We start from the raw sequence: 144,179 nt of genomic DNA on the forward strand, positions 1-144,179 counted from the left end.
AGCTGGAAGAGAAAGAGATGTACCCTTCAGCACTCAAATGTAAAATATACTGCTACTGCTTGCTGACAGAAAATATGATGGGAAAGGTTCCTATTAAAGACTGAATTCGTAAGTCCAGTGTTGGCCAAGTATTTAGAGACAAAGCAGCTTCTAGTAAAGGGACTGAGTTCCCACTATTTTGAGTCCCAATGATCTGTGCAAAAAACATCCTGGAGCATGGCAAGCTGGAGCTACACAAGTCCTTCTGTTTTACTTGGATATTGTTTTTAATCTAGATGCCTTTTGGATTTATGCTGCTTCCTATGCTTACAGTTTACCACCATCTTCCACTTCTTAATATCTGTTCTTTGATCAATCACTCTGCTTTCCCTAACCTAGATGTGCTTCCCCAGAATAGATAACAGCCTTATGACCTTACCTGGTCTCCCAACTAGTTACTGTGACAGACCAACCTGGTTAATATCCTCTTGTCAGTTCCATATTGCCCTGGAGAGTCCCCAAACAAAGAACAACAAAGAGTCCTGTGGCACCTTATAGACTAACAGACATAATGGAGCGTGAGCTTTCGTGAGTGAATACCCACTTCGTCAGCTTATGCTCCAATACGTCTGTCAGTCTATAAGATGCCACAGGACTCTTTGTCGCTTTTTACAGATCCGAACTAACACGGCTACCCCTCTGATACCAAACAAAGAATGTGTGTCTCAGGGCACGTTTACACTAGAAACACTACAACAGAACAGATGCAACGCTGCAGCTGCACTGCTCTAGCACAGACACTTTCTACAGTGACAGAAGGGGCTCTTCCACCACTGTAGTAAATCCACCTCTCCAAGAAGCAGTAGCTAGGATGACAGAAGCATCTGTCCGTCAACCTAGCACTGTCTGCACTGGAACTTAGGCCAGCTTAACTATGTCTTTCAGGGATGTGACTTAGGTCAGGCTACGTATTAATTGTAGGCTAGGCCTCAGATTCCTCCACTTGGAAACAATGCTTTTGTGCCACTGGGTCTCTTTTCTCTCTCAGCCAACAATCAGAAGACACAATACTCTCTGTGGTGGTTACTTGAAGCTTGTTGGGTGACAGGAAAATAGCTAATCAGCTTTTGATTCTTTTTCTGTTGACAGCCAATGAAATCCCTACTTTTTAGTGACATTGGACCTGTGGGTGGGAAGAATGAGAGTGGGGCATATGAATGCTGTTGTTGCTAGCACTCTATGGTACAGATGGTCATTGTCTTCCATCTTCAGCTGGAACAGATTATTTCCAACATTTTTGAAATGTCATTTGGTGCATATTTGAGTCAGCATTGTCAAGGGATTTATGGACAGTAAGAAAAGGTCAATAATGCACACAAAATGGCTTGCCAAAATTAGCTGTGGTCCACTAGTGGGTTGTTGTCCTACAAAGCTCCACTGAACTGTGGATAACATACAGAAAAGCCACTTAGAGACTAAACCAGACAGTCTCTGCACAAAAGAATGAATGGACATAAATCAGATGTCAATAATTATAACATTCAAAAATCAATCAGAGAACACTTCAACCTCCCTGGTCACTCAATTACAGACCTAAAGGTCGCAATTCTCCAACAAAACAACTTCAAAAACAGATTCCAATGAGAAACTGCAGAACTGGAATTCATTTGCAAACTGAACACCATTAAATTAGGTTTGAATAAAGACTGGGAGTGGATGGGTCATTAAACAAAGTAAAAACTATTTTCCCATGCTAATTTTTCCCCTACTGTTACTCACACCTTCTTGTCAACTGTTTGAAATAGGCCAGTCTGATTATCACTACAAAAGGTTTTTTTTCTCCTGCTGATAATAGCCCACCTTAATTGATTAGTCTCGTTATAGTTGGTATGGCAACTCCCATTTTTTTCATGTTCTTTGTATATATATCTTCCTACTGTATTTTCTACTGCATGCATCCGATGAAGTGGGTTTTAGACCATGAAAGCTTATGCCCAAATAAATGTGTTAGTCTCTAAGGTGCCACAAGTACACCTCGTTCCTTCTGCTGATACAGACTTACACGGCTACCACTCTGAAACCTTTCACCAGGAAGAAGAAAGGCAGCCATACAAACAAAGAGAAAAAGAAATAACTGTTTTGAACTTCAAAACAGACTCACTTCAAGTTTTGGAAAATGTTAGGTTTTGTTCTTATTTTACCCAAATGGATTTTCCTAGTCCTAGTTCAAATGTATCTGCGTTAATTAAGGCTCTGAGTCCACATAGTACTTAGACATGTGCTTAACATTGACTTCATTGGGGCTTAAGTCTATACTTAAAGGTACAGTCACACCTATGTGTTTAAATGCCTGTAGCAGGTAACTTTCATTGATCAAGGCCCTCAACAAACTGGCCAAAAAGACTGACCCAGGAAATAGTTTATTTTGATTTAGACAAGGATATCAATGCTCACTAAGAATTTAACACACACGGCCTATTTCTAAAACCTCTGTTCTTACTGAATAGTACCTTACTGTAAGAGTAGTCCTACTGATTTCAGTGGGATTACTTATAGAGTAAATACCCAAAATGAGAAAGCGGATCAGAGTCTGGTCCATAAGTTAAAAACTCCCCCCTCCACTTTCTTATAATAGCTTTGTAGCAGGTCGTATCCAGTCTGGCTTCAGATCCTCTTGCTGTTCTTCCTCAAGGAAAGGAACTTCATATTCCAGTCATTTTCTCAATAACTCTCCCCTTTTCTGAAATCTGGTTCATTCAGTTCAAAACCCCACCAAAAACTTCAACCCAGCCATCTGAGCCGGCTCACAACCCCTAGCCCTAGCCCTATTCAAGCTTTCCTCCAGCAGGCACATCCCTTTGTATAAAACAACTCACACAGACCTTTCTCAAGTGTCTACCTGAACTCTCTCTCATAGCTCTCAAGCTGCCCTTTATATCTCCCAGGAGACCTGGTTCTGAATCACATGCTCCCATCATGTGGACTTACTGCTTTCCCCTAGGCTAAGCCTGACACAGGTTCAACTGAGCCCCAACCCCCTTTAAAGGGCCAGCTCCCTCTCCTCCCACCTCATGACAACCTTATTTATAGATTCTCTGTCTGCTGCATTATTAATGCAATCCCTGGTTCTCTCTCTCTCTCGTGCAATATAAGTAATTAAGTAACCAATTGTAAGAGAAAACGTTTGGAAGATATTATTAATATTCATCTGTGTTTGCCTTTTAGAGATTGGTATAAGAACTGAGAAAATTATTCCTTTCTATTATTGTAAAGAGCACTACACATCTTATGGGGAACATGTGAACTGACCTTTTTGGAATTTTTTTTCAAAGCAGAGACTGTTTCACCTTTGAGCCAGAAAGCTCTGCATAGCCAGGCAAGGCAGGAAGAAGTCATGTTTCCACTTTCAGAACTGAAGACAGAATGCTTTGTACATTTTTAAGAAAAGCCATCAGTCTAACTTGGCCACAATACTTGCCTCAGATCTACCCGTGACAGCTTAAAAATTAGTAAGGATAATCTGATCAACTAAAACCAGCTGCGGTTTGATTTACAATGACTACACAACATCTCAAAATTAGTGTGCACAGTGGGTGTTGTTGTCAAAGGCTGGTTTTACAGTCCTTGTGCAAGCATTACACACATTGGATCTGAGTTACTTTTTTCTTACAAGCTTAAATCAGGAGTAGTTCAATTAAAGTCAATGGAGTTAGATTGGAATAAAACCAGTCTCAGAGATGAATCAGTTCATAAGTGTACCTAGGAGGATGGATTCTGAAAACAGTGGCGCTAGTCCAGGTTTATATTAGTGTAACTGAGATCAAATAAGTCTCATTTCCTCTGTCATCTGATAAAGAACGGCATTGTCTTAAATGATCTCTGCTGATTGCTGTCCCCCTTAGCCATCCAAATATTAACCATAGATCAGTGAGGAGATGCTAACAGCAGCTGACGCTAAGAAAAAAAGCGATGCTATAATTTGAATCTTCAAAGACACATTTGTAGAAAGCAAAAGCAAAGGCACAATTGGTTCGACTTGGAAATGTCATCAAGTTATTGTGTAAGAAAAATAAGGCATTCTGGTGGTTGACTCAGAACATATTGTAGCCAGGCACTATTTCTACAGCCTTTGTTCAACTTTGTGGTGTCTGTAGTAGCATGTAGCACCAGTTTGTCCAGTTTAGAATTGGGGTGGCGGTATTAGACAGAATCTGCAAGATCAGCTGTATTGATGGTCCCCTCTTCTGCTTGAAGTCGGGTGGGAAGTTCCAGTAGGGCCACCTTCCCTCACCCACGAAGAGATCCAGACTGCAGTACATAAACTGAAGTCTCGGACAGCACGTGGGATATATAACATCCTCCCTGAGCTGCTCAAGATAGGTCAGAGTATTTTTGTACTATGCCTTCATAGGTTCAGCCAGACCATCTGGTATACTAATACCCTCCCCAGCAACTGTTCAAAAAAGATTATTAACAGATCCTTAGATTCTAAGGCCAGAAACGACCACTGTGATCACCTGGTCTGATCGCCTGTATAACATTGGCCATAGAACTTCCCCAAAACAATTACAAGAGCAAATCTTTTAGAAAAACATCAAATCTTGATTTTAAAATTGACAGTGATGGAGAATAATATACTGCTAACCTTAGTAAATTATCCCATCGGTTTTTTTACTCTAACTGCTAAAAATGTATGCCTTATTTATTTAACTTCAACTTCCTTCCATTTGATCATATTATACTTTTCTTTGTTAAATTTGAGAGCCCACTATTAAATATTTTCCCCATATACATACTTGTAGACTTTAAAAGCTGCAAGTAGCAACTATAGAAGTATCACGCTGTTGCTGGTCCTAGAGAAAAACTTTGCTTCTATGTTAATGTCTTGAATCAGCGATGCACTTCATAGCAAAAGGCTGGGATATGCAATGTGGCTTTAGTCCTGGTTGTTTTCCTACTGACCAGATCTTTACCTTGGAACAGCTTTTTGAGAAGGTGACTGGAAATATAATAAGCTGTACGCAACACTTTTATAGACTTCCTTCAGACCTTTGCATTTAACAAGCTGATGTGATCTGATGAGGCAACTTGGCAACCCTGGAAAGATAATGTCACTGATAGAAGAGTTCTGCAATGAAACGGAAAGTTGTGTATGAATCAATGGGAGATACATGGCAGTGATTCCTATTTCCACAGGAGTTCAGCGAAGTTTCATGCTGACACCATCATTGTTCAATATCAGCACTGATTGGTTGATGGATAAACTTGGGGAGGCAGCCATTGATGGCGTTTAGTTGAACACCGTTTTGCTCTGAGATCTCAAATATGCCAATGACACTACTTTGTTGGCTCAGTTTAGTGAATCACTCCAGCTGCTGGTTGGGCAAGAAGGAGTGCACATTGGTTTAGTTATCAATCCAGTTAAAACTAAGTTCCTGGCCATTACCATCAAGCAGCCTCCAACTCTAGATAACAAACAGCTCAGAAATAACCTGTCTACATGGGATTTTGAAAAAGTGACAACTGTCAAAGACTTGGCAAGTGTCACAAACATCACTAGTGGATGTTCTAAAGATGTGATTTTCACAGAGCAGCAGTTGCTCCATGTTCTGGGCCCTTCAGTGGTTTCTGTGGAGATGCAGGGACATCAAGCTTTCTGAAAAGCTATAGTGCTATAGAACCACAGTTATATCAACTGTGATTCTTGTTATCATCAGCTGCTCGTTAATTTCTCCTGCTAAGTGGCAGGACAAGATCAGCAATGAAGATGTTCGTGATCAAACTCAGCAACTACCTCCATCAGCACTGGTTCACTTTTGGCAGCTTTCTTGATGCCGACTAGTGGAAGACCAGTGAATGACAAAGCTTGTTTACCAAGGGATGCTGCTACATAGGCAGTGATCCTATGGTCACCAAAAGCTTCAGTCATGTGAGAAGATCACCAATGATGGACATAGAATGACTACCCAGCCAGACCTTCTTAAAATCCTACCTAGAGATTGATCCAGATGGCACTCAATTTACAAGCTGGTTATGTCCCTTTGCCTTGATGATGATGATGAACTGAGCACCAAAGACAGCGAAACTGGGCTTTAACCATGCACTGGGCACACAGACAAGTTTAGCAGCATTTTCCATTTCTACCTTGATTGCTCACTTTGCTCTCTGGTAACCATAAGGCCATCATTTAAAAAATATTTGGCAATAATGTCATCACCTATCACGTGAGAAAGGTTACAAAAATATAAAGAATTCAAAGGGCATCCTTCTTCCTAGATCATTTGTGAGTAACCCTGTCTTACTGAAACCTAAATGAAATGCTTTATCGCCTCTGACAGAACCTGTGATATGCATTATGACCAAAACAGAAATTATTTAATGTTTTTCTAGACAGTCAGACTTGGCTGTATAGTATCTTCATGTTGAGACAAAGGCCATTTAGTTCAGTGCTGCACATTTTCTTTTCTCTTCATTAAGGGCTTGAGCCAGTACTCCTTCCTCAGGCAAAACTGCTGCTGGAGTTAATGGAGGTTTTATGGGTAAGGATTGTGGAACTGTGCAGGTTTATTATAACATCGTAAATGAATCTGTAGCTTGGAGTACAATAATTCAACCAAAATTAAACAAACAAACAAAAAAATCCTGTCTTGGTCCTGCCCTTGAATATTTCTTTTTAAAATCTGAAAAAGTTTAAATGCCTAACTTCCTTCCCAGCTTCCTTTTTTGTCCCTCCCTCCACTTGTCTTAAAGTAGTATCAGTCAATCTCCAGCCTGACCTATAAGTACAATTATTCTCTGCTTCCCCTTACCTCTTTACATTCCTTCCCAACATCCAAACGACTCCTACCTTAGTCAATATACTTTTCTCTCCCTATTAAGCACTCTATGTTCTAGAAGTATCTACTGGACCAAAGCCAGCTTGTATTCAAATTTGTGCAGTTGGTGGCTTCTTCATGTCAGAGCCGAGCAATTCATCCTAAGGTTCTCTTGATTTGAGTAAACCCTAAAGATTGCAAGGTTAGAATACAGGAGCAAACTCAGATTAGCAAAAAAATGCCATATCTGCTGAGAACCTGATAATCCATGGCAGGAATATCAGCAAGGAAAGTGAACCTCTTGGGAACTGAGAAGAAACAACCAGGATCTAGGGACTAGGCAAGCAGAAGAAAACCCACATGTTAGGAAAGAATTACAAAAGTCATCAGATACAGTCAAGGATGTTGTGCTATGAGAAAGAGCTGAATGTGAGAAAGTGTTTGGAATTAGGTTGGGGAAGAAAGAAAAAGAGAAGACTTGAGTTGGGGTGGAAGGACAGATAGGGGATAATGTTGGGAGCACAGAAGCAGCATAGAGAAAAGATGAGAGACAGTGAAGGATTCAGAAGGTTGAAGATCTTAAACAACTCATCAGATATATTCATGCAAGGGTGGGATTTTCAGACATGCTCAACATTAGTCTAATTCTGCTCCCATTGAATTCAACAATAAAACTCTCATTAACTTCAGTGGGAGCAGAGGTAGGCCAACACTGAACATTTTTGAAAATCCCACCCCCAAACTGAATCTGTTGGGGTCAGTTCATCACCAATTTTGGAGACTGCCTTTTATATCATTTCACTTGAGTCAGATATCAGTAAATTCCTGTTTCCTCTAGTGTATGCAATACACCATAATTTATAGTGTCATGTAGATGCTAAATTTTTTGAATCTCCATTCTGTTGCACATAATTTACATTGTCTGTAGCAAATAAAAAGATAAGTGCAATCCATATTGCAAATGCATTATACCATGATGAATTTGAAGCCTCTTTTCCTGGTTCTGTTTCACCTCATGGAATTTATATTGCCATTGTAATAATGTCTGGTTTACACAATGAATATCTTCTTGCTAATTACAATTGGATTTTAAATTGGTCTTGTTTCTGGAGACAGTATTATGGCATTCTTGATTAGCAGAAATAAAATCCTTAAATGTACAGCTTCCATACAAATCAACTAAAGGATTACAGTAAAATAAGGCCATTGCAACAAAACACACATAAAATCTTCTCCTATTTAGCTCCTATCAAGCAACACATCCTAAGTCATGTAACAATAATTTTTTAAAAAACCAATTGAACTGAAATGCAATAATCCACAAACTAATGTGTCTTAAACTTAGCCTCAAACAAAATCACAAATCCAATAAACGGAAGCTTGGGATCAGTGGCTACCCATATTTAGCAGTCTGAGACCCAATAGAATTGGTCTAGATTCTGATTTCACTGGCATACATCCAGCGTAACTCCTCTGAAATCAGTTTCACATTCAATAGTGATGTAAAATGTACATTGTGTCAGATTCTCAGCCTTGCTCTTGCTATTTTGCAAATTCTGGTACCTCAAATGGTTCATGAAGTCAATTTGGCCAATTAGCTGAGAATCCCCCCTAGGGGATTCGCATGGAAGGCTAAAAGCTTCAGCAAGGCTCAGCCACATAAAATAATCTGCCATCCTGCTTTAGGCTTTTATAAAACAGGGAGCACCAAGATAGCTTCAGATATTTAGGGCCAGATATTCCAATGGTGTCAACTGGCATAGCTTCATTTATATCAGTGGAGTTATGGCAACCCAACAATAATTAAAAATGGATGCAGGAAACCCCACAACACAGTGTGAAGCCCTAGACTGCTCAAATTGTACCAAGGGCTCTTTCTCTTTTGCACTTCCTTGTCAGACTAGTAAACTAGAACTGAATTTGAATGAGTTCCTGACACCTTCATAAAGTAGATAAACTTAAAATGAATATCATGAATAGAGCCAAAAATGTAATTACTGTGAAAATAGTTGATGTTAAAGGTCTCAAAGTGCCATGCATTCATTTTGGAGGAAACAGGAAACTAATGATCTCCTTCCCACCTGCCCGCCCTTGACCTTTGAAGTGGTTTTAAAACATCCAGTTGTTGGATCTCAGTACAGAAACACTGATGGTGTTCTTTAAAAATGAAAACGCATGTTATTTATTTTTTTCTGTACAGTGCTCAGTCTTAATCAGGATAATTAAATTAACCATCAACTGCTATTTAAAGAATTTTCAAATTATGTGAGAGCAACTGTATTTCACCACTCCCCAAACGCAATGCTACCTTATACAAAAAGAAATGATTCCTTGTGCCTTGGAAACATTAACTGAGGTCTGTTCAAAAGAGTTTCTTGTGATAAATTACAACTTCTTAAAACAGACACTCCCAAGCGAAGGAATATGTTTTAAGAAAAGCAGCTGAAATATGTAACAGGATCCAAGCCCTTTACAGTGTTCTCCAGAAAAATAATCTCTTCAGTTCATTTTGTTTGGTATATTAATTAAACTTTATTCATTAAGGGCTAGAGCCTGTGAGGTGCTGAGGGGCTCCGCAGCTCACAGCATTATATACCCTTAAACTACCGAAGGCTTTTAAAACCTACCCATCCCCCGCTGTATAATCTCAGGTAGAATTGTTAAATGTATGCTCAGCCACCAAATACAAGTCACTTAAGCAAACATTGAAGCTCCTTGGTGAAGGCAATTGCATGGTCTGAATACCATCAACTGACACTTCTGTTCAGTGACCCTCTCAGGTCTTAGAAATGGTCTTTTTGAATTCCAAGTCTTGATGTATTGATTTTAATCAGACGCTTTTTCCTCAGAGCCTCATTTCAAAAATAGCCCTGTCAGAATGTCTATCCAAAGTTTTATCGCAGGCTTTTTATTCGTATTTGAAACCATTCAGCTAAATGACATGGAGAGGGAAGTAGGGTTGGATATGTGTTTATTTCTTCCTCCACACACGGTTTTTAATTCTGTTTGTTTTGAGTAGGGGGAGATCTCTCTCCATTTATTCAGACTTTGGTTTGTCTGTTCTATTTTGGAGATGCATATTACACTGTCTCAGGGGCCTACTTTCCAAAACTTTACTCATCGTGGGTGAAAGCCTGACTCCATTGAAGTCAAAGTGAGTTTTGTCATTGACTTCAATAAGGCCAGGATTTCACCTCAACCTTTAAATGCAGAGGGGTACACTAAAGAAGACTCTCAAACCATGCAAAATTGTGTAAAACTCTTTAAAAAAAACTCTGGTCCAATTAACTAAACATTAGTGAAGATATAGCACTCCTTTGGCAGCTTTCCCTTGATGAGCTTATTAGGTGCCATACTGTGCCCAGCTCTGTGTGGATGCTCAAGAGAAGGGAAAGAGTGGGAATAAGAAGCCACACCCACCAAACACATTCATGAGACACACTGGACTAGACTTTCTGCTACACCCTGCAGAAACTACAGCACAGAAAGTGCATCTCAGCAGCAAAGCAAAGGTAGCTTAAATCACCTGTACACTTCTTGGGGTCTACAGTCCTTGACATGAGTTAAAGCTTTCTTTTTATATTTCTAAGTGAACCTATAAAAAATTTTAAGTGATGTTTTGTTTGCTTGTTGGTTGAATAACTAAATTAAAGAAAGTTACTAGGAAATCCTCACCAGAAACAGAATGGTTTCCTGATGCCTGGATGGATTTTGCCAAGAACCATTTTAAGGTTTCCTTTCTGTAAGCTCAAGTCAGGTTGCCATATGGAATTACTACATGGAGAGAGTCTGACCTACAGCAAAAGCTGAACAAAGCTCAGATTATTTACTATACTCCTAAACCATTGACTGTTTTGCATCTCTCCCACATGAGATCTAATTCCATCAGTAAATACCACACATACTAAGTTCTAAAGCATAGTTATTAAAAGGCCAAAGAGTTGTACACAAGGTTGGCTATTTTGATGACACACAAAACAAAGCAGAACCGTAGTGCCATATTCGCGGTCAGGCCGTCTCAAAACTTGCTGGCACCTGCAGTTTAGTATATTTACTGCTGTGACCAGGAAGATTGATCACAGGAAGCCAAAGCTTCAGTTCAGCTAGAAAAATAAGAATCAGCTGTTTTCTATAAGCAGTCTGTCTGATGATAACCAACCTGACGAAACTGCTGGAATTTTCTCTTGAGCTAAGGACATTTTCATACTGGGAAGGATACAGTAATCACTCTAATACTTTTCAATTGTATTGGCAGATTAGACAGAAAGGGATACACAAAAAAACCCTCTGATTTTGTTAGTAAAAATGACAGAAATCAGACAGCTAAATAGATGATTATGCCCTTAACTCTCTTTTTCACCCACATCTGATGACATTGAAAGTAAAAGTTCTATGGAGAACCCTTTAAAAATTGTGCTTAACATCTGCTACTAAAAAAAAATCGCACAAGTATTGCAGCTAGAATCATCACCATAGTGTCAAGGTTCTAGGTTATTTTTGTAAAATAATTGACAACATATCTGGTATCTGGAAATGGGATTAGGATTTTTTTTTTCCTTTGGGATGGGTGCAGTGCTTGTTATCTTTATATTAATTAATTAAATCAAGTTAGGGATTGATTGTGGCTTCAAAGCATTGCCCCACAAGGAGCGTGCACCCTTTGCTACACCCATCAAGAAAGTGCATTGTGCACTTCCTGCTTCAGTCTGTTCTGCTAGCCAATGTTGGAGGTGAAGGGAACATGGAATCATATTCTTCCTGCTCCTGCCTACCGTTTTTTGGGTAGTGAGGCTAATAGGTATGAAGACAGATGCATGAATGCAATGTAAATTGTTCTGTCGTTACAAACAGACAATATTTAAATTAAAAAGTCACATTTCTATTTTAAAAAAATAAGAGCTGGATCCTGACCCTCATTTCATCCCCTTCGCACTACTGTAAGACACCCATTCTTGGCCTCTCTGCCGTCAGAGCAGACATACTAGGGCAAGAAAAGGCATACCTGGAACACATTGCATTTCACTGATCCAGAACCAGCTGAAGGACCCCTAAGGGGCCTCAAGGCTGTTCTAATTTGTGCCAGGGCCAAACTGGTCCTTTGCTGCCACCAGGATCACTGAGAGGGAAAGTTGGCAGAAGGCCGCCTATGTCTCCCCCACTTGCAAGTGCATCCAGGGACCTGAGCCTTTAGCCCTAACTTTTGAGGGGACATTTGAACTTATGTATCTGATTTTAAAAGGAGCCTTAACCTAGCCTTCCCTTTTGTGCCTACAATTTCACTATGGTCACAAATAAATGTGGATGCATGTGATGTATACCTGATTGGATCTGAAAATTGTTCCTATTGCATTCAAATTTTTTTCACTTCCTCATTATTATTTGCATCAGCAAAATGGTGAGCACAAAATGGGAAGACTCTTCTAAAAAATAAGGCCCTAGAAATACTGAGCAGCAAGTGTTGACAACCTTCAAGCACTCAGCTGACTATAGCATTTCCTCATTTGGGATCCAACCAATCAGCAGGTATAGCTGCTAATAGCCACCTTTTATTTCTGCCACATTCCTAGAAACTGGTGACATGATGTTTCTGGGAACTACATCAAAACATTGGATAATAGTGCTATGATATACTCATTTCCTGATGTACAAGCCCTGGGCACCACAGCATTGCAACATTATCTAATGGTGGCTGCCGTGTAACTTGCAGAAATTCTATACTACCTTTTAGACCATCTAAAAATGATTAAGAAAGTAAAAGGTGGCTTGTACCACCAGATGCACCAACAAGCAGGCTGGATGCTGCAGAGTTGACCTGAGTGTTTGTTGTAATATTTCTAAAATATTTATAGTGGGATTTTTTTTCGGACGCACTCAATGTTCACCTAACTCTGCTCTCATTGAAGCCACTGGGTTTTGTCTATACAGCATAGTAAGCCTGAACCTGTGTGACCTCCCATCCCTGCAGAATCTGTGTTTCCAAGTCCAGGCTTGAGCTGCACTGAAAACCAAGGTTTAACAACCATGTGGGTGTGTCTATACTATACTGTGCAGCCCCAAGTCAGAACTTCAGCTTCTGTAGGCATATACCATCATATTTCAGAGTTCCTAGAGCCCTTGCCGACTGTACCTGCTTTAGGGCTTGGCTTATGGTGGGTTTGTGAGAACTTGTCTGTCTATCCCTCAGGAGTCAACCAGAAGGGTTTTAAGGGGTTTTTAGCTCACCAACAGATCCAGCCAAGCCATTTTGTGTCCACACACTCCCAGCAGCTAGATCCATCAACAAGAATCCCTACCTGGTGGAAGAACTTCTCCATCTCATGCTGTCAGGCCTAATTCTGGAATCTGTCAGAGCATCTGCAAGACACTGGTGGACATTTCAGTGGCTGCTTTTGCCCTATCACAGGAAACTTTCAGAGTGGGATGCTGCCATGCCAGCTGCGATCCAGCAGCTCATACTTGTTATCTTAGCTGCATGTCCTCCCTACTAGATCTGTGCTTTTGGAGCAGGGCCATAAACACGGACTTGTGGGATCACGTCATCATGCAGTTCTGTATTGACCAGCAGTAGGTCCAGAACTTTCACATAAAGAAGCAGATGTTCCTAGAGTTTTGTGATCAATTTGCCCTAACCCACATGCCTCTAATGCCATGAAAGCCACATGAGGGAGGCCATGCTTGGCCAGAAGCAAGTCAATATAGCTATCTGGCAACTGGCTACCTTAAGCTGCTACAGGTCTGTGACTAACCAGTTTGGAGTTGGCAAATCAACTGTGGGGGTTGTTATACAGAAGTCTATGAGGCAATCAGGACTGTGATGTACTCAGATAGGGTTGCCAACTTTGTAATTACACAAAACCAAACACGCTTGCCCTGCCCTCTGCCCCACCCATGCCCCGCCCCTTCACTGAGGCCCCACCTCCCACTCATGCCTTCCGCTCCCCGTTGCTCACTGTTCCCCACCCTCACTCACTTTCACCAGGCTTGGGCGGGGGGTTGGAATGCGGGAGGGATATGGGCTTTGGGGTGGGGCTGTGGATGAGGGGTTTAGGGTGCAGAAGGAGGCTCCAGGCTGGGGCCCAGGGGTTTGGGGTGCAGAAGGAGATAAGGGCTCTGGGGTCCGGTGGGAGATGAGGGCTTTGGGGTACAGGAGGGAACTCTGGCCTGGGGCAGGAGGTTGCGGTGATGAAGGGGATGAGGGGTTTGGGGCACAGGAGGGGGCTCTGGGCTGCAGCAGGAGGTTGCGGTGAGGGCTCCGGCTGGGGCTGTGGGCTCTGGGGTGGGGTGTGGGATGAGGGGTTTGGGATGGGACTTCAGGAGGGGTTGTAGGGTCCCAGTGGTGCTTTCTGCAGCTCTGAGGAAGTGGCCACCAGGTCCCTATAGCCTCTAGGCACATGGGAAGCCAGGCAGCTCTGCACAGTATGTGCTGTCTTCATGCCTCCAGGTGCCACCCTCCCCACACACACAGAGCTCCCATTGGTCATGGTTCCGGGGCGGGGGCAGCACATGGAGCCTCCCAGTCCATGGCTGCCCCAGGGCCTAGGCGCCACAGGGACCTGGCAGCCACTTCCGGGGGCAGCGTGGAGCCAGGGCAGGTAGGAAGCCTGCCTTAGCCCTGGGCCCCTGCTGCACTGCCAACCAGACTTTTAGCAGCTGTTAAATGTTCCTGAAAGAATTTGCTTGTTTTGAGAAAATGGGCTTTCCAAACTGTGCTGGGGACATTGATAGGATTCATGTGCCTATTTTTTGCCCACCACCAGGAGCACGAGTACATGTACCTCAAAGGGTACTACTCCATCATCATACAGGCCCTGGTCATCCACAGGGGCAAATTCATGGACACCAGATGCACTAGCAGGGTGCATGATGCCAGGGGGTTTTGGAGATTGGGACTTCACCTTCATGGAGTAGCTGGAACATTACCAGCAAATGACTGTTATAAATAGAGTCACTTTCCCCATTGTTATTCTAAGTGACCCACTTACCCCCTGTAGCCAGGGCTTATGGGACCATACTTGACAGTGCAACCAAACAGTGTGCCTGACATGACTGATGCCGGACCCACACACACAATGGAAATCAGAGATGCTTTGTGCACCCACATAATGGGTTTGCATGGTCCTGTGCATGAGGGGGAATGAAATGATATTTGCAGTTGTGCTGTTTATGGGTGTGAGGTGGCTGTGGGATTTTTTAAAATATGTTGGTGTTATGTATTATGAATTTTGTAAATACTGGCCATGTACTTCAACTCACAATTTTTGAATTACTGTGATGACAATTATTACATTTTTATTATGAAATTTATTGAGAATAGGGATGTGATAACATTAAAGTTTGTGCCACCTTTAACATTTATTAATATTTAACATTACTTGAACATTTATTATTAATAAAACGTGCTATTGGAGTTCTGTTAGCAAATTCAATGCTTTATTTTACACTTGTATTTACATACCAGTCTGAAAATCAGAAAGGCTGACAGCTGCAATCAAAATGTATAACACAATAGCCAAACTCAGTGCCAAAACAATGAAAGGTGCATGTTACCAAATGACAAGGACAACTATTTCTCAGTGTCCTCTGTCCCTATGTTCTCCTTGGCATTTCTGGTACATTTTATATGTGTGGGCCATGGCTGGATTAGAGTGGATGAATGTTCAGGGTACTGTTCATTGCCTCTGACACAGTCCAACCAACTCCTGAATTGTTCAAAGGCTGCATAGTCTGCAGGACACACGAGCGTGGAAGGGACTCAGGGCATGGGGCAGGAGCTGAAGTTGGCTGTGGAGTCTGCAGACTGGTAGCCATGAGTGCAAGTAATTGCTCAAATAGCTCCTTCTGCTGTCCAGTGTTGTCCTCCTTCAATCTGCAGTCACGCTCCATGAATCTCTCCAACAATCTCTCCTCGCGCTATGCAGTCTCTCTCTGGCCTGGTCTACACTACGCGTTTAAATCAATTTAAACAGCGTTAAATCGATTTAACGCTGTACCCGTCCACACTACAACGCTCTTTATATCGATAACGCTCATGGAGGGAGGGAGGGGGTACTGAGGACTCCAGCTATCCCACAGTCCACAGCAGTCTCTGAAAAGTATTTGCATTCTTGGCTGAGCTCCCAATGTCTGTAGGTTCAAACACAGTGTCTGGCGTGGTTCAGGGAATAGCTCCTCAGTTTCTTCCCCCCCCCCACCACGTGAAAGAAAAGGGAAAGAAATCATTTCTTGACTTCTTTCAATGTCACCCTATGTGTACTGAATGCTGCTGGTAGACGCGATGCTGCAGCAGTGAAGAGCAGTATCGCTCCTCTCCCCTCCCGGTGGTAGATGGTGCAATATGACTGATATCCACTGTCGCCATCAGCCCTGAGTGCTCCAATGCTGGCCTTAGGTGAATATGGGGGCCCTGGGTAAAAATGGGAATGACTCCTGGTCACTCCCAGTAGATAGGACAGAACGGCTAGTAACCGTCTTCATCATAGCAACTGGGGGCTGAGCTTCAATCAGCCCCCTCCCTTCCTGTGTAAAGAAAAGATTCTGTACTGCCTGGACTGTCATAGCAGCAGCATCCTGGGCTCCTCTCCCCCGCACGCTTATTGTCCTGCCTGGACTGTCATAGCCCCGGGAGGCTGCCTCCCCCTCATTTTATCTCACTAACAAGTCTCTGTTTCTTATTCCTGCATTCTTTATAACTTCATGACACAAAGGGGGGGGGGGGGGGACACTGCCACGGTAGCCCAGGAAGGTTGGGGGAGGAGGGAAGCAACGGGGGGGTTGTTGCAGGGGCACCCCCTGTGAATACTGACACGGAGCAGCTGTGCTCTGATACACTGGTCCTCTAGTACACTTGCCCCCCTTATTCTAGGCAGGACTGACTCTATTTTTAGAAACCATAAAAGGAGGGATTGACTCGGGGAGTCATTCCCAATTTTGCTTTTGCGCCCCCGGCCGATCTCAGCCAGGGGCACTCATGATAGCAGCAGACAGTACAGAGGGGAGAGATAACCGTCATCTCATTGCCAGTTTACTCCGGCAGTAGACGGTACAGAACGACTGGTAACCATCTCTGCTATCATGCAAAAGCAAATGAATGCTGCTGTGTAGCGCTGGAGTATCGCCTCTGTCCGCGGCATCCAGTACACATACGGTGCCGGAAAAAAAAAAAGCTGAACGGGCTCCATGGTTGCCGTGCTATATGGCGTCTGCCAGGGCAATCCAGGGAAAAACGGCGCGAAAGGATTGTCAGCTGTTGTTTTCCCGGAGGAAGGAATGACTGACGACATTTACCCAGAACCACCCGCGACAATGATTCAACCCAGAATTCCAAGGGGCGGGGGAGACTGCGGGAACTATAGGATAGCTACGGAATAGCTACCCACAATGCAACGCTTCAGAAATCGACGCTAGCCTCGGACCATGGACGCACACCGCCGAATTACTGTGCTTAGTGTGGCTGCGTGAAATCGAATTTATAATATCAGTTTTATAAAACCGATTTTAGCTAATTCGATATTATCCCGTAGTGTAGACGTGGCCTCTGTCTTTCCACCCTTCTTGCATGTTTAGCCTTCTGATACTCAGCCTGCTCTTTCTGGAACTCTCTCTGCTGATTTGTTTTATCTACACTCTCTTCCATCAACTCATATTGGACTCCCTTTCTCCTTGCCTGCAATAAGTGGGTCTGCTTCCCAGACTCTTGGTGCTATGTGTTTGTGGAGGTAGAAAGGCCTTGAAAGGAAAATGAAGGAGCCCATTATTGTCTCACCTGGACACAAAATTACATTTTCCACTCTATCAAAGGGGCTGCTTTAATTCACAGTCAAATATGATATTGTTTTATCCAACGGCTTTATTTTATTCATGGCTTGTATTCATTACTTAATAAGGTCACAAGCTAGAATTCTCTCCCATCCACATATTAACAACAACAAACAGGGCAGCAGAAACTTACCAGGCTTCAGCTCTGACTCTGGTTCCAGTGCTTGTTCTGATGCCAGTTCTGCAGCAGGTTGCTCCCCAGAGCAGCCCCAACCAGTTCGTCAGCAAACCTGTGACTGGGGAGGTTAGAAGGATGCCATCCTTTCTCAGCAGACTGTCATGCAACACAGTGGGCTCAGTGTTCACTATAGTTCCCAGTATCCAGTCAAATTCCTCGTAAACGAGGCAGGAAGATGGGGAGTTCCCAAAGGTGCCATTAGACAGTAGGCTGTCTTCAGCCACTCTATTTGCACTCTGCATTGTACAGCTGTCTGGTTAATCCCCAACACCCCTACCTGCTCACATATAGCTTTGTAGAAATGTCCATTTCTTGTGCTCCTGCTGAAATTGAGAGTCTTTCTTGTCTCAGATCAGAGGTAACCAGGATCTGGCTGTGTTCCTCTGGCCAGCGAGCACCACACTTGATGCTGGACTTCTTCTTAATACTGGCCATAGCTAATACCCATGAAGGTTAATTGTTTCATGTTGAGCAGTCCATATGGAAATGAAGGGTGAAATGCCAAGCAGCTACATTTGAACCAAGCAGTTGCTTCTGGTTCCTGGGACTTGCGTGGGAAGTTTGGGGATGGAAGGTCTGGGAAACGCAGCAGGTTTTAGGATAGCATTGGTGGACTCTCCAGACCTGAGTCTCACAATGCAGACTTGAGCTGCATCCACACTGTGGGATTCGTACTCCAACCCACTCCCCTAACAGGATCCATGGGCCCAAGTCCAGAGGAGTTCCAGGCCCAAGTCAGACTTATTTCTGTGTGGAGGGAAGTGGAAGCTTGGGCTTATACCTGAGTCATACCCAGGGCTTAGTGTTTCGTGTAAACATACTCCAGGAGTTTTACCATTGACTTCAAAAGAAGCAGAGTTTGGTCAATGATGAGCCCTTCAGAAAAGCCAGCACTTACTGTTTAAAAAAAATGCACATTTATCACATCTACAAAGAGAACTAAAGTGTTGTTTGTGGAAAGTTTGCCCTTAACTTTATTTCCTCTCTTTGCATGTAGAACCAGCTACTTTTTTAAATTTCAGAGGGCCAAATTGTGGCAAATACCAGTTGGTCCAAGTAGCAGGTGGTACAGAGTCTCCATACCATATGTTGAGTTACATAAGGTCTGGTACATTCTTTAGGATGGGGCCATTGTAGTTGGCTGTCATGCAGAGGGCCACTTCTCCACCTGTCTCTTTGACCCCCATACCACACTAACAAAGTAGTCCCTGTGCTCCACGAACCATAGGGACTGCAATTGTGACAAACCTTTGCATGGGCCACACAAAAAGGTGGAGGCTGTTTGCAAGCTTGAGGGTGCTGCCAATAATTTTTGTTGCCCTCTGCTGGACTCTTTCCAATTTGTCCACATCCTTTCTGTAGTGGGGGGCTCCCAAACTGGAGCCACATTAAAGGGACAACCTACAGGAAATTAATTGCTTTCCTATTAAAATAAATCAATATTTACGTTTTTTACAGGACAGTTGTAACTGCTCAAGACATTTTGTTGAGATGATTTTGCAGGCTTAAGTGCCCCCTCAGTTTACACCCAGAGGTAACAATATGACAGTAAAAGGTCACAGAGTTCTCACAACTTTTGTTATTTGACTGTCTCACAAAGTAGTAACCTAAAAAAATGTGCCCAAAATAACTGATGAGGCTGCAGGAACTAGAGGCCCCACTGCCTCCTTACCAGCAGTCCTCACTCTCATGTATCCTACTTTTCTAATACAAGCAGATTTTCAAAGTAAAAAAATTGGAGTAACAGGGAGAGGTGTCCTGGGAAAGGATTTCAGTGAGGCATGAGGGCAGCTAATGGGGACAATGGAAGAAAAGCCTCCTTCTTCTTTCCCCAGCTCCTCCACTCCCCACTTCTCTTTCCACACTGAAAAGTTGTGACATTTTACAGTAAGAACAGAGTGGATGAAACAGTGTCCACCCTCTATGACTGTCATTTTTCTTCCAATTCCAGCATCTAACTTCTCTCTCGCCCGCTCCAAGGTAGCTCCTATCCTACCAGCTTCCACTCACCCATGTCCCTTCATTCACACATACCACCATTCACCCACACTCAACCCATTGCCTCCTCCCAGCTGCACAGCCCCCTAAATCTTCTAGACTACCTCCAAAACAACAATCACTGCTCAAAACACCTCATCCAACCACACCCCCAAAGTTTAGCCCCTGCTTCATACCCTGCCTTAGAATATCTACCTTTCCTTCCCAACTTTCTCATAGATCAGAACCCTTCTCCCCAGCTCTTAACTCTCCCACAGCACCATGTTTCAGAACACCTTCTCTTCCCACCCTCCCCAAGCTCACAACTCCTCCCATCTCATGCTCAGAAACCTTTCTTCCCCACCCTCCAGTTTTTATCCTTCCACTCCCAGCCTTCTGGCTCAGAATCCTTCTTCTTCCTACTTGATACCCAGCTAATAAACCAACTTAACTGTTATAGAATCATAGAATATCAGGGGTGGAAGAGACGTCAGGAGGTCATCTAGTCCAAACCCCTGCTCAAAGCAGGACCAACACCAACTAAGTCATCTCAGCCAGGGCTTTGTCAAGCAAGGCCTTAAAAACCTCTAAGGGTGGAGATTCCACCACCTCCCTAGGTAACCCATTCCAGTGCTTCACTACCCTCCTAGTGAAATAGTGTTTCCTAATATCCAGCCTAGACCTCCCCCACTGCAACTTGAGACCATTACTCCTTGTTCTTTCATCTGCTACCATTTTGAACAGCCTAGCTCCATCCTCTTTGGAACCCCCCTTCAGATAGTTGAAGGCTGCTATCAAATCCCCCCACACTCTTCTCTTCTGCAGACTAAATAAGACCAGTTCCCTCAGCCTCTCCTCAAAAGTCGTGTGCCCCAGGTCCCTAATAATTTTTGTTGCCCTCCGCTGGACTCTTTCCAACTTGTCCACATCCTTTCTGTAGTGGGGGGGTCCCCCAAACTGGACACAACACTCCAGATGTGGCCTCATCAGTGCCAAATAGAGGGAAATAATCACTTCCCTCAATCTGCTGGCAATACTCCTACTAATGCAACAAGGGCACACTGTTGACTCCTATCCAGTTTCTTGTGCACTGTAATCCCCAGGTCCTTTTCTGCAGAACTGCTGTTCTCCAGAACAACCATTGCTGGGCTTAAAGCAGAGGTATCATGTGGGGATTGTAGCTGCAGGAAGCATGTGTCCCTAGATGTTGTACAATTAATCTTAATTACCCCCACAAAGGCCTGCAATAGTGCCTTCCCTTTGCAGCTGCAGGGATTCCAGGTAAGGTGAGACAGGTGGACTGCAGCCACCAAAGCTTCCAGGGACAGGGGAAGACCCAGTCATACCAGGAATTGGGCACTGGCAGTGGATTGCACTTCAGTACATCAGCCATAATACAAATGCTAAACAGTGTGGGGTATAATATTGCAAATAACTGGCGAGTTACTGGTATGTCTCAGCCTCGCCATAGCCCAGTGTCCAGTGATCCTTGATTTTGGTATTTTAAGTGGATTATAAACTGCTAATTATAAATGAAGAATAAAATGTAACTATGCTTCATTTAGATTCAATGAATTTCAAAGGCACGTGCCAACCGTGCTACATACCATTTAAATAAACTTTTTCAAATATAAAGCCAATGGAATCCAATTAGGTAATTTCTCCTGTACATCCTTTAAATTCTGAGATATTCATAAAATGATTAAAATTCATTCTGGAAGATGTTTCCATGTAAAGGATTGTCCTTTGCTCAAAAACTCATGAAACCAGACAAAAACTGCATATTGGTAACTGTATTTTAAACCAAAAAAATCTTCACATAATAAATACATCTTATGCACATTAACTCCAAATTTACTTCAGAAAGCTATTTACAATATAAATAATTATAAATGGGAACACTTTGCAAGATATTGTTAACATAGCTAAATTGTGTTTCCTACATTACATTCCAAAGGAAAACTTCAAATAACAGATGTTATGCTACAGTGTCACTAGAACCTATACATTGCAAGGCATGGCATTTGAAATGTTGGCAACCTGTGTCTTTTTTCATAAATATAATCCATTGGGTTTGGGGAGCTGGGGTTTGTTTGGATTTTTTAAATATGCTTATCAAAACAAATATGAACATGTCATTGTTTCTCAAATGTCTTTTTCTAGTTTTATGTGCTGAAATATTTACCATTGGGAAAAAATTACAGTGCTTTAAAACAACTCTTCCCCATTGACTTTATTTATTTAGAAATGGAACTGCTGCACTGTTTTATAATGTGTTAAGATGATTTCATGTGTTTCCAAACTTCCTACTTTTTTAGTGTCTAAGAGCAAAAATCACATGCAGTCAAAATTTCAATAAATAAAAATGTTTAAAAATTGTATTTTAAACCCTAGAATCCTATGTTTACCATTTGAAAGGAGAGGTTAAGTAGTGGATACAACCAGCCAAAAAACCTTTGTTTCTTCCTATAATGCCTATATGTTTGATCTTTTCTTTCATGTATAGTCTCGTGTCAGGAGCCATAAATTAACCTTCTTTCAGAAAGGGGTGCATTCTTACCAGTTGGAGCCAAGTTTTATCCACACTACTCTTGTGTGCATGAACTGAACACCATAGTTAAATTTCCTTGCATGTAATTTTTCACTGTCAGACACTCCAAGGATGCCTTCTGTAAAAGGGAGCTGCACTGTCACTCATCATTCTGCAGAAAATGACACTTAATTTTCCTTGTCCAAAATAATAATTCCCTTTAGAGCACTGAGCAATAAAAATATTTTGCTAACCCATGAGCTCCGGGGGCCTTATTCACAACAAACTGAATGATGTATATGGTACCACAGTGATAGTACAGCACTGTTGGGTTTTTTAACTGCAGACACTCAGATTACTTAATAGCCATTTTTAATAAAACAATATATAAAATAGGTGTTCTAGTTACTTGAATATCGCAGTCTGGATTACTTTGGGGCTAACCAGCATGCATATTTGTGTGGAAGTAAATTCCTCAACCCTGCTCTTATTGAAGTCAATAGCAAAACTTCCATTTCCTTCAACAGGAACAGGGTATGGCCCTATGCTGCTGTGTGTAAATTTAAAAGAATTCGATGGAAAAACCTGAATTGAAATACTTTGCTACCAAACAATAATCATAACTGCCTCCAAAATACAAATAACTGGGTCTGATCCTGGAATTGTTTCATGAGCAGTAACCTCAATTAAAGTTAAAGTGAACTTTCATATGGAAGGTATGAAGACCCAGTCTGATAGCCATGAGTTTGTTGGACTTTGGTGCTGCAATTAAAAGTTGGTGCTTCTGCAACAGACAGTCAGCTTTTCCAGTGCATCCATGCCTTTTGCAGAAATACCACACAAGGCCATTTATCTGAATACTTTGGGAGCTTATCAATACCTTTCAGATAAATGGTGGTTCAGGTAATCAGGAAAATTATTGAATAAGTGCTTCATGCCAGTAGAGATATAACTGATTCAGATAAGAGGAGGGCTTTGTGGATTAAACAGTGTTGGATAAATAGGATTTTACTGTACTACACCACGTGATAGTACTTGTGGGAACATCATCAAAAAAGTAAGTTGGCTACTCTCCAGAAGGTGAAAGCACAGCAAAATGTTCTTGGTCTTTCGCACCCGCCAGTGTTCAGAGCTGCCCACATTTTTCTAAACCTATTCAAAGCATGTATAGAAAAAACAATCTGCATTAGTAGTACATGTCATTTGGGGGGCATTTCCTTTTACAGTTTTCATAGTTACTTCCAGGTGCACCAAAAAAAAAAACGAGTGCCAAATCCCTAGGAGCCAGATTCTGCTAGATTAGCACCTTACTCCACAAATATATCCATTGAAACCAATAGGACTGCTTGAGGAGTAAGGTTTCTTACTCTAAGTTAAGAATTTGTATAAGCTTCTGGCCTTAAACATGTACACTATGCTCACTGAGTGCAATTGTGTATAAATGAGAGACAGTTTTATTCTTTTCTTAACATCAAATAAAGACATAGAAAGCCTGATCCAGGGCCCACTGAATTCAATGAAAAAACTCCCATTGGTTTCAACAAGCTTTCTATAAGGGTCATAAGCAGTTTTCGGTTTTATTAGCATATTCACTTGTTGTTAACGTTTGTTGACATAATGCTATAAAATGTTAGCATACTACAGTATTGTATTAGTTGCACTTGTGGAACTGAAACATACCCTAAAATGAAAAATATCAAAGCAAATACTGTATCTTGCATATTCAAATTTTCCAAAATTGCTCATCTCTTTTTTTAAAACATACATTCCTTTAAGAACGTTGAGGATTTTTACATTTTATCACTGAGGTTAAGTGGGGAGTTGAACTAAATATGAAGTTCATTAAAGTATGTCATACAATAAGCACTGATGTCATGAACAAGAGTAAGCTTTGTGCCCTACAGGAATGTACATGGTATGCCACTTGCAGTAATGAATGCTACAGTTAAGGGTTACAAACTGTCCCTAAGCTTACATAATAATTATGCTTACAAATAATTTGTAATAATTTTTCAAAATCACATTAAAAGCTCCTTGCCAGCTTTGAAGTTAAGATAAAATTGTTCCCTCCAAGCTGACCACTTAAGGGAGCAGGACGGCCAATCAGATAGCCCGTAACAGGCAAGTGCCTCCAGTCAATGACAATGATGAACTAAGAAGGCGCAGTAGTTGCTGCCATCTTGCATGGGGAATGAGCAAGTGTCAGTCTTGCTGGTCTTACAATATGGCTGCAGGTGGAGAGCACCAGACATCTGTATTAATATTTTAAATATTATGTTTATTACATTGCACTTTCCTGCATTTGCCACTGTAGTGGAATGAAACTATGGAAACTCTCAGCATAGGAGAAATTTAATTTAACAATAGTTGCTTGGAAATTTTTATTCTATATGGGATCACAGTAAATAGTAACAGGGAATCTTTATTGCATAGCTTACTTGCTTTTTTCCTAAATGAAAAATATAAACAAACCGTGTTAGAAGTACAGTCATTTATGAAGGTGCCTTTCACAATGTAATCTAGTATAATATTCATATTTACTTAGAGTCACTTTTGTAATGTACTAGCAGTATTCCAAGGGTCATATGATAGCATGTATTTCTATTCTGTTTTACTCCGCAAATCACATTTTAGTACTGTACAATGAGGCTCCAAATAAAAAGTTAATACTATTCATAGGTGTAAACTAAATAAAGATGTATCCTGAACTAGACTTATCAAAAATACCCTCTCATTCCTAACTTTTTAGGAATATATAAAATCGTTGGGCTGAAAGAAATCCATTTTGGTCCATCCACCCCTTTTGAGTTAGCAGTTGTTAGCATTTCTCTCAACAGCATTAAACACTTGCCTTGTTTTTATCTTTTTTTTAAATTATTTATACTAGCTGCTCCTGTTTATGACCTTTACAGTTCATTCAACGTATTAGGCTTCATTTAATATAATTCTCTCCAAATTTATTTCATTCTCATTTTTCCTTGGCTAACATTTAATGCCCCTTGGCTCATATCTGCCACTAATTCAAATAACCTCATACTGTTATCTAATCTCTCTTCCATGCAGATCTTTGTGCACATCAGTGACATTCCCTCTAAATCTTTCCTTATCCAAAGATAACAGACCCAGTTTATTTAAACACTTATTAGATCTTCCATTCTCTTTATCTTTCTGCTTTGTGTTCTGCTCTACCTTTTCTATTATGAGCTTTAGATAAAAAAGGCCAGACTGTAACATCTTTCTCTTCTGGAAGAGTATCTTTCACTATGAATGATCACACGGAAGTCAAATGGGATTGCTTGTGGTGTAAGAATATCACAATGTGCCTCAAAGTGATCAGAACAGTATTCCAAGTTGGCTATGTGATTTTCTCAGTCTTCAAGTAAATCTCTACTTGGTGACCCAGATTATTATTATTTTTCTATCAGTTAGCCTTGCCTTGAAGAGTGATACTTTTGTAATCTATCCAAACCCTCCGAATCTATCTACTTGGTGGATTGTGTCTTATGATCAATGAAAGTAAACTCCCATGCATCTAGCTTCTTTACATTATAAATCAAGCCATTCTGTAGTGCTCATCTCATTTTTACAACGTCCCCCTCCTTCCCCATACTCTAGGTTGGTATAATCAGGAGGGGCCTGGTCCAGCTCCCATTGAAATCATTTGAAGGATTGTGCCAATGACTGTTACTATGATCTTCACTAGCTGCCTTTTTAAGTGCAGCTCATCTCCAGTCCAACAGTATCTCCCTGATCATAAGGTTTTTAAATATATTTACTTACCTCCTTTGACATATCTCTTAATTTAAAGCAGGTCCCTGCAGGCCCTGATGCTGTAGTCAGTCATTGGACACTGGGGTTTCTTATTCTCCATATTCTCTCAAGACTCTGATTTTTCCTGTAGTACCTTTTTTTCTCTTCCCCTGGTTACTGCATGACTAGTCCTGATATCTCTTCCCTATTTTCCTTTGTGAACAAGACAAGAATGTATGCCTTTTTCAAAATCACACCCATCACTTCAGTCAAGAGGTTACCTCTTCCAACCTTGAGTCCTTACGATCTCCTTCACTTTCTTACTGTGCCCAAAGATTTTCTCAGAATTTATCACAGTCAACCTGCAGTCTTCACTTTTTCTGTCTTTTGTCTCTTATATTCTTACATTAATATAGTTGTGTTTTGTAGTCCTTACAGTCAATTTTCCAGTAATTTTATGCAACTCCTCCTATGGTTCTAACTCACTCCTGAATAGTTCAGCCAATTGGAACATTTTTTTCCTCACAGCATATATTTTGTTACATGGTACACATCACTATGAGATTAAACTAATTCATCTTGGACCACTCTCTATTTCAGCTCCTTTTCCCCCTTTCCCTTCACTAATTTTCTTCCATTTCACTTTTCCAGACATCTCATGTACTCATCCAGAATGTGATCACAGTTCAAAGTATCTACCTGTTTCAATCGTATCTTCTGCATTACTCAAAACCAGGCTGAGAACTCCCCCCTTTCTGGGTCCTTCTTTCAAATATTGCACGAGGAAGCAGTCCAGTAGCCAGTCATAACTATGTTGCTCAATTTATGTCTTTCAAGTCAAGCAAGTGTGTAACTATGTGTGTGGCTATTCAATAAAGTAATAATTCTGAAGATCTCTCTCTCTCTTTTTTTCCTTTTAGCTAGTCCTAGATGCTTTATGCCACTGAGCAACATAACATGGCCAGAGCCTAGTGAATAAACAAATCAGTTAATGTACCCATTTGATGTGAATTTTGAAAAGATATATGATCCACATTTTCGCATGTAAAGAATGCATAGCTGTTTTGGTGACTAAGACATGTGGGGCACATGCAATTCAGAAAGTCTGCCCTTAGTAGTATTTTCATCAACTGATTCCAACACAACATGCATGAATTGCTCAGCTGGCCTGACACAATGTGCTCTCAACACAGACCTCCTCTATCTTCTTTTCTATATAATGTGGCAGCAACTTTGACTTTAGCTCCATTCACTATAGCCCTGAATGCCAGTGCTTTTTTTTTTTTTTTACAGTAACGTATCAACTCACTCATCCTCAGTACCTTAGGTTATTCTCTCTAGTGCAGTGTGATATATCAAATGCTGGTAACAACAAGGGCATTAAAACTTATATATCTTCCAATTATATTTCAAAGACTTTTTTAGAGCACAAAATATTTTAGAAAATACATCAGCTTCCGTTGGTTATTATAACGGATGTCCCCTTGTGTCCCTGTGCTGGATCTTGCTGCATCCTTAAGTGAGAAGTCACATCAAAGTGTGATCCATTACAGCCCAAGGAATAGTTTCTAATGGTTTCACTGTCATATAGATGCTCCAGAGCATATCCAGTTAATGTGTAAGCATGCTTGTCAAAGTACTGCCTATGTGAGGTGTAATAGTTTGGAGAAGCTGCTGGATGGTCCCCTGTGGCTTGATGAGGGGACATGTCTGAATGCAGGTAGTCTTTAGCTAGTATCAAACTAGATTTAGAAATGCGGTCAGAATTTGGGCTGCTTATCCTAGACAGTGTTGTGGGGCTGTTGTCATAATCATTTTCATGTGGGCTCATAAGCTTTCCATCTCGTTGCTGGATGTGTTCACAAGGGGACGTGTTGGCAACTGTAGGAACACGACAGACATCCCCTGTCAACTGCTGTGGCTGGTAGTTTGCAAAACAAATGGAGTGCTTTTTCCCTGCTCCATTAATAGAGACCAGCTGATCAGGGGCTGTTTTCTGTAGCTGAAGCCTGTTTTCTTCCTCTTTAATCATTTGCTGGGTAGCTCTTATTAGAGTTTCAATTTTGCTGGGCTCATGTGGACTACTTTGATACTGCTCGGTACGGTATCGGTCTCCTGATTCACTAGCAGAACCAGGATCTGGGGAGCTAACAACACTGTCCTCATCCCAGTGTCCTCTCCCTGCAGAACAGATAAAGAAAGAGAACAAGTCATCAGTTTTGGTTTGTATGTGGATCTCAGAAAGAAGGTAAACAATCTAAAGTTGTCTTTTTAATGTAACAATGGGTTGTGTGTTGGTCTTTCTGGTTATTGTTTGCTTTACAGTATCACCTGGAGACCCAAACTGAAATGAAAGCCCCATTTTGCATAAAAGACAGTCAGTCCCTGACACAAAAAGTAGACCAGAGGCAATATAAGTACTATTATCCCCCATTTTTCAGATGGGAAACAGAAGCAGAGGTTAAGTGGCTTCCCGAAGGTCACAAAAGAAGCCCAGAGAAGAGCCAGGAATTCAAACGGGGTCCCTGAGACCCAGACAAGTGCTTTACCTTTAAGACCATTCTTCCTACCACATAAGTGTTGTTGTCAAGATAGGCCAATTGAGCTAATTGACCAAATGTTTGTGCTTGAGTTCTTAATGCAATATTTCTTCTGCAAAGGATATAAAACATCAATTGGGCACAAAACTGCAATTCAGTCTTTCTGAGTTCTAGTCCCAGGTCTAACACCACTAGCCTTGATGTAACCAATGTACATTTACCACCCTCCCCTGTAATATGCAGGTAATGCTACTTCTTCAGAGGGATGTTCCGAGGAGAAAGTCTGCTTGATCTGATTTTGAACATAAAGGCCTGATTTTCAATGATAGTCTGTAATTAGGAGGTGTAATTAGCACCTACAATGAATTACAAGTACAGCTCGCAGCACTTGGCTGTCTAAGTACCTCTTTGCATCCAGAAAATCAGGAAGTAGATTGAGATTCATCTGAAAATCAGGCCCACAAAAGGCTATATAAATTTGTATTCACTATTATTATTATTATTAGACTGTGTCCTTTTGACTCCTTCCGTGCTTTAAATGTAGGTAAAACATATTATAAATCCAGACACTGGGTTTTTGTGTGGCCTTACATAGCAGATTATACTTGCTGCCTGGCAATAACAAAGAGAAATAACAAAACAGTTGCCTTTGTGTTCACAGATACAGCAAGTTAGCGCTGTACTTAGTTTTGTAATGCAAGAATACTGTTGTCTCAAACATTTAGAATAGGAAAATGTAACCATGCTTCTCTGAAGTTTCCCTTTCTTCAAGTAATAAGGCCCACAGATCTGTTACAGGAAGTGTTCAAGTTGGCTTGGAGTGGAGGTGGCGGAACCAGACCCATCCATCACTGGCAGGAGAGGACTAACCCTATCCCTGAAGAACCTAACAATTGAAAGAATTTCCACAGCCAAGGAAGATAATACTCAACTACAGAGACAATATAATAATGTAACTGGTAAAACACCTGCTAATATATATGTCCATTGCAGAGCACAAGAAGGACGTCTGCAAATTACTGAATGCTATGTTTTGTCTCAGCTTATATAAATGATATTGTCTACTTGGGAGGGCAGGATTTGTGGACCTTATTACTCAAAGAAAGAAAATTTCCAGGTAAGCACCGATAAATTTTTCTATTCTTCTTTGTATTAAGGTCCACATATCTATGAGAGTGGGATGTTATCACCACTGTGCCTCTAGTGTGGGTGATAAAGTTAATAACTGTGGCAAATACTACATACAGTCCATTTTCTGTGTATATCTGGGATACTACACTGTGGAGCACTCTCTGCTGAAGGCAACATCAGCTAGCTGTAGGCCCATCACCATAGCATCCAAGCACCTCACAAACATTAATTTAGCCTTAATATATACTACTGAAAAAGGGAATTATTATTTATCTGTACTGCAGTAGCACCCAGACGCCCCAGTCAGGATTAGGACTCCATTGTGCTGGTCACTGGACAAAGAATAAAAAGAAGATAGTCCTTCCTCAAAGTGCTTAAAATTAATATCCTCATTCTATAGATTGGGAACTGAAATTTAGCAAAATTATTGACCATATTCTGATCCCTTTGCTCACAGTGAGTAGCCCCTTACCTCCCAAATGGGCCCATTGGCTTCACGTGGATGCTTATGGAGAAAGCCTTCAATGTGAGTGAAGGTATCAGATTTGTCCCAAAGGGATTATTTGTATAAGTGTTCATCCTCAAGAGTAAATGGCTCAAAATCTGGCCCTAAGTAACTTGCCCAAGGTCCCACAAGAAGTCTGAGAGTTTTTCTCTGCCTAAGACAACAGTAGCTTTGCCTTTTCTGGTTCTTACTTATTTAGAAAAAACTTGGTGGATACATTGTCTGATGTGGCCAATATACGCCCATTGTCCATGGAGAGAACCAGTTGCCTGAGTTCATAACAAATAGTTCTGAGCTCTCATGCTGTACATCTATTGCCAGGGCCATGTTCCCTGGATTGTCTGTGACCCCACAAAGAAGTGCCCTATACTTCCAGGCTGGCAGTATTGTCATAACTGTGTCTGATTTATGAAGAAATTTTCTCACTTTCACTGATGGGTGGGATAATATGGAATATGGAAGGGACTGAAGAAAATTCTGAAGAGTTCTCAGTTTGCCTGTGATCCACTGTAGTGTATCTATGTACAATGCTATCATGTTCAAGAGGAACACAAATGACTGTACTAGAGGCACTGTAGTACAACTCACTTCCTGTGTGAGTATTTACAGTTCGTCTTGCTACTCCTCCAAGAATATCACCCTATGCTTATTTGGAATCCAAATCTTACACTGAGCATCTAGTATCAATTTAGCTCTGGATGGGACTCTGAGGAAGGAGTAAATATGGTTCCCTTCTTGTTTGAGAGCTATTATTAGTACCACTAATGTCTTTGCACACTATCCAAAAGGTAAGGACTTGTGTTGGAAGTGATATTATCCTTTGGCATCGCAAGATTACTTTCTGTGGGATGGTAATGATGAAATATGGACTTATGTCTCCTTTCGACTACAAGCAACAGAAAAATATTGCTGATCATTGCTGGGATAAATTTCAGAGTCTTCATCTTGAATTTCCATTTTTTTAAAATGTGTTCAAATGCTTAAAATCCAGCACTTCTCTGCTTCTGCCCAATCTCTTTTTGACTCTTTTTGAACAGGATGGAGTATAGGTCTTTGCACTCCTCGTAAGAGGATTCTGATTCCATAGAGCCTTATCTATGGGGAGATGGTGTAAATAGCTTCTTCCTGTCCCATTTCTTTCCTGGATAGGGTTGAGTTAGAGTAGAAAATGAATCTATATCTAGGCTTCTTATGAAATTCTAATGAGTATCCTTCTGGAGAGGTCTGGGACATGTTTATCTAATATGAACAGCGACCATTGTTCTGCACACTGGAAAGGATATGAATCATGATGTTAAGAAGGCTGGATAGTGTGTGGTAAACTACAACCTCCTCCAGTCTGTTCTTTCTCTCCCTAATGTAGTGGTTGTCCCTGTAGTTGTACAAGAAACTTTTTTACCTTTGAAGTGTGGCTTTTTCTCTCTTCTTTAGCGCCTACCAAAGGCTAGTGTTCTTTTGTCTTCTCCAAATACTCCAATCCCCTCTTCCCCCCACCCTCCGTAGTTTATCAGTTCTCCAAAATACTTTCTGACAGAGTATTTTGAAACACACAGGAGAGATGTTCTCTTGCACTTGTGCTTTCTACAAGGGAAACTAGAAGCAGAACATTGTATTGTAACATATTGCTCTTGCTGAGAAATGTAGTGCATCAAGGGATGCATCTAAAACCAGTTCTGTCACCAAGAAGATTTTTCAGACAAAGGGCCTTAGACCACAAGTTTCCTTGGTCTTGAGGAGAATGAGATGCTAAAACATATCTGTCCATGAAAAGGTAGAGCAGGCAAAATATTTGGAGGCAGCTGAAGTTGGCCAAACTGGCCTCAGAATTTCTTCTAAGGCATGAATCAACTGTCCAGTCCATGGAACCCTTTGAAGAAAATCCCCCTTTGTGGGAATCGCTGTGTCCTTTACAACAAAGAAAAGACCTGATTTCATTTGGGGGCGAAACAACACATTTTATGTAGACTTTTTAGAACCTTTTGTCTTGTTTGTTTAACCTTTCTCGGCTTTGGAGGAGACTCACATTTCTTCTTAGTGACATCCTCCAGAGCTTCATGAAGTGGGATGTATGGTTCCAATTTAGATCCAGAAGAAATATTATGTGGTTTTTTCTCAGGAGATGTAAGAGGTTGATTCCAGTAGTTTGTCAGTAGTGTGGTTTGGAACTGCCTGTCTGCAGCTGTGGAGGCAGAATGAAAATGGTAGTTTCTTCAGAACATGGGACATTCCCTTCCTGATAGTGACTGACAGGTCTGGTTCTGCCCCCAAAGCTACATGCAGGCTGACGATCCACCGTAATAGATCTGTGGAGCTTCATACAATGAGGAATTATCTGAAGCATCTGAAATAAAAGTTAAACTAAGAAGCAAATCAAAACTAAGCTCTATTTTTGGCTTTCTTTGATCGTCTGTGGTAAAAAAGTGATAAATATATTTTTATCATATCTGTAAGAACTACACTATATCCATAAATAATATTTTACAATACTCTATTAGCATGATCACCAACAATTATAACATGAGAAATATATATATCAAAGTGTATGTCTATAGCTGTGAAATCAACTCACGTGTCTCAGTTCTCATATTGGGAAGAAAAAGCTAGATGAATTCATGAATATCAATATTAGGGAGCAGAATACAAGGAAGTGCAATAGCTTATCACAAAGAGAAGGCCGCAGAACACTACTAACCAGAGGCCTCTATTCTTCCTTCTCTTTCTTTCAGACTGTATTTCCTTGAATCTGCTATCTCATTTTCTCTCTCAGCATATTTTTTTTCTCACTGGAGTGAAACAGTACCTATTCTTTCTAAATTTATAATGCTATATGCTAAAAGTCAATGGAGTTATGCCAATTTACAATAGCTGAGGATTTGGCCCTATATAAAGCGCTCTCATGAGTTCTTTAGGTAATACCTAGTGCTGCAATCCAGTTCTTTTTTCAATATTCACAATACTGCTACATTGGACTGCCACAAATAGTCTATAATTATCTCTGTGCTTCTCATGGCTTGCTTTTTTTTTTTTTTTTTTTGCTAATATGTCTATGTAACAGCTGCAGCACAAGGTAGGTTGTGATGGATAATGCTCAAAAAGTTTGAAAGTATAATTTGGTTTGGATAAGCACCTGGTATTCTGAGTGTTTATGTGAATTTTATCCAAATCTCTTGACTCTATCAAATCAAGATAAGGGTTTCTTTTGATGTTTCCAATACTCTTTAAGTCTGGCAGGAATTACTTGGAAAACAGTCTGTCTTGGTTGTTGTTGGTTTTGGGTTTTTTTGTTTTTTCCAGCATATTTACTTCTAATCCAAGACAGGATCAGTGGAAGGGATCAAAAGTTTAAAAAGTAAAAAAGGGGGGGGAAATCTCCAATTTTTTTCCAAACTACAGAACATATTAAATTTAGGTTTGGTTCTGGATAAAAGTTTGGGTTAGTTCTTATTCTGTCCAAACTTGCACAGCCTTCACTCAGTGTAATAAAATATGTATGCTAAGTGCACCTCTTCACATGTTTGCTAAGATTTCACTTACTATGTGTTCCTAACTAAATTTCACAGTTAAAGAAATAGTAAAATATTCTATTTGTTCCAAATTTAGGCTAGATCATCAAAACCCAGACTTGCACCTTCATAACTCCCAGTTCATACACACAAATCCTGACTTGAGCACACACATCAGGAGTCACAGGTATACAAGTTGGGCATGTTTAAGTCAGTCCTTTGAAAATCTGCCTCTATACTGCTATAGCGCCATTTCATCAATTATCTCTTACCATGTATCCTGTGAACTGAAGTGATGTGGGGCATGCTGTTTTCATATGCTTCTCTGCTTTCAGGGGAAGCTTTTGTCAGGGGCAATGCTGAACGAGAACCCCACCAAGTATCCCTTCCAGGCTGCGGTGTGCCCAGGAAATATCTACCAGCCTCACACCTGCCACCTTCACAGGCCTGAGTATGGAAATGTCTATCATCAGTCAACCTGGAATGGTCAAGTGCAAAACCATAGCAGAGAGAGCTGCGGTCTGAGTACTGTCTATAGGCACAGGAGACATCATGGTGTTGAGAGCTTGGCCTTTCAGCAGGTTCCAGTAATTGTGGAGAGGCAGTATCAGTTAGTGGACTTCCACCCCATTGGCTCTCATGGTCAGATTCAGATCTTTCTGTGTGAAATCCAGAATACTGTAACACAAAAGGAAAGGCAGAGGCATAACTAAACCTGAACAAGACAACATAAGCAACTAGACTGGGGGAAAGGTTGCTCTTCTTCTGATGGGGACTCATTTCACAGTCTTTCCCTGTACAGCATTCTGTGATGAGCCCATACCCGACAAGGCAGACATCAGAAAACATTTCCCTTCCCCATTTAAAAAGCCCTCTTATGACACGTGAAGTCTAGCTCACCAAATTCAACACTGATGTTCAATAATTCAGCTCCCTCCTTCCTTTCAAAAGCGGTTTTTAAATGGATTGAAATAACCTCTCGCCCTGAACACGCACTCATCTCCAAATCAAAATTGAACCTGTTTTGAAATTCCTATTTCAAGATCCCTGTCCCTTCTACATATCTCACTTTCTTACCTGTGGTGGCAGGTCTTCTCAGAGTTTCCTTTCTCACCTACTGCTGATGGAAAGAAAGATTTCAGCGCCCTCAGGGATTTCAAAATACTGTGGAGAAAAGCTCCAGAGTGATCCTCAATTTTAAAGCAGCGGATCAGCAGGATCCCAAAAGGTTACACTGCCCTCCTGCATGAGAGCAAGGAAACAAACTACTGGAGACTATTTACCAGAAGAGGAGACCATTTACCAGACCAGGGGAAGAGGGTTATCTGGTCACCCCCACTTCAGAATAATACTGGATGGTGGGTGTGGAGAACACAAAGGGCAGACAGAATCAGGACCTATCTAGGGGGAGAAAGAGATATGGGGCCAATTGGAGCAAGGAGGGTTGTGCTTAGAGGGAGTTAAAGGTAAAGCTAAATTTTGGATAAGCATATGAATTTACGGATGCTTTTCTGAATAAATAATAATTATTACAGCTTATGTATCTTTCTATTAATTTTTGCCATCAAAACATGAGGATCATTTTCTTACATCAGCTATAGCCAAGATCATGGAATGGGATGGGACCAAAACCTGCAACTCTCATCTCCCTAGTACTGCATATCAATGCCACAAATCAATATGCTTAAAAGAACCTGTAATTCTCAACTCCTCTCACTCCCCCTGTAAATACCCAGTAACCTTTCTTTTGGTACAAATCAAATTTCTTTCCTAAAAACACAAGCTACCTTCTCTTTCATTAAATGAGCTGCTATGAAACTCCTCACTATCAAACAGAATCAAGGTCAATGCACTTACCAATCAAAACTACTGACCATATGTTTGACTTCAGGAAAGTTAAACCATCTGTGCAACTCCAGCACTGGAACTATTTGGTCAGAGAGGGGGGCAGGGACGTGTGCGTGTTTTTAATTGCTTATTTCTGCAGCATTTTGAGTTATGAACTCTGTTTGCTGACAAAAAAGCTAACATGAGTCTAATTGAGAAATGGTAGCAGCTTTGCATAGCCCAGTCATGTTTTCTTATTTGTTCACAAAAGAAAATTCAATGCAAAAGACCTACATACAGACTTATGGGCAGGGTGGAGCAAATGACTAACAGTCCAGTACAACCCTATTTATCTCACAGTCTTAGGGAACACCAGACCCTTTCAGATATATAGGTTTTAGATGAAGCTGAGGGAACAAGAGGCAACAAATTAGTCCCTTTAAAACCAGCCTGGAAAATCACCCAACTTTCTGAGCCAGGGATATAGAATTCTCGGCCTTTGATGGCTAAGGTCAGCTGTTAGTTGGGATATAATATCATGATATTATACCTTACCCTACCTTAGCTCACATAAATGGACTTCAGTTAGCTGTTAATTTTTGTTAATTGGTGTAGCATTGTGTGCCAAACTAGTAAATAAACTCTTCTCTGCTCTTCCTAGTACGAACATCCTCAAACTTTTGTGTGACAAGGACATAGAGTTTGTTTTGAAAAGTTTTCACACAAAAATGTATTTTGGTCAATTTTTTAAAAATTTTTCCACAAAAAAATGCAAACCAAAAAAATTGAAAATGCTTTGGTAAAAGTTTTCACTAAAAATAAAAAATGCTTTTCAGTTCAGTTTTTGGCTTGCGGTTTTCAAAAACTGATTTTTTTTATTTATTTTTTTTTTTACCAAAAATAGAATGGTTTCACTATTTTATTTTATTTTTTAAAAAAAAGATGCTTTTTGGAAAAAAACATGATTTCACATGAAAAATAATTGGCATTAAACTGGTTGGGAATTTTTTGTCAAAATGAATTTCCAATGGAAAACTGAAATTTTCCATAGGCAGGGGAAGTAGGGGCATCAGGTTCCCAAACCACTACTCCCATGAGGCAATGCTCCCCAATAGGAAAATGCAGTTTAATGTTGTACTGACTAGAAATGAAGTGTTTTGACATTCCCAAGTTCAGAATGTTTCATTTCAATCAGAAATGTCAAACGGTTACATTTCAATATTTTGAATAGCAATTTTTGAGAAACTTTTTGAATTTAAACTTTTCATTTTAATTTGGGATGACAATAAAATGTTGAAATGTTAGAATTTCTCACAGGGTGAACATTCCAAATTTTGCTCACCTTTCATGAGCATTTTTTTTCTCTAGGCTCTATTATGCAGCTACATTGCTACCAACATGGAAAGAGTTTTTGTCCCTAATGATATATTTAGGTTGCAATGAAAATTTGTTTGACTTCTGTGGTGAACTTCTTCACATAGGTAAAAATAAGAGTGAATTCAACAGGTCTCACACACATCTCACAGAGCAGGGAACCATTCCAAAGGGCACATATCCAATGTATCAGAAATGAACCAGGTAATGGCCATATAGCCAAGTAACCAAAACTAGCAAGACTTTGTACTTGATGTAAAAGGTGGTCATCTGAGACCTGAGCTGGAGCTGCTAGGCCCTGGGCAAAATTAAATTAAAACAATGAGTTGTTTGTGGCTCACATGATCTAGACATAACCTAAAACATTATTTTTAAAGCTTCTCCAGTTGGCATTATTAAGCTGTCTCTACTGCTGCCTTCCCACCCTTATGTCTTCTGGGAACATGATGTTCACAGATGGGATCACTTATGTGGGTAAAGTGTGACTTTCCTCAGTGGTAGTTTTAGTGCGGTTATAAAGCAGCAGCTCTGAGCTCTGCTGAAACAAAAATGAAAATGGCTTCTCTCAAATTAGAATTAGGCTCAATTAGCCCAGGTGATGAAAGGGCATAGAAAACTGAATTTGGTTTCAATAGCAATCTGGCCAATCACAAGCAGAGAAATCATTATATACTGTAAAGAAACTGCTCCTGCATAATTGAAAGTTTTCAGCTTTGCTCATTTTTCTCCATGTCTGCTCTCAGGCAGCACTTTTTAGACATGTGGCTTGTTTAATCAAATTAAGTGATAAAGGACAAGATGAAGGACTTCTTTGGCCTGAGGCAATGCCTGAAATCAATCACACCTTCCAAAGCTAAAAATATTGTTGGCAGAAAAGGAATAACAATGAATTCAAATGATCTATTTCAGACCACTTCCAGTCCTTCAACTGCTTCCTGCTGGGCTGCCAGCTCCTGACAGACTGACCTGGCACTTCCAGACACTACAGCTGTCTTCCAAAATGTTAGTTCAGTGTGCCAACCTGATGAGAAGCGATCAGAGGATTAGCATCGACCCAGAGAGGGATCATTTGGACTCACTGATGCTCCTTTTATCCCAGGAGAATTTTTGGGAGGGTTTTATTTTGGGGGGTAAAAAGAGGAAGAAATCAATCCTCCCAAGGCTATCTAAAGCTTAGTTAAAGAGACGCCATAAAAATGTATTAGGCTACAATATTTTTTGTCACTTTTCCCCCACCAGACACACACCTGACCTCCCATTTCATAATACTGAATACAAGTGTCTCATTGGCCTCGGCCCTCATACTTCCATAGATAGCAACAACAGCCAGCTTCACACACAATGACAGATGTTCATGCAATGGATGTTACAGTTATCTAATTTCCTGGCAGCCTGCTCAGGTTTTTATCATTATAAACTGTTAAATATACAGTGAAATCCTCTCAGAGTGGAGTCCTCTTTTCCATGAAAAACTTTCACTAGATGAGGCGTTAGCAGCTTTTCCTCTTGATTTGTGTCTTAGCCATGAGAAAAAACATCACAGATGCGGGCTGCATTGTACTAAGAACATATGCATGCTTTTAAATCACTTTTATCTTTCTTCTTACTAATGTAACCCTGAAATGTAAAATATGTTCTTTTTGCATTCACTATTATAGGCAGAACAGATGGTGAAAGGCTTAGATTAAAGTAATACAGCATGTCCATTAAAATAACCCCCACTGCTGGTGAGTCTTCACCAGATCAGGAGTTATGTTTACTATAAAAAAGGGTTTTGCTTTGCTGTTTGGAATACATTGGCAGTTGCCAAAGCTTTAGGCTATAGCAAGAAACAGTAAACAAATGAGAGGCAGTCTAGCATGGGCCCCAATCCTAATGTCCTTACATAGCCCTTTAAAACAGTGGGTGATTTGGCTGAGTGAGAATGCGTATGGGCTGCAGAACGAATCCCGACGATTCCTTTTAGAGTGAATGTAGAGCAAAATTGGCATCGACATCAATTGCATGGCAATTTAGCAATAATTAATGTGCACTTATAGGGCAGTGTTATTGCTACAGTAAAAAAAAGTATATGGTCTAATAATTACTAAAAACCCAACAGCTATTGAATATAGTCTTCGCCAAAGAGAACTAAGGAAGAGATTTAGATGAAGCAATAAAGGCTGATCAAAATCTGACCATAAAAGGTTTCCATCTGAGGCTGAGAACTTTCAACTTTTCCTTTAAATGAACATTACTAATGGAAGATTAAACTCCAAAGCAATTGTTCAGATGATCACAATTAAAACATTTTGCCAATCTTGTTGCTATTTCCTGTCTACAGAATAAATGAGGCCCAGGGCTAGATCTTTGGGATACAAATAAATGAGGTCCAGAGCTAGATTTTAGGAGACCCCAAATAGAATTATAGTAATGAGATTTTAGGAGACCCCAACAGTCTCTCATCCCTTCCTTCTTCTTTCCTCTTTCCTGTATTTAATCTCTCCACCTCTATAATCAGGCTCCCCAAGCAGATCAGTGCATTCAGACAGCAGCAGACCCCACAATCACATAATGAATATTGGTCTGCCCTAGAATTTGGCAGTCCCTTCTCCCACCCTGAGGCAGGCTTTGCAGGTCCCTGTTCTGCTATAATCAATTTGAATTAAACAAATTCTGACAAGCACTTGCAATTCGACAAAGTTACTTTCAGTTAAAGAGATTCTAGTAGAAAGATTCTGCTCTGCAAATACCCTGGTCCACCTTATTCAGCAGTAGTATGAGGTTTAAGAAAAATGTAGACATTGTGTTAAGTGAGCGGAGCTCCACTTCTCCTGTCCATGTAATGACCATGCAACTGAGATTTATTAAAATCTGCTTTTCTTACAGTCCACATCTCATATAGCTGCCGTAGTGGTACACAGCTGGCAAAGGTGTAGATTCTCAGTAAAGCATATTTTTCCCTGTTTTTCTTCTAAGAGTAAGGAAGCAAGGCAAAAAAAGAAAAGTGTACATAGTTAAAAACCCCAGGTATCATCAAAATACCCACTGACAGCTGGGTAACCCCAAGGGATCCCCATGTCCAATGGCTCTAATTTTAGTAAGAATCCCTGCCTCCAAAAAAACCAGGCTCTGCATGTGAGCCAAAACCACTACAATCATTTTACAGCCATGCCTTTGAGTCACTCTCCACTTCTCCACAACTGAGTGACAGATTATGTGGGCTGGAAACTGATGGGCACAGGCAATACCACCCGCTGCAAGTTCTTTACAACAGCTTCAGTTGGTCTTTCAACAGTTTATTCAGTGACTGGAAGGGATGAGGTACAGACAAGCTGCCAGCATTGCTTGTGGTGGGGTGTTATAATGTACAGCAGGACCGTTTTTCAAGAAATTGGCAACCAGCATTGTTGCCGCTTTACATATGACAAAATCTATGACTTATGACTTTCCTCTCAGTTTAACCGGTGATAAGGGTGTAAATTGAAATGGAGACTAACCATACAGGTAACAACTGCTACTAAATTAAGGCCCAAATACATGAGGGTTGCTAAAGGTGCTAGCGAAATAAAATTTTTGGTGGCCAGGAGGAAGAATCTAATCTCAGGTCGGGAGTAAGGGGGAGGCTTTGGATAAAATTAACAGTAGTGAACATGGCCTATCAAGAGACAATGCAAAACAATGGATGAATTCAGATGCCAAAAAGATAAACAGGTGAACACCTCATCGGGAATATTTTGTAGATTAAAATTTTGAGAAATGTTTAAACACATTTTATTAGAACTGTTCATTGTGGAGCATTCACGAGGAAAGGCTCTTCTGGACCAAGCCCTGAGTAACACACAAGAGTGTAATGTGATCAAAATATGAAGTAACAGTAACTATAATGACCATTTTAAAAACTGGCTTCACAAAGTTAGGAGGTCCCCTGAGGTGCCCAAATAAGTATCCCCATATTAAAAGTGCTTGATACCCAGCAGCTCTCACTGCAGTAAGTTAAAACTGCTGGGTCCTCAGCACTTCTGAAAAGCCGGCCACTTATTTAAGCACCACAGTATGAACACAGACTCCTCAGTTTAAGAATCCAGTTTTGCAAATACTGGTCTTGCAGGGAGATCATATCAAGAGATAACACTATGGGCCAAGTATTCAGCTGGACTCTTTGCAGGCATCCACAACTATCTGACTATCACCGCTTACTCATGCAACTATCTCCACTTGGGGCACATGAGTAAGGCCCACAGGACTGGGCTCAATGTTTGGTAGCCACAATAGTGTGTATGCTCAATAAACCATACTTTCCTGATCAAATATGGGGTTCTGTGCAGCCAAAGAGTTGTATGAACAGATTTTTGCAAACACGTCTTTGGAGATCCACTGGAAATTTGACCCGATACAATAGTCAAGGGATTTTTTTTAAATGTAAGCCTGAATATGAAAAAAAGGGAATTAAAGTCTATTAAAACCTAACACCATCTGCCTGTGTTTCCTTTTCCCATTCACAACTTTGTGCCTTCTTCCTCCAGTTCACCAAGCCATATCATCCTAACCCCTCCTAGAAACTCACTTCTTTTAGCAAATATTTCACCACTAGTCTCCACTCATGTGCTTCCTAGTGCCTTTCATTCTCCTGATAATTATAGGGCTAGAAAAACAGTTTAAGAAAAAATAGGATCATACCATAACTGGATCATTCAAATAGGCACAACTCAAAGTCCCCAGATACCAAACAACAAAAATGCTATACCAAGAGCTTTTTCAACTCTGTACTTGTCCCTCCCCCATGAAATCCCCACCATATATTACTGATGATGATTTATTGATGTTGCACCACGCTGTACATGGTATTTTACAATTAACAACACATCCCTGCCCTAACGATCTTATAGTCTAAGGACCCAAGTCTGCCACCCTTTACTCATGTTGAGGGGTACTTTCCTCAGCGCATTCTACTTTCCTGCTTGAAAGTCAGCCAAAATCAAGTTATGAAGTAAAGAAAGCTTTGTAATATAAACATGTTGTTCAAAGACAGCTACCTGTGGATACGGTGATGTCCTTGATTTTGACTTTGTGCTTGCGAGCCGTGATTTGCTGCCCTTTCTGTTGTCCGTTACGGTTGGAGTTGAATTTGCGTATGAGAATGATGGCTTGGTTGCTGTCACTTGATCCAGGGAGAGTTGTAGTCCTTTATATTCAGTATCTCTATTAAAGGCAGAAGTAGAAGACATAAATTCACTCTATATCTTAATCAGACATGTTTTCCTCTTTGGTGGGGGATGGATACAAATAGTATCTGGAGGAGGGATATCCACGACAACTGTATAGCTTTAAGTATCAGAGGGGTAGCCTTGTTAGTCTGGATGTGTCAAAAGCAACAGAGAATCCTGTGGCACCTTATAGACTAACAAATGTATTGGAGAGTAAGCTTTCATGGGTGAATAGCCACTTCATCAGACACATACGTGGGTATTCGTCCACGAAAGCTTATGCTCCAATACTTTTGTTAGTCTATAAGGTGCCACAGGACTCTTTGTTGCTTTGTATAGCTTTAGTTTTTCTCTACAATATGTGTTATTAGAAAAGCCTAAAAATGCAACTAATGTCTCATTCTGTTATACAGAGAAATTGTGGACTCAGAGGTAGAGCTGGTCAGAGAAACTTTGACAGAACCATATACCATTGGAATATATGGTTCCTTTGAAATCAAAATGCTTCATAAAATTAGTTGGCTGGTTCCAGAATTTCATTTTGGAAGGAAAACAGGATAAAAGTTCTGCCAGTGTCGAAACAGATCATTATGACATTTTTGAAACAAAATATTTCAGTCAATCCAAAATGAATTTTTTTTCTGGAATTTTTTCTCACAGAGCATTTCCAAAATTTCAGTTTTCACTCTGATTCAGAGCCAAAAAAAATCTTCACAAAATGGAACTCCCATCTTTTGTACAGCATTACTCAAAAGATGTACAGACAAGTAACAAATGCTGTGCTATGCAGTTATCATTTGTATCAGAGAATAAAAGTGACAAAGGGGGCCAGATTCTTCAAAGTTGAATGATCACACATACACAAAGCTGTTCCTTTGCTCAAAGTGAATGTTAAATACACTTGTTTAATGTGTTTCATGATAAATTCATTCAGAACACTATGTTACTGGAGGGGGTGCGGGAATCCTGCATATTTCACTGTCTAGCTAGAAGCTGGCAGTAGCTACAGTGGCACACATTTAAAAAATGATTTTCCTATGACTATTTCATGGCTCTAAAAAATGTCTACACAAAAGTGTTCTTGTTTTTTTTATTTTGAAAATATGGTTACCTTACACTTCGCATTCTCCCCATCTTGGCACTCCACTTTCTTCAGTAATACAAATCAGTGATGATGGGAACTTTTGAAAATATTACAAGCCAGTGAGTTTGTAACTATGCGGTTAAAGGGGTGTGGATGGCTTGTTGTTTCTTTAAAACAGACACATATACAACTACCAGTGACAGAACAGTAAATCTAGGAATTTGTTATTATTTTGGCAATCTCTGAATTCAAATTGCTGTAATTTGTGAGATCATATCATTCATTATTCCCAAATATTCAGGCAATTGATGAATATTTGTGAATATGTTTGCAAATCTTGAAACTTTTATAAATTATCCATCCAAAAATTTACTGTTCATTTAAAGATCTTCAATAATCCAATCTGGAAGAACTGAAAAAAATACCATGAAACTTAAATTACCAATCACTGAGTAGCCAAAAATACCAGTTCACAAAATCAGGTTATTCATTCAAACTTTTTAGTGAATAGTTTATACAAATACATTCTAAGAACATCTGCAATAGTTCATAATAATTTGCTAACCAAAACAGGGGATAAATTCTTAGGACAGAATTATGCCCTTGATCTACGTGACTCTGTGAGGGGAACAGGAAGTGAGCAGCCCCCATCTCTCGGCATGATTGCATAGAAACTACTCTGATCATGGCTTGTGGAGAAGGAAGAAAGTAAGAAGCTGCATTCTGCATCCTGCCTCCCACAAACCAGCAGCAAAGTGGGAGGAGCCATGGCTCTGCCTCTGCTTTGTGCCAGTCAACAGAGCAAGAGGAGGACAGGGGAGGAATTGTGACTCTCAATTCTTTTCTGGGGCAGTGCAGTTGCACGTTGCCTCATACTCAGGACTGAATCTAAAGGTTCAGTCTAGCCCTTAATGAAAACTATTAATAACAAATCATTCAACAATCTCTACCTACCATATCCTGAACCATAATCATACATACATTGATGTAAGCCATGCCGGTTAAAAATATACATAAACTGTGCCCCAGCCTCTGCATTTCTCTGCTTAGTACAATGAAACTCTTTCAAATAAAATACCATGGCTGCAGGGACAAACCTGATAAATGACTGAAAACGTCCATATATTCAAATGATTAAATATAATGAATCTCTGAATAACTACACAAATAAACCTGCTGAACAGACAAATTAATTTATGGTCAATACATCTGTTCCAGACTAAAACTTGTCTGTACCAGGTAATCAACAAACCTGTTAGCAGAACAGATTTCCTATTGAAGGCCTCGTCTCTCCGACGAGAAACATACCGTACAGTATAAATGAGCCACTGTAATTAGAGCAGTAGCTGGGTACAGTATCTCCCATTTACAACAGACAGATGTTTCCACAGTGTATAATTAATGTTTTGTAATGCTTAGCTACTTCTTTAAGGAATTCATTTCTCCAAACATTGACTTTAATGGAGATGGGACTGTGCCATATTTGGATCTGTGTTTCAAACTCTCACAATATTGTGAGTGTTTGGATTAAGGATTTTGGTTTGGCTTATTAGACAAGGAAAGCCCAGCAACAAAATTTGAAGCCTTGTTTTTATCCTCATTAATTTGGGGAGTGATTGGATTCAAGATTGTGTGCAGGCCTACGCACAAGACATCTGTTTCTGCACAGTTGAGTGCTACAAATTTGCTCTTCGATTGCACGAAAGATCAAATGCAATATTAAAATGAAGGATGCTAACATTCTGTAGTTAGTCTTTACGTTTAATTATTAAAACATCACAATGTTTTATAATTGGTCTTCAAAAAATGTTCATAACTTCCAACTCTGACCCAACACCTTTCCTGTGGCAACAAGACTGTAGGGAAAATTATTAGGACAAAACAAAGGAGACAACATGTTCACAACTTTGCTGGTAAGCACCAGGGCTGTTTTGTTAGTGTCTCTGTTCCCTCTCCCGCAGTATCTATATGATTTAAATGGATAATCCAACCTTGTTGGCTACCCACTCCTCCTACTATAAGTTAGCCCTCTCAGCTCCACGTCCACCCCGGAACAGGAATACAAAGTACCACTTCATTATAACAAAGACAAAGATAAAAGGCGATGGGAAGAAACGGCCCCCCACCACTACTTGCATCACAATCCACTACTCCAATACTATCCTTTGTCAGCTGCGCCTGTTTAAGTACCAAGATATAAATCTTCCAAACTACAATGCAGCACAACACTGCATTGGATCTGGGGAACTGGGGAACTGTAACTCCAGCACCTTCAGATGACCTTGAACCACACTATCCCACCCCTTCCCTAATCTCCACTATCACTGGGTTGAGAACATGTCCCACAAGAACACCGTATGCTACAATAAATCCTAAAGCTAACTGCTTAATCAGTAACCTCAGTAAACAGAGGAGAAGAAAATAAGAGCCTGAAGCTCCTGCCGCTGAATGCAAAGCCAGCAGCCACCATCTATCATCTCATTTTGGATGGAGCACATGACCCTGCTTACATGATTAAAACATGGTTCAGTGCCACCTGCAACCCTACTCTGGTGCCACTAGTCCCCACAGGATACTCTACATCACATCTCAAGACAGATTTCAGAATGCACCAGAAAAAAGACAAGACATTGAGTAGCAGTTCTGCTCCCCTCCATCCTCGGATGCAGAAGACATTTCATCTCAGACACAACAACATTTGATTGAATCCATATGATCTGTGAGGCAGAGAATAAGAGGAACATCAGACTGCTAGTGAGGTACATAACTGCAGCTGAAAACTTTGTCCTCTTCATAGAGGATTGTACAAAGCTGCTGCCCTCCACAGTATTGGAATCCCCCAGATTCCTTGTCTTCAATGACCTCAACCTTCATGTAGACTGTATCCGTGATACAGTAGCATTTGATCTCATGGCCCACATGAAAACCACAGGATTCTACCAGTCCGTCTCTAAACTACACATGCAGCCAGATGTTATGTTGGATCTTATCTACAGCCTAGCACTGAATACTGGAGACCGTCATACCACTGTCCTGGTCTGGTCACCATCTATCCAGATAGAGGCCAGAGCTTTCCCTCCCTCCCGCTAGGATAGTGAGCAGCCAAAGCTGGTCTGCTCCTGAGAAACTCCAGAACTTCCTCAATTTCCAACTCACCCTATTTGAACAAGTCACCCAAATACAAGGCCAGTGCACCAATGAGTTAGTACAATACTACAGTCACAGTTCTCCACTACTATTGATGCCTTGGCCCTAAGCTAGCCACTCACCCACAGTGACCAAGAAGATCACAGTGGTTCACAGATGAACTACTGCAGATTAAGTACACAGGCACAAAGTTAGAATGGCAATGGTGCAAAAATATATTCTGACTCCCTCCACCTATAGCACAAACACCTGCAGGACAACACCACTACCATAACGGAGAAACAACAAGCCTTCTACCCCTCCCCAATCAGCATTGCAGAATCATGGCCAGCCAAGTTATTTTGCATAGTGAGCTGGCTAGTCAGCCCAGACTGCATAGCCCAGACGACAGATCAAGCATTGATTGTTGTGAAGAGCTGTCTCCCCTGATAAGATCAACCAAATATATATTGAGCTAACTGGGGGAAAACTCCACCTCTGACCAAGTTGTATTATCCATCCCACTACCCCAACTAAGTTTGGTCCCATCACACATGCCAAAGCTCAGGATGCTCTGAAAAATACAAGAGCTACAAGCGAAAAGGCTCCGTGCCCCTGTAAAAAAGATCCATGCCCCTCCTGGCTGGTAGTAGCCAGAGAAGAACTATGCCTGCAACTTACCGAAGTAGTCAATGCCTTCTTTAGAGAAGCACAACTACCAAACTCCTTGGAAAATGCAATAGTTATCCCAGCCCTCAAAAAGCCAACACCCTGAAGATCTCTCCAGCTACTGTCCTGTCCCCATCCTCCTGTTCCTGGGCAAAATAAGCAAGAATGTTGTAGCCACCAAACTCTAACATGTGACGTCAGCCGATATCCTGGATACCTCACAATCAAGGGTCAGACCAGGGCACAGCCCAGAGATGGCTCTAATGGCACCAAAGGACAATCTCCTCCTGGCCCTGAACACAAGTTAGACCTCCATGGTCATGCTGTTGGACCTCTTTGCAGCCTTTGACAGAGTGGACAAGGTGCTATTAATCCCCTATGATGGGGTTCACTGACCCCAAACTAAGGTTAAAGGTGGTGGAATCTGTACTGACCCAAGGCCCTGTCACTGAGCAGTTGCCAGGCATGCTCCCAGTGGAGGACCTGCTTGAAAGGGAGCTCTAGCAGGCAGGTAGGCAAAGAGTGAAGGAGAGACTTGCTGCAAGAAAGCAGACAGGCAGTAGCTGCTGAAGCAGAGTAATCTACAGGGGCAGGACTGAAACTGTGAAATTAGGCTAGGTTTTGACTCACTCCTTTTTCTCCTTCTCCTTGACCAGAGGGAACAACTGGACTCTGAGAGTGAGACAGGAAGCCTCCTTACCGCCAAGCTGAGGCTCTGAATTACTGAGTCTGTGCAAGGAAAAAGGCTGGAGCTGGGGATTGCACACACCACTGGGAAGTAAGAGACCATGGTATAGTAGATAGGCAGTGTGCTACAACCTACAGTGACATAAGAGAAGGGAGATTCATACAGAAAAATTATTGCCTATGAAATAAAAGAGTTCAATGGATCCCAAAACCCAGCCTTTTGCTGGACTCTTTCATGACTGGCCCTCCTTTTGCCTCATTTGAATGTGCTTCACCATAGTGATGAAAGCATCTCTGAGGACCATCAGTGTTCTGTCAAAAACAGAATATAGTCTAATAATTTATGCAGAAGACATATAAAAGTATTGGGACAATCTCTTGCTCACAAAAGTTAAAAAGGTTCTAACTCATCAGCTCTCACAGATACACAACTGTATTGATACATGATAATCCTGTGCCATCGATCCTGGGAGACTAAATTAACAGCAGTAACACCACTACTGACGATATGAGCATATTGTCATATCAATACTTGGCAATCTGTGGCAGTGGCTTCCCTCTCTATTGTGGTACTGTGATTGCTGGCTTAGTTTCCTTCATTGGGTAATTGATCCATCCTGCTCAACCCAGACTCCACCCATTCTGGAATACAACAGCAAATCTCATCTTTGCTGCAGAGAATTGGAGGAAGGAACCTTCTCCACCTTCTGCTAGAAGTTCTGGCATTGAGCCCCCGAAGGTGGTCACAAGGGTGACCAGGCCCAAATAATTCTATGCCCTCTACAACTCTTTACTCCTTCCAGGGCCCTTACTAGAAAGGCCCAGAACTTTTCTCCTTTTACAGCCTCTTCTTGTTCTTCAGGAAAAGGAGTTGTTTGTATCATCTAGCACTTCATCCCAGCACTCCTTGCTGTACCAGCTTCTAACTCCCATTAGCCCTGGGAACTACAACTCCAAGAATTTCCCTATCCTAAGCTGAAACAAGAAAAGAGCCTGTAGTTTATCTTAAAGGGCCAGTACATCCTTTTACACAATCATCTTCTAATAGCAATGCCTTGAATTAGCATTAATCCACTACTAACACAACGTAAAGGTCATTGACGCAGTACAGTATGACTTTGGTATTATCTGAACATAAATGTGAGTGTAAGGGGATATTTATATAATAGGGTTACACATTGTAAACATGATTACATAATGTTTCTGAGGAGACATAGCAAACATCTATCCCCACAGTAGAAAGCGTGTTGTCGTTTTAATTGTTCAAGGTATTGAACCATGGGTTGGATCCACTAATTACATATAGTCATCGTTCCTTGTGCTTATACACAGGTATTGTATTGTTATTTTAAAAATAACATATTTCTGCAATTGGCATGTATGTTGGTTAGTGCCGCTAGAGAACTATTTCTGCCAGTCTGACATAAAATGGAATAGAAATTGGAATGTTAAACTGAAATAAAGAAAACCCCTACTGCTGGAAGTTCACTGTAATCCATACTCAATCTGTTTCACTGAGTTCCTGCCATTTAGTTTAATTACGCCAGGAGTGAGAAAAGAAGACTATAACTTTTCTTTGTGTCCAAGCACAGTGCTATAATAAATCATTTTTCTACTTTTGAAAAAATGTATCATTGTTGCTTTCTACCCTCTCTCAGTGTTGACAAAGCCTCATTCAGCTGATGAATAAAAGGAAAACAGTTTCTTGCTCTTTGTTGTCTCCATTACATTCTGAAGCAGCAGGTGGCACAACAGACTGGACAATTTTCTCATCTGTTATGTTCTATGCTCCTGTACAGAGTATCTCAGCAATGCTGAAAAAAGCCACAGTATGCTTACAAGATATATAAGATAAGAAGGGGAATTCATGTAACCTTCCTTAATGCTGTTAGTAGTGATGGGTGAACCACCCTCTACTCCCTTCATCTTAAATGTAAACCAAACTCTTTCTGAAGTTTAAAAACATTTTGTGAAGTTTCCTACCCACCTTCCCTTCAGTTTTCAGTTTAATACACTTCTGTACTTCCAAATTCAAGCCAGGACTAGAAGCAGAAGTGCCCATATACAATGAGAAAGGCTGCCCTCTGGCATTTCTTGCCTAACCAGAAGCAGGAAGTATCAAACATCTTGCAAGAAGCTCAGCTCTTGTGAGATTTCCAAGCTAAGGGTGTAGTCCTGCACCCATTTACACCAATGGCAAAAATCAGCGAGATCAAGAGCAGACTTTAGTTTTGGATACTCAAGGGGTTTGTTTAATTTCAATAGGTATCCAAAGTTTACAATGCTTACCTGAACTGAAAAGAACCTCTGAACCTTTTGAAGTTCCCTCATCACCTGTTATCAGACTTCATTGGGATTCTGTTGTGTGACCTTGGGCTAATCACGTCACCTCTCAGTGCCTCAGTTTCCCCATCTGTAAATTGGGATAATGATACTTACCCTCCTTTGCAAAACACTTTTAGATGAAAAGCATCACACAGGTCTGATCCAAATCCCATTAAAGTCAATGAAAAGGCTCCCTCTGACTCAGTGGGCTTTGGATTAGGCCCTTCAAGAGATTATTTACTATTATGGTTAAGAATAAGATGAGTTTGGGCAGTTCTGAGTTCCAGGCATTTCTTTCCTCATAAACAGCATTAAGAAGTCTGCATGGGTAGCATACAGCTTGTGGAGTCACAGACATATCTTCTCCCACACTGCAAATCACAGCAAACCTTCAAACATTGAACAATCTCCAAACTAAGGCTTGTCTACACAGTGTGGTCGTGTGCATCATACACTAGCTGGCCCATGCGGACCTTGCTATTGCACACTAAAAACTCCTTACTGCGAATTCATGTAGTACTGTTTGAAATAGGTCAGCAGGGTCTACATGGGCCAGTTAGTGTGCATTAGAATTCCACACACACACACTGATGCATACTACCACACCACACGAACAAGCCCAAAGGGGCCGAATCAAGTAAATAGTATTTTCTGGAAAACTCAAGCATGATGTTTCATATTAAGGAACATTTAGATGCCTGCAGATGTTTTCAAAAAGCTACTGCTGGGCAAGTTTTGTATTTTTCCTGCTTGGCGTCTTCTCCCAGATTGTCAGTCACTCCTGCTGTCAAATTGGTCTGACAGTTAAATAAAAGAGAGTTCTGGCCTCGACACCATCATAGTACAGCTGCATTTCCAACAATTAGGAGATGCAACTTATCATTCCCAGCTACATGTGTACACAGAAGCAGTATGATTGTTGGCCAAGTAGCAACACTTTGTCTGCTTGAATTCGCGAGGTTTTGCCCAAATTAAAGCGTGTGTCAAAGATCTATAATTGTTTTATAAATAAAATTCTTATGATAGCTAAGGATAATGATATACAAAGATCATTTACATCTGTACTCACAGGTAACTTGGAAAAAATGTAGAATGCATAAAATAAATGTAACAAAATATGATGACACTAATTCCATTCTGTGATGAGAGTCTATAAAAAGTATATCTTTCAAATGTAAGGTGTCTCAGAACACAGTGGGCCAAAATCACATCTGGTATATATCCAATGATTGTGTAAGTAAATGGAGCAATATGTATTTGTGTATAGCGCTCAAGGCTTTTGGATGTTAGAACCTGCTTGATAATGATAAAGTTGGCTAAGGGAAAGGCTGTCTGCTATGCTTTTTTAAAAGTGCTATGAGAACTCTAATGTCTACTTGGACAATCACCAAATACATAAAGAAAGGAGCTTAGTTCCACATTTCCTTTGACAGCAACTCTAACAGTGAAGAACCTTATGGCACACCCCTACAAAGTCAGCACTGGATGTGTTGTCGGATTGATTGACCTTTTATATCATTGTTTTCCATTACTTTAATTTTTTTAAAGCACTTTCTAGAACGAACTAAAACCCTGCTAGATGAGGGGTAAAATGGAATTTCTCTCTCTTTAAAAAATGCCTCCTTTGGAAATTGATCTTTGGTCATATTCTCACTTCAGTGTGTCAAGGTTTATGCATGCACAGTAATTCCTATTAGTCTTAATGGTACACTGGCACACAGATATGAATTCTTACACATCAGCATGAGAATATTCCCATTACTACGGGCATTTTACTGTTGCCCAGGCTACACTTCTCACTTCAATCTTTATCAATGACATTTTTATATGCTGAAATTATTTTGTTTTAGTACCACTGACACTTTTAAGACACTGGGACTGGGACCATTGAAATCTGGGTTCAAGTCCCAGCTCTCCCGTAGACTCCCTGTATAACCTTTGCCAAGTCTCAATGTGTGAGATTTTTCAAAAGCACTCGCATGAGCATTGGCCTGCTAAACCCGGGGTTGTGAGTTCAGTCCTTGAGGAGGCCATTTAGGGATCTGGGGCAAAAATCCGTCAGGAATGTACTTGATCCTGCCGTGAAGGCAAGGGACCAGACTCAACTCCATGACCTTTGAGGTCCCTTCCAGTTCTATACAAGGAAAAAAAAAAAAAAAACTCTTCCCCCATTGAAGTCAATGGGAGTTTTACCAATTAGTTCAATGGGAGCAAAGTTAAGCACATTGGGAGCTCTGGAAAAACCCACCTGTAATCTTTCTGTTTTAGCTCCCCATCTGTGAAAATGGGGATAATATTTCCTTTCTCCCATCATCTGTCTCACTAGTCTATTTAAAATATAAGCTCTGCAGGGCAGAGACTGTGACTTACTATCAGTATGCATGATATATAGCAAAACAGGGCCCTGATCTCATTTGTGACTTCTATCTGCTGCTGTAGCACAAATAATAAGTCTTATGGGGTAGGGACTATCTTTTTGTTCTGTCTTTGTAGAGTCTCTAGCACAATGGGGTCCTGGTCCAGAACCCAGGGCTTCTTGATGCTATAGTAATGCAAGTTATTTTATTTATTATTAATTATTATTATTAAGTGTATTTACAGAAAGCAGTACCAAAGCTTCTACTGATGCCAAGTGTTTCTTATTATTTGAAAATCTCCATATATTTAACCTAAATATTTTTGACTCTGTCCTATATCATTTATCCTTGATTAAATCTCTTCTAGATAGTTAATCATTAATGATTTCTTTACAGTTGCTGTGCAAACAGTTCATTCACACCTATGACATATCAAATTTCAGAGACATGTTCTTTAATTGGATTCATTTATTTCTAATCTGCTTAAGTTCTCACTACTGTAATGCTTGACTAAATATACATTAAACTCTCCTATTTAAACTGCTAAAATAAATTTGAGATGTATTCTATGAACAAAAGTATTTGATTGAACACATGCATTACCACTATTATGTACCTGTCTGAGCAGAAATTATTAGAAATAACTCACTAGGTAAGTACTTGTGATGCTTATGCAAAAAAAGGCTTCAGAGTGGTTGCTTTAGACTTTTTGGTGAAGTCTAAAGCAACCAGAAGTCCAGAAATAGGAGGCTACATTTATGCTCTTAATACCACAAGTAGGAACTTAAATAAATTGATCTGATTTTCAAAAGTGCTGAACAACCAGAAGCTCCCACTGGCTTCAACAGGAGATGTTGCATGCTCAGTGCTTTCTATTTTAAAACCAACCCAATTATTTAGAGGTGAGAGACTCACCCTCCACTCTGGCCCCTTTACCCCTGAGCAGAAGCAGTGTTAAAAGTGCTAAAAGCCCAGTTCTGGCCGCAGGAGCATTCACCTACTGCAGGCAGTGTCTTCCCAGGACCTCTTTGAAAGCCCTGGACAAGGGTGAGGCTGGGGATGGGAGGGCCATGCCAGGGGCAGGGCCACATCACTGCAAAGGATCCTCACAGCACTGTAGTGCATACTGCAGCCTGGGGAGGCTGCTGTAACTTTAACAGGCCCCCAGAGCTATCTCCAGAAGCTACTTCAGCACCAGAAGCAGCCAAAGATTGGGAGGGCACCAGAATGGCTTAAAGCCACGCTAGCCCCCCACCATTGGGCTGTGAGTTTTGTGTTGCATTTCTTAGAAGCACAGCACAGACTATCATCCTAGGCACCCAAATACTGACAGAAGAGTCTAACTTCAGGCTCCTATTTTTAAAACTCTTGGCCTTTAGCATTTCTCTCTTGGATAGGGGCCATAGTTTATAGTTTCTGCATTCACCTCAGAGCACTCTCCAGAAAGTAAGAACCACCACATGACAGTGAGGTATCTGATAATAAATGCTGGGCCTGGTATAAGCAGATGCAGCTCCCACAGAAGTCTACTAACCAAATACAGATGTGGCATAAACCGTGTTGTAGGTTACACAGCATATGCAGCTTGGTCAGGTGTACTTAGTAAAATCATGTAACTTGCACTGAGTTTGACTGGCCCTTCAGTGGGTGTGCAAAATGAGTGTAACGTACATGCTGAGGGAACAGAAGAGAAATATGGCAAAACATGTAATATAGTCTGTGAAATAAAGCAGGGTTTCCTGTTTTATTTACATCCTCCTATTAACTGCTGTTCCTGCTATACACCTTTTCTGTCTCCTCAGACTTAGAACTGGTTGGGAATTTTCTAAGTATTTTTTTCATCTGAAAAGTTTCTCCAGGCCAGAATGCAATTTCTGTTCAACCCCTGAGAGGGAAACCCTGATCCCAGAATAGTCAACAGCTCAGTGGTTAGGGCACTCATGTAGGATGTGAAAGACCCAGACCAAGTCCCCACTCTCTCTGACTCAGTCTGGTTTTGGTTTTGTTCTGCATCAGAACAGAAATAAACGTTGAAACCCAACAATTTTTGCTAAGTGGAATTCTTGTTTTCAAACCAGCCATACTCGGACTATAAGTTACAATTTTTTTGCACACCCACTGAATGTCAAAATTGGTGCAAGATACTTGGCTGTATTATTTGCACTCACTCACTCTTATGACTCACAGTGTAACTTACACCACTGAGCATATCACCACTGAAGCGAACTCTTTATGCCTACAGCCAAACACAGAAAAACATTTTTTGTCAACAATAGTTATTTTACAATTCACCTAATAAAATTAGTATTAAAAATAATAACAAGAACGTATACAGCTTCACCAACATACACAGCACCTAAAACTTATGTTGAGACACTGAAAGTAAGTCTACTGGGAGGTGAACAGGTGAAATGGTACAGATACTGGGTAATAAAATATTTACAAGATAATAGGTATAGGGAATATCTAGTGCACTTTTCCAAGCAAATAAATACAATTTAAAACATCATGATAATGTCAAGCTACATTCTGTCCTTTTCAGTTCAGTTCCAGTTTTCTAGTTAGCACATTAAGGGCCCAATCTTACAAAGGAGTTGACAGTGCTAAGCACCTGGCAGGATCAAGTCCTTATCGAACACCACTTGGACTTTCCTACTTTTTCTTTAACTCTGCTAACCTGATTTAATATCAACAGAATAACCCAAATCAACCTGATTTAATAACAACAGAATAACCCAAGTTGGATAACAGTGTTTGAAGAGTCTGATTGACACATGCAGTACAAATTGTAGCTCTAGGATTCAGAACTGTACTTGTCAGGCCACAGGGTGGAATGTTCTATTACTGCAACTCTATGATCTAGCCCTCTGTGAGCATTATTTGAAACTTTATTAGTAGCTAGTTTTATTTCAAATGCAGGGACTCAGTCCTGAAGCCTTACCCAGCTCCTGATCCTGCATGCTTTACTCAGGCAAAAGGTCCCACTGACTTTAATGGCACTTTTCCCTGAATAAGGAGAGCTGGATCAACTTATTAGTCCTTACTCAGGCAAAACATCTAAAAACTACCCAAGGACGGACTGAATGAAAACTATATTATTTTGTTCTGTATATACAACAGTAATTAGAAATAGAGTACAACATTGTTTGTGCAAAGCTTTTGGCTGGATTTTGGATAAACAGGGCTCTAGACGGAGGAGAGAACCAGCCTGAGAGTTTTAAAACAGCAGCACTGCAGGCCCCCAACCCAGAGCACAGTAAAGAGAGGACAGAAAGTCCCCTACCAGAGGCTAGTTGTGAAAGAGCTACAACTCTGGGCACAGCACAGATACAAAAATGATGGATGGGTTTAAAGAACTTCACTCAGGGTTAACTCAAAGTGTCCACATAAGGCTAAGGGATATAGCTGAACACTGATTAATCAGACACTTCAATTACCAGAGCTGTACTGACACTTCAGCAATATAATGGCAGTGAATTTCAATATAGCTGGTATATAGTTGCCCCAAAGACTTACACACAGTGGGCTGAAGATAAAAACTATGGCTGTTCTTTATTAGGCTTCAACAAAGCAATAACAACATGCATAAATTCACCCCTATTCAGCAGTACATCAGTGGTTTGAACATTAGCTTACTAAATCCAGGGTTGTGAGCTCAACCCTTGAGGGAACCATTTAGGGATCTAGGGCAAAAATCTGTCTGGGGATGTGTCCTGCTTTGAGCAAGGGGTTGGACTAGATGACCTTCTGAGGTCCATTCCAACCTTGATATTCTATGATTCTGTAAAAACTTCTAAGAATATGCTTAGCTTTAAGCATGTGCTTAAGTCTTATTGATTGCAAAATTGACATCACTGGAATTTAAGCACATGCTTAAATTAAAGTTAAATTTAGATATGTTAAGAGCTGATTATATGCTCAAGTGCTTCGCTAAATTGAGGCCTGACCGCTATATACTGTGTTATTTTATCCATGTTGCTTAATTGTACTAAATAGCTAATATTAAAGGATACCAAAAACAACTAATTAGGCATTTAACCATTTTTTAAAGAATGTGATTGACATCTGACTATAGTCACCACAAATGTTTTCAGAAGAGCCAGATGCTGCATCCTTCTTCACACAGCTTCCACAAGTAGTCCCCCTGAAGTGAAGGAGGCTACTTCTGGAGTAGCTTATTCAGTATGAGTATGGGTGTCAGAAACTGGCTCATGCTGAAAAGTGAAAACAGATCTCATTTGAAGCACATACTTGCCATGGGTGAAAGGAGAAAAGAGATTAGTTACTTAGCACTTAATTTAAGGCATGTTTTCAGGAAGCAGGGCTGGCAGCAGAACCAATCTCCAGGCAATTTAATGAGTGCAGCTGGCCTGTAAGGGTACATCTGCACAGCAAAGAAAAACCCATGGCTGGCCCATGCCAGCCATCTCAGGCTTGTTGGGCTTGAGCTGTTGGGCTGTTTCATTGCCGCGTAGACTTCTGGGCTTGTCTGGAGCCCAGGTTCTAACCCTGTGAACTGGGAGGGTCCCAGAGCTCAAGCCCAGCCCGAGCCCAGAATTCTACACTGTAGTGAAACAGGACTGGCCAGCCACAGAGTTTTGTTTGCTTTGTAGACTAATAAGCTGCCTGATGGGCTACACTGCCTGATTGTTGAGAAGAGTTAGCAGACTGGCTCTTAAGCCCAGCAGCAGCAGTTCAATGGCTGTTTACACAATGATTTACCCATGGCTGTGTGAGCACCTGCCTTGCCTTTCTCCAGGTAACCCAATCTTGACCTCTGGTTTCAGTACCTGACTTCTGACCCTTGGCTCTTGGCCTGGCTTCTGACTCTGGGCTCTGAATACTGATTCCTGCTCCAACCACGAGGCACAACCACCCATATCCAGAGATGAAAGTAAGCTGGTCTGGTCCGGTACGGCATACCGGCAAGAGCTGGTACACCGTGCCAAACTGGACCAGGTTCCCGGGCCACCACCATCAAGCCCTTGCTGCACTGCCACAGAGAGGGGCTCCATTACACATAGCTCTGAGACATTCAGAGTTTGAACATTATGTCCTTTCCCATTCCACCCAGGCAGCAGGACCACTGACATGCTCTTTAGGGTTTTCTATTCCTACCTGCCTGCAGAGGCATGGGGGAATTGTACCATTTGGCCCAGAAAGAGGAGTAAAAAGGAGTGAGGATCTGAATGGAAGAGTAACAAGTAACAAGTAAGGAACCTTGTCTGACATGGCTGCACAATGCAAAGCAGTTGCACCCTCCTCCAGACAACTTGGATGGAATGTTCAAGTTTTATCATCTGATGAAACACAAGCCAACAAACTGCACTCTGAGGACAAAGCTTATACTGTATATAGAAGCATGAAGGAGAAATTCTAAAAGAACACCACTCTGGTCCCTTATTATACAACTGGTGAAAGTACTATCATGAAGCATGACTGAATCTTTTCTGAACCTGTTGGCAATCTTTGTTTCCATGATGGTAGAATCGACATTGAACTGCATTAGGGGATATTATTATTAGCATCAAAAAAGATTCCCGTGGGATGGAAGCACAGGAGCGGATTTATTTTGCATATGACATTGGTCAAAAGCTCCCAAAAAAAATGAAAGAAAGAGAAAAAATCATAGAATATTAGGGTTGGAAGAAACCTCAGAAGGTCATCTAGTCCAATGCCCTGCTCAAAGCAGGACCAACACCAAACTAAATCATTCCCGACAGGGCTTTGTCAAGCCGGGCCTTAAAAACCTCTAAGGACGGAGATTCCACTACCTCCCTAGGTAACCCATTCCAGTGCTTCACCACACTCCTAGTGAAAATCCTCTGAAGTAAATGGGAGTTTTGTATCAGTAAGTGTTTCAGGACTTAGCCCATAATTTTTAGTGTCTTGGCCATTAATGTCACCTGGTTTAAAGCCCGAAAAGGAATTTAGAGTGAATTAAAGAAAACAGTAGCTAAGAAAACCTGCGTGCACAAAGAACTGAAGTAGCATGTTGTGGACATCAGGAAGCTAATGGTGGACAAACAAAATACTGAAGAGAGTAGCTCAACAGTACTCTTATTAAATTTCATATTTTTATTTTTTTCTCTGCAGTATGTACCTGCAAACTGCTGTGGCTGAGTAAAGACCAGTATCCAGTTACGTGATTTCTTTACACTTCTAATCAAATCATCAGTTGAATGACAATGGGGTCTTTTTACATCTATCAAATAATACAAGTAAATAAAATAGGCAGGGAATGTAAGAATAGCACAACTTCCAAACCTGTTCTCCAATGGCTTTATTGGAGAACAGGTTTGGGCCATTCCTACTCAGGAATAGTAAGGTAAAGCAACAATTTTTTATGCTCAGTTCACTGTTTTAAATATTTGGGGGGCAAATACAGTGGCCACAGTTAAATCTATGTAACTGTGAGCCTGATATGCAAACACTTACTCACATCAGTAGTTCCATAACTCAGTGGTATTACTCATAAATAAAGTAGCTCATATGTGTAAATGAAGGAGTTAAGCCTGTTATAGGCAAGTAATTAACATTACTATTGTATTCCTGAGGCCCTCCATTTTCAGCTTTTACTTATTTTTAACTGAAAATACTGAAGATATACACACGTGTATGTGCGTGTGCATGTGTACATACAGTTAATACACAATTCATGAAATAAACTACAGCATTAAATTGCTTTTACTTTCAATCTCTTCATTATCTGTTGTTTTTTTCCTGTCCTCCCATTCCCCAGTGTTAACCTCTATATTTACCTAAACCACTAAATTTATTTTTGCACAAAATTTTCATCCTTTTTTGTTTTTGTAATAAACACTGACATTCCCAGAAAATTGGAAACTATATTTTAAAAGTCTTTGTATATTCCCTATGCCATATACTCTTTCACATGGACGCTTGATTGATATAGGGAGTACACCATGTTATAGGGAATATATATGTATACACAGCATGGTGGGAAGATGGACATTCCACCAGCTCCTAACACTCTAGTAGAGATGGGAACACTGAAGCAGGATGGTGAGGAACTACTGGGCCTGTGGTAATGTAAATCCAACTGATGGGAAATCCCATATAGGAAAAGACTAAAGTAAAGGCCATGGAAAGCTGTCTGCCCCCAGGGTCACTAACACTTAAAGCCCACTTATTCTGGCTTTTTATGGATTTCATGAATTTCATCCATCATGCAAAGTGGTAACATATTTGATTATGTAGTTAATTTTTAAAAATCTGATAAGACAAAAGACTATAAAATGTACTAAGCACTAAAGTTAAAAGGCATGTTTTACAGATGCAATTAACAGTTAATTTACCCTCAACATTATTTAATCTCTCATGAACTAAATTTTTTGTGTATATGTTATTTTTGAAATTATCTTTTATACAAATTGCATACTTCAGTTTGTGCTTCTAATCAGCCTGTTACATAATACAAGATAATCCGAAGATGGCAACTGGGACTTTTATGTACTGTATTATCATAACAGAGATTATGTGCAATTAAGCATCTAATCCAATTTATCTGTATATGTTAGTGTTACAGCTGCTATTTTAAATGATAAAGAAAAAATTAAACATATACAGCAAAAGCTCTCCAACATTCTCTAGGGATACATTATTATAATATTTGCTGCTCAGAAAGCTAAAAGATCTTCACTTTAAATTACCCATTTGTTTAAAAAGGGATTGTTTCAATTTAAATATAAAACTAAAACTTCAGCAGTTGGAGTCTATATTAATTGAAACATACTTGAATTGCCTTTAAGTTAAACATGCACAGCTGATAATAATATGAAAACTATGTACATAGAACAAATAAGAAACAAATATTTCTACATCGGATCTTACTTATGTCAATTGAAATACAAAAGAATCGTAAATCTGTATATTTTAAAATAAACCTCAAGAGTCCTATTTTTATTTTGGATACAGTCGTTAAAAATAAATCTTGTTTAAATGGTTGTGATTGTAGTATCTTTTGTAAATAGTTCTGTATTTACATTTATTAAAAGCAGTTGTTCTTAATCCTAGAATGCACTTTTTCAAAGCTAGAGATTTATGGACCACAGCAATTTTGGATTTTTTTTTAAATGGAGTAAACTGTTTTTTATCATGTCCATCAGTGGTTCTCAAACTGTAGGTCGGGATCGCAAAGTGGGTCGTGACCCCTTTGAATGGGGTCACCAGGGCTGGCTTAGACTTCCTTGGACCTGAGGACTTCAGCTCTGGGTGGTAGGGATAAGGTGGCAGGCCCCCTGCCTGAGTCTGAAGCCCTTGGAGCTTCAGCTTTACCCTATCCACACCCAAAGCGGTGGGATTCAGGCTTTGCCCCCACAACCCGGGGTAGTGGGGGCTTGGTCAGACTCAGGCTTCTGTCCCCCCTCCTGGGGTCATGAAGTAATTTTTGTTGTCAAAAGGGGTCAGCGTGCAATGAAGTTTGAGAACCCCTGATCTCCATGATCCCTACCTTTATCTTTCTTCTCTCATTTTTACATGACCTTAGGTATTCAGCCACAGCAAGTACCGGTTAGTGATGCAAATTGTCTATATTTGTTCTGCCTTTTATGACACTACTCTGGTTTTCACAAGGATAACACTTGTGCAGGTCAATGACTCTTAGGCCAGGTCTACACGAAGCGCGAAAATCGATTTTAGATACGCAATTTCAGCTACGAGAATAGCATAGCTGAAATCGATTATCTAAAATCGATGTACTCACCCGTCTTCACTGCGCGAGATCGATGTGCGTGGCTCGCCATGTCGATTCCGGAACTCCGTTGGTTTTGGTGGAGTTCCGGAATCGATGTAAGCGCGCTCAGGGATCGATATACCGCGTCTAGATGAGACGCGATATATCGATCCCCGAGCAATCGATTGTAACGTGCCGATACGGCGCGTCGTATAGACGTGGCCTTAGACTAAAAACATTAGGGCCAGACTGTAATACTTGTACTCATGCTCACTAGTACTACCTTACTCACTCAACATTCCCATTGAAACAAGTTGGTCCATTCCAGGCATAAAGTATCATTCAAAGTGTAAGGGCAAAATAGTATGAAATACCTTTCTGTAAAGCAGCGATCCCTCTTTGATTACTTCTTATCAAAATGTAGTGAGAAAGAGCAGCTAGAGTATTTCCAAAGTAACCTCTACACTTGAAATTAACATATCACTCTGTAGTCCTAACCATGGTGCGTTAATATTTCAAGCCACAAAATCAAGTGGTTTGCATTTCTCATTACATTTTTGAGTTAAATGTACACCAATTTATTTGCAAGGAACAAGTCAAGAAACATTCCTATTTCACCTCTAAGCAGATCTCTTCTAACTGATTTTAGACCATTATTCAACTGTATCTTGTGTGTGGTATATCTTTGCCAAGAACTGCATCTGTACAAGTGATTTTCCATATATCAAATGCTATATAACAAAAGCATGAAAAGAACCTACACCATACACACATACGTCACAGCTGTTCTTATTTTAGTGGACTAATCCAGTGCCATCCTTGAGGAACTTTAGTAGCTACAGAATTTATATTAGAATAAATAATATTTAAAATTGCATACTTTGAGAGCAACAGAAGAACCTTTATTCTGATTTCCTGAAAACAAGATCTATAATACAGATCAGATCCAAAGTCCATTGAAGTCAATAGGAGTCTGGTGTCCCAAGTTTCTCCTTCCCCCCTATATTTTCAGTTCCTGTGTTCCACATTTGAGTGATAAAATGCTGACAGGCAGGAGTAATTATGGATAGCTGAGAGACGATTAACTCAATTCTACATAAGGTGAGTTCAGCAAACCCCCCTGACTCTTCTAAATGTGAACTTTCTTCTACAATAGCTTTCCTCCACTTCTGTCTGATAGTCACAGTATTATCTGCTGTTTCTGAGGTTGGCTATATCTCACTTCTAAAAATCCATCCACTTATCTACCTGCAAAGTACTATGAAACAGAATATTGTCTGTTCTTATCACTCAGTTTCCAAACTGCAGGCTATCAGTAGACTAAAAAGGACAATAAATGATGCGCGTGACTTGGGAATCTCTTGTGGTTATTATTATTGTGGTAACTTTACTGCAGAAAAATATTACATGATTTCTTGTTCGACAGAGCACTAATGAAGAGATGGTCAGACTTGATTGAACCTCGGGGACCTAGACATACCAAAACAAGGCTTAAATGTAGTCATAGTGTCTTTGCATTGCGAATTTCAGCCTTGTACAGCACATGGCAGTTGTAGTAGCCAGTAATAAACATCACAGCATTTACCATCTGCCTTTGACATAAGCTGTTTTTTCTTTCTATTTCTGCACTTGAGACAATTAATTAAAGAGCAAAAGGAGATTCTTAAATGGCTCGATATATCGCAAAGTTACTACATAATCCATTGTTTTAGGAGAAACATCTGAGGGATTTTTAATAAATAATTTTCCAATAAATGGCAGCCTGGCTGAAAATATATCAAAATATATCAATATTTTATATTGAGTGAAAAGGAAGACTCCACCTCATAAAAAATACCGAAACATTAATTGAAACTAAAGAAATGGGATCGCTGTCTATTTCCATAACACACACACACACATTGTTCTTAGAGGGCCCAATCTACTTCCATTTAAGACAACTGGAGTTTTTCTGTTGACTTCAAAAGGAGCAAGATTGGCCCCCTAGTGTTCTCCAAAATTTGACAGTTTGGGAATATTTTAAGCCTTTGCTTCAAGGCCTGCTTGAACCACTGTTGGGTGTTCTCTCTGTGCTGCTGTATTTAAAGATATGTATTTGAATAGAACTCACTTAACACTCTATTACCTTAGAAAGAAGGGACATACAGAACACATCTATGCTCAGATTCGCTGCTACCATGGAGAATCAATACAAATCCACTTAACTGGCTAAAACAATGTAAATCAGCCCTCTGCAACCAGATGTAGGACGTCCACAGCAAACAAACTGCAACCTGTTCATTGTAAAAAAACAGACCCTGAACCACTCGACGGTCTATTACCCACCACCTTAGGCACATTATTTGTGATCAAAGCATTTGCATACAGCTAAAGATACTGGAATTGCATATGGATTTAACAGTAGGTCCAATCTTGCTGTTCTTATGCAGGCAGTATGCCCATTAAATCATTGGGAATTTTGCCAGAGAAAAGACTGCAAGCTTGGTCCCAGTGTGATTTACACCATTTTTACAGCCTCTTTTTGCCTCCCTTGCCCAGTAAAGCAAGTAACTATTCTGGTGATTAAATGCTTTCCTTCACAATCGCTGTCCTGTTTCCGTTACACACTGGAATAGTTGTTAACGCAGAGCGAACAAGTGACAATCAATAGGAAAAGGCTATCCAGTTATTCCCAAGCAAACAAAACAGACTTTTTCAAAATGACCAAAAGCAGAAATTAATTATCCAGTGGGAGGTTTCACTTCCATGCAGGTCATTTAAGGTAGGTCTGTGCTCTGGATAAAATATGACTGCTAACCACTGGCCCCCACAGGAAAACAAGCCTAGTACTTGTGAAGCCTCTGACATACACAGCACCTTAGTATGTTATTTTCTTTTTCTTTGAAAAATGGTTACAATACACAGACACGTTTCTTGGCTGCTCAACATTCATGTTTTAAGAATGTTTTAATCTGTGAAATACATTTGGGCCTCTCACCTCGTGTTTAGTTGAGAAGTCTAACATTTGTGTAATATAGGCATTAACAGGACTTACGCTTTGGGAGTGTAGAGATGTAAATGTATGGAAAGGCTGTAATGTGTGTGAAGTGTCAATTCCCTCCTTCTTCAGTCTTGCCGCTGCTGTTTACTCCTGCTTTGCTTTTTTGTTGTTGTTTTTTTGTTGTTTGTTGTTTTTTCCTAGCTACCAGCTGTGAGCCTAAGAGTCCATCTATGGAGGAAAACCAGGGTTTTCTCCATACACAAGAAAGCTCACCCAAACCAAATGTATGTTATTCCTCCATGAGCACGGAAGTCTCCATATTGAATCAAGCAGAGAATACATACTTTTATTGTCGAGTACAATTGCTAATGATCATAGATTGAACTCTGTAATATTGGCACTCTAATGTATAAAGGACCCTCCCCCATTCAATTAAGTGGACGCTCCTTAGAAGAGTACCACCTGAAAGACCATAGTCACTGTTTCCAAATAAACAACTTCATTTTTATGTCTGCCTTAAAACATTAACTGTCAAAACAATAAATTGCCTCTGTGTATGTTAAACCCAAAAAAGTAAGATAATTCTGCTTTAAGGATATAAATCTCTGCAGAAAGTTCATCCATTCTGGGGGGAGGAAACTTTAGCTTATCAATTTTCAATAGTTACATTTGAGTGGAAAAAATCAGCATTGGACTATAAGTATGTACATGTGCAGGTATACTGCACTTACAATATCATGTATGTTTTCTTCACTAACAAAACAACAGGTCACATGATTTGAATGACATATCACTGCTGCTTGCAGCAATCACTATTTCTATAAAAATTGTATTAGCATTATCATAATAAATAAGTCCAGCCAACCCTCCGGAGGTAATTATAATTTACCCATTAGACTAGGTATTGCAGTTTATGCAGCAGGTACCATACAGGTCTGATACTCCTGCAATACCCAAGTACAGCCAAAATTTTCAGCATTAACTCTGAACCTTTTTGCCCTGGGGTAAGTGGGAGAGATTAAACTGAGAACCTTCTGGTCACTTAAACTTTCTTTGTGGTTCAATATAAGGCTCACTCTCTCAGAACGAAAAAGAAATCTCAGAGCTTTGATAGAGACTCTGGATGATATTAAGAACTTCAAACCCCAGATTTTTTAAAAGAAAAACAGATGTCCTGTTTGTTAAGAATAAATAACTCCGTACACTCAACCCTTTTTTTTTTTCTGACGCTGCATTAAATTTTATTTAAAGCTGGGTACATTTAAAGTGTAAAAAGAGAGCGAGAGGGAGCCGAGTATGTGGGCGATAAACCTCTAAATCTTTTCCCTAGTGAAAGAGGGAAAAAAGAAAAGTCAGACGGGAACCTTTCATCGAGATGAAAGTGCTCCCTGGGTTTCCCAGCCAGGCCAGCCCGGTGTGTCTGCCCTGGTCAGTGGCAGCACTGAGCGGATTTAGCAGACCTAGGCTAAGAGGAAGGGAGAGACTGTGGAGCTAGGTCTGTTCCAAGCAAGGCGCTGCGCTGTGGCGGGGCAGCGCCCCTTTCTATCTACGCGTTTCCACAAGGCCTTTCCCCTCTGGCGCGCCTCGTCCGCCCAGTTTAGAGCAGCCCCTGGACTCACTTACGTGAGGACGTAGTTGACGCTGACTATGCAGTGTGGCCGCGAGGACCTGCTGTTGTGCACTATGGTGGCGTAGCTCTGCACCCACACCCAGCCGCCGTGCTTGGCCAGGAAGCGGTAGTATTTGGTGGTCACCTGCCCTTTCACGAGCACTGCGGAAGATACAAAAGAAGGGAAAGGACCTCAGTGGAGCACCGCTGCTCCTGGCATTCCCCCGCCCCCGCCCCGGGAAGGGTTACCCGCTCACTGGTGAAGCCCACGTTGCTTTTGTTAGCGGGAGCTCAGATAAAGGGCTACAGCTACGTCTCAGGGCAAACTGGTGCTTAACTACAGATCCGAACGGTGTGTGTGTCTCCTGGTGACAATGATCCCGCGCCCACTGCAGTTAATGAGGAAGCTTCCACTGGCATCAGAGGTGCGGGCTTAGTGCGGATAAATTCATGTCCGGAAACTTCCAGACAATAACTGACCCCATCACTTATGTGTCTCCGGGGTAATCAATGCATGTCTGCACATTAACAAAAAAAATGTTCACGGAGTCCAAAGGAAACTACATGCCACTAGGTATTTCACAATAATAAATAATACTGCACAGTCCACTACTGGGGGGAGATATTTTTCAGATCTGTCATCGCGATTTTTAAAAGAATATTTAAAACGTGTTTTTCCTCTACTTGTGTCTGTTCAATTTTCTGTAAATGGGAAGAAAACTTACAGGAAATTAACATATTTTTCATCCATTCATTCCCCCACCCCGTCCGTGTATTAATGTCAGCGTGATATTGAAATAAAAATCGGATCTGCGAATCGGAATACCACCGTTCCAAAGAAACGTGTACATAGGATTCGAGTGGCATTGTGAGGCAGGAGAGAGGGAGTCTGGATTTTACTGGCAGGCTCTTCTGGAGCCGGGAAAAGATTCCCAACTGAAATGCCTGAGATTTGATCGCTTTAGTTCTTTCCTCATAACGGGTTGCTGAGGGAAAGCATCAGTGAGATAGAGACCCCATGCAACTGCTCCTTCTTCTCCACTCCCCACCCCCTTGCAGCCCCGATTTCGTCCTAGGTGTAAATCAAATAAGTCCGGGTCTAGAGGGAGAAGGCTAACATCGGCCCCCTTGTGCTTTAGCAAACAGGACTCCTTACACAAATGGTGAGCGCAGCGCAAGTGGAAAGTGTCACAGCCATGGACGTGGTGGTAAAGGGTCTTCTCGATCAGGTCCTGCGGCTCGTAACCCGTCAGCTCAGCTACCCTGTTGTGGAAGAGAGAGCCAGAAGCAGGCACCAGTAAGTGACCGGGCAGAGAGCGAAGCCTGACAGGGAAGCGCGGGGCCGGAGTCTGAGTTTAAAAAGCAAACCGGCTACCTGGAATCTAAGAAGATGAGCTTCATGTCCAGGCTGGCCCGGAACATGAACATATTGCTGTGCAGCTTGATTTCTGTCACTGCGCTGGGAGGTAGCGAGTGGCCAACAGCGACCAAGCCAACGTTCTGGTAGCAGCCATCGAAGGGGGACATGTCCAGGCTGTACTGGCGGATCTTCAGGTAGCCGCTGCAATGAATGACCTGCCAGACACAAGACAGGGACACTTCACGCCCTGTGTACACTAGGGAAATAGCTCGCGCTTGAAAACACACATACTACACAGGGGGTGGGCACCTTAAAGGCGGCCGGAACCCGAAACATACAACCTGCTGGAGAGCAGCGCAGCGTCAGAGGAATGTACCTGTTACCATGGCCCTGGACAGAGAGTAAGAACGGGACAGAGAGAAATTATTTTCTCTGTAGAACAATTCAGCGGTCAGGACCTGATCCAAAGCCCATCAAGTCAGTGTGGGGGAAGGGTTTCCAGGGATACAAGTGGAACTGGGATTAAGGCCTAGCTGTCCTTTTATTATCCTTTTATTAAGGCCTAGCTATCCTCTAAACATTGCAACAGTCAGAAAGACGAAGTGGTGCCAGGTTGTTCGCAACTGGTATTTGTAATTTCACCCACACAAGATGTATGTGAGTGTAGATTAGGTGCGTGTATATACGTAAATAAATGTGTAAGGGGTTCATTACATAGATATGTATTGGACGCCATATGTGTATGGTACATGTCTGTGGATATAGATTTGTATACATTTCACACATATACGTAGTATATATGTTTTGGTGTTATAATAATACTTTATTATAATGCCATTTTCTGCAGGAACTCAGAGCGATGTATATGTATTAATGAATTTAGTCTCACAATCATTATTCTTCCCCATTTTACGGACGAGACGGCTGACGAAGAGAGAGCTGCTGAGAGGCAAACATCACGTAAGATGTCTGTGAGACATAGAACCCAGGAGTCCTGAAGAGAGGTATATAAAACTAAGACTCGGAGGAGATACCTGACAGGACCTTAGACTAGGAGAACTTCACCTAGTTTGAAGAACCTTCGCAAACTTTTTTAAAAGCCCAAACAAGTTCGCCCAAAGGTTTGCAATGGGTCAGCTCACAGTTTCCACAGAAACACCGGAACTTCAGTAGTTTTTGCTTGGTTTCTACTACAAACTCTGGCAAAACTTGGGGGATTTGGCTGAGTTTGGCTTTGTGGTGTGTGTTCATGTAGTTGCAACCCGGAGAGAAACTCTGGGCCTGAACAGAAAACCCACACTTTAGAAACGCCCTGGCCAGCTGACACCGGTCAAATGGGCTGAAATCTCATTCTGACTGCTAGCCCCCTTATTTCACACCGCAAGACCCAGCGGCCTAGCCAAGCACAGATATTCTCTAGCATGCGCTTCCCATCCTTTCGAGCAGGAACTGCTGGTGAGTCCTGTCCACGCACCTTGTAGCCCCCGCAAGTCAGCCCCGCATTCCTCTTAGCCAAGACGCACTTCATCCTTAGGAAAAAGGAGCGCTCGATCTCGTACTCTAGGGAAAAAGGCAGAGGCACCAGTGAGAAAAAGGCAGCGGGGCCTGGTGGCACCCGATGGCTTCGCTTCCAGTGCTGAACCCACATCCGCACAGGCGCTGAGGCCAAGCCTGGAGAGAGAATGCATCTTACCCTGCACGAAGTGAGAATGGTAGGGCTGGTGAGCTGTGAGCACCGCGGTCATCTCATCGTGATCAGCAGGGTGGATGTATTCATAAATGCTATTTCCGGTCAGCTCTACCTGTTAGGGAAGAGGAGGGTTTCAAATTTTTCGCCATTGACATAGCGTGCCTGTGTAGCTGGTGCTGGATGTGCGGCCATCTACTCCCGTGGTACAGCTCTATAAACACACACAATTACAGTGTCCTGGCTTTGCCTGGGTTGCCATTCACACTAGCTCCGGTTTAAACAAATCGCTTAGAGGCAGCTGTACATCTCCTCTGGAAAAGACAGGGATATAGATAGGGGAATTATGCCCTGTCACACGCACGCATAAGCCGTTAGTGGGTAACCTGTCCACTTACCTGTGATAAACCCAGATGAACGGAGGCCGTCTCTGAAATGTACATGATCTTGCCATCTGGAGCCACAACAAATATGAAGCCATCCAACGTCTATAGGGGAAAGAAGACACCACATATCTGTGAACTACGTGTGCCTGGGATTGATTTAGCAGATCGGGGATTCCAGCCTGGCTTTCATTACTGAACGAGCTGGCGGGTGGAAGGGAGATGGAACATCCTTTCAATAGATCCGCTTAAAGGGGCCAGGATATGAACATAACGCACCTCAAAACAGGGGACCTGTTTGAAATGGCTCTGTAATGAAATGTGACAATGAATCAACCTCAGACTCCAAAGCAGCAAGAACAGAAGCTCCCAGCATCGAGGGCTCCCAGCCTCGGCTTTCTCCAGTGGGAACGGTCAGCAAATACTGAACACTTCTATCCCCCATCTACGATTTGAGTAGACATTTTAACTCTTACGTATTTGCTTAAGAGATTTCAGCGAGCAAGGGACGATCTAAAACTCTCCACAATGTAAATAATGTTTGAAACGGACAGAAATATTTAAAAGGCCTGTTAAGATTAGATAGATAGATAGATAGATATAGATAATGTTAATAGACGTTATTTGTGTGCACTGAGAGAAGAACAGGCCTTTGTTTATTAGAGGCGAGTATAAAATGCTGCAAGAGCCCACAGGACCAAATGCCTGAACAGCTAAGACTGTAAACCCTAATATTCCTTTGTTAATCCTTTACAACAGTGAGTTTTCAATTGTGTCATAGTTGAATTAATGTTTTCTGTGTCTTTAATTAATCAGTGTTTATTCTAACTACCATGGGATCAAAGCTTTCTAACCCTTTGCTGCACCTTTTATATGTGTTCCTCAAAATAGCCCCCTGAATCCTCTCTATGGTTTCTCTCACTTTTCTTTTCACCTTGCACCACTTTAAAGACACGTGTTTGTGATCACCAGATTTCTCAGAACAAGAAAACTATACTCACAAATCTTGTCGCCCTGCTGACAGACAAGGCTGTTGAGATTAGGGACCAAATCAACCTACCACTTTCTCCTTCGGAAACATAGAATGCCTCCAGCAAGTTGAGCTGCGCAGCCCACTGTACCGTGATAGAGGGAGAGGATCGTGACAGATAAATTCCGCCACACTGTTCACAATTCTGGACTCTCCTTTTGTGAAACATGTGAACAGTTAAAGATTAGACACGGGAATAATTAAAAGCTCAGAATATGGTTTGATCTCTTTAATCATTAATACCAAATGGCTCGCGTTTTCAGGCCAGTACCTGCAAAAGATGAGATCCCAGCTCCCGTCCAACATTATCCAAAGGGCTGGTTCGACTAGTATGGCCCCAGGCTTCGCCAAGTCCTGTTTATTTAAGACACACAAAAATTCAGGTGAGATGACAAGATATAAATCCTCATTGACCTGCCAGAGATGGTTCATTTGGTTTTCTCTGTTTTAGTTTCAAACACTTTAAAACGTTTTCTAGTAATTGAATAAGCGGAAATAATTCCCTTGTTGATTATTTTAAAATCTGTTTGGGAGGGGATATCTATGTTGGAATTACCAGTAAAGTTCATTAATAGGAACTGAGTGAATTCAGCTAAGCCAGGAACCGCTCCAGATAAAACGCTATTCAACCTGGACAATGGCTTCTAGAAAGTTAGCTTCCCGGAAGAAAAGGTAGTACAATATCTTTGCTTCTGACCTCATTGAAAAATTACAGAACAACACTGCGAGGTATCAAAAGGAGACCAAAAAAGAAATATTTAATTTCAACAGAATGATGCGCTTAACAGGACTTGAATACAGTTCCGAATGATTTAAGTGTTATAAAGCCAATGAAATACAGCATTGCTGTTATTCAGTATTATTCGATTAGACAAGGAGAACTCAGGTATGTGAATGTTATTTAGTGTGTTTGCGGACTCTCCCAGAAACGAATGCTTTGTATTGTTTGTGCAAAACCTCCCAAGAAATTAACAAGCTGAAAGTGTAGACCGGGCTATATATTGAGGTGGCTTTAAAATGTAACCCTGGCCATCAAGATAACTTTCTGATTTGATCAGCGATATGGTGTAAATCCCGAATAAGGCCCCGATCCGTCATTCCTCACCTACCTATCGACTTCAATAGGCACTTTTGGGTGCTCCGGAAATGCAAGATCGGGACCCCTGCATTTTATTAACAATTATTTCCACTTTAGCGTATGCCAAGCTCACTAAAGGTAAACTACCTTTCCCGACGTCTTTCCGTACCTGCAGTCTCACGACAGCACTAAAACGCACCAAGCAGTGCGTAAATATACTTCCGAAGCGGTCGGAGTCACTCACTAACCAAGGTACCAGCTCCTCTCTTCCCAGTCAAACCCTCTTCCCCACAACATACAAGGCCCTCTCTCCCTCACTGAAGGAATGACCTCTCTTCACTGTGAATGATCCGCTTCCAAATACTCTGTCTAGTTGTATTCAACAAGGAATCTCCCCGGACGTGGCTCATGTTGCAAAGTGTGCTTGTTTCCCTCTGTGCAAAAGGCTAGGGAGAGGAGCCGGATGGAACGGACTGTGCCGGAGTTAAAAGGCATTACCCATAAACAGTTTACCAGTGCTGTTGCTGAAATAATTTCAATTTGGCGATTAAAACCTTTTATGCTTACACCATTAAACAAGGCTTAGCGTGACCAAAAAAAAAAGTGATTGATGGCAGCGCGGAGCAAATCGCCATGAGGCGAACACGGGGTCCGCGCAGGGACCGCCTCCCTCAGAATTAGCCCTTTACAAACTCCTTGCGGCTTGTTTTTCGTTTATTCAGATGCAAACAAACAAGGGACGGGAATGGAGGCGATGCGGAGCAGTTAGCTCCCCCTCAGTATTGACCGGGCTCACCTGGGTGTTTACACGTCTAAATAAAGCTAACGATTTCTCCACCGCTATTCAAACACTGAAGCGCCCACTCTAAGGCCGTGCATTCTCTGTCTCTCTCTCTTTTCAGCCATCCTTTCCTCCATTTCTCCTCTCCATCCCTCCTTCAATAGGCCAGAACTTTTAGCAGCGCCAGCCCCTCCTCGCTCACCGTCTCTCTTCTATCCCCTTCTCAGTCCTCCACAAGAGCCTCTCTCCTTAAATCCCCACTTCTTTCTCTTCTGTTTACATCACTCCCCTCTTCCCCATGCCAGCAGCTCTCTTCTCCTTTCTGCCTCTACGCTTTTCTCTCTTCCCCTGCAAACGGGGTAATACCCCTCCTCTCCTCAACTCTCCCTCAGCCAAGGGCCTCAATAGACTGCCTTTCCCCCGCCCCCCTACATATACCTCTGTCTCTATCCCCTGATCCTTCATCTCGCCAAATGCCGGCCGGTAGCAGGATCCCTGGGAGTTCCTTCTGCTCAATAGCAGGTACCTAGTGACTTTCCAGAGCCCCGGGTTAAAGGGTTATGGGAGAAGTGTGCACCTTACGCGCTTCTATAATAATTGACAATTGTGTTCCCCCCCGAAAGCAATCATCCCATCTCCCAGTTAGACAGTAAGCGAGCCACAGGCGCACTGACGTCTAACCCTTTTTACTGCTCAAATGCAGTAGTAAACGATTTCATTCATGAGACGGTGGCGGGGAAGATATTGGAAAGCATATACACCGCGGAAAGCGTATGATCAAATTAACAGGCACCACATTTCCTCTTAAAATTAACAAGCACTAACATTCTCCTGCAAAGGTTGCATCGTTTCCAGAGAAAGACCGAAAATTCCCCTATGAAATTTTGATTAAGTACACGTTTCGGGGGGTTGGTTTGGTTGTGCTTAACAATAAAGCCTATTAAAGTGAGACAAAAGCACCACTCTGCATAAAATGTCCTACCCGGAGAACCAGGAAGACGGATTTCTGTATTTAATACAGCGGCTGAATTCCTTGCCTAGGTTCTAAGTTGTTTATTAATCCGAGTTAACGGGTTTAATTATGCTGCTCCTAAAAGGGAAAATAGCCCTACCCTTGCGGGTTAATGAATAGCCCATCTACAGTACAGGTTAACTTTTTTTCACGGAGCATTACACTCCTTTTTTTATGCGTCAGGTGGAAACCTTTCGCTGTTTAGCTGTGTCTAAGTTAATGTTTTATAATTAAATGTTTTCACTTGTCTTCCTGAACCGGCTTTTCAAAACCCTACCACATGAGACAGCTCTTTGTATTTTCCAGATGTTTCAGTGCTTTCAAGTTAGAGACTATTTTCATTCATTGCCAATTCCTTCCAGTCCGTCCGACCACCCCACCTCATTGCTATCCTGATGCCCTTTAAAATCCTGTTTTTAAAGGGTTGTGCAGAAAAAATTCTTCATTGATATAACTTTTTTTTATCTGTCTGTCTATTCGTTTTAACACCCAATTTGCTTTTAGCGAGGGGGGTAAACTGTGATTTCTTGCACTTGACCTACCGCAGAAAATTCTACAAATCCTTTGATTGTCTATTTAAAACAAAACAAGGAAATCAGCTTCTCTTTTGCTTCAGGATTACACTGGAAACAAGATCTAAAGGTTCTCTTGTAATTTGGAGAGGCGAACAGAATAATAGGTTTGGAATAGAAACAAGCAGCTTTGTGAGGGGAAGGATAACTAAAGCGCTTTTAAGGCAAAGGATTTTCCCAGCTAAAGTGGCCGAAGACAAAGCAAAACATAATCTATTTTGGAAGATTTCCAAGATATGCCACATTAACCTTAGTAGATAAAATTTCCTTTCCTCCCCGAGCCGCCCACCTCCATCAAATTCTGGTTTATCATATTTACATAAGTAGCCTTAGAAGGGATGTGTCTATTATGGATCTAAAGCGCTAGCTGGTTCATATTTCATTTGAAAATCTAGGCGAAGTTTTACTGTTGCTTTATACCTGATGCATTGTATTAAAATACCCCCTGACCCGTGGATTACCTCAATGGACTGGCTGCATGGGCTTTGTAATTTCCTGAAAATGAGATTTCGATTTATAAAACAAGAAACCAATTAGTAACCAAATGAGGCGAAGTAGATCCACTAAAATTGACCTAATCCCACAGGCACTATTTAGGCCAGTTCTTGGCGAATGAATGATGAGCCACCGTGTAGCGTGGGCTGAAGGCATCATCCAGCTGTGTTATTGCAAGCAGCAAAAATAAATTGATCGAGCTTTTCCTTAGGAATGAATTTTCTACTCTTGACAAAATATAGATTATAGCCCCTACCTAACAACCTCCTCCACTCGAGGTTATTTCTTATAAGAAGATAAACAATTTAGGCTACACGGAACTGCCCATCTTTAGGAGAGAGAAGAAGACATTCTAGCCAACCTGGAATGTTGCTTCGGCTGTTAAACCAGTTTCAACGCTTTGCAGGAATATATCATAGGAAGCTACCATGTTTGGAACTGAGGACGCTGACTCATTCATTATTTTACCAACTTCTCTGTGGAAATGCATTTAACGTTCACAAACTAAAGGCCACAGAAAACGTTTCTTTGCCTTTTCTGGTGTCAGTGCATTAGCCACACCAGCTGAATCAACTGGACCTTTCTGGGCTTTACAACGTTTCATTCCCATCCATACACCCCCAGACCACTGGAGTTCACATGGCCACTTCCCTCCCCAACGCTTTAAGAAACAACAACTTTGATCTAACCATATCCACCCCCACTATTCGATTGATTCAGTCCTTAATGCTAGCAACCAGGGGCAAAACTGGACTGATACGTAGTTTTTGCCCAATAGCATTTTGGCTGCAATACACAGGCGCTTATTTGCCATCCAACGGTGGCAAAGGAATGGAAGAAGGTCTCCCTTTCAATAGTTTCTAATTTGATCTAGGAAAAATAAAATTAATTAAACAAACGGGGAGAGGGGTAGGAAGAATGTGATTCGAAAAGGCACATCCACCTCTTTAGCACTGGCAGATCTGCTAGGCCGGGAAGCTCTCTGCGAGCATCTGCAGCTCTGAAGCACCCCCTACCTTCTTTCCCTTCCTTTGTTTGGGAGTAGTGAAGAGGGGTTGGCTGGAGATGCAAGCCCTTAACTGTTTTGTTTTCACTTGCTGGCTTTTGAAATGATTATTTCTCCAATAAACTATGGGTCATACAATCCGGATTCAGCGGAGAGAAAACAAACAAACAAACTTTGCGCTCCAGCTTGGAAGTCACTCTCAGAGCAGTAAAAACACTGGTTAAGATGTGACTAGGGGTTGTGAATGCTTCCCATTCTCAGACACCCGAAGGACTTTTGTTTTCAGAGGACTGGTGCTGGTCACTACATGAAAAATTAGGCACCTTTTTGCTATGCCCTTTGTCCTCGTTTACACTAAACTTTGTCAGAGTGTTTGGCCTTTGGTGGGGAATGCATTTCCAGGCTGCGCTCTGGAAGTCTGTAATGTTGAGTACAAAATCAAACAATGCCAGAACAACCCTCCTCATAAAAAATGTGCACTAAATATATATTTAGTTAGGTGCGGGGACCTACAGCCAGATAAATAAACCAGCGATATGTTAAACCTATTTAAAATAGGACCAGAAATACAATTCGAATAGAAATACGAGATTATTTTATAGCATTGGGCTCCGATTCTGCAATCTTTATTCAGGCAAAACTTTTCTTGAAATCAGCAGGAGCTTTTATCTCTTCAGGCAGATCTTGATTCTGATTTTCTGTACTTACACTGAATAAAATATATCTATCTAGCCTTCAACCCTCGACCAAATCCTGCACCGCCTACCCGGGCCAACGTCTCATGGAGTTAATAAGGAGTTTTGCCTAAATGAAGACTACAGAATAGAACCCATCTAGCCTGTGGTCCTTACTCTAGTAAAATAAAAAAATACATTCAGTGGACTCGCCCAAAGACCTCAAAAGGGCTGCTTTTTTCATAGGAGTGTAGGACCGGAAGGGACCTCAATAGGTCATTTTTTGCCTGGGGGAGGACTGCAAATCAGGCCCAACAAAGGAATATGATGTAATTAAATGAACATTTTAATAGGGAGGAGAGCACAGCACACCTGAATTCGATTTGTGCTGTTCTCTTTGGGCACCTAATGTTCTTGCTTCGGATTTGTTTTCCTTTGTAAACCTGACGGGCAGCACACTCACTCACATATCCAGGGAAATGAAATGACACAGGCAGCCATTACAAGTGAAGCTCAAGCTCGAGGGAATTCCCAATTGCCTGCTGTTTGGCATCCGGAGTCTCAACGTCTTTGCAGCGGGACCCTGCAAACGGGTGTGAAAGGCTGTGTGCGAAGAGGCACAAGGGAGGAAGAAGGCTGCGCTAGGGGCCCGGAAGCCCAGGGCGAAGCGCGGTTTGCCGGAGTAAAGTGCATGGCCCACCCATGTAAGCAGCAGCACCTTCCCTTCCCCATATGTTGCCTCCATACAGCCAGCCAGGTGAAGCCCCTCATAAAGCTTTATGAGGGCACAGGCATTTCACCCCGGAGTCCGTATGCAGCTCGTAAGGCAGCACCTTTCGTGCTTCCTCATCGCCCCGCACCAGCAAGGGTACTTCTCTCTCTTACTGTAGTTTCTTTGGAGGAAGACCAGCTAACCAGAGGGTCATTTCTTCCACTCTCAAAAGGTAAAACCCCATCCGCCCTAGTCACTGCAAACCAAAAAAGGCACAGAGTGTTGCATGCAGGAATCAACCTGAGTCTATTAACCGTTCAATAGGTTTACTATCTATGGCCTGTTCTGCTACCTCCTAGCATATAGCCCTGACCTGGATGATTTCTCAGTTAATCCTACAGGCACTAGTCAACGATAACGAAAATCCCAGACATTTGAGACTGCAAATAAGCATCAATTCTTCCTTGGAGGGTCCAGATGAAATGAAATAAAGTATTTACAAAAAACTGCTGCTCATTTCGAAGCGTCTGCGGATGCCATTACCAAATATTTCTAAAAAAGTATTAGCCCGATAAGCTACATGCGTTCATTTGAAACAAAGATTTAGTTAATATCCGTATTTATTCCCTAAAGAAATATTGCCTACATAACCATTACTGCTAGGGGAACTACAGAGAAATACTGCCTGCGCTGATTCACTATACAACAAAATACCAGCGTTTTGCTTCTAACATACACAAGGCAACGTAATGACACTTTACAACGTAAGCCAGGGTCCGCAATGCCAACCTAAAACGGCAGCAGCAATTTTGGAATTTCATGCAGTTCGGTATTATCAAAATCACAATCAACGTTATTTTGTTCACAGGTAGCTATCCTGACAACGACTGTACCAAATCACTATTTCACATGGTGTTCATACGATGCTGAAAAGCATCCGTCAAGGTTTTGGGTTTTTTTTGTTGTTGTTTTTTTTTCAAACCAATTTTTATTAGCAAAAGAGTGAGGCTGTTGTTGAAGAAAATATGATTTCACCATTGATCTGATACGCGCTTTCTGGCACATAAATCTGCTTTTGCAACTGTTATGCAAGAAGTTTAGTTCTGCACTTCACATTTTAATTCCACATCAAAACTAGAATTAAACACAGAGAGGCAGCCTGGAGAGTAAACTGCAGCTTAAAGGCTTTTAAATGAGAAAAACGTCTGTAAGAAAATAAACATTGAAACCTAATGCTCAATCATTTCCCATAGCAGTAAGAAAAACAGCATTAAATCACCTATCCACGTGGGAAACGGATTTTTTTTTTGGTTAGTCGTTTAGCCCCTAAAATAAAACAAGATTAAGGATTTCAGTATCGAAATGCTAGCCATTATTATTCTGCAAAGGTTTATTTAAACAGTGCCCTTTGCTTGAGTCTGTGAATTTAAGCGCCTTTCTCTGTAGACTACCTACAAACGTATCGCAATTTTCATGATCGTTTTCCTAAACTATTTTCGCAACGAGACAATAGCATGAACTTATCAAAATATGTTAAACTACTAGTTCTTTTTCTACGAATTACACACACACACACGCACACACCTGGAAAAAAATCAAGGAATTTTTTGGGCTATTTGTTACACGGGGGATGTTTGCTCCTTACAATTTTCTGAAGCTATATTAGACACGACGTTTCAACTCTTTAATGTTAAATCGCGATTTCAGGGCCATATCTTGTCGTCGGTATGTTTTTAAAAGCCGAACTCCCTACTGAATTCAACATGGAGTTGTGCTTAAAAATTGATGGCACTGTACGGCCCCTTAGTGATTTACCAGAACTGCAGGCCTTCGAAAAGTTAGCTGGCCACTGAAATCTCCTGTTTGTCTTCTCCATGGAGGTTTAACTCCCTGGACCAAAAGGACGCAAGATGCCCAAGCTGCTGTTTTCAACTATAATAGAGTTCCCCCTTGAGAGGTTTAAGTTACAGCGGACTTGTGAAAGGGAAAACGGGAAACGTTAAGTATTTTAACCAAGCTTTTTTTTAATTGGTATTGAAGAACTCAATTGTATCTTAAACATGAACCAAGGAGGATAATGATACTATTCATCTAAAATCTTTTTTTACTGTACTTTAATGTTCGCTTTCTTTCTTACGTTAGAGATTTGAGTTGGAGTCAATATACAGTTATTCCTGTTTTTCAAATAAGCATAGGAAACTGCACTATGATAACGCTATACTTATCCATCCACCCACTCTCATTATTTTAATCGTAAAACAATTTCCCTCTTAAAATAATGAATCCAAAATGTATCTGCATGTTCATTAGATAAAAACTGTTTAAAAGGAATTATACACAGAAAGATGTTCACACATTATTTTTCTGTCTATGCACAGCTCTGTGCCTGCGCAGACAGTATCTATATCTTTCTACGTATAATCACTTTACTCCCTTCACATATAATCACGGCCCAGATAAATTTGAATTAGTTATTTTAAGAGGGAAATTGTTTTAGTAGTTGTACAAGAGCTGTTAGTTAGATACAGGTAAAGTTGTTCCAACCAGACATTTAAATAATAGGTTTGTGACGTAGAAAGCCTTGAGATCACACGTTATTTCTCTATCTTTCTGAGCCTCTTATCCGTAGGCTTTAGTCAGTGGTCTGTCTCGCTCCCAAAAGTTTGTATCACTTCCCTTCCCAGGGGAAATATAATGAGAAGGTTCCCACCTTTAAATATACCCTTTCTCTGTACCCTGCCACCTCCTTCACTAACCCCTTTTCTACTGGTACATAATTTCTTTGCCTCCCTCTACCCACATCCCAGCGTTAATTTCACATTCTTGACTCTTCTGGCGAGACCGACCCCTAGATTTTCCCCCAAACACAGAAAATGCCCTAAAACAGTCCCTCAGCTCCAGTCGGAACTTAGACTGATCCCGTCTCAGACTGGGAAGGGTGAACCCACCACTCCTTACTGATGGCCTGGCAGAACTCTCCAGTGGCTTCGCTCTGCTCAAGGGCCGGTGAGTTTCGAGATCATCAATAAATCGGGAAATAAACGATACACGGAGTCAAGGCCCCGCTTCTACATCTGCATAAACACACGCAGACACGTAGAGTTGGAGGTAGGAGCGGACTCTATTCCGTATTCATCTCGCCAGAAACAAGCAGAGTTCAGCGCAATGGTGCGTGTGGACTGCGTGTCTGCCTTTCTCGCTCCCTCGCAAGGAACCAGTAGAAAATACGCAGGAGGGAGAATATATTCTGCGTGGCTCTGGCTGCAGAAACAACCACCGCTAATACAACGCGCGCGTTTGTGCTGCAGTTTAGGTGGTTTTCTATCTGCCCTACACAGACTGAGGGGCAAATAGAGAGAGAGAGAGAAATGTATGTCGTGTGGCTCTGTCTACAAAATCAAGCCCTCACAAGAGGCGTGTGCTCGTTTCTGTCTCTCCCCCACACAATATTCGCCCTCTTTGAGAACTACACTGGACGGAGCTTCGGTCCCTGCTTCCTTATTATTATAAGTTGCAGTTCGCCTTTAATTAGACTCGGAGGGGGTTGCTACGTTAAAAACCCCATTTAGCCTCTACTTTGGTCTCTCTGCACAAATTGGCTTATGTTTTGGACAGCAGCAGCTCTGGCTGTGGTGCACTTTGCCACACAATTCCCTAGTGCATTCAGACATTCTGCTTTGGCACGGAGGGACGAGGATCAGCTATTCTTCTCTTCCCATGATTACTCACAGCCTACAAGAAACACCATATGCTTCTTCTGATCAAACAACCCGCTACACAGGCACCAATAATTGACGAGACCTGCTCGAAATCACGCAGAAAGGTAGCCTACGGAGACTGCAGGAATTGACAAATCATTGCTAATAATCCTTTTAGGAACATCACGGCCATCAGAGTTTGCAATAGCTTTATTTTTATAAAGTACGCGCTGACAGTATAAAGGACAACTCGATCTCTTTTTAAACAGAAGGCAGTCTCCTCTAATGATATTCAAGCCGGGAAATCACAGCCACAATAGGAATGTGCAGTTTCATTTATTTTGTTACCTTGCAGGTGCTACAGCTTTGATTCATCTCCTCGCTTGGTTTCAAGTTATTAGAAGATGGATTTTATTGCTTAAGGAAATTACTTCAACATGCAATAGATTAGAAGTTACTGTCAAGGGTTTTTTTTTTCTTAAAAAAAAAAAAACAATTTTAAACAACCTGACAGGAAAAAAAATCTTCCCGTATCCAAATATAGATATCACCCCTCACGTATTTATACTAAAAGTATAATTTAATAACGCACAACTTTGATTTTCAATCAGACTTTTAAAAATGCGAAGACTAATCTATTGCCCTACTTTCCCATCTCCTGATAGAAACAGACTCGATCAAATAGTCAGTCTTCCTTTGTAAAACACAATATCCTGGGAGCTGTTCAAGCTGTAAATGTGTGAAGCATGTTGTTAATTCGATTGGAAGAATTTCCTGTTTCATAGTTTTTTCTTCCACATACAGGATACTCCATTCAGGTGAATCCACGTAAAATATTCGTACAGGCTTTTGCACTAATTTTTCTCTCACATTAAAAGAAATAGATTCAAGATACAGGCGAACTTTGTATAGTCCCTCTTTACCGATGAATAGTCCCTCTTCACTTCTCCTGGTGTTTTGCTTAGTATCGGATCTAGACATTTTAAACATTAATTTTAAATCCTAGACTTGGTTAACGGCAAGACTTTTAAAGTTTATAAGAACTCCGAACCTAATTTGATTAAACAGACTAGACTGATCCTTCTTCCACTGATATCAACGTAAAGTTTGCAATTGACTTCAATGGGAATAGGATCAGGCCCAAAGTTGGACCCTATTTTCATAGGGTTACAGGGATTTTCAATTCTTCTGAGTGTAGAACTATTATTAAATATTTCGGAGACCATTTAACCTCACCCAACTGTCCTAATGACTTTCAGACCAAGAGACACCACATTCATAATGAAATCAAGGTTTGTTTGGATTTGTTATTTATTTGTATAGCGTTGTACCTGTAAACTGTGGTTCAGTTCTTGAACTGAGGCTTTAGGACTTAGCACAGACTTATGTAAATATTTACCCATATATTAACTCCCCTTCATATAGCTATAAATATGGGTGGATTGCCCTTTTTTGTTATACACGTGCTTCGCAAGGGATGCAGATCTTACATAGTAGAAAAGAAAAAGTCATGTTTGTTTTAGTAGAATACGCAGCTGAGCTCAGTATCTTGAAGTGTTGACAAAAGCACTGTTGGTCCCCAACCAAACATGTCCCATATGTACTGAAGTGAAGTGAAAGTATTTACGGCAGAGAAAAGGGACAACACAGGACACCTTCCTTCAGGAATTATACACTGCCAGATGAAATTTACATAAGAGTAAACGATCATCTGGACTGGAATTAGAATGGAGGCAAATATTCATTTTCAGTAAAGTCACCTACCTTCAGGAAAAACCACCCTCATTTTTAAATAGCTGGTGGTGAGTCTGATGATTGAGGCTTTATCCAGCTGAGAAGTGATAGCTGAGGGCAAAGGCAGCAATTTAGCCAGTTCATAAAATTCACTGTTTTCTTTCTCCCGTCTAGTCCGGGCAGCATTTTTGGACTTCTCTTTCATTGTGTTTTTTTCCCCCCTTCCTTCTTACAATTTAAGCTCCCCAGATTCATCCAAAGAGGGGAGAAACTTTCAATTACAATTCATCTTCCAGAAGCATCAAACATTGTTTTTTGAATGCAAGAGGGTTATTCTTCTAAATCTTTAAATGGTATAAAAAAGATTCAAGACCAGAAGTGATCATTTAAAAAAAAAACATTCACTTAAAAATAACATTAACAATGCAAATGGATAGGACGAGGTCCAGTGCAGCCCAGAGAATCCCAGTAACTGCGGAGAGAGCTAAATGCCTCCACCATACAGCAACCAAATCAAGGTATTCTGTCCTTTTCTTCTACTCCATGCTGCAAACATAGTTTCTCGGAAAAGAGACATAATCCTCTCTTTTTTCCCCTGCTGTCAATCCGATGCCCGAAATGATTGGCCTTCGGCTCCTTCAGTGGGTAACAGGCACAGGTTACCTCCTTCGTGCCACTGTGAAGACAACAACATTCCTGGGATGAAAGATCTGTTACACAATGCCACACGTAACCATGTTATTAAATCTTAAATAAATAATCATCAAGAAACAGCCTCTTACGAGTTGCACCATTTTCTCAACTGGGCTCACAACGGAAAGTGTATTTTTGCATCTCTGGGTGAGTAGCGGCTGAGAATGGGTAGAAAAAATAAATGTTTGCATATTCTCCACCCACATTTCGGCTGCACAGACAAACATTTTATGACCAAAATGAAGTTACAGGTTTTTATTTAAAGAATAGGGAAATTCTGCGATCTTTCCATTGCAAAATAACTAACTTGTTTCCTTCTTCCTCTTTAAATGTTAGTGCCCGAACTGCAGAATAGAAGCCTCTAATACATTACTACGTCCATTGAAATGTGCAAACAGTTCAAATCCCAACGCATTTGTAGTTTCCATGTGTTCTCTCAATTCATCGTTGTGTGAGCCGGAGTCTGATTTCTAAATCCACCCACTAACCCGTGAATGAAAGATATATGTTTAGATTCTCTGGACTCAGGCTACCCCGCCGTCCTACCTAGGAATTGAGGTAACAACCGCATATTAAACAAAGAGCGGCACAGTGTCCAACTAGACCAGGCACACAGACAGAACTAGCCAAAAAGCCATCACAGAAGAGGGAAGCAAAACAAAATTAGACAGACATGAATCATTTCTCCCTTGTACAGGTAACGTTGCCACTGGGCTGTGAGGCTGATCGTCTTTTACCTACCTTCAGTCCCTGACGCGGCAGTCTCCAGAAAGCTCTCTTGCGGTGAGGAGCCCACCTCTTTAATTGAAATCATTAATATAAGCAGAGGGAAAGTTGGCTTCTCTCATTGCTTCTCACACGGATGGGTAGACAGAAAACTGCTTCCGTCTCATCCCCTTTATGTGGTTCCAGACTCCCTCTCCAGTGATGGGTATGAAGCTGATATTAATGAAAAAGCCCTAATTTGATACTGAGAAATGCCTAATAACTTCTTTATAGCTAAACAGCTTTTAGCACAACTTCATTTCTCTCCCTGCCTCAGCCTTGCCCTCCCTGAGTGCCACTCATAGGCCCACCTCGCCTCCTATTGGTCCCGGTCTTCCAAAGGTCGGTCTCCCATTGGCTGAGAGGCAGGGTGACGCCACGGCGTTCCGGACACACACCCCTTTACCCTTGTGCCGGGCTGGGTCTGCAGCGTCCGCCCTCTGACCTCCCTGCTCCCGGCGCCCTTAATGAGCGGGCGCTGGGAAAGGCGAGTTGCCACCGGCGAGACACATCCAACCGCCGGCGGGGACTGCTCTGTCTTAGCGCGGAGGCTGCTGCTGCGGGAGCCTTGGTGGTGGTGTGCTCGGGAAAGGACGTTTCGCTGCGGCTCCCAGCCTGTGCGGTCCAGCTCCGCACCTGAGTCCTAGGGCTAGTGCTGGCGCTGAGCAGCAGGAGAGACCCACCGCCTCGCAGTCACCGCTGACCACCTCGACTGCAAGCTGCAGGGTCTCCCTGTGGAGCTCACTCAGCAACAGCCCGCAGGAAAGGGGCACGCCGGCTCCAGGGGCTTGGTTCCTACTGTGTATGATGTTGATCAGTAGTTCAGACCACTTTTCTTCTTGCAAGCAGTCGTGTTTGGTGAACTGCTTTTTTTTACCGCACAATCTGGGATCCAGCAAAGTCCAGAGCTGTCAGGCTCGGTGACAACATGAACTGAGGCTGGGGGAGAAACACAGATGAGGGAGGGTTCTTCGCTACACACCCTGCAGAGTCCGTCATCACGAAACTTAGATACTTTAAAACTACCTGAAAGTGAATTCAAATCTTGGGGGCTTGAATTGAAAACTGAGGGATCTTGGTAACTTCTCTGAAAAAGCCAGGCAGCTCTCCCTGTTCATTACTGGGGGCGGGGGGAGTCACGGGGATTTAGCAATAGTTCGTTTAAACAAGACACGCGTGAAAACTCTTTAAAAAAATCTGAAAATAAACACCAAAGATCAATCCAGGAATTTCATGAAGAAAATTATTTATTTTAAATTAAATTACAGGGAATCATTTGCTGTCTACGCAAAACATTTCCAGAAAGAAACGATTATGTTTTCGAACGAACGAACGAAAGTGTTTGCAAAACATCCCCCAGAATACATAAACCACTTCAAGTCTCCACAGCGCCTTTTCGTCTTCTAGGTGCGGATTACTGGTCGCCGCTTAACGCTTTAAACCGTCCTTTGACTAAAAGCTTTCCCTCTATTTATTTTGGTAAAAAAAGTGAACATGATAGTAGAAAGAAAAAAGAACAGACACTCATTTGAGTAGCTAGACGTTTTCTTCTATCAAAGAAACGTACTCTCATAGTCTCCATTTTTCTTTTGATTATTTTTTTTGGTGTATTGCAGCAACACATTACTAATCAAACACAAACTCAATACATCCAGTGCAGGTAGGGATTTGACAAACAGACGCACATTTTAAAGGGCTCTCTGCTGGGAGGGACTGGGGGGAAGCTAGGGCGGAAAAATGCCTGATTTTAAACATTTGCCTCCCCTGTTGCTATGACCGAGCGTTCAAATGTTTGTTAAAAAATACTGACATCTGCCTCCGGGTTTTCATTTGAGGGCAATAAGCCTGCAGAAAGACACTTGACATTTCTTGGAGGTTATTTAGACATCTGGGCAACAACTGGACTAGCATTCCCGGGTATCCCGTGCGTTATATGGCAGCTTGAACCGCATAAAGCTCCTTTCATGCCACCTCTGGTTCTGAAAGAGATCCAGTTGGTCACAATTTTGCAGATTTAAACGGGGAAAGCATGAGCAACCACCCTAGAAAGTTGCATATAACATCAGCGTTTACAGTAACGCACACAAACATTAGTTTACCCAAGTACAGAGTACCCAACCTCTTATTTACAATGGCTGTCGATGTGGGAGTGGGGGAGAATTTGGATAAAAGCCCCAGCACTGTGAGTAGATGAGTCCTAAACACGCTCATTCATTTTTTTTAAATGAAAATAATTTAATTTATTTTAAGTAAAAAATAAATGCTATGGTAGATAAAATAAAAGTTGAAAAAAGGAGCAGCATATAAAGGATATTTATTCAGCTTTCAGAGTAATACGAACCGCAGTGGAAAAGAACAACATTTCTAATCATCCCTAATATTTTTTCCAACAGAGTACAGAGTCAGTTACCGAATTATTTGAAAATCAGGCATTTTTGAAATTTATTTGAAAATCAGGCATTTTTGAAATATTTTGTACAGAAATATTTTGATTAAAAAATAAGCTGTGCCCCAAGTGACTTTTGTATGTTGATATCAGGACTTGCAGGGTTGGTTCACAAAGAAATCCAATGCTTGGGCTACAATTACAAAATTAGCATGTAGGTCTGCAAATGAATCGAAAGCCCGATGGCATGGTGGGCTAAGCAAGGCTGTGCTAGTGTCCCAGTGAAGCTCATTTGTTCAAGAAGGGAGCGAGTTATTTTGTTTAATAAACAGAGTGAATGCAATACTGTAACCATGGTAAATCCGCAGCATACAACTCCTCCTCGGGAGGACACAGCTGGCGAAAGGGAGAGAGCATTAGCACTGGAAGACCCACCTGTGAGCCAAGTTTCAGAGCCCAAGGAACGGAAAAGAAACGGGGTATTTAACAATCATCCCTTTTTCCGGTTCCCTGTAAGCCTCGCCACGCGCCCTGTGCACTGCCCTGGGCGGGCGATCGCGCTGTGAATTGGCAGCAAGGGTGGTCAGTATAAAAGCGGGGATCTTGCAGTCAGTTCCTGCGCAGATACCTGGGTGATTGCTGGCTACACTCCACAGCTGAGCCCACGCTGGGGAATTACCATTGAGGGGAAAGTTGAAGGAGCAGGTTGTGGGTCCCAGTTTGCGGTTCAATGCGGTTACTGTCAAAGGGAACATTTTAAGAGGGCCCAGCGGGGGAATAACAGGCATGTTTCACAAACAGGCTTCTAAACGTGTGCAGGCAAACACGTGTGCAGGCACCAGAACGCGCGGTGTGCCCCGCATCACTGCAGAAACAACGCCACAGAAATCAGAGCTGGCCGCGACCCTCTCGGGCATGACTGTGCCCTAACCAGTGGGTTCGTTAGGGCTTTGATTGGGTTGTGAATTAGGGAACCGTGCTGCAACCCCCAAAGGACCAAGGAGGCAGTTTTTAATGCAAAGAAAGTCTTTTCAACGTTGTGAAATTACTATGTTTATTAATTATTATTATTTTGCTGGCGACTCGTAGGATAGGGATTTTGAGGGAACCGCTCGGGCCAGTCCCAGGGTTGCTTAAAGAAATACCCTCTGGTACCTCTGGCCGAATTTTGAGCTCCCAAAACACTGATCAGGGAATGCAGAACCCGCCCTTGTCTGGTCCTAGAGCATTAAAGACATTGCCCTGAATCTACGCTGCTTTTAATGAGTTAAGGACAGGTTTCCTTTCGATGAGCTGCATCACCTCAGGGACGCTTGTATTAGTGCGATTGTCTGAAAACCTAGGCACACATGGCAATGGAAATTCCCGTTTTATGAGACCCATACTCTACCGAGGATACATGCACCAGAACTAACAGATACTCTTAGGAACGCCTTATATTATGCGTGTTTTCATACGTGTCTCATTCAAGACTTTATTTATTTGAAATAAATATACCTAGTGAATGCACTTTGATCCGTTCAGAGGCAATTAACGTGGTTAACTGATCTGGGCTTTTTTCCCCTTGTGGTCTAGGTACTTATTCTCCTTTTCAGCTGATGGTAGATTGTCCAGCCAAGTAGGAAAGTGAGAGCGCGGATTCTCTTCAAGAATACATGTAACAGTTGATAGACACTAGAAAGCTAGCCTGTAGCTCCAGGTGATTCTGTAAGTATCATTTAAAATACTTACAGGGCTATTGTGAAACTAGATTAACTACTATAAACATGCTCCAGCATTTTTGTCACCTTATTAAACGTTTGGGCTGTATACACCCTTCAAAAAACCAACCAACTCCACAACGCCGTTATGGGGCATTTCTCTTAACCGTGTGTGCCCCTGGCTTTTATTTCTTCTTTACCATCAACGTAACAAGATAGTTTACATTCATGTTTCCCGAGTCAATTCTTCTTGGCGCTGATCTGTTTAATACACTATTGATAATCAACTTCTATACATTTGATTGTTGCCCTGAGTTCGGGAGAGAACATACAATCTATTTTATGTTAGTACAGATAACACCTATGCACATTCATCTCTCTGTTTACACTTAATCGCTGTCTGTTTGAATCAAGACTGAAAGACAGAAGCTGAAACACTCCTAGTAGAGAGTACTTGAATAAAGTTACTGCTACAAACCTAGATAGCATCCGCTTCCCCTTTCTAGCTCACACTCAGACACTTCTGCGTTTTGTACCAATGTATGGACATTCTCTCTCTCTGTTGAACAGATGCTAAAACTAGAAGGTGACGAAATTTAAAGTAATGTTTCACTGGCTCATACTGCAGTCACATTCTTGTATGTGGGCTCAGAGAAAGTCTGTATCCGGAGGAGGTTGTTCTTATCTTCATTACATGGAGTGAGATTCTTCAGTCAAATACTAGATGATTCTTGCTTGGATGGACTTTAAGGAATTAAACTAAGTGATATGTATAGATACACACACACGTGAGAAATCCACCTCTCTTCAGTGTACATTCCCTTTATTTATGACCTCTCCCCTTTAGCCTTTCCTGGCGCTATTTAGCTCTCCTTGTAGAGGTGTTTATTTCCGGATGGCCAATGGCTTGTCCTTCTTTGCGATTTATGTCCCTCTTCCCAAAAATGAGCTAGCCCAGGGTGCTGAGCAACGGGTCTGATGATCATTTCTTGCTTTCCTTTAAAATTAAAGAAACGGCCTTGCGATTATTCTTCATAAACATTTCGAGATCCTGTCCCAGAGCCTTCCGATTAGCATGATTCCGAATTCCTATACATGCCGTCTGCACAGTGTACTCTACATGTAAGAAAACAAGTTCCCGAGAGCCGCTACAGAGAGCAGTTGACTGATCCCCTGAAGTATTTAGAGTGAGTGTTGGGAGAAGCGAAATGTAAAGACACGTTCAGAAATCCAGGGGCTATATGCTCTTTCTGAGCATGCAGAATTCACCAAAGTTAGTACCGGCCGAGCCACGTGCAAACCCTTATTTTTACATTGCAAACACACACACACGAAGTATGCGATTTCCCGGCACTGTGTGCTCAAAACACAGCGCAGCCAAGGGTTGAACACCTGAAGCGCAGAGCAGATGGGGGATACACAAGTGCCTTTTGTGCCGTGAGCTTCTCTCCAACAGTGACAGCGATCGCTCCCTGCACACACACAAACGCGTTACTTTCATAAACTCCGTATTGCTGTCACAATTAGGGCTCCTCTCACCTGCAGAGCGGCTCGGAGGACGCTAATGAGATGGGAAGAGTGGCCTGCACGCAAAGGGCCGGCGCTGCTTTCACTTTTGGTAAAATGGGATTTTGGTGTTAATTAGCCGGCAGCCAAGGGAGGACCAGGAGAAATCAAATCGGCTGGGGGGAGCAGCGCTTGCAAGAAGACTGGACTCCACATTTCCACGGAGAGAGAGATTCAATTAAACGGAGAAAGGGGAACAAAATTAACGCGGAGTAAATAAGATAATTAGTCCTCCTCCGACGCCTGATTGATGTTAATAGCACGTAATTTTGAACCACGTGGAAGCAAAATATTTTAATCACCTGCGAAAGAATCAAAGTTGCAGGGGAGCTGCCGCATGGTAAGGGTGCCCCCAAACCCAGCTGTGGCTGCTGATTTCGTGGGGCGCAGATATTAGACCCAATTTCTGATCGGGTGCAGATACTGTTACCCGCTTACAATATAATGATAATATTGGCAAGGAGGGTAGGATGGGGGTGAATATCGCCAGAAAAGGGAGACCCCTGCGAATAACAGGACCTTTATCCCTTCCTTGCCATGGGACTCTGTTCAGAGGCTCCATTTCCATATAGTCCCAGCTGCTACCAGTCTTTCCTTGTAGCTGCCTTATCGTTTCAGTCCCCTGGGGAAGGCCCCGACTTTCATACCAAGCTGAGTTCTACCGGAGGCCTCCTTTGGCTGCTCGCGAGCTGGCCATGGAGCCATGCTGATAGGAGAAAGGGCGCGGCCTTTCCCGCAGGGCAGCGCAGCTGTCAGCTCAAGAAGAGGCGGTGACAGAGAGCACATCACCCATGGGGGGCTTGGCCTTGCTGTTTGACGCATGCTCAACCCGAAGGCAAACACCCGCTGGCTCCGGAGACCTGACACTTCTCACTTACTGCTCATGTACATTCCAGGGAGTAGGAGCAAGTCACTTTGCTGGGGAAAGTGTTTCCCTCCAGGCCTTGGCTCCTTACCAAGCTCTGATCCAGATCTAGTTGCCCTCTAGAACAACCTCCTTTCATTCATATGTATCTGTACAACTGCGGCCACACATCAGCTTTGCTCTGGGGCCTGGCCTTTCCCTATCACTGAAATCTCCTTTCCCAGGGCCTGGCTCTCATTAGCAAATAAATGATTACATTAGCTGGGGACTCTGGGGGGAGGGAATCTGTCAGCAGAAGCACGTGTAAATTTCGGCACCCCAAAGAGTAATGTGCAAAAGCAGGAACAGCTCCAGGGACTGTTCTTGTGATCAAGCAGATAATTAGAATTCACCAATAGACACATTATGCTAGAGCATTTCCTTATTCCAATGAATAAGAGCAGCCTACACAGAATGGGGTCCACACATTCTGTATTAAGTATAAACACATGCCATTTTAGATTAATTCAGGAACACCAAGTACACCTTTTCCCACACCCTGCCCCATAAAATTCCTTCTTCCAAAATCACCACCTCAGAAAAACCCTGGGGAAATAAATAGTCCCTATAGTAGATTCAATCTCCCTCAGACCAGGTGCTGCAGGAAGGAGTGAATTGTTTATAGAACATCCTAGGAAATAGAACATATAACAATCTTAGAGCAAGGACACACTGTGGCTGGTATGTTGGCACCTGTCTCCTCGCTTGTCCTCCAGGCAAGCGCCTCTGGGGATGAGGAGGAGAAGTATGTGTCAGATTCTTCTCCAGTCAGAACCCAGCACGTTGTCCCAACACCTGCCCCTCTAAGGGCACCACATAGTATAGAGCTCACCCCTCCCCCATATTCTAAAACCCACAGAGCAGACACAAATACCAGGGAACCAGGAAAGCCTGGGTTTGACATTCAGCTCTGCTGCTGATTGATATTAATCAGTCTTCACCCTTCACAACTCTGATGATTAAGCTGTGCCTCCCGCCACACTGATGGGTTACTTAACCAGGGACTACAACCTGGTTCTCTAAATGTGGGAATCCCAAATCCCATTCACTTAGACACTGCCTCTTGGAAAGAACAAGCTGTATAATTTAACATTTATGCTATGATGGTGCCCACAAGCCCTGTGGTGATATCCGATTAAAATATGACCATGTAGATCATTGTTGCAACCACTGTTCTATATTTGCAACAAATCTTGTACAAAGGTTGTCAAGTAAGGTGTCTATGAAAAGGTTATGATTTGCTGGTTACAATTATGCTATCTGTATGTCTGTATTATTTTTGTATTTGAAGTTATAAATATTGGCTCTATATTTGGATTTCAAATGTTTGCTCCTGTGGTAACGTCCACAAAGTAGTTAGCCAGCACATCTTGGAGGGACTATTCAAATTGAGTGGCCCATCAAAAGAACATTTAACTCACAGTGGACCATGGGAGACGCCCATCTACACCTAATGAAATTTCCTGCTATGACTGAGTGAAATTGTCCACAAACATGTGACTTGTCCACGTGATTCCAAACACTATCTGGTCACGGGTGATTCTCCACTAGCTGTGCTGAGGTTTTCTTTTGAAACAATAAGTTTCCCTCCACATGACAAAGGCCTTGGAAACCCCTCCATTTTGCCTCTATCCTGCTCCAGCATCTTTTTTGCCCAAGCCTTTGACCTATGAACTTATACTAACGGGCTCATTCTAACCGAGGAATTCATAGAATCATAGAAGATTAGGGTTGGAAGAGACCTCAGGAGGTCATCTAGTCCAACCCCCTCCTCAAAGCAGAACCAACACCAGCTAAGTCATTCCAGCCAAGGCTTTGGCAAACTGGGCCTTAAAAACCTCTAAGGATGGAAATTCCACCACCTCCCTAGGTAACCCATTCCAGTGATTCACCACCCTCCTAGTGAAATAGTGTTTCCTTTTGAGGACCTTCCAGTGGTTTAAGAATTGATGACCTTCCAATGATTTAGAAGCAACCAGAGACTTATCAAGCCAGTGGTTTATTCCACCACTGCTACAAGCTTGAACAAAGAACTTTGCAATTACTATATGCAAGGCCTGCTCCAGGCACCAGCTTATCAAGCAGGTGCTTGGGGCGGCAACTCCGGAGTGGGGCGGCACTTTCAGATATTCGGCAGAAATTCAGCGGAGGGTCTCTCACTTCCGCTCAGAGCGAAGGACCTCCCACTGAATTGCCGCAGATCACAATCGCGACTTTTTTTTTTTTTTTTTGGCTGCTTGGGGCGGCAAAACCCCTGGAGCTGGCCCTGACTATATGTATTTGATTCCTTTAACCAATTTTAACTCCCACCTTTCTTTCTCTCTCTTTCTATGAATAAAACTTTATATTTTAGATACTAAAGGATGGAGATCAGTGTGATATTTGGGTAAGATCTAAGTTATATATTGACCAGGGTGTTTGGCTGGTCCTTTGGAATCAGAAGCAGCTTTTATTTGATGAGACTGGTTGTAAAGAACCACTCACTTTTAAATCCAGTGTTTTCAATTGTAATATGAGGACTGGAATGCCCAAGGAAACTGCCTTTTTGACTTCTTGTTAGACACTGTGGTGAAACAGAAGTTTACTTTTGTTGTTGGTTTGGTATATCTTATGGAAGAATAACCACCAGTTTTGGGTTTTGTTTGCCGTTTCTCAACAGTTAGTCCTGAGTTTGGCACTCTCAGTTGTGACCCACTGAGGCATGGTTACAAGCCCTAATCAGGATCAGAATCCCATGTGCTAAGTACAGTATAGAGCAGCCACTTTGTCTTTCGCTGTGCTGTTTGTGACCGAGTAGCCCTGTTTTATAGGTAGCCCACTGTTTCAATGTGTTATGCATTTGCTTCTAAAGTCTGGTTCACAGGGGCAACAGCTTACTCTACAGCCAGCTAATGCAGTTAGTCCAGTAGCTCAAGTGATAGCATTTGGTGCTGAAGGTTTAGGATTCAGACCCTGTTGAGGATACATTATTGGGGTAGGGGTTGCAGTTGCACATAATAGAATTGATCTTTCCTTTAAACCCCACCATGGAAATTACATTTAACACCCCCCTGCTCTACACACACACACATTAAAATAATGTTATTTGGGTTGCACAGCCAAATAAGGAAATATCCAGAATTAAGGTTGCTCATGCAATTATGCAGTAGGCTACAGTGTGTAATTACATGATAACATACTACTCCCCTTCCCCCGCCCCACAGGACCTCTGCCTCATTCAGTGCCCAGGATGGCCAGCGCGCAGGCAATGATGCAGCTGTTCAATACTTCTGTTCATCCTCATCATTCACTGTGTGGCTTTATGACTTATTTAGTATAGTGACTGCTGCTGAGCAGCTGCACGAGAGCCAGCCACTTGTGGGAAGGTTATTGTAGGAGACCTGCTGTCAGGGGCTGAAGAGCACAGGAACAACAAGGAAAGGAAATATCTACCCAAGACGGCTGCAGCTTTCATAGGAACTTTGTAGTCCCTTCTCCTTGAATCTGAGGGTTTCATAGGAAACTGTGTTCTTGTGGGTAGACAATAGAACTCTGCTCAAATACAGAAGTTTACCTACACAGATCCATTTGCAGGAATGGTGCTGTGGAGTTCTGTGACAGATGTGTAGTCACATTGCATAATACACTGCTGGAAGGTGCCCAGATAGCACAGTGATGATCGGTGCAGTATAAAAACTGACATAGAATAGACTTTCATTGAGTCAGGGACTCTGTCTACCTCTATATGGTACTTGACACAATGGGACTCTGATCTTGATTAGGGCTTCTTGGTACTATCATAGTAAATGTGTTAAATAATAAACAATAATATAAACAAATAATGTTTGCACCCCAGACAACACTACAGTTAAATCATCAATTACTTTCCAATATTTTCTCTAATCTCATCTGATTAATTTAACTGATGTTATTTTCTCCAAGTAAATTGAAACCCAGCGATTATCATATTGGGAGTTCACAGAGGTGGCCACACCTATTTCTAAAATCCACCAATCAAAAAATTGAATCTTAACTAACAACATGAGGGCCATGGTCTAACCAATCATAGTTTGGTATTAACATAAACATCCCACCCACCATGAGATCAAGAAAAGAGGACATATGGTAATTAGGCTACTGTTGCATATAATTAGTATTTAAAATATTTAAGTATTTTAATACTAAGTTAAGCAAAAATAAAAATGTACATGAGAATGTACAGGAGAAATGTACCTAATAGACATATGATATGACATTTATTGTCACTGACGAAAAGACATCTGAAAACTCATTTGTGAAGATAAATGTTGTATCACACCTGAGTCATCATTTATTCTCTCTGTACTAGCAGGTGTTTCTGAAAAGACTCCTTGACAAGTTCATTCTTCTGATCACTCTAAAGTGGGGTTGAAATATAGTTTTATATTTAGATTTTAATTTTCTGAGCCCAGACCTAGCATAGCAAGTTTCCCCCTAAAGTAACATGTCTTGTGCAGACAGCTCCTTTTGTGCTACAGAAAGAAATAATAATGAGAAAGTATTCCAGCAGGAGGAGCTGGTTTAGAAACAAATGGATTCCATGGCAACTCCTGACTCTACATGACACCTAATAACTAGCATTTATGTTACAGATTGTCTGTGTTATCTTCAGTTTTTTATATGGGGTTTTCCTCATTTTAAATCACAGAAATTGAGCTTTTATGGATAGTACATGTTCATGATTATGCACAAATGAAGGTGTGCATGTGTCTACTTTAAACATGTGCCTAGGAAAGCTATTTTCATTTGGGTCTTGGATCCATCTCAAAGATGAAATATTTACAGAGAAATGTACTGACTTTCTGGGGAAGTACTGCATAGGATCAAAATCCCGGTATTGTATATGGGCATGGTAGATGACAGAAAAGAGTCACAGGAAAATGTCAAAGGTTCCGACTGTTGCACAGTTACCTTCAGCTCTATTTGATGCATTTACAATACGTGAATAACCATATCAAATCAGACGAGCGTCCTGACTCTAACAGTAGAAAATACATCAGAGATACCTTGGAACGGTCAATTATAAACCAATTTGCTCATCAGGGAGTTGTATCCTAACCCCCATCAGAAATGACCTGAAGCATAAGGGTAAATTCTTATATATTTTTATCTTACCTAGTGTGGACTTTCTCCTTAGCCATCTAATTCTCTAATCCCTTTGTGATTCCATACAGATCAACCCCACCTCGCCACTACTGTATTTCAAGGGGGGAATGTGTGCTCTTGCTTATAAACAAGTGAAAAGGCAATTGTATCGCCCTACCTTACCTAGGTATGAGCTGAGCAATCTTTGTACTCAGTAATTTCTGCAGTACTGTTTTAACTTTGGCCAACGGGATACAGTTGAAATTAAGCCCATGCAACAGCAGAAGTTTCGTGAAGAGACTTCCTGCAGTCATGTTGTGGCCTTGCTATTTCCCCTCTGAAGATGTTTTACATTATCCCATTTCTTGTTCCTCTCCTGAGAAATGTTGACAGTGTTCATATTGCAGTAGCATCCCAAATATACCACATGCTTCCGAACCATATAGGAAGATACAGTCCCTGGCTTGGATAGTTCGTACGCTAACAGAAGGCACGATGCAACACGCAAGAGCTACAACTTTTGGTGGGGAAAACAGAAGCATGCAAGATGGGATTTACAAGCTAAAGGTCACACAGTCTTGTTACAAAAACATATTCTCCATTATTTACAAATCCTCCTCTACTCCCAGTAACCCACTAAAATCCCCTTCCAGGGCTATGTGCCCACTTACCGGGAAGATGGTAGGAGGAGGACTTCTGCTTCATATCATGCCAGTTGGGTCCACTTGGTCTTTCTGGCTGCATGAGGAGGTCTTTACAGGTGACCAGGAACAAAATCACAAGGTGCCAGGTTCTAGCAGTGTCACAGAATCTGGAGGCTGTAAAGGTCTGGTTCTCTCAAGATCAAGCCTTTCTTCTTCTGCCTCTATCTGAGAGTCTCTAAGCAGAAGGTCAGTCCAAACTCCCGGGGTTCAGCCTAGTGCTAAAGATCAGACTTCCTTCCTCACATATGGGGCTCTGGTTTCTCAAGGAGAAAAGCTCTTTTACATGCTATGCTAATGATATATGGCACTAAGCTGATTTACTAATGCTCCTGTTGGAGCAAAGTTCAGTTACATCCCCTGGGAATTACCCAGTTTTCTCAGCATTTCCCAGCCCGAAAGGGCAGCGAAGGTAGTGCTGATCAACATTATGGATTGCTGTCTTTAAATAGGCTGCACTAATCGTAGTGCAGAACCTTTGAACCCACTATTCACTGCAGACTGGGGTTTTCTCCTCAACAGGTCTGTGTGGGGTTGTGGAGATGTATTAATTGAGATGAAATAAACGGGCCCAAAGTGCTAAAGGTGTTAACATATGTCATAAGCATAAATCCCAATTCTGAACATTAGCGTCCAAAATGTGGGTGCCTAGCATAAATCCTCTAAACTTAATTACCAGCTTAGATCTGATAGCGCTGCCACCAGCCAAAAATTCCAGTGTTTGGCTCACTCTGGTCTCCCCAAAACCTTCCCTGGGGGACCCCAAGACTCAGTGCCCTGTGCCCTGAGTCTCACAAAGGGAATACCACTTCCCTTCCCCTCTTATCTCCCTCCCAGAACTTTCCCCGCCCTGTTACACTGGAGATTTCCCTGCTTCATTCTTGAACACAAACCCAGAGAGATTAAGTGTCTCTCCCCTCACCAGAGGCTATGCAGATTCAAACTAGTCAATCTAACACAAGAGATTTCCCCCTCCCTTCGTTCCTTAGACTTACCAGAGAAACTCAAACAGGTTTAAAAGAAAGCTTTATATAAAAAGAAAGAAAAAGACATAACTGTTCTCTGTATCAAGGTTGACAAAATACAGGGTAATTGCTTAAAGAAACATGAATAAAACAGCCTTATTCAAAAAGATATACAATTTAAAACCTTCCAGCAACTACACACAGGAAATACAAAAAAACAATAGAAGCTTACTGTCTTTCTACCTTGTACTTACAACTTGGAAACAGAAGATTACAGAAGGTTGAGAGAGAAAGTTCACTCTCAGAGCGAGAGCAACAGAACAGAGACCACAGACAAAAGACACACACCCAACAAATTCCCTCCCTGAGCTTTGAAAATCCAGTTTTCCTGATTGGTCCTCTGGTCAGGTGTTTGTTCCCTTTGTTAACCCTTTACAGGCAAAGAACATTAACTCTTAGCTAATGTTTATGACACGTCCCCCAAACACAGACAGTGGGAAACGTCATTGGCGGTGATTTTTCTAGAACTTTAGACTAAACAGATTTAATACAACACATGCACTTTACATATACTACTAAGTATGCAAAACTACAAGACTTCTACATATTAAGGAAAAATTTTAACCAGTGTATTGCTGGAAACTCTACAGGAGAGTGCATCAGCTACTTGTTAGAAGCTCCTGAAATGTGTTGAATTTCAAATTAAAATCTTGGAGAGAAAACTCCAACGAAGAAGTTTCTTGTTGTTCCCTTTGCTGTATGAAGCCACTTTAGGCAGATGTGCAGTTTGTAGCCTGGAACCGCTTGTTCAAACGTATGGGCGTAGCTTTTCCAGGCGTACACAATGGTCATAGCATTTCCTTTTCACTGACTGACCAGTGGCTTTCCTCTCAGATAGTTTCTTGCTGAGAACACTACAAGATGGAAGTTGTGATCCGGTCCTTCCTGCATTGAGAACGTCTTATACCACGCTCAGATGCAATCAGTGTTACTAGAATGTTTGTCAAAGTCCGGGGCCCTTAAGCACCGGGTCAGACGTGAGTGTCGCCTTAGTTGGGTAAAGGCCTCTGACACTCATCGTCCACTTAACTGTATTTGCTGGGTTTTTTTGTCAGGTCGGTCAGTGGGCGGCGATTTGGCTGTAGTGTGGTCAAATCCCTGTAATACCCGGCCAAGCCTAGAAGGATTGGACCTGTTTCTTGACTTTGGGACAGACCACCTTTGGATAGCATCCACCTTGGCCTGTAGGGGTTATGGTTCCTCGACCCACCATGTCCAGGTAATCACTCTGTTTTGGCTGATTTGACCTTTTTGGCCTTAACAGTTAGTCCTGGCTGCCTGATAGCACTCAAAGATCTTTTCCAGTGTACCATGTGTTCGCGGCCAGGAGTCTGGAAAAATGGCCACCTCATCAGAGTAGGCAACTGCATATTCTCCAGTCCTCTAGTAGATCATCTACCAGCCTTGAAGGTGGTGGTGCATTTCACAGCCCGAAAGGAAGTACATTAAATTCATACCACCCCGCAGGCGGTGACGAATGCTGACCTTCTTGGCGGTCATCTACGGACTGCCAGTCCTTGGTTAAGTCTATTGTAGAGATGAACTGGGCACGTCCCAAATCTCCAATGCTCAGGTGCGTGGCATGGATAGTTGTCTGACGACGTTACCGCATTTAGCTTACGGTAATCACGCAAAAGCGTATTTCCCGTATGGTTTGGTACCAGAACCACTGAGATGCCCATGCACTGGTAGATGAGCAGTATTATACCATCTGTAGCGTGTTCTGGATCTCCCATTCTATAGTAGCTTGTGCGTGAGGGACACTCAGTAGGGTGGTGTTCTAACTGGTGAGCATTACTGTGTCAAGTGAGTGGTATGCACTGTTCAGTCCGTCCTGCAGTGGCTGAGAACAATGGGGCAAAGCTAGTGCACAGCTCCGTGATTTTTGCCATTGCAGCGTTCCAGGGGGTGAGAGTTCACCTCTTCCACGCCACCGTCAGGCCACTCAGCGTCATCTCCTCCCTGGACTGTAAACTGACAAACCTGTAAGTCTTGGAATAAAAGGCTTAAGAGATTAACATGGTACACTCGGGGCTTTAGTGAGGATTGGGAATGCTATGAGGTAGTTCACGGTTCCCAGTGCTCTTGGACCCGTGAATGGCCCCTTCTCATGATGCTTCCATCTTATGGGCCTTTGTGTCTTTAAGACCATAACCTGGTCTCTACCTTGAAGAAAGCTCTCTGGTATGTTTATTCTACCAGCCTTTTGCTCTTCCTGAGTAGCCTTTAGGTTTCTTTAGCAAGGGCTAAAGAGTGTCGGAGGGTGCTTTGTAGGTGCTTACAAAGTCCAGAATGTTAGTTCCTGGAGAGGTGTAAACCCCTCCATTGGTGCTCACAACTGTAACGGCCCTTACCTGCGTGCCACTACACAAGTTCAAAGGTGGAAACCCTAACTGGGATGTGGTACAGCCCTGTAAGCAAAGAGCACTGCTGCAACCACTAGGTCCCAGTCATTGGCAGTATTCATCCATGATTTACGGGGATCCAGGCACCCCAACGTTACCATTTACCTTTTGATCCAGGGCATTGGTGATTGGTACGGAAGTGAGCAAACAAGTGATCACCCCATGGCGTTTCCCACAGTCTTTCTGGTGCTACCAGGACAATTAGATCCTGGACATCTGTAGGATATCGGAAGGCCAACCTACCCTGGCAATAAATTTCCGTCGAAGGGCCTAGCACACAGCTATAGACCTGGATGTTGCCGAGAGCTACTGCTTCCGGCCCAATCTGGTAGCAAAGTCCCGAATTCAGTAGTACTGAGCTTTCGCTGCGTCTTTCTTAGCAAGACCCAGAATATCACGCTACTCAGGCTGACTGCGACCTCAAGTATGGAGTGGCATGGAGAGGGCCTTGAGATCTTGCGGGCTTTCCATCGTTGGGACAACCTCCAAGATGACATACTGGCAACTGTCATTGCCCATCCCTACCCAGTGGAGAGGACTTCCCCAATTTTGTCTTTGCGTTCTGTTCACCTCCAGCATGGCACTGGATGATCATGCGGCTAAAGCCTTAAGAGCTCCCCAGTACTTAGTTGGAACCACACTGTTTTGCGGCTGCCATTCTTTCTGCGGTCACCAGAAGAATTTCTATGTATAAAGTCGCTTAGTCTATTACAGACCTGGCATCGGTTAGAGACTGGAGGCGATCGGGTGGGTGTCCGTGCCGCACAGCTTTCTGGAGGCTGTCATCTGCTTCCCTGGCTCAAGTCTGGACTGCTCACTTGAGGCTTGCGGACACCAGTATCTTTCTCAGACTGTGGCTTGGCTTGGTCCCTCTGGAACGATGTAGTGTTGTTTTCTGTTGCCTGGTGAAACCGCTCTCGCTGTGCCGTCGGTATTCAGGTCCTGAGCTGAGCCTCGTCTGGTATGGTTGTCTTATAGTTTCAGTTTCAGCCTCAGCTGCGCCCTTAAGGCGTGAGTTTGAGATGTGGTTGATGCTGGTGCGGTTGCTTGCCAGTCCGGCGGGACTCGAGTGCTATGCTTTTTCAGCCTGTTGGCAGGGATCCGGGTTCCACTACCTCTGTCTGGGGTTCTAGGTACACAGATGAGTTCTGTGGCAGCTCAGAACAGGAAATCGGGTCTGGAAAGCTTGCCCGGCTTGTCGCGTGAACCAGCATTCCCCCTCTTTGGCCTGCTTCACCTGTTGGCCAAGTCTCTCCCCCAGTAGCAGGGGGATGGAATAATTGTCATAGTACTGCAACAGTCACCATGCTGACCAGACTTCTGTACTGGACAGGCAGTTCACTGTAAGGCAAGTCTACAGCTTTGTGACAAGAGGCGGTAAATGGTCACTTGGCTTTGGGTTGTATGAGTTTGGGATCCACGAAGATGGTGGATAGCTGACACTTGTGCCCCCGGTCTCTCCACGCTTGTACCTTTTTTCGCCACTTCTCAATTTTCCCTTCGCTCCAAGGGGATTTGAGAGTATCGGGCCTAGGATCTTTGTTGTGATGATGAGAATGACTGCACCCGGGTGGGTTTGCTTGCATGGCAGTTGGCCTTATATTTCCAGTTCATTCACAAGCATCTTCCAGCTGAGGACACTGCGTCGGGTGGATTACTGAGACTGGTGACCGGTGGAGAAAGGAGTAGGTCTGTGGCTTTCCTGGGTATTGAGGTGGATTTGGGTTGCCCCTCAGTTGTATAGGTTTATTGTCGGTGTCCCCTGGGTATTCTTCCCTCAGTAGTTTCTGCTTTCTGCCACTTCCATCCACTTGCTCCATCTCCCGCTCAGGATTTAGCAATTTTTGGGTTTTTCCACTTGTATTCCACATGTTATGTTCCTCGGAAACAACACCAGAGACTGCTCCATTTGTATGAGGTGGTGCGAGTTTGTCAGGGTGAACAATATGATCCTGAATCGAGTCTCAATTCTTGCAACGCATAGGCATGTCTATGAGAAATGAAATCTGTTTCACTTGTGGGTTCTGAAACGCCGAGGGCATGATCCGGGATTTATCCCATTCTAATCTGCCTGTTTGAAAACGTTTTAATCCTTCATCTGTCTTTGTGTTCGCCGCACCTCTCTAGGGCACTGAGCTTGACCTCAGCTCCTACATGTACTGTCTTCAGGGCTAGCATGTACCAAGGCAGGCCTTTCAAAATTTTCTAGAAGGCGCTCAGTGTCATCACTGTCCTTGTAGGTGGGAAATTTCTGGGCTGCTGAACAGTCAATTGATGTAGGATGTTCGATGGCTGGACGTCTGTTGCTTCGCCGTTCTATTCCAGGCTGTTGTAGTCTTCCCTACTGTTTTTCCATCTTCGTTGGTGATCTGCATTTTGGCTTCTCTTGTTTGTAGCCTTTCCATCTCTGTTTCTGAGTTGCCTCCCCCCGTCTCTAGCCATTTGTGTCCTAGTAGTTCTATCTGTTTTTCACTTGCTTCCAGCTTACTGCTTCTGGTTTTCATGAGATCCTGGTTCCTGTGTTTTTTTGGGTGCCTCTGTATTATTGTCTGACTGTCTCTGTGTTGTCTCTGGGGTCTGCCTAGCAACGTGTCCTGTGTTTAACTTCTTCCTAGCTAACGTCTAGCAATTAACCAAAAGAATCACTTCTATTGCAGTGTGTTGCCTGGATTTGTTCCCAATCGAGAGTTCTTTGATATTAACAAACGCCTATTTAGGTCACCTTAATGTTACCTTGCTTAAAGCAAGCCAAAATGAGCAGAGAGAGAGAAACGAAAAATTTTTTTTCTCTGGCTACTTTTAAACCAAACCTTATCTCTTGCTTAAAGCGTAGAGAAAAGAATATTTCTGCTGGTTCTGGCTCTTTCCCTACGCTTTCACGTGTCATAAGCATAAATCCCATTACTGACATTGCGTCCAATAGGGTGCCTAACATAAAATCCTCATCAACTTAATTACCAGCTTAATCTGATAGTGCTGCACGCAAAATTCAGTGTTAGCTCCTCTGGTCTCCCAAACCTCCCTGGGGACAAGACTCAGGCCACTGGTTACAAAAGAAACCACTTCCTTCCCTCTTATCTCCTCCCAGACTTCCGCCCTGGTTACACTAGGGATTTCCCTGCTTCATTCCTTGAACCACAATCCCATTTAGAGTTAAGTTTCTCTCCACCCAGGCTATGCGATTAAATCTCTCCTCTGTGTGTTCACAGACAAAAGACACACACCCAAAAATTCCCTCCCTGAGCTTTGAAAAATCCGGTTTCCTGATTGGTCCTCTGGTCAGGTGTTTGGTTCCCTTTGTTAACCCTTTACAGGCAAAAGAAACATTAACTCTTAGCTATCTGTTTATGACAACATAACCAAGTCCTTGTTCAGCATTAAAAGTATTAAACAGGGTCTGGGGCTTGGCATACAGAGACCTGAGCCTGCTTAGTTCCATGGGGAACCCCATTCAAAATCCTAATAACCTTTTATTAAAAGAAGGAAAGACAGTCACAGTGTTAAGTAAGGTTTTCGTAGCAACAACCGCCCTTGTTCCCTTTCTCTTCAGCTGGAGAGAGTTTTTAAAAAGAATAAACTCCTTTATAGTCACTTAAAATGTATTAAAGATGGTAATAACTGTCCTTTTGGGGAAAAGAGAAGTTAGTTAAGATGAACTGAACCTATTATTGATGCTGCTGTTAAGTCTGATGCCGTTTCTTAGAAGACAAAACAAGAAAAACACACACAAAAGGTAAAAGGAAAGAACAGCAAGGATAGGAAATGTAGCTGCTAGTTCTGGTTTGACTCTCACTTGCAACCTCACTACTTGAAAGAAAAAAAAACACACCAGGCTCTGCACATGGTCTTATCAGTCACACTGAGACCTGGCAAACTCGTACCAGCATCCAGCTGTTTAGGGCACTGCTTTTAACTGCCTCGCTGGTCACAGGCTCACTGTGGTGTTGAAAGTATAGTGGCTTGACTGGCTAATCCAGATTTTTGTCAGCCAGAAGGAAAAAGGAGAGAGAGAGGAAAGAGAAAAAATAAGGTGGAAGGGAAAAGGACACATGTGGGGTACAGACACACAATGTCTCACATCCCCAGTGATATTCAGGATTCAGCTGGAGCCCGTGGTGTCATCTAGGTCTCTCTCTCTGGCCTCGTCTGGCCAGGGCATCTCTTAGGCTTAGGATTAGGAGAAAGGAGGTCAGGGTGCCAGGAAATGGTGAATGTGGCAACCGTTGGTGCAGCTCACTCCTTCTCCTTTCAGTCAACCAGTATCTCAGAAACCAGCTTCCCATCCCCCCAGCATCTCTTTCAGAGGATCCCAAGAGGGGAGTAATGGGCGGAGTAGCCCATCCTCATCATTTTGTCCACCAATTAGGCCTAGTTTCTGACACACTGATTTTGGTTCCTGATTTCTAGTTCCACATTTATCAGTCTCAATCTTAATAGAGTCCTTGAGTTTTATCAGTCAGACTTTTTATTTGGAAATATTCAGACTGCCTCGTTTTTGCACCTTTTCCCAACAACTTTTGTTATTATAGGTTATTATGACACCTTGTAAGCATTCATTCATTTTTTTATAGCTGAACTCCCAGTTAGGGTAAATTTGTTAATATCACAACTGTGGCTGGCTCTTTTTTGGTGCAGGTGGAATGGGGAACTAACATAGAGCCTTTTCAAAGCCCTCCAGCTGGCTGCCCTCTTTTTACTAAATCTTTGTAACCTTTAGTCACTCAGAATGATCCCCTGTGTGCTTCATTGACCCAGCTAGCAACTTGTCAGCATCTCTTGGGACTTTTTGCTCTATATATTGAATCCAGTGCTCCAGGTAAAGAACTTCTCAGTACATCTTCCATGCACTTCTTTCTCACCGGAGGCCAGAAGTTTGTTTTTCTCATCTTCTAGAATGGAGTAACATTAATGCCCCCCAGATTAACATTACCCTAAAGAAAAAAAGCAAAGTTGGCTGCCCCCCATTTCTGTTATGCTGCTCCAAGCACAACATTTTCTTGAGGTTGCCACTCCCCCCAGGGTTGTAAGAAACGAAGGATGGTCTGATGGTTAAGGCAGTGGACTGGCACTCAGGAGATAAGAATAATTGCTTGTCACTGCCATTGGCTTCCTATGTGACCTTGGGCAATTCACTTGTTCTCCCTGAACGTTAGCAACTCGTGTAAAAAGCAGGTGATAATACTTCCTTTCTTCTACTCTCAGCCTGTTTTGTCTATTCATTGGTAAGCTGTTTGGGAGAAAAGAACTGTCCAGTTAATTAACTGTCCAGTTAATAGCGCCCTGAGTTAATTGACGGCCCCTAGGTGTCACCATTTACAAATCAATAATAAAACAATACAACAAATAATATTCAGGATTCCTAAGAACCAGGACCAGCCACTCGTGGTGATTACAATGGATCCAGCCTCCAAACAACTACTAAGAACATCATCCCTGCTGCAATGAAAGCACCCGGGACTCCTTTTAAAGGGGCCATTGCCTCATAGCATTCTTAGGGTGAGTCCAAACTTTCTCCCTTGTTGGGGATGCCCCCTCTTGGGGTGATTGTTCTATTGTTAACAGCGGGTTGTTTTTTTCCCATCCATTTGGTTTATAAAGTTATTTTTGTAAAGCAGTTTTTTCTTGGCCTGACTTTCCTAGCGGCAATTTTCCTTTAATGGCAATGACTGTCAGATATGAAATAATTTTAAAACATTAGCAAGCTGTCAAATTTAAGAAAATGTTATTGATCATAAATAAGACATATTAGAAAATAAATCTGCAGCTGTTAATCAGTGTATGGTAGGTCTGAGCGAGGGACTAGATGTTTAGATTAATGCTGTTGTCTATTAGCCAAATCCTTTTAAAGTAATATTAGAAACTGAATTTGATCCACCAACAACATATGTTGAGAATGGATTTCCTCTTCTGGCCTCAAGTTTTAGCAAAGGGAATGCATCAACACAAAAGGAGCTTTGCCATATTCTTCAAATTACTTTTCGGTAGGTGGTGATGGAGAGAAAATTTTAGAGCCAGATCCTGGAAACTGCTTTGTATATATGGACCCATACTTCTAGACGGAGCACCGTTGACTCACTCACTAAGTTACTGCAGCTGTCCCTTAAGACTTTCCCATACATGGTTTTTTAATTAAAAAACAAAGTATTTGGATTACCCCTTAGTGTCTGCTCGGCAAGTGAGCTTTCTTTTCATTTGTTCAACTGTACTGAATTGATTTCTGAAGGACCCCATTTGGACCCTTCCATTATTTCTGGGAAAGACTGAAACAAATTCCTTTCTCTTTAAAGTTTAACATGGCAGAAAAACGGGAGAATTACAAGAGTTTTCAAAGTAGCTCATCCCTTTTGTTGTTGTTGAAACATTTAAATATGAAATATTTGGAGCAGCTGTATCCCATCACGGGATTCTGAGGGTCTCCTCTGAGCACTGCTGCATTTTACACATCCCAGGACTTTGTGTACAGAGCCTGATCCAAAGCCCACTGAAGCTAATGGGTGAATCTTTCCATTGACACCAATAGGCTTTGGCTCAGACTGTTGGAGAGTAAACACCCTGCTAAATAACTTAAACATGTTCAAAAAAATTACTCAGGCAGTTGGTTTGTTTTCTTATTATTTTGGAATTAAGGGCAAAAAAGAAATCATCATATTTTTGAGTTTATACAAGGTGAAAAATCCCACTGTATTTTTAGAATTAAACATTTTCAGGGTTTTATGTAGAGGATTCTGGCCCAGATCTTCTAATATTGTACAGCCACTTTGCTATCACACTGCCTACGGTCTGTCATCTCAAACCCAGCAATACACAACCAAAATGTTCAAGGCTTCTAACATCCATCCATCCTATTTGTGAGTCACAAGCATAGTTCCTCATTAAAGCTGGTCTTGCAGCTTTTTTCAGACAACAAGTAAAAGTTGCCTGGTGGCAACACCACTTTGTCATGAAGAAAACCAATAGGCAATGTATTTACAACAAGAATAGGATGCTCCTGAATACAAATGCCTTCCCTACACCGTTCAAAGTGAACTGTTTGGAAATAGAAGACTAATGACTAAGGTCTTGCTCCTGCAAACATTTATGCACACGTTTAACTTTACTGATGTGTGTGGTCCCATAGAAATCACTGGGACTCTCACAATAGGAAAGTTAAGCATGTGCACGAGTGTTCCCAGGATCAGGGCTTAAGCATCAATCCTTGGGAAATTTTGCTTCTCCGTTAGCTACAGTGGGCTTTGGAGCAGGCCCTAGGAGTGGAATCCTGATGTAAAAGAGCAATTTGCATTTTTCAATACTAATAATTAATAAAAGGATGAGCTATTCTTGAAAGTTTGTGTGACAATTCTCTCATTTTTGAACCAGCTCTGTCTTACTGCCAAGGATATCATGGAAAGATATGCGTTTTCCATCACAAACTGAATATATGTAAAGACAATTTTCTACACATAAGATAATTAACTTGAGTTTGCTAATGATTTTCTAAAGTGATGTTACAGTCACATTGCACTCAGCTTCCATAATCACAAATATTTTCTCTTACTACTGTAATAACTTTTGAATACTGTTTTATATCTCATTGCTTTATTGAATGGACAAACTTAATCCCAAGAAATCGGTAACATTTCTTGACTCTGTGGGGCTGGATTAAGGGAATTATTGATTTATTGTAGTTCACTAATATTTCAGGCCCTTTCTCAAACAAAAATTCTTTCAATCATTTACTTTTTCAAAATGACTCACTAGAGCTTTCTCTTACCTGAACCATGGGTTTTAAACAAGGATAATAAATTCATATATTCATTTGGAATAGCATAAAATGGATAGTTTATAGTGCAGATTGGTTAATTCTAGAGATGCTTAGAACAGGAAAGTCAAGCAATTTCATCCAGATGGCTGGATGATGCCACTCTAGCCTAGTCAGCTTTCCCCAAAGGACATGCAATCTTCATCCTAAACAAGCTTTTGTTCAATTTAAATGTTTGTCTGAGCGTGCAACCTAGAATATACTTTTCATCCTTTTCTCAAACTTTAAACTGCCAGCATCCCTCCCTCTTTCTCTTCCTTTGCGGGTAGCTGCTGTAAAATGATATCCACTGGAAAATTAAGTGCTTTGCAAATTGGATCTCTAAGTCAAGTCTTCAGGGTTCCTGTGATATTTCTTCTTTTACCTCCTGCTTCCCCCTCACAGAGACAGTGTGCAGGACCAGAAAATGTGATGTAAAATCAAACTCTCACCAATTCTCGGAGGTCCTTGGATTATAGTATGAGAATGCAGTAATCAGCTAATGAATACAGCTGTGAGAGCCTAGCAAAACCCACCTGTTGAGCAAGCTTTCTCATTTTTCCTTCAAGTTTTAAGTTCATGACCAGTGTAGCAATAAGCCTCAATGGGGTGCATGTTAGAAAGCCATTACTGAATGTATTAGGAACACCGGGCAGTGTGATGCCAAAGTCAGAGCACCTACAACCACCTCAGACTTGCAACAATCATGTGGTAATACACCCTCAGGTGTAGGTTATTGCTCTTAGAGTGTGGCTCAATTTAAAGAAAAAAATACCATTATGATAGATGAGTGATTCACGAGTGAGCGGGAGGGAGTGCAGCGGTGTAGGGTTAAGCAATGTATCATTCCACTCTGAAAAATAATCCAGAATAGAGGCTAACACAGTAAGCAAACTGTTCTGTACACCCTCACCCAAGTGTAATTTATTTTTAATTATTGGACAACATTTCAGAGTATAGCCCTCTAGAGACTGTAATGTGCCTTGCAAAAATAATACATGAGGGCACGACAAACCCTCTGCTAATAAACCTTTGAGGAGCAGTGGGGAGAGACTGACTTTTTTGGTACAAATTTTATAGTGTGCAGATTAATGAGGTTCTGCATTGTGTGGGTGGTTGTGTTTTCTCCATTTCTGCAGGGATGAGAGCTGTGTTCTGAAAGAAGAGGTTTATACATGAATCAGCTAGAAACGCATGAGCCACAGTACTGTGGGTGGGGCTTTGGTTAGACTGGATCTGTGCACCATTTAGTGTTAATCCGCCACTAGGTGAAGTTTTAATACATTGTTCAGTTCTGGGCACTTTAGTACCAGAGAAGGAATTCAGGGAAGAGTGACACACAGTGATTTGGGGGCTGGAGGGATTGATTAATTAGTGAGGATGTACAATGCAGCTCGGCTAAGCAATGACTCAAGGCCTGATCCAAAGTCCATTGAAGTAACTGGGATTTTTCCATTGAGTTCAGTGGGCTTTGGAGCAAGGCCTGTACAGTTCGCATTTTGGGGAGAATGATAAGCCTCTACAAACATTTGAAGAGGGTAAACATCAGGGTGAAAAGCAGTATTTCAGATGGTGAAAGAGGGCTATCTAGAAGCAATGGGATCAAATTACAATAATTCAGACTTTGGAAAAACTGCTTGATGGTAAGCTCTATTAGATTGTCAAAGTCTTCCACTGTCGGGGTGGAAACCCCTGGCACGGGGCACTTTACAATAGAAAGGACAAAGCATTAGAAAAGGTTCGTTAGGGAAATATCCTGGCCTAGGCTTGATGAATACAAAAGTCTTTTCTTTCTCTAGATGTCAGGGTCCTCTTGCTGTTCTCCAAGCTCCTACTTCAAAATAATTTAAGAAAATAAAATAAGGCTTAAATGCAGAATCCTCACAATGACAAAGATGAACATTTATTAGAGTTTGATGTTGCTGCAATATTACATGTAATTAGTCCCTAATGAGCTGGATTTGCTGTCAAATAAACTGAGTTGTGTGAAGGGAACTCGCCATGTGTTATTGGCATCAGAAACAAGTGAAACCTGTGAACCGGGGGAAAGCATCTCAGGGAACTAAATGAGAAAGCGCACAATCTCCCCACATTAGGAAGATATGCCAGCTAATGCGTTATTTCAGTTCCAAGGTGCTAATATGCTAGTGGGTGAAGAATCCCATTTAAAACTATGGCTTAAAATGTGGTTAGAAAAAAAATTCAGGGCTTCATGTTACCCTGTTGAAGACCCACCTCTCTACTGTGCCACTTACAAGTAACTATAATGGCATGGCTGTAAAATAATTCAGGATTATAGTATATATATATGTAGAGAGAGAGATAGAAAGAGGCAGAGCATGGAATTTTCAAAAGAGCTCAGTATCAGCCTAACTGTGTTGCCATTACAGTCAATGGGAGTTTTGCTATGACTTCAGTGGAAGCAGCTAGGCCATTGCTGAGTGCTTGTGAAAACCTCACTGTAAAATGTACAAACAACAAACTCAAAACTTTGACCACAATCTGAGCAAACAGAGATAAATCTCTCCCTGACCAATGCACTTCTTCGCTGTTCCCCTCCCTCCTGCCCTTCAGCTCTTTTTGCAGAACATAAACTCTTCAGGGCACGGCTGGACTTTCTTTTGTAGTTTCACATTGCTGAGTATATCATGAGCACCATTAAAAACAAAGGGTAGGTGCATATACTGATTTATAGCATTAATATCAACCACATTTTCTGTATGCATCTCTGTGCAGCCTCATTGGCTTTGGGCTTGTCTGCACACAGCTTTTGTTCCAATGTTCAGTTTCTGAAAAAACGACACTGAGATAAGCACTTTATATTGGTATAACTATGTCCACACCAATGGTTATGTCCCTTTCTAAACCAGCATACTCACATTGACACAAAAACAGGGGGTTGCCCAGCACTTGGGGTTTATTGAAGAATCTGCTGGTTTTGGAGAGCGGCTATTTTGAAAAGTGGCTTCAATAGCAAAAACGTTGTCACTTGTGGGGACTGCTCTCTAGGACAACATTGTGCATACAGCACACAGCATACCTGGGCAGCTCTCAGACTCTTCAAAAAGAATCTTACAAGTTCAGACAGCTCTGTCCAGTTCCCATTTCAGGGTTTAACCAGTGATTGGCAGAGAGCATCAGACCACCACCTAGTTTAAAAGGATTGCTGTTATTGACACTTCCCAAATGAACTGCACTGCTGGGTGAAATGCTGAGGTGCTAAGCACCCCCAGCTCCAACTGAAGCTCATGGTAGCTGCTCTGCCCCTCTCAAGATGAGCTCCTTTGTTATTTTTACCTTTTTAAATGTTTGCAATCCTTCCTGTTAAGGGTATGAGAAAATTCTCCCCACTCTCCAATCCTGCTCTCATCTCCCCTTTCTAGGTATCCTCCTTTTCTTGGTAGTCTCTTATTCACTTGTGTCATGGGGTACGTACACCCCATCTCCCTTGGGCTGGGGCAAGGGCATGGTAGCCCCGTGGTTAAGTCAATATGGCTGCCCTTAGTCTCAGGGCTGTGCAGCCTTATGGCCAGAATCAATATAGGACTACGCTTAGCTGCAGTGCGGTGTGGCCCAAATGGCCAAAGTCAATAGGGCTCCTCTTGGTTGCAGGGACATGCGGCTCAATAGCCAGAGTCAATAAGACTCCCCTTGCCTGCAGGGAAATGTGGCCTAATGGCCTGAGTCAATAGGAGGGGGCTTGGAGGGTCACCTGCCAAAAAGGGGGCAGTCGTGTAGGGGGACCTAAGTCCTCCCTGCTCTACCAGATCCCAGTCCAAGGCCCTGGTAGTGATGAATGGGTTCACCACTAAGTCGGCAGGGAATCTGCCCAAAGCACGCCAACTGCTGCAGGGACACTAGTTAGTCGCTCCCTAGGCTACTTCCTACTGTGACTCCTGCATTTGAAGTCTGGGCATCTTCTGAGTCTCCGGGCCCCTTGGGTGGTGCTAGTCCCGGCAATTGCAATCTCCCTGGGCGGGGGGGCTGCAGGTACCTGGGTGCCTGCCTAGGTCTTGGTGTCTTCCACTCCCATTGCCTGGGATTCTGGTTGCTCCTCGGCTAGAGCTGGACAGGTGTGTCCTTCCTCCTCGGTGATCAGCCCAGACTGAGCTGTGCGCTCCCTTTCATACTGCAGTAGTTAGAGCATGCCCAGCAAGGGCGAGGGGACGTGGCTTCCACTGCCAAAAGTGCTGGCTTAACCCCTTCCTCTCCAGTGCAGGGCACATATATCCCATCACAACTTGCTCTTCTTTTCTGTACTCCTTTCTTTGTCTTAGAGGGATGATCCTGCATGGTGCTCAGACCTTTCCTCCTTTCACTGGCTTCACCTCATAGAATCTGGGCCCTGATCTGGGCACTTACACTCAAAAGAAGTCTGGTAGGGCTGGCCTACACTACTGCTTAAGTCAATGTAATTTACATTGCTCACAGGTGTGAAACGACAACCCCCTGAGCAATCTAAGTTACATCGACTTAAAGCACTGTCCACACAGCGCTAGGTCAGTGAGAGATGCTCTCCCATCAGCATAGTGCATCTTCACCAGCATGCTACAGCAGTGCAGCTGCATTGATAAAGCAGCGCCCGTGTAGCACGGTAGTGTAGACATGCCTATAGAAGTTCACATAGGACTTAAAATTATGCATATGCTTAAATATTGATGTAAAGTGGCCTTAACCCTTCAATCCATACCCATCTGCTTTCTCTCATAACTCCTAACCTGCCAAGCACAAAATGTCTGAAGATGACCCAAAAGACTAACATCTGTGGACATACCGGAACTCAAGCAAATTTCATTTCTTTAATACATTCCATTATCTCACTTTCATGATTCAGTATTTCAATCATATAACTAATGAATAGCAAGAACAAGGCTGAGCTGGAAAGAAATCAACCTGAGTGTGAAAATGGAAGCTGTACCTTGTAATCAGCTACAGTGAAGAGTTAGGCTTTTCCCCTTCCTGGCCTCATACATTTTCCAAAGCCAGACAGCTTGGATATTTTAATGAAGCTCTGGTAGTGACTCAGCAAAAGAATATCTGCACAGCTTTTTCAACTAAATGGGGTCACCCTTTGGCTGGAGGGGCCTATTCGGTGTTGGGGAGCAATTAGAGAATCCACACAGCCATGGCCCAAAGCCCAGCATCTTGTATCCAAAACCTTCACTTATACACATTCTGCACTCCTTCCCATCCAGCTCTCCCACTGTGCAGTGGAACCTCACCAGTTTCGCTGCCTAGGGAAATTCTGCTGCACTGAATGCAGGGATGGATGTGGCCCTAACCGAACCACAACCAAGGGAAGAAGTGGGTCTTACATTTTATTCAGTATTTTATATTCCAAATCTTTTTGTAGGAAAAGCTTTGAGCTAAGGAAAGACAAGAAATTGCGAGGGTATAAAATATCAGAGTAGTGAAGTCTGCTGCATACTCTCAATTAGAGTTTAAACTCCATCAAGGTATTCTGGGTTTATTAAGATAAATTTTATTTGAGTCTTCTTGCTGAGTGAATAACAGAATAGAATCTTGTAACAAAATAATATATTCATACTTCTGGCCTAAATTTAGTATGAGGGTAAGAGATAATTTTATTCCTTAAATACAAAAATGATTAGACAATATAAAATTGTAGGAAAAAAGGTTGATCTCATTTTTAAAACACCCAGAGCAGGGAAGACTGTGATTTTCCAGGTCTATAAAATCAGAAGTAAGGGTTTATTAGGAGGACTCATTAAGAGTACTGGATTCAAATTACATTGAAGGACTACGGAACTCATTATGCGATTTGAGGGCAAGACTCTTGTAAACATATTTAATAGCTGTGAGATATAATCACTATGGAAAATCCTTCCTCTACAGAGATTGTTACCTCTCTCTAGATTGAATCCTTTATAGGACTTCTTTACACAGAGATTTAACTGGTAGAAAGCACTACAGTTTCTTCCAAAAGTTATTGTTGGAATAAAAGTTCAAAGACACAGAAGTTTAACCTCACGCTGCCACCAGTATGTGACATTAATAATAATGCATCTTTCATCCCCAAATGTCCCAAAGTACTTCACAAAACTGTGTGGCCAAAGTATCTGTTTGTGTAACTTTACTGATAGCAAAGGCATTACAGCAGTAGAGAATTTGGTGCTATATCTATACAGCACCATGACATCTAGTAGTCTCAGGGCTAAAGACTTTGAGTAAGATCACATCTTTAAAAAAAGATACATTAACTTATTAAACCTGAATATTAGATAGACAGGAGAAGAGTCATAGGTAGCTGACAGAATGGACATTATTATGCAGGAGTGGAAGTTGAATGTCATGAGGGCTATTCTCAGTAAAGGCTCTGCTTAGCCTAATACTGCAGCACAAAAAGCCTTTCAGTGCAACCTATGGGCATTCAAGACAATTTATCTTTCCCCTCCATTACATTAGTTTATCATCTTGCTTTGTCATCCACTATTCAACAGGAGAGAGATTTTGTCCAATCTACCACACATGATCCAATCACTTACCTAATCGTACACTTTCTTTCCTCTCCCTGCCCCTTGTAAATTCTTACTTAGTATCTATTGGCTGGAATAGTCAGCTGCTGTCCCAGTGCTGGGACTCTGTTCTATCCAAGTTATTATACCACACTCATCACTAATATCTGAGTGGCCTTCCAGTAGTGTGTTACGCAATGTGACTACTGAGCTGTCACGTTGCTTTTTCTCTCCTCCTCTCACCAGAGGGAAAAGCATGTGCAGTGTCTTGTTTTGATAATAGTTTTGCTGTTATATAAATATACCTGTTGCTATGTGTTTATGTTAGTGAAAACAAGATCAAAGAAATGTGCATTGCACTTGGAGCAGAAAGTGGGGAGGTTTGTGGACTTCCTTAGTTCTTGTGGGAGTTCATTCCATCCTCTCGGACTGCCCTTGGAGAAGGTTCTGTCTCCCACACAAACGAGCTGTACTACTATTGGTGAGAGTTCTACTGGGCCAGAGGAGCGTAGTTGTCAATCTTAGTCTTTGTCTTGAAGCTTTAGATGGTCTTTCAGAGACACTGTGTGACAGCTTTGACAATATCCTAGATAAATCTTGTTGAATTAAGTTTACATATTTTAGGAGTTTTCCTTGTAATAAAAATTCAAATGTTTATAAACAATCCCTCAATTGTACGTATTTCCTTGGTGGAGGGGGACCAAAGCCTTCCAGGAACTAAGAACAGTAGGGTATAGATTAGGCGAATTCACTCAGGTTGTAACATCTCTAGAGAGCTACCACCATTTGGAGACAGGTTAAAAAATACACTGGTTCAAACTGGATTTTCCAGGCACCAACAGACAAAGAAAAGATTTTTGGTTAAATAGCCTGAGTTGAAACTGATTCAGGACCTTCTTTCTGATCCAGCAAACAGATGGGGCCTCCAGTCCAAGGAAGGCCCCAGTCCTTAGGGAAGGGTTGGAAGGCTTTTGGTCCACTGAGGGCACATAAGATTTGAGGGCTAATTCTGAGCAACAGCTTTTCTGAACTGGTGACCACAAGAAAAACCTTTGTGTGGGGTTTGAAAGACTAATCACCCAAAGGAGCACTTGTTGGAGTTAAAGGGTGATCTCTGCTAAGCTTATTAATATATGCATAGGTTCTTTCATTGTTTTTAATAATGTAAACACCATAATGCTTTCACCTTAGGAATAAATGTGCTTGCTTTGAAAGAGCTGTATTGTAGGTGTGACTGCTGGCAACTATAGCTGTTCATAACGTTTGGAGAAAAAGCAAAGTGCAGATGCTAGCTAGTCTGACTTGCAGGGAATATCAGTGTGGTTAGGGAACTGTGAAGTCTGGAAAACCCCTGTCAGGAGGGAGAGACGTATGTATCTCCACTCAAGAGAGGTGACAGCTGAGAAGCATAGAGTGGGTGCCCTTGCTGGACCACAGAGGGGGAATATAGTATTATCCTGAACTGACACACCCTGGGCCCTTGCCATGAAGGATTTGAACATAAGGACTAAGGCCTTGACTTTGTTTCGAAATTCTATGGGAAGCCCGTGCAGAGAGAAGAGGACAGATGTGTTGTGCTTGTAGTAGCCTGTGATGCTGAGATGCGCTGCAGCCTTCCATACTAGTTTGAGTTTCCTAAGTGCTGAAGGCTTCATGCCCAAATATATTGCATTGCATTGAGAGATGACAAAGGCATGCACAACTGAGGCCAGATATTTGTTTGATAGGCTGGGATGGAGTCTCCTAGCCAAACAGATATGGTATAAACCATTACTAGCAGATGCTGCCATGCGAGAGCTCAGCATCAGCAAGAAACCCAAGCACACTCCTAGACTGTGGACTGAACTGACCAATTGTGAGTGTGTATCTTCAACCAATGGAGACTGCATGGTGGTTGTAGGCTCTTCAGCATACTTTCCTCTGCCCACCAGCATAGCCTCTGTCTTGTTTGAGTTCAGCTTCAACCAGCTGCTTTTCATCCAAGAACTGATTTAATCCAAGCACTGGGCTATCTTAGTGATAGTGGTGTGGTTCTACATGGAGAAGGATAGGTAGAGCTGTGTATCAGCTGCATATTGCTGGCACCTGAGTCCATGTCATCTGACCAGTTCACCTCATGGTTGCATGTAGATGTTGAAAAGGACTGGAAAGAGAATTGATCTTTCTGGAATTACACAAGTGAAGGGTCTAGTGGTAGATGTGCAGTTTTTCATCACTCCATATGGGAGTTTTGGCCCACTTGATCCATGTAGGTGCATATTCCCTGACTCCATCTCCAAATCACCCCTGCTCACTGGTATATTCAGAGCTGGCACAGGATCCCCTTTTACAGCACAGAGGAGGTGCCGAAGCACTTGTGATCTTTCTGTATAGCCCCAATGAAGGGTTTAAGTGATGCACTGGGCCATATACCACCCTTCCACCTCAGAGTGAATTTCTGAATTAAGCTTCCTCCAACCAGAGCTCATATTTTAAGCCACCTCCACTGCAGAGTGCTAATAGTTTTTTGGAAAGCTTTATAATGTATGTCCTCTTCAACTTTGCTTTAATCAGGCAGTAGAATGCCAGTTATTTATAAAATGACCATCCCTCAATGAAACCACGTTTGAAGTTTTAGGAAAGCTTTTTATATAAGCCATCATTCCAAGGAATTTCTAAAGAATGGATGGAAGCTAATTTGCCTTCTTTCTAAATTGCATTTAAATGACTACTTTAAAATAATGACATTTGGCAGTACCCTGGGATTTCGTTAAATAAATTTCTAATTTCTCTCTTTGCTTCTATCCATGTGGAGGCTTGGCTCTATTTTGTCTACATTGGATGGGATGTCATTTTTAGGAACCTCTGACCTTCCAACCTAATTCCCATCCTTGGTGTCATTTGCACATGCTCTTAATCCTCATCTTCTGTCCCAAGACATCCAAGCTTTGTTTTAGACAAACTCTCCCCCCCATCATTTTATAAAAATGGATGCAATTATAACTGACATTTCCTTCCCTTTGCCTCTATGTCCCTCACTTTTCTTCTTAGTGGGGATAATGCTTTTATCCCTTATCTACTCTGGCTGTGCAGCTTGTGGATTATTACGATTATTGCAGCTCTTTGGGGTATTCTCAGAGTCCCCCTTTCCTCTTTAGCTTGTCAATTATTTTATTAAAATGAAATAGTTTTTAAACTACTTGTTCAATTTTCTTACACAATACCACTATGGACTAATGGGTAAGTTCTCTTCAGGTCAGTTAGGTAACCAGGTTGGATGCAGGATTGTCATGCCAAATTCTTCCTCACTGCAGCCTGCTTTCAGGTTTTCCCCCCACTGAGACTTTCCAAAGCTGAAAACACATTGTTTGCTTACACTGCCCTGGATGCTTTGCCTGAGTCCAGTGAATCACTGGGCATCTTTGGACAGTGTCTGCACTAGTTTTGCCATATCATGGAAAACAATTAGTGAGGTAAAGATGTGGCTTATTTTTCTGTGATGTGGCTGTCACCAGTATGATTAATGTGTCTGACTAGCAGTGACCATACCAGGAAGGGAAAGAAACTATGGGGAACTTAAGTGGGAGTTCAGCTAACGTGACAGTAGGGAAGAAACTGGGGAAAGGAGATGTCTGAGCCTGCTGCAGCAAGCTGACCTCTTCCCAAAGCAGTAGCTTCCCATGAGTGAGTTCAGCCAGCAGTCTTGCCATGGTAGAGACTGAGCACTACCTACCAGTGTAGCAGAGCCTGTCCACTAAGACCATCCCACACTTGGGTATTGTGGCAACTGGTTGGGTAAAGTGTCTTTGAAATTTCTCTGGGCAAAGGAGGCCTGTAAGGGTATGAGAATGCAGGATTCAGCCACAGATCCAGCAGATTTACCTGGATACATTCTCCTCTTTGAAGCTGTAATAGGATTCTCACGGGCTGCGAGGCCTAGCTCCACTCAGTCATGAAGCAGTTATAGGGGAGTCTGGGCCTGCCCAGTCCACCAGCTCTGACCCAGGGCCCTAGGAGGGTCAGCAACATTTCACCTTTGGGGAGGACCGTCTGAGTTACCCTCCTTGGGTCACTTTTTCCCATTGCTTCCGGTCCCAGATAAGGAAAAAGGAAAAGGAAACCCAAACCATCAGCCCCAGTTGGGCTTAGCATATAGTCCTGGTACTTCAAGGTCTCTCTAGCCCCTTTTGGCATGAGCCTTCAGGATCAGTCTCTACTCTTCCCCAGCCTTCAGCCTCCTGAGCTGGGTTGCTCCCTTTTAAATCCTGTCTCCAGTTGGAGCATGCTTGGCAGGGCTAGCTGGGCTGGGTACTGTCCTTTAACCTCTTCCATCTCAATGTGGGGTTTGTGTACCCCATCACACAGGCCCTTCAGACAGTAGAGAAACCCGGAATTGTAGTACGATTAATTTCAGGGAAGGAAGAACCTAGGCACTTGATGCACATCTAGGGACCTCAAGTCTGGCCTTAGGATTGGGACAGAAGTTGTGGAATAAGATCTCCTGTTTAAGATGGAAGGGCAGAGACCATCTCTGTGAGTAAACTCAGGTACATTCAGAACTATTTTATGGAAAATGAGGTACAGGGGATAGCAAATCAGGGATGCAAGCTCCTCAGTTCTCCTGGCTGAGGTGGTGGCCCTGAAAAGATGACAATCAATGCAGGAAAAGACTGGAACAGCAAAGGTCATCTCAAAGCAGACTGCATTTACCACCAGGCACAGGCTCCAAGTTGGAACAAGAGATTTAATAACCTAAGATACGAGACTGCCTTAAGGAAACTGGTTAAGAAGAGATGGGACCTCCTGTGGGACCTCTGAGGGCACTCAGAGTATGTCTACACAGCAAAGAAAAACTCACATCTGGTCCATGCCAGCTAACTTAAGTTCACAGGGCTTGAGCTATTTCATTGTTGTGTAGACTTCTGGGCTTGGGCTGGAGCCTGAGCTCTGGGACCCTCCCACCCCACTGGGTCCTAGAGCCCAGGGCCCAGTCCGAACCTGGAGGTCTACACAGCAATGAAACAGCCACGCAGCCCGAACACTGCGAGCCTGAGTTGGCTGTCACAGGCCAGCTGTGGGCTTTTCTTTGCTATGGAGACACACTCTCGGAGGTGGTTGAAGCAGAGTTGGTTTAGAGCCTCTCCTATCCCTACACAGGCCTGGTTACAATGGTGCCACACAAGGCTACAACAGAGGAAGATGGGAAGGACAGACCCACTTGGTGGTAATTTTGGTGGTTGTTCCCTGAATTTTTCTGGGAGGAAATTCTCTTTGTTCGATTCCGTTTTATGTCATTCTGTGCCTGGAAGAAAGATGGCACTTCAGCAGAGAGGCACCAACTGCAGCTATCTTCAGCAGAGAACAATTTGGAAGCCTCCCTACAAACTGGAACAAGAAACTGGGCATTAAAATCTTGCATTTGGATTGGTGATCACCTGCCTGCCTGCCAACTCACCCATTCATCCATGGTAGTAGCAGCCACATCACAGAACAGCATAGGTAATTTGTATCTGTTTTCTGTTCCTTTTTGTCTCATTTTCACATTCTTGTTAAAACAAGTCACGGCTGCTCTCGCTTTTCACTCTTAGATATCATTGGATTGAATACATTGATTGTTTCTTCTAAGCAACTGTTTTAAATACTGCATAATTTCCCCTAGTAGATTTTTTAGATAAAAGCGGATTCCAATCAATTTGCTTCAGTTCATATTGCATTACTTCAGACTCTTGTCCTTACAAATCCAATATTTTGCAATGAACTCTCAAGAGTGTTTCAAATATAGTATTTATAGACAGTCTGAACTATCCATAAACAATTAACAGAGTAGGCAATCACACCTAAAGGATGAAACTGAAATCCAAATTGTACAACTCATTTCCAGCATGAAAAACTCCAATCAGTTTAGACAGAAGATTGAAGACTTATGAAATAAGACGTGTAACAGATGCAGAACAGTTTTGTGACATGCAGTTTACAAAGTTGGCAAGAGCCAAGATCATCACCATGGTATATTATGTGATTACGACAGAGCTGTACTTCTAATTAACTAGAATTGTTGACGGAAAATCTTGTTTGCTGTAATCCAAGGATTTCCTTTAAGAACTGTCTCTTATTCCTTTGAAAGTCACGTGCATAGTAATGTGGTTTTCACAGAAATACACTTTTCTAAAGTATCTGGATGAATGAGTGAATTTTCCCAAAATTATGCGGGATGTAGTCTTACCTTAAAGATGCTAACAAACTCCTCATTGCATTACTGGATTTCCTGTCATAATGATGTCGCCATCACTCTGATTGAGGTCTTATGCAATAAAGTTGCATTGGATTAGTGAAACATATAATTACATTTCATATACCATTATACCTAAAAATACTCAAATATAAAAAGAAATAGTCTTACTTTCTTAAAAAATTTAAATTTACAGTTAATTGTAAACTGAATATAGGAAAGGCCCATTTATTTGAAGACCTTTGAACCACTGGATAAGAATCTTGCCCCCCCTCCCGCTCCCTTAAATTTTAGAGGATGCCATTTGGATTTGCAAGAACAGCTGGTCTTCTCTTTACTGCACTGCAGACACAGTCTCATGCCTAAAGCACAGCCTGCATCATTTTCTTCAGGAAGCTGGCAGGCAGCAGCTCTTCATTGCATTGCATTCACTGCATTTTGGGCACATGAAGTACAATGGAGGTGACAGCAAAACCACAGGGGATACCACTTACTTTTAGCTGAAAGTGAGGACTGACAGTTTCAAACCTGAGTGCCTAAAGTTAGGCTTCCCCATCCATATTCAGGCACCTAAATAGAAGTGGTGTGATGTTGTAAAGGCATTGACTCCAAGTGGGAGTAACTCAATATCTTTGAAAATCAGGCTACTTCTAATAAATATGGGATTTAGAAGCCTAACTTTAGGGACACAGGTTTGAAAATTTTGACCACAAGGTATAATTAAATGGATTGTGCTGTAACACACAGGAAACATTAGAAAAAGAAGAGGCACTATGGCTCCCAAATATTTACAAAATTAATGTGGCAAAGTTGATGAGTGAAACAGCAGAACTCTTCATTCAAGATGACAAGCAAAACCAAAAGAGAAGGAAGGAAGAATTATAGATCAGTTGTACTGCAGCACCCTCCAATGTGTGAGGTGTAATACAAACACATGGGACAGTCTCTGGTACAGAGAGCTTACAATCTAAATACAAGACAAAATACCATTCAGACAATGTGTAAGCAAAACATCAAAGGTAAGTATATTGTGTGAGTGTTCAGACATTCACGTGTGTGTGTTTTTAAAGGAATAGAATTTTTGTAACAAAAGTGTAATATTGGCTTTTTTGTGTTGTCTAGGCTTTCCTGAACCACTCTCAATCTTAACACTTTTTAACAAGGTATTTTATTTACAAACCTAGATGAGATTCTATTTGCCTTTGGGGGTATTGTGTCCATCATTTATTTTTGAAAGCTGCAGTGACTGCTTTACACTAGATTGGCAAAAGAAAGTAACTAATGAGCAGCTCAGTGACTCATTCTTCATTCAGAAAGACATTAACATTCAGGAAATTGGTACATTAATGTGAAAAGAGACATTTCTATCCATAAGCCCTGTATTTGTATGTTTGTTCATTTTGAAATCAACAGCTTGATTGAGCATGATTTCACAACCAGATTTATTAAACGTATAATGAACATAAGTATTTGAAAATGTTCACCACCTTCATAACATAGGGTATGCTCAAGAGTTGAGTTTTATCACTATATATCCCAGGGGTTGGCAACATTTGGCAGGCGGCCCATTACGGTAATCCGCTGGTGGGCAGCGAGACATTTTGTTTATGTTCACTATCTGCAGTGGCTGTGGTTTGCTGTTTCCAGCCAATGGGAGCTGCAGGAAGCATGTCCCTGCGGCCTGCACCGCTTCCTGCAGATCCCATTGGCCAGGAATGGTGAACTGCAGCCACTGGGAGCTGTGAGGGTCCGTGCCTGCGGATGGTCAACATAAACAAATTATCTTGCTGCCTGCCAATGGATTACCTTGATGGGGAGCATGCTGAAGGTTGCCGACCCCTGAAACATCCTATACATCTTACATTGAAAAGTCTAGTGGAACAAATTTCTTACAGATATGTCCTTTTATACACTACCATATATCAGCAATGTTTTCTCTCAGTTCTTAGCTCAAGTTTTGAATTCTCCTCATAAATTAAGAAAAAAAGACCATTTAAACAATACCAACAGAGTGGCTACACATTAATCATTTTCAAATGAAGACTATAGCACTAAATGTATAGAAATTAAAATAGCTATTTTCTTATTTTGATCTGCCAACATACAGTTATGGCATTTACATTAATAATACAACAGAACCATTTTACATTTTAAGAATCGTACAAAGATGAAACAATAAAAGGCAAAACTTTGTAAAAGGCTAAGGCCACTGTGGCTAACTCTGTGTTACTAGAGTCAATACAGCAGTCACTTTCAATTTCCTAGGTGTCTTGAGGTTAGAAGTTGATTTGACTAAGGCAAACATAATTTCTCTCTTGTCCAGAATGACTGAACATCCAGGTTTCAAGACCACTTCCTTCAAACAGATTGTTCAGGTAACATTACTTCAGAGCCAAGTGACTCTCAGCTTCAGAGACCTCAGTGCTGATCTGTGCTGAGATGCTGGGTCGTTTGATATTCAGATAAATGTCATACTGTTGGTCCATGCCAAGATAACTGTCACTCATGAGATACAATGTGTAGATATACCTAAAATATAATAGTAACAGCATCAGTTTCTTTTTCAAAGAAGTCAACCTTTAATTTTAAACATTTGGATAATTTTAAGTCAAAGCCCATCTTACTTTCCAGGTGTTTCCGGAGTATAAAAAGCAACCGAGACAGCATTTCGATATCTGACATATCCAACTCTTTTCAGGGCAATGAGTTCTTTTTTATCCACTTCCCCCAATATTAAAAACCACCCTTCATCTTTGGCTTTGGGGAATCGAGGAGCAACTGCTTTACTGTCTTGCCTTCCCTGTTAGGCAGAAAATACAAGTTAATGCAACTGGGAATCTCTCACCCAAACCATCATTTGTCTTTGTGTGGTAACCACACCATAAAGGACAAGATGATAAATTTGTACAGAGAACTAGAACTGAAGCAGAACTAGAACACTTTTATCAGTTTTCTAGATAAAGCCTTTTGAAAAGAAATGTGAGCTTGTCCTAAGCATAAGTCCCAATTCTGAACCTTAGCGTCCAAAATGTGGGTGCCTCCATGAACCCTCCAAGCTTAATTACCAGCTTGGATTTTATAGTGCTGCCACTAGACAGGTATCAGTGCCTGCCTCACTCTGGTCTCCCCAAACCTTCCCTGGGGGACCCCAAGACTCAGATGCCCTGAGTCTCACAACAAAGGGAAATAACCCACTTCCCTTCTCCCTCTTTCCCTTCCCCCAGATTTTCCCGCCCTGCGTACACTAGGAGATTTCCCTGCTTCAATTCCTTGAAACATAAACCCAGAGAGATTAAGTGTCTCTCCCCCTCACCCAGAGGCTATGCAAATTCAAGCTTAGTCAATCTAACACAAAGGGATTTCCCCCTCCCGTCGTTCCTTAGCCTTAACCAGAGAAAACTCAAACGGTCTTAAAAAGAAAGCTTTATATAAGAAAGAAAAAAAGACATAAAAAATGGTCTCTGTATCAAGATGACAATATACAGGGTCAATTGTTTAAAAGAAACATGAATAAACAGCTCTTATTCAAAAGAAATACAATTTTAACTCCACAACTACACACATGTAAATACAAAAAAACCCCACAATATAAGCCTATTTTTCTTACCTTTGTACTCACAATTTGGAAATTGAAGATTAGGAACCTGGAGATAGAAAAAGATCCTCTCTCAGAGCCGAGAGAGGCACCAGGAGACACGGACAAAAGACACACACCCAAAAATTCCCTCCCTGAGCTTTGAAAAATCCGGTTTCCTGATTGGTCCTCTGGTCAGGTGTGTGGTTCCCTTTGTTAACCCTTTACGGGTAAAAGAAACATTAACCCTTAGCTATCTGCTTATGACAGAGCTACAGGAACATACACAACAGAAAACAAAATATTATTCCAAATATTATTGCATAGGTTTCTCTATTTTCTAATCAAATCAAATTACGAATGAAAAATCTGCTCCTTTTGATAATTTAATCTAAAACACAGTGAATGCTATTTTCTGAAGAATGGCTAATTGTATTCCTAGCATCTGTAAATAATATCAATCAACATTGTTCCAGATTAATATAAAGACAATGACAGTACTTGCAGTCTTTATTTTAGGTTGATGTAGCAAAACGGAAGATTATTTCAGTGATTCTTTAAGACAGTGACTTTATTGCTGCAAGTTGAATGTACTAATAATGATGCACACTCAATCAGCATTCATTTAGTGTATTGTAGATGGAAAGGTTTTACTAAAGATCCACAGGGGGGGAAGAAAAAGCACTAACAGAGCAATGAAGCTTCAAACAAAGAATGATTATGCTGCCATTGCAGTCAGGACTTTTTTATTTTTTTTTATTTTTAAGTAATTCTTGCATGAATGAAAGTTAACTTCTAATACTATTATAAACCCAACTCTGATGTTAAAATATATGCCTCTGTTAATCTTTTTTTACACCTAAGGTGACAACAAAGTTGTCTCAAATTTTCCTAAAGGAGAACTCAAGAACTATTTTGCTCATACACTATGAACAATAATTTTGCTGATCATTTTATTTTACAACTGCATTATTCCTCCCCCCCCCGCCCCAAATAATTAGCAAAAGAAAACTAAAGTGAAATCCTGGCCCCATTTCAGTCAATGGGAGTTTTGCCATTGACTTCAATGGGGCTAGAATTTCACTCCTGGTGTCCAACTATTTGGCATTTACTTAAAAAATGTCTTGAGAGTCTGAAGGTTCAGGATCTCCTAGATGTTGAACTCACTGATGGTACATGGATGGATGCAGATATTCTACAACTGCAAAGCAAATCATGATGGAAGGGCTACAGCACCACTTAATCTTCTGCTGTGCTTTTGGATATGAGATTTAAAGCCAAAAGAAAATGGCTTGTATTTTCAAAAGTGCTGAATGATTCTGGTACCTCAATTTCTGTGTGTCAAACTTCAGATTAGTTTAAAAGACCTGATTTTCAAAGAGTGCAGTACACTTTAGTAAATGTAGAGTAAGTGAGTAAAAAGGAAGGGGCAAAGCCTAATGAAGTTTAGTTACATCACTGTATGTTTGTTATGGAGAGAGGAAGCTCACAAGGAGAATCCAAAGTAGGGACTAAAAAGGAAAGCAAGTTATTTTTTTATTAAGCACATTACAGAAAAATAGTGAAGTACTTAGCAGAGGATCATAATGCTTTAAAAACGAAACTAAACACAGTTATTATGACCCTAGGAAATCAAGTTACTAATCCAAATGTCAGAAAAATGTAGAAAATATTGATTCATTTAGGATTTTCAACCAATTAGCGAGGCAAAACCAAACAAATAAAATATTCCATATATTGGAGCCATTATCCTACAGTACTGGAAAAATTACCAGCCTCACTACTAACATTTCCTGTCTTTGAACCAGGCTGCCAAAGAAACTACCACAGAACTAATGATTTATATGAAAGCGTTAATAGTCCAACAGAAACTTACTATATGGTACACTATACTTCCAGTAACTGAGTGGCTGAATATCAGAAGCTGGTGTATTACAGAATGAAAATTATGAATACTCTACCTTGTGATGCCTCATCTGGACTCTCTGCAAATTTATCTGGAGGACATATTCTTGATCAGCATGTAACTTGATCCACTTTTTGTCATCCCGCATATCTGTTGCCAAAGTAGGGATAGGCAGTTCATTCTGCTCCTGAGATGACTCATCCCAACATCCTTTGATGCTCAAACTAACATCTATAATTGGCAAATGGGACAAGAAATTCCAAGCCTGTGGAATAACACATCATGAACAAAATGACAAAGTTCAGTTTCAGCTACAACACAAACCTCTAAAATGTATTCTGCTGTCATAACCGTAAAAATGTCATGGTGTATTCTACACATTCATGCACACTTTGAACTTATTATGTTATTAACAAGTCTGATGTATTTTAAATGATATAACTCAAGATCATTCCAGAAAATGCTTTCTTCCTCAAGTGTACTATACATGCTTCACCAAGATTATGGTATTTCTGAACAAAAGGAAAAATCCTTACTACTCCAGATTAAACTATTTTTTTCTATAAGCCACTAAAAATTAGTATAATTAAGGTCTGAATTAAACTTCCTCAACATAATTCAAAACGAGTGAATCCATGCAGTGCTAATTAGTGACAGGCAGTTCAGAGGATCAGTTCAAATAATTATTCAAAAGTTCAAATGCCTATTCAAAGTTAGCCATACTTAAGGTTTTCTTGCATCCATCCCCAAGAAGCTTTCTTGTCCTTACAGTCCTCCTAAAGACACTCAAGTCTTCCTCTTATCACTTTATGAATCTGCAACAGTCTCTCAGTTTTCTCTCTCCCAGCAACCCTCTACTTCGAACTGGTACTAGGGACATGCAAACTGTGTGGGTGAACGAAGTGCTCCTTCATCCCCACATGTGATGGCTTTCTGCTTTATTTTTTATTTGTAGAAACGTTTTAGACCTACTGAGCCAGACCCTCAGCTGGGGTAAATCATCATAGCTCCATTGTCTTCAGTGAAGTTATGCTGACACTTACTAACCGAGCACCCTACCATTTAATTACACATGAAGTCTCATTTGCATGTTAAAACTACTGTGTCCAAGGACCGCATTACAATATGGTTAAAAAGGTTTCTAGCTCAATCCAAATAATTCTGTAGAAACCTTGTTTTAACTATGTTACTGCTTGGAACTTTGCAGAGCTGTATTATGGTTCAGGAACAAAGGCTGATCCTGCATATACCGTGTGACTTGACCATGTTTTTGATTGTGTCAGAGGCTACTGTACGGTAATCTAAGTTCCATAGTATGGTAGGTTTTTACTGTGCAGACAGGAGCATACTGTAACAAAATAGCACTGAGTGAAAAACTGAACTAATGCCAATGTAGATTTAGTACAATCAATCTCCAGGCCTAGAGACCGATTTTTCTTTCTGAAGTTATGACCCGTGGTATGGTTTTGAAAATTCTCTGTTCTAGACAAGATTAGCTCCTAGATCATTGAGATAATTGACAACTGTAGCATGCCATCTGTGTCAGTCATGTGATGTGGAGAGATTCAAATAATGCTCAAGAAAAATATCAAGTGGTCGTTGCTAAAAAGGGGGGACAGGGCCATAAAAAAATAAATTCTAGACTGAAGGTAGCTAATACTAGGTTGTGGAGCAGATACTTTTGATATGAATTGAGAAATCATTTGCTTTTCTATCTCTCTCATCTGGCGTTAACAAGGCAACTCTTTCCTTTTTGTCTGGAGGAGTATCATTTTTCATTAGAAAAAATATTTTTGGCATTAGTTAACATTCAGACTTATTCTGTACAGCTAATAGGTCCCATTTTCAAAAGTGTCTAAGTGAAACAGAAGTCTCATTTTCAAAAGAGATGTAGGCACTTAGGACTTTCAATGAGACTCAGGATCCTAAGTGCGTAAATCACTTTTCAAAATAGAACTTAGGCTACTAAGTCACTCATATGCTTTTGAAAATTTTACTTTGTTTTTTGCTATGCAAAATTACACACACTTTTACACATATATTATATATACATATGACAAACATGTATATTTGTGTGTGTATATATATATACACACACACACGTACAATACCTGCACCCACTATATCACCATATATGATAGTGATAACCACATAAAAAATTGTACTGTAATTTTTCATGAACTCTGATGTCATCATTGGCGCAATAATCCTTATCTCCAGGATTTATTCTAGCATTTCAAATCCAGCTTCAAGAGCTGCCATTTAAAAATTATCAGTCTTTCTTTTTCCCAAGATGTTGAGTTTTCCTCCTCTTCCCCTCTCCCCAAAATTTCACTCATCTAAAGCTCAAGCTGGTCACTATTTGGTTCTGCATTAATGGAGGGTTTAAGTGCTATTATGAACTCACAATCCATCCTGGCCAGAAGCAAGAGCTTTGTACCACTGGAAAGGGAATATTCTAGGCTTCCACATGGTACACTTATCATTTGCTTTGAACCCTGGATGGTTCCAAGATATCAGACTTTAAATTTGTCATATTTTTATGTATAGAAAATGAATTTTTGGTCTTTTTAAGAAGTGTTGTATGATTAGTATTTTTTCTTTTCCTTTGACCCCTGTACATAACTAAGACACTTGACTTTACAGATGGAGTGCCAAAAATTATTCCAATAGAATTAAGAAACCCCAAAAATCACTAAACCATTTCTGAAATAGTTGTTCTGTGAAAGATGCGTTGTATGTACAGAATACATAATGATACGGTATAAAGTTTTTATCAGCCAATATTTGAGATGGCCTGCATTATTTGGTCACAATTCTATCATACATGAGTTATGTGGCCATCCCAAACTCATGTGACTGAAACTTTTCCTTTACACTGTAACATATCATATATCCCCTCTCTATATGTATCTATATTTACATCTGCTTCCCCACACACACGGTATGTACACATCACATACACACAAGTTATTTTTGAAGAAACTGCTAAGACATTTCAATACCAGCCAAACATATTTATCTGAGGATTAATCTTCATCTATTGAATCAGACGAGAACACTGCCATGCATACAATTATTTAATTAGCAGCCAAATCCTCTGCCAGTCAGCAGCCGTTCCAGGCATACTGATGGGGCAGTAGATGCAAATCTCACAGTAGTACTGCTTTTTCTCATTACTACTGCAATTAGCACTTAAATTGATGCTTTAAACATACTAATTTCTGGAATAATTCAGGATTTGTATGTTACCTGGGATCGCCTCACTGCAGAGACGACACCAGATTGCTACGCAAATTGAAGCACTTTTGAGCCAAATAACCATCATCATATCAGACAGAGCCAATTTGCATTTGCTTTTAAAGATAACAGAATGGCAATTTATGCAAATAAATTAAGTAAGTTTACTTCTGAGTTCTCCCTGAATTAATTATAACAATGTTCTAATTTTTCATCACATCTGAAACTTGGACTGACATCAATGTGTATTATGTTAGAAATCTGTTGTTGTTAAAAGAGGCCTTGTTTTGATTTAAATAACTTTCCTTTATTCAAAATTTTGATGGTAATGTAGTTAGAAATGCAGCTGTCTGTTATGGACATTTAAATACTTTCCTTTTTGTTTGCATGCCAGTGTTAGATTTAACAGAATCTGAACAGTCAAGTCCAGTACTTCACTTTCAATTATGAAGATTTTTTAAAAAAATCCACAACACACATTTTTGATGTTTTCTTCCTTTATGTGTGTATTTGCAATCAATACACTCATGTGATGAATACTATGGTATGCTGCTATGCTTTAGACTGGAAACAGCTTAAAGCAATAGTATCTTAAATACTTTGAGACTATAGTTTTTTTTTCTCTGAGAAGAGGGGAAAACATATATGCTTTTCCTCTTCCAAACAGAAACTGAACATTGGATCTTCTACCAACTATATTCCCCAAAATATTCTGTTTGAAAGAATATTCCAGGAACCAGCTACAATGATATTTGTAATGCGTGTATTCTTATTGCATAGTTGCCTACAAAAAAGGTGGGTAACTATCAGCAGATTGAATGTTCTAGGGAAAGACCTCCAACAGGCCAAGGAGCAGCATTAACATCAGCTATGAATCATATTGGTGTTGCTAGATAACAGGGAAGGGGGCAAAATAACTAGAAAAGAATGGGGGGGGGCGGTGGGAAGAAACCCTTGTAAAATGAGGTCTTTCTTTAAATTAGAGTACCCATGTGTTGCAGTTTATATGCATTTTTGGAAAGTAAATAATGTGATATTTGCTTCTCCCATCAACTTTTCCTTCCCAATCACATTTACAATGAACTCTGAAATCACTCCAGAAAGCATTACCTGTGTAATGTGTACAGCTTGCAAGTCATGGTCTACAATGGAAGCAAAAATGTTTTCTTTTCCTTCAGAGACAGCGATCAATTCAGGAAGACACTCAATAGGTCCTTGGTAACCTCCACGGTAAACTCCACACAAGCCCTTCCTTTTTTCTTGGTTCCATTTCCTGATAAAGACAACAAAACATATTTCCAGTGTGGAGTTAACAAATTATTATACAGAGAGAGATTTGCAAAGGGTGGTTAGAAGAAAGAAAGAAAGAAATTACATAGAAGTGCTCGACCCCCTTTGCTCAGATTATTGTCTTGAAAGTTTGCATGATGAGAATGAAACATCTTTCTTCTTAATCAATTATAAATACTAGAATCTGAAAGATTGATTAAGACTGTCGGAACTGCCGCTGGACACAGTATTTAAAAATGACATCAATCGTGACACCAATTGTGTGGTAGCCCAGGGTCAAAGATCATTAAACAGTTACCATTCTTAATAAACAGAAAAGAGATATTCACCATTCAATAAAATCTTTAATATTAATAATTTTCAGTTTACAATTTACACTTTATATATAGGAAATCCCCAATCTGACTAAAACAGGAGCAGTAGTCTTATCAGTATGATAAGCAGCCTCAATTGATACAGAAGACTCAAATTCTCATTCGTATAGTTATTTAGAAAGTATTTTCTACAAAGGAAATTCTTTGGAGATACTGAATATTTGTTTTCTGTACTTTGATATTAAGACTCAATACTGACTTCTGATACTAAATACCAGTAATTTATTTTTGCATTGTGTTAATTATTACATTACCTGTGCAATACATCAATTTGATGTACAGTACTGCATGGAAAAGTTGAGATAGGCCATGTATGGGTATACTTTTATGGTGGACCAAAGTAAAGATGCAATATATAAACAGAGTTAGATTTGGTGGAACTGGGAATCCTTCAAAAAATTCATCCTTTGTTTCGCTGTCTTAAATCACCCTCCTTTAAAATACAATCCAGGGTTGCCTGAACTATTTAATGAACTCTGCAGAGGTGGGTGAACTTAGAAATAATTAAAACAAACAAACAAAAACAAACAAGTTGTTGGGAGAGAGAAATAGCAAGAGTGGGATGGGCTTAGCTTCTGCTATATTATTAACATTCCAGGACACAATGACAATCAATATGAGAAAATGAAGAGTCGGAAAGAACTATAAACATTTTGAATAATTACGTACCTAAAAAGGTGAAGATGGTGTTGTTCTATATTGGGCAAAGTAAGCAGGGAAGAGTCATGTTTCCATCGGCCTTGGATAACCATCTGCACCAGGCTGGTTATATTCAGAGCAGTCACTAACCAACCCTGGTTTGCTGCAACATCCAGCATTGCCTAAACAAACAAGACATTAAATACAGTTGCAACTACCTCTTCTTTCGTGTTCTAGATACAAACTAATGACGTTTCTTTAATGTTAAATGTACAGGGACTTACTGCACATAAAACGGGAGTTTGACTGTGAGTCTAACTCACCTCCTATTGAAGTCAATGGAAGTCTTTCTACTGACTTTAATGAGAGTTGGATTAGGTGCTAAATCATCACTAAAATGTATCCCAAAATGTAACAGCAGTGGTCCATTTCCAAGTTTGCCTTTAAAAACAAATCACTGGTTTGGGGCACTAGAGCAGCCTAGAATGTGACTTAGAGTACAGTCCAAGGATTGTCTGTAAGGTACACATCTAAGGATTTGCTTCAAAGGGATGAAAAGTTACAGCTAAATTCAATATTGTTTTTGAAGGTTTCTGTATAAGAAAGAGTTTGTATACTTGCAGAATTACTGAAAACACTTCTAATTCAAATAAATTAAATGAATATTAGAAGTTTGTCCCCAAAATGAATATTTAATGATAGTTCGTTGCATTAGCTACTAGTATTAGTTCCATTTCATGGATGACGAAATGAAGGCCAGAGGTAAAACGACTTGCTAAAAGTCAGTGTCAGAACTGGGATTTAAGCTCAGAAGATTCCTGACTCCTAACCACCTCTTCATTCAGACAACATTGCCTCTCAATACTATAAATGGGCCATTACTAATTTCTAGGCCCATTTCTAATTTTTATTTAGTTGATTTTTTAATAGAAACTGGAAATCAAAATAGAATGTATGTGTAAGAAGCATAACTGAGGTCCAGTTCTGCAAAGATGGGTACTTGTGCTTAACTTTATGCACAGTGAGCAGTCCCACTCACGTCAATGAAATTGCTCACAACACGTAAATTAAGCGTATGTGTAAGTCTTTGTAACTGTGTGCCTAAGTTTTTTCTTGTTGAACCAAAAGAGTACCTGAGAACTTTTCAAAAGAACACATAGTCAAAATAGGACTGTTTAGTTTGAATATAACACTTTTACAGTGAATACAAATATTTAAATATGTAATACAGTTTCCACTGTGCACAGTATATTACAACAATTATTAGAATTTACTGGGACATTTCAGTTGGTAATGGATTTTGCTAAAATAACTTTACTGGTTTGCAAACTGCAGAAACTCTTAAAACAACATCATCAGATTCTTTGTGCTAATTTCATGTAAAGATGTATTTTCAAAAGCAACAATTAGGTAAGAAATTTGAAATTTCATTAGAAGTTTGGAAAATTGTTTAAAAAAAGAGCAGGAATGTTCAGTAATCATTTAAATTTGGAATGTCTAGTAGTACTGGACAGTTTCCATACATTTTTTAAATTTAGATGCTTAGTTTTGATACTAGAATCCTGTAGGCTCCTTTTAAAGAACATGCCTCAGACATATTTGTGTTTTTTCAAGACAAATGACATTGTTTGATGCTTCCTCAAGAGTGTATTTACTTGTAATACTTCTAGCTCATTTTACAGCCTACTAGTGGAATAATGAGGAGCTGTGTATATTAGCCCGTACATTTAATCAAATGTTTTACAGACAAACAAAAGGCAGCATTTACTTAAGGCAAACTAAATAGTGAAATCTTCTTTAAACAAAGGACTTGTTTACACTTGCTGAGCTATTTCAATTAAATTACTCTGATTCCGGAGAAATACTGAGTTTAAAAACACACAAGTTGGTTTCAGTCATGGTCAGACACACATCTTACATTAGTAGATGACATTGCAATTTCAACAGATTTTGTTCCAGACCAGGGTGATAGAATCACTAACATATATAAAAATATTTAAAATGTTGTCCTGAATTACCTAGGTTTTGCCCCATTTCTCATGAAAGATGTGGGAATGTGTCTTGCAGTTAATTTTTCTGCATGCTAGGAATCTTTTGGGGGAGTAAATCTGAAATGTTTCCATTTGCCCTATAAATATACCTGTAAAGGCAAAACTATCAATGTTGACACTGTTATGATCTTCTCGTAAGAACCCCCAAGCTGATTTGCATTTCTCTGCTATAGAAAGTCTGATGATGCTGGAAACCAAATTTGAAAGGAGTAACCAGACAGCCTACGAGCCAGTGTGTTTGTTCACACAGATTTCCAGTCATATGGAAGGAGGAAATACCGTCAGTATTTATCAAGGAGAAGACTACCATTTCAAAAATCAACTTACTGGTAAATTAATAATTTTCCTGCTTGTAGATTGTACAAAGTATGTCTTAGCCTGTAACTCTCACTTATCAAAGGGTAGCTACATCAAACGCTCTCCCCAGTCAGTCGTACCTCTAATGGCCACTTCACTTTTCCCACTCTTCTTCCTTCCATTCCTTCTCTCCTTTCTTCTTGTTGCTACTCTTACTTAATCTTTACCTATGCACTTGCCTCACCCCCCAATTCGCAATAGCTAACGTACATGGGCAACAAAGTGATACCTAATTACCTTGTCTATTGTGTTAACAGACCCCAATGGCGGAACAGGTTATTTGAGGACCTGTTAATTCTCCTTGGCTGTGAAGGTGAATGAGGGCTGCAGCAAGACAAAGACCTCTGGTTTCTCAGACTTCCCTTCTACTGGGTCCAGACCTCCTTCCTGCTCAGTTTCGTAAGGCTGCCACAGGTGCACTGGCTTACCCACATTAAAAGATTTCATATGTAGGCCTCTGCCAAGGGTGTTAACATCTCACACTAAAAGTCCTGTGGTGATAGGGCTAGGAGTAGCAATCTCTGGGAATCCCTAGTCACAAATCTGCATGCAGGCGGTGGCTATGTGTTGGTTGTCTTGCACTTAGACTTGTGAGACAGATGTGCAATTTGGCAGCTCTTTAACATGCGGTGTCCTCATTCTAAAACTAAGGTAATCAGGACTATTACCACCAATCTTGACTATGTTGATGACTGTGCCACCCTCATGCACACCGAGGCTGACTTGCAATCCACGCTAGATCGTTTATCAGGTGCCTATCATTCACTTAACATTGGGAAGACCAGCCTGCCCCAGCACAAGCTGCACCCCTTTACCCCAAATTGTCATTGGTGGTGAACTCCTGGAAAATGTTGGGTATTTCCCTTAACTTGGTAGCCACCTCTCCCAGACAGCCAATCTTGATGTGGAGATTGAATATAGGATCCGTTGTGCCAGTGCATCCTTCGGAAAGTTGCTTTACTGTTGTGAATTTATTGACAGAGATCTGCAGATGGAAATGAAGATCCTGGTCTTCAATGCAGTATTCATCCCCACTCTTCTTTATGAGTGAGAGACATGAGTGACATACCAAAGCCATCTTAATTGTCTGGAATGATACTAACAGCGTTGCCTTATGAAGAGTCTCCATATCAGATGGGCAGATTGTCACATCAATGCCAGACTTCTCTCTGCAGCTAAACCACCAGTGCTGAGGCAAAGATTATGAAACATCAGCTTCACTGGGCTCGTCATTGTGTGTGGATGGCTGATACTCATTTTCCAAAGCAAGTTCTCTTTTTATTAACTTAGTCATGGTAAGAGGACCCATCGGAGACAGAGGCCTGTGTATGGGTAGGGTTTTGTGGCCTGCCTTGTGCAGGAGGTCAGACTAGATGATCATATTGGTCCCTTCTGACCTATGAGTCTATGACTCTATGAGCAAAGCTTTTGATACTGTCTCCCACAGTATTCTTGCCAGCAAGTTAAAGAAGTATGGGCTGGATGAATGGACTATAAGATGGATCGAAAGCTGGCTAGATCATCTGGCTCAACGGATAGTGATCAATGGCTCCATGTCTAGTTGGCAACTGGTTTCAAGCGGAGTGCCCTAAGGGTCAGTCCTGGGGTCGGTTTTGTTCAATATCTTCATTAATGATCTGGAGGATGGCATGGACTGCACTCTCAGCAAGTTTGCAGATGACACTAAACTGGGAGAGTGGTAGATACGCTGGAGAGTAGGGATAGGATACAGAGGGACCTAGACAAATTAAGAGAATTGGGCCAAAAGAAACCTGATGCGGTTCAACAAGGACAAGTACAGAGTCCTGCACTTAGGATGGAAAAATCCTATTCACTCTTACAGACTAGGGACCAAATGGCTAGGAAGCAGTTCTGCAGAAAAGGACCTAGGGGTTACAGTGGATGAGAAGCTGGATATGAGTCAAGTGTGTGCCCTTGTTGCCAAGAAGGCTAATAGCATTTTGGGCTGTATAAGTAGGGGCATTGCCAGCAGATCGAGGGATGTGATCATTCCCCTCTATTCAGAATTGGTGAGGCCTCATCTGGAGAACTGTGTCCAGTTTTGGGCCCCACACTACAAGAAGGATGTGGAAAAACTGGAAAGAGTCCAGCGGAGGGCAACAAAAATGATTAGGGGGCTGGAGCACATGACTTATGAGGAGAGGCTGAGGGAACTGGGATTGTTTAGTCTGAAGAAGAGAAGAATGGGGGGGGATTTGATAGCTGCTTTCAATTACTTGAAAGGAGGTTCCAAAGAGGATGGCTCTAGACTGTTCTCAGTGGTACGTGATGACAGAACAAGGAGTAATGGTCTCAAGTTTCAGTGGGAAAGGTTTAGGTTGGATATTAGGAAAAACTTTTTCACTAGAAGGGTGGTGAAGCACTGGAATGGGTTACCTAGAGAGGTGGTAGAATCCCCTTCCTTAGAGGTTTTTAAGGTCAGGCTTGACAAAGCCCTGTCTGGGATGAGTCAGTTGGGAACTGGTCCTGCTTTGAGCCGGGGGTTGGACTAGATGACCTCCTGCGGTCCCTTCCAACCCTGATATTCTATGAAACACTAAAAGGACACCCTGAAAATATATCTTAAGAAGAGAGGCATTGACTTCACGAATTGGGAAGAGCTGGCTGACAATAGACTGCAGTGGCATTGCATCATACATTAAGCCTCAGCCCATTTTGAAGATAATTGTCTCGCTCAAGATACTGAGAAACGGCAGAAGGAAAAGGAAAACATACAGCATCCTGGCCAGCAGCTGTGCTCTCTCTAAGCAACCGTCTGTTACATATGTGGAAAAACCTATATAGCACAGATTGGACTCCTCAGCCATCTTAAGTCTCATCAATGACTTTTCCCTATGGCAGACATCATACTCGTATCGAAGGATAGCCACCAACTGTGTGAACAGCAGTTATTCTTTTGCTTATATGAGCATGACTTTCTTTATGCTTCCAATATGTTGAGTTGGTTTTCTTTTTGTAATCTACTTTTGTTGACAATTGTAAACATTTGTTTTTACCTAAAATAAAGTAGATTTTTATTGAGGGGTGGAGAATGGGGCAGATGGGTAAAGAGAGAAAGAGTTTACAGAATGAACTGAAGGATCCTTTTTTTTTAGAATATCTCACAGAAATTGACAGAGGCCAACTTACAGATATCCCCTATGGGGTACCAAAAACCTGTGTGGGGGGGACTGTGGGCTCCAGATTACTACTAGGAATCCACACAGCAAGTCCTCTTTTCCTCTAATATTTTGCTCCTTTACCCATACAATTTGTTCACAGCATCTCAGTCTTGATGTGAAATTCAAGATAGTGACACTGTGAAGGAGCTGGTACAATGGTAAAGTTTGCTTGTTTAATTTGCTACCTTGGAAACCTACACAGATTTTCATTTTTAGCTAAGTGTAAAACATACATATGCCTGATACTCAATGGAAATTGAAATTCCTGTAAATACTTAAGATAAAAATTGAGTCATTTAGTTTCCTCCAAATTGGCCATATATAAAACTTAGTAGCTAAAAATTGGAAAAAAATTCAACAGATTTATTTCCAAGTATAATTACTACTACTTATTATTATTTGTGTAATCAGATCTCCTGTATCTCACCATTTTCTCTTTCCCTTTCACCTCGCTCAACACCAACTCATTATGAGTTATTAATATTTGGCAGAGTTAAACTTGATGGTTGTTTATCTGCTCCAGAAAACAATTCTTCTAAATGACCTGATCTTTTGTCCCATATGTCATTTACAGTGTTATAACAGCCTGCCAAAATACATAGTGCATTATAATTTTAATTCTTGTTAGCCAAACCTTTAAGTATATAATTTTATAAATATCTTACAGCTGATAACAGGTTATGCTAGATTAAGAATGTTGTTTCAGAGTGAAAAATTGCACATGAATAAATCTGGTCAGCGAAGCATCTCATTTTAACTTCACAAAGATTTTATGATGAAGCTGGATATTTTAATGACATTTATGAGATTTTAAAAAAAGAATAGCGTGAGATGAAAGTGACGCAGATCATGCAAGAAATTTTCTTGCAGTAGAGTAAAACAAAAGGTTTATAGTAAATTAAAAGGTACATGAAAGCATCTTTTGGTTTTTTTGATATGGAAGAGAAGATAGACTGAATGGAGGAACCTGGGAGTATAGAGAATATGTATTATTCTTGATTTTGTTATAAAGAATGACAGTGAAATAAAGGAAGAAAGTAGAAAATCTGCATAATCATATGTTGGCCTTGATCCTGCACTATTTTGGCCCCTAGCCGACACAGATACGGGCTGCACTCACATGGCTCTTCATGCAGGATTAAGGCCTTTGCTTGTAAGCCTTTTAAGTGCTCCTTGTCTTAAAGTGCCACGTGCTCCAACGATGCTATATAAATAATCACAGGAACAATTAATGATGTGTACTACAGCACTATTTTGGCCTTCAGTCACACAGCTTGACTAGAAAACATCCAAGGGACTGAAAGTTCATTTGTTATAAAGATCAACTGCAGACGTTCGATATATGGGACTTCTGGCTCACTCTGTAATAAAGCTGCTGCAGAGTAAGATAGTATCAGTCACTAGGGATGAGCAAATATTTGTACTAAGTTGATATTCAGATTTCAGGGTAGTATTTTGATTCTGATATTGATTTTGACTATTTCTCTTTTCCCCAGGAACGCCTCCTATACGAGCGCCTCAGTGCTCACTTTAGGTGACAATGCCCCCTCTAAGGAATTTTCAAGGGGCACTGAGTGGCTGCTTCTCCGTCAGTAGTTGGCGAGGGGAAAAGGCAAGCCATATATAGATTCTGCCTTCTAATCCCAATTTTTTTTGGATAGGGTCCACTCTGTTGTCGCCACTGGGGGTCTTCATTTTCCTTCCCTCCTCAGGTTCCTCTTTTTTCTCTCTGACCAAGTGAGGCTTCTTCCCTTTCTTCGATATGTATCTTATTTCGTGGTGCCTCCTGTGTCCCAGATGCCCCTTCTCTAGGTTGGTCTACTGATGCTGAGGGCAGATGGTGCAAGGCAGCAGGGAGTTGCCTCTTCTCTTCCTGGCTCTCTGCCAGCCCTTTCAGTTGCTCCTTCTATGCTACATCAGAGAGACCAGTGATGTCCTATATTTCCCCACAGGGATCCCTGGCTCCTCCATGATTAATGGTAGTAAAGATAGATAGAAATCTCTCGTAGAGTGGAGTCTATTAGGTGACAGGGACTCTTGTCTCTCACATTGAAAGTTAAGCTAATTATCAGTCTCAAACATCAGAGGGGCTTGACAAGCTAGCAGTCACTTCCAGCAACATCTCAAGGGAAAGGCAGTGAGAATCGAAACAGAAACTTCCGTCATAGAGGTTTAGGTCAATCATCAAGAGGACACAAAATGCTGCCCTATTGTGCCTTCAAAGTCCGCTGGGTCTTGATGTGAATGGATACAGTTGCTTCTCTCAGCCACTCATACTAGAGATTCTGAACTCTAGAGCCAACTGGCTGATTCGCAGTCGGTTCTAATCTGGGGAATGGGAACTGAAAGTGTCAGCTTTTTTTCTTGTGTGTCACAAATAGTGGTTTCCTCAAATTGACTGATGGCTTCCTGCTCAAATAGGAAACAGGAACTGTTCTACAGGGTGTGGCACCTTTCAGCCGTCAAAGTGGACGTTATCTTCTACTCTTGGGAATTTGATCTAAAATCGTCTTCTTTCCCTAGTAGTTTTTCTAGAGAGAGATATAGAACTCCCCCTGATGCTATTTTAATACATATATTTAAAAGAGGAATTAATGCAACATGGGAAGAAATGGCAGTGGCAGAAGCTTCTACCCATGCACTTTCAAGACAGTTTCAGTACATATGTTCAAATAAAGTATGCCGTTTACATACTGAAAACAAACATACACACACTTATAAAACTGACTCAGACATAGGAGCCATTATGATTACTTTGAAATCTGTCATTTTAGAAATATTCTGGAGAGTTTTAAAATTTTTCTTGGTACTAGTTTTCATATCTTGCCACTTGTAACTCAAGTCCAACTGAACAGGCTTAGGTGGAAGAGAAACTGCATAATTAATACAATTTTAGGAGCTCTACAATGACTTACATGTGACATTGAAGAGTTAGAGTCTAATATCTTGGACCGTAGAGGGAAAGACCTACTTCTCACTTGCATTTTGGGAATCTCTTTTTTTCGCCATGGTTATACTTTATAATACTGTGTTGTGACTTCACAATTAAGGTTGAGTTCTGTTTTGCCTTTAAAGTGGAGATTCAACCTCTTACCTTAGTAGGAAGGCTACAGTGTATCCGCTGAAAAAGTATAGCACTTACAAATAAGTAAATCAGTGACTTACTTTATGAGTTAAAATTAATAGATTCATAAATTCGAAGGCCAGAAGGGACTGTTGTGATTAACTGTCTGACTTCCTGTATAACGCATGCCATAGAATTTCTCAAAAATATTCTTAGAACATATATTTTTAAGAAAAACATCCAATCTTGTTTTAAAAGTTGCCAGTGATGGAGGATCCACCAGGACTGCTGGTAGTTTTTTCCAATGGTTAATTACCCTCATTGTTAAAAAATTATGCCTTATTTCCAGTCTGAATTTGTCTAGCTTCAACTTCTAACCTATACCTTTCGCCGCTAAATTGAAGAGCCATTATCACATATTTATTCCCCATGTAGGTACTGTGATGGGGAAAGGCCAGATGGCTACAGTAAAGTACTGAGGAACAGGTATGTTAGCCCCAGGCTAAACAAATCCCTAGTACTATGGTAACCAAATGGTAGTTGCTCCAGGTTAATCAAGGCACCTGGGGCCAATTAAGATCTTTCTAGAAGGCAGTGGAGAGAGCTACATTGATTAGAACACCTGCAGACAATCAAGGCAGGCTAATCAGGGCACCTGGGTTTAAAAAGGAGCTCACTCAAGTCAGGTGGGGAGGAGCCAGAGGAGAGGAAGCACGTGTGAGGAGCTGGGAGCAAGAGGTGCAAGGAGCTGAGACTGAGGGGGTGTGCTACTGGAGGATTGAGGAATTATCAGACAATCAAGCATTATCAGACACCAGGAGGAAGGTCCTGTGGTGAGGATAAAGAAGGTGTTTGGAGGAGGCTATAGGGAAGTAGCCCAGGGAGTTGTAGCTGTCATGCAGCTGTTACAGGAGGCACTATAGACAGCTGCAGTCCACAGGGCCCTGGGCTGGAACCCGGAGTAGAGGGCGGGCCCGGCTTCCCCCCAAACCTTGCAACTGCTGATCAGACACAGGAGGAGTTGACCCAGACTGTGGGTTCCACCAGAGGGGAAGATCACTGAGGTGAGCAAATCCGCCAATAAGCGCAGGACCCACCAAGGTAGAGGAGGAACTTTGTCACAGTACTTATAGACTGTAATCAAGTCACCTCTTAAACCTTCTCTTTGTTAAGATAAATAGATTGCACTGCTTGAGCCCATGACTAAGACATGGTTTTCTAATCTATTAATCATTCTCAGGGCTCTTTCTGAACCCTCTCCAATTTATCAACATCCTCCTTAGATTGTGGACACCACAACTGGACACAGTCTTCCAGAAGCAGTCTTACCAGTGCTACTCTACTCTTCAACTATACTTAACACTGATATGGTCTCAGCTGGAGTAGTGTGGGCAGAGAATTGGAGAAAGTCCAGAGGAGAGCAACAAGAATGACTAAAGGTCTAGAAAACATGACCTAAGAGGAAAAATTGAAAAAACTATGTTTACTTGTTTTGGAGAAGAGAAGACTGAGGAGGGACATGATAAGTCTTCAAGTAAGTTTTAAAGTATATAAAAGGGTGTTATAAAGAGAAGGATGATACATTTTTTTTCTCCTTATCCACTGAGGACAGGACAAGATGTAATGGGCTTAAATTGCAGCAAAGAATATTTAGGTTAGATATTAGGAAAAACTTCCTAACTGCAAATGTAGTTAAGCACTGGAACAAATTACGTAGGGAGGTTGTTGGATTTCCATTGTTGGATGTTTTTAAGAACAGGATAAAACATGTGTCATGGATGGGCTAGATAATATTTAGTCCTGCCATGAGTGCAGGGTGCTGGACTAGATGACTTATCAAGGTCCCTTCCAATCTCACATTTCTATGATTCTGTGAAATACAGAGGTAAAATAACTTCTGTACCCTTACTCAAGATTCCCTTGTTTATGTATCAAAAGATTGCATTAGCCCTTTTGGCTACAGCATTGCACTGGGAGCTCCTGTTCAGCTGATTATCCACCACAACCTCCAAATCTTCTTTTAGTCACTGCTTCCCAGGACAGTGGCCCCCATCCTGTAAGTAAAGCTTACATTCATCATTCCTATATTTATATTTAGCCATATTACATTGTATATCATCTGCTTGCCTCCAATTTATCAAGCAATCCAGATGGTTCTGAATCAGTGACCTGTCCTCTTCATTATGTACCATGCCCCCAATTTGTGTCATCTGTAATCTTTGTCAGTGATGATTTTATGTTAATAACTAGGTCCTTCAAAAGATATAGCATTTCTGTCAAATCTCTTATTTCTTTTGAACAAAACAGAACAACACAGACTCTTCAAACTTTTCCTATAGCTAAAATTGATTTAAATCTGTGCAAGGGCTATATTTGAATAAATTAATCAGTAAATAAACTACATTATTAATGATTGTTGTATCTCATTGCTACGATTATAGAGGCTGCACACAGACCCAGGTGAGGTTAGATGTTCGGCTGTGTGTGTTCTTTTTGTGTTTTTCTATGTGCTGCCACAGCTCTACGCAGACAGCTGGCACAGTAGATTTCAAGCGAACTGCCAATGACCACAAGATTCGTCAATGTACAAAGGCACCAGCCCAGGTTTATTGTCGGCAAAGCCCAGTATTAGTATACTGCAGACTTTACCAGACTACTAATATGTTTGCCCGTAACAGTGGACCAGCTCAATGAACAGTGGGACTTTCTGTCCCTTTTTAGCTAGACAAAGACACTTCCTTTGAGATACATTTTTATATACCGATATAAACAAGCTATGTACTGCCCCTCTGACATAGTCAGTTAGTCAGTTACTGCCCTGGGATGTGGCTTGTTACCACCTATCACCTTGTACATGTTGGTTTGAGTAAAACATTTTTATTACGTACTGTTATCTTGACATTATCTTCTAGGAGGAGTCTGTGCGTTTCTGTTATTCTTGGGGAATGTTTTTGATATTGGGATGTTTTGGCATCACTTGGTTTTGGGATGTGTTTGCGTGAGTACCCCGTGTCTAGTACTTCTTAGGAATGTATATTTTTGCAATATTAATTCTGTTTTTGCCAGATTTTGTGAGCAGGTCATGCCTTTTGCTCACAGCTTGTCTTTGCTTTATATTAGTAAAACTTTGACTACCACTTTAGCCCAGGCCTCAGACCTGGCTTATGCTGCAGGCTCTCTTCCTACTACATTTCCCCCATTTTTGTCTTTTTATTGCTTTACCCATTGTCCCGGAAAAGCGCAATACATAGACTGAAGATGGCCTAGTGGGCTAAACACTTATGTAGCCATCTTACTTTTTTATTTACACATTTATGCCCCATTTGTTCCTTAGTTTGCACATTTCCTCCTACGACTGATAGATTTTATTTGTTAATTGTTTTTAGTTTTTTATAGTGAACCTGGGAATGTTAGGCCTGGGACCATGGCTGAAGTGTGGGGTGTAGAGTTGTGTTTTGATAACCTGTAGGTGACATAAAGAGGCCTTTATACTTAGTTAGTGGTCGATGAGATGGGCTTTGGTTAGAATTATAAGTGTGTTGTGCTTACAGAATATTATGGGTATATACACTAATATATATGAGGGATTATACTTTTGTTTTGAATAACTAAATACCAGCTATATTTTTACATAACTTGTTATACATGATAATATATGGGTAATACTGATAGTTGATATATATATATATATACTTACATATATGTTTGTATAATATGCATATATGTATATGTTTGTACCTTAAATATTTTTTATAAGACACATTTGGTTTAACACACCTCACAAAGTATTTAAGAATACAGATGTTTAACAGCCATTACAAACTTGCTTTTAAAACATTAATAAGCATTTGATTATTTTTAATAAGGATTATTTATTACTATCGCAGTGTTAGAACTGGCCATACTGGGTCAGACCAAAGGTCCATCTAGACCAGTATCCTGTCTTCCAACAATGGCCAATGCCAGGTGCCCCCAGAGGGAATGAACAGAACAGGTATGCCCTGTCGCTCATTCCCAGCTTCTGGCAAACAGAGGTTAGGGACACTATCCCTGCCTATCCTGGCTAATAGCCATGATGGACCTATCCTCCATGAATTTATCTAGTTCCTTTTTGAACCCTGTTATAATCTAAAGAGTTCCAAGGTGTACTAAACGTCTGGCCCAGATCTGGACTTTAGCGTACAAAATCTGAGTGTTTACCGTGAACCTTCCCCAAGCTTATTCCCAGCTTGGATTTTATCTCGCTGCCACCAGACAGGAATATAGCGCCTGCCTCGCTGCTGGTCCCCCAGACTTTCCCTGGAGAAACCCCCCAAGACCCAGACACTCTGGTCTCCCTATCTCATCCCCAGCTTCTCCCCTTTCCTGGTTAGCCTTTGCGATGCTATACTTTGCTCCTTGAATACAACCGGAGAGCAATCTAGCGTCCCCGAGGGCTATGCATCACCTAGTCAGCTCACACAAAGATTCCCCTCCCTTTTGTCCTGTAGCCTTTCCACCTGGGACAATAGGAAGGTAGACACAGAGTTTGGGCTTTTCCCTCCCCCTCTGCCTCACTAGGAAAAGAAACTTCCCAAGATTTAAAGAAAACTTTATATAAAAAGAAAGAAAATACAAAACAAATATACTGCATTAAGAGATCAATACAGGCCTGCTTATAAGAAAATATGAATAAACAGTCTGATTTAAGATAGCCCCCTTTAAACCAGTCCAGCAAATCAACACACCTGTAAATACACACAAAGCATATAACAGCCTATTTGCCTCGTGGCCTTTGTACTCACACTTTGTAGGAAAATATTAGAAAGAGAATAGAGTTAGCAGAAAAGATGTTTCCTCCATAGCTGGAAAACAAAAAGACCTAGAATACACAATTCCCGCCCTGACTTTTAAAAAATCCAGTTCTCTGATTGGTCCCTGGTCAGG

At 41.3% G+C, this 144,179-nt stretch overlaps 2 protein-coding genes across 4 annotated transcripts in view; both read right to left on the bottom strand.

The window, feature by feature from the left end:
* Window positions 1-27,494: 27,494 nt before the first annotated feature.
* SIM1 (SIM bHLH transcription factor 1) lies at window positions 27,495-82,069 on the bottom strand. Its single transcript, XM_032772974.1, has 11 exons — window positions 81,895-82,069; window positions 70,374-70,456; window positions 69,088-69,177; window positions 68,696-68,804; window positions 68,477-68,562; window positions 67,018-67,217; window positions 66,799-66,905; window positions 65,657-65,804; window positions 41,940-42,105; window positions 33,996-34,401; window positions 27,495-28,225 (listed from the first exon to the last, which is right to left on the bottom strand). The coding sequence occupies exons 1-11, from the start codon at window positions 82,067-82,069 to the stop codon at window positions 27,495-27,497; spliced, it is 2,301 nt and encodes a 766-aa protein (XP_032628865.1).
* A 38,930-nt stretch (window positions 82,070-120,999) lies between these two features.
* Window positions 121,000-144,179, bottom strand: part of ASCC3 (activating signal cointegrator 1 complex subunit 3) — a 544,393-nt gene continuing 521,213 nt past the window's right edge. For all 3 annotated transcript variants that reach the window (XM_075063855.1, XM_075063856.1, XM_075063857.1), the window contains exons 38-42: window positions 130,630-130,781; window positions 129,407-129,569; window positions 125,112-125,321; window positions 122,201-122,376; window positions 121,000-122,105 (exon numbers count right to left, since the gene is read on the bottom strand). In XM_075063855.1, coding sequence (XP_074919956.1) covers window positions 121,958-122,105; window positions 122,201-122,376; window positions 125,112-125,321; window positions 129,407-129,569; window positions 130,630-130,781 — 849 coding nt within the window. In that variant the 3' untranslated portion in view covers window positions 121,000-121,957. The remainder of the gene's footprint in view (window positions 122,106-122,200; window positions 122,377-125,111; window positions 125,322-129,406; window positions 129,570-130,629; window positions 130,782-144,179) is intronic.

Source organism: Chelonoidis abingdonii, chromosome 3 (genome assembly GCF_003597395.2).
Source record: "Chelonoidis abingdonii isolate Lonesome George chromosome 3, CheloAbing_2.0, whole genome shotgun sequence".
In the NCBI taxonomy this organism is placed as follows: Eukaryota; Metazoa; Chordata; order Testudines; family Testudinidae; genus Chelonoidis; species Chelonoidis abingdonii.

What these genes read in the sequence shown, in the direction of transcription:
- SIM1 (XM_032772974.1), bottom strand. Translation starts at nt 82,069, where the DNA reads ATGAAAGAGAAGTCCAAAAATGCTGCCCGGACTAGACGGGAGAAAGAA. An exon ending in TGACTTGCGGGGGCTACAAG is followed by an intron (nt 67,218 to 68,476) that starts GTGCGTGGACAG and finishes TGTGTCTGGCAG; the next exon opens with GTCATTCATTGCAGCGGCTA. An exon ending in CTCATCTTCTTAGATTCCAG is followed by an intron (nt 66,906 to 67,017) that starts GTAGCCGGTTTG and finishes CTTCCACAACAG; the next exon opens with GGTAGCTGAGCTGACGGGTT.